Below are 121,896 nucleotides of genomic sequence, written 5' to 3' on the forward strand. Positions count from 1 at the left end.
CATGTATTTGGAAAGGCATTAGGGATAGTCAACATGGCTTTGTGCATGGGAAATCATGTTTCACAAACTTGATTGAGTTTCTTGAAGTAACAAAGAGGATTGATGAGGGCAGAGCGGTAGACGTGATCTATATGGACTTCAGTAAGGCGTTTGACAAGGTTCCCCATGGGAGACTGGTTAGCAAGGTTAGATCTCATAAGGAATGTAGGGAGAAGTAGCCATTTGTATCTAGAACTGGCTCAAAGGTAGAAGACAAGGGTGGAGATGGAGGGTTGCCTTTCAGACTGTAAGCCTATGAGCAATGGTGTGCCACAAGGATTAATACTGGGTCCACTGCTTCTTATCATTATATATATATGATTTGGATATGAACATAAGAGGTATAGTTAGTAAGTTTGCAGATGACACCAAAATTGGAGGTGTAGTGGACAGCGAAGAAGGTTACCTCAGATTGCAACAGGATCTTGATCAGATGGGCCAATGGGCTGAATGGCAGACTGAGTTTACTTTAGATAAATGCAAGGTTCTGCATTTTGGGAAAGCAAATCTTAGCAGGACTTATACACTTAAGGTAAGGACTTAGGAAGTGTTGCTGAACAAAAAGACCTTGGTTTGCAGGTTCATTGTTCCTTGAAAGTAGAGTTGCAGGTAGGTAAGATAGTGGAGACAAGTTTGGTCTACTTACCTTTTTTGGTCAAAATATTGAGTATAGGAGTTGAGACATCATGGTGCAGCTATACAGGACATTGGTTAGGCCATTTTTGGAATATTGTGTGCCATTCTGATCTCCCTGCTATAGAAGGGACGTTGTGAAACTTGAAGGAGTTCACAAAAGATTTATATGGATGTTGTCAGGGTTGGAGGATTGGAGTGAAAGGGACAGGCTGCATAGGCTGGGTCTGTTTTCCTTGGAATGCCAGAGGCTGAGGGGTGACCTTACAGAGGTTTATAAAATCAGGAGGAACATGGATAGGGTAAATAGAGAAGATCCATTCCCTGGGGTGGGTTAGTCCAGAAGTAGAGGATGTAGGTTTTGGGTGAGAGGGGAAAGACTTAAAAGGGGCCTAAAGGGCAACCTTTTCACGCAAAGGGTGGTGTGTGTATGGAATGAGCTGCCAGAGGAAGCGGTGGAGGCTGGTACAATTACAACATTTAAAAGGCAACTATGAATAGGAAGGGTTTAGAGGGACACGGGCCAAGTGCTGGCAAATGGGGCGAGATTAATTTAGGATGTCTGGTCAGCATGGAAGAGTTGGACTGAAGAGTTATACATCTCTATGACCTGAGAAAGGAGCAGAACTCTGAAAGCATGTGATTGCAAATAAATCTGTGGACTATAACATGGCATCATGTGACCATGATCAGTAAATACTGAGAATGCCCTTCAATCTAGAAGTGCCGACAATACCATTATTGTTCAAGAGAATGTAAACATTTCAGCAGTAATTTGCTTGATTTCCAAGTAAGTTCAGAGACTAACAACACTGATTGACATGGTTTGACAAGACTTTTAGATTTCAAAACATACATAATTGATTTACAAAGAATTGTCAACACCATATTTTGAGCCTTTTCTCCTGAGGTCAGACTGTTTAACTGCACTGAAAGGTGCCTCGGGATAGATAACTGACCTTCATTTATAACAAAGATGCCAACTTCTGACTGTTCTGCAACCCGCCAGGTCTGAGCATGATCTCTTGAGTAAAAGCAACCAAGCAGACCCACATTAGAAGCATTAGTTACAGTTACAGCTGCTTCCTCAGTCCAAAATTTGAGAACTGGTGCCAAAGGCCCAGATGTTTCTTCCTGTGCACAATGCATTTATGGTGTGACTTTAGAAAGAAGAGGTGATTCAAAGGTTCTTGTTCCAGAAATATGTTGCTTTCCCCCAGTCATGATACTAGCACTCCAAGACACTGCATCACTTATCTGACTTTCTACCTTTTGTACTGCACTTTCATGATTAAGCAAACTTGTGTAGTCCTCTCATCAAATGCATTTGCAACAAGCAAATCTCGCTGCATGGCCTTCACCATCTTCTCAATAAAAATATTGTGGATTCCCTCCTGCACCAAGTTTGTCCAGAGTTTCAGAACTTGGAGGCCATGGCACCAGCAATAGCTCGATCCACAGCAGCACTCTCGAAAACAATGAATGGAGCCCGTCCACCCAATTTCATTGAAGTTTTTGTCACAGTGTCAGATGCCTGCCATAGAAGGATCTTTCTAGTAGCTGTGGAACCAGTAAAACAGATTGTACAGATTCTCTTAGCACTGCAAAGCACCTCTCATACAGCAGGCATTTTGATCTTGGAAGATAGGATTACATTGAAAACTCCAGCTCTGATGAAGAGTCATCTCGACTCAAAACGTCAGCTTATTGTCTTTCCATGGATGCTGTCTGACCCTCTGCAACCTCCTCCATTTGTTGTTTTCAGTGTAGGAATCCGAGCCAGACTGGCAAGCTCTGCCAGGGGGCCAAAGCAGATAGGGGAATACCTTGAGCTGGTTTCACAACCATGGTGCAACCTGTTGCCAAGGCTGGCCCAGACGTTTGTGTCAGCAGCATGGCATTAGCAAAATTCCAAGGATTATAATAGCCGCTACTCCTTTCAGCTGCTTCAGAGTTAGGATCCTATAGTCAGGGGAAGCAGTGGGAACAACATCTCCATCCACTTGATGGGTTTCTTCTGAAAACCACTTCAAGAATGATACACAGTTTCACCTGCGGCCTTAAAGCCACATGTGGCCTTCTAGGCCATTGTGTGTGGCTTTTTGAATGAATCCAAATTTTGCAGAACAAATCTTTTATTTTTTATTTATGTTTTGTTGTCCTTTTATTATTTTTATGTTTAATCTTAAAATGAATGTATGTAAAATACTAGAGAGTAAAAGAAAATTAAACGAAATAATCCTCACAGACAATGAGAAAATTGGTAAGTCATAATGGCTATTTCGACGCCTGCTATGCCTATGATTTAGTTATAATGCAACTCTAGAATGTACGTTATCTTCCCCGCCTGACTGGCACCACTTTTCAACCACTTAATGCTGCGAATCTACATTCTCCTACTTAACCAAAATCAAGATGCCCTTAAGGTCACAAATGACAGGTACCCACCTAGAGGATCAGCTAAAACTGCAGACCTCCATGCTGCAACCAAATATTCAAATGCTTTGCACAAGACCATAAGACATAGGAGTGGAAGTAAGGCCATTCGGCCCATCGTGTCCACTCCGCCATTCAATCATGGTTGATCGGCATTTCAACTCCACTTACCCGCATTCTCCCTGTAGCCCTTAATTCCTTGTGACATCAAGAATTTATCAATCTCTGCCTTGAAGACATTTAGCATCCCAGCCTCTACTGCACTCCGCAGCAACGAATTTCACAGGCCCACCACTCTCTGGCTGAAGAAATGTCTCCGCATTTCTGTTCTGAATTTACCCCCTTTAATTCTAAGGCTGTGTCCACGGGTCCTAGTCTCCTCGCCTAACGGAAACAATTTCCTAGAGTCCACCCTTTCCAAGCCATGTATTATCTTGTAAGTTTCTATTAGATCTCCCCTTAATCTTCTAAACTCCAATGAATACAATCCCAGGATCCTCAGCCGTTCCTCGTATGTTAGACCTACCATTCCAGGGATCATCCATGTGAATCTCCGCTGGACACGCTCCAGTGCCAGGATGTCCTTCCTGAGGTGTGGGGACCAAAACTGGACACAGTACTCTGAATGGGGCCTAACCAGAGCTTTATAAAGTCTCAGTAGCACAACAGTGCTTTTATATTCCAACCCTCTTGAGATAAATGACAACATTGCATTTGCTTTCTTAATCACGGACTCAACCTGCATGTTTACCTTTAGAGAATCCTCGACTAGCACTCCCAGATCCCTTTGTACCTTGGCTTTATGAATTTTCTCACCGTTTAGAAAGTAGTCCATGCTTGTATTCTTTTGTCCAAAGTGCAAGACCTCACATTGGACCACTCTCCCAAACTGTCTAGATCCTTCTGCAGCCTCCTCACTTCCTCAGTACTACCTACCTGTCCACCTAACTTCGTATCATTGGCAAACTTCACTAGAATTCCCCCTGTCCCTTCATCCAGATAATTAATATATATCGTGAACAGCTGCGGCCCCAACACTGAACCTGCGGGACACCGCTTGTCACTGGCTGCTGTTCCAAAAAAGAACCTTTTATCCCAACTCTCTGCCTTCTGTCAGACAGCCAATCCTCAATCCATACCAGTAGCTCACCTCAAACACCATGGGCCCTCACCTTGCTCATCAGCCTCCCATATGGCACCTTATCAAAGGCCTTTTGGAAGTCTAGATAGACCACATCCACTGGGTTTCCCTGGTCTAACCTACTTGTCACCTCTTCAAAGAATTCCAACAGGTTTGTCAGGCATGACCTCCCCTTATTAAATCCATGTTGACTTGTTCTAATCCGACCCTGCTTTTCCAAGAATTTAGAATCCTCATCCTTAATGATGGATTCTAGAATTTTACCAACAACCGAGGTTAGGCTAATTGGCCTATAACTTTCCATCTTTTGTCTTGATCCTTTCTTGAACAAGGGGGTTACAACAGCGATCTTCCAATCATCCGGGACTTTCCCTGACTCCAGCGACTTTAGAAAGATCACAACCAACGCCTCCGCTATTTCCTCAGCTACCTCCCTCAGAACTCTAGGATGTAGCCCATCGAGGCCAGGAGATTTATCAATTTTAAGACCTTTTAGATTTTCTAGCACTTTCTCTTTTGTAATGGCAACCATACTCAACTCAGCCCCCGACTCCCTTTAATTGTTGGGATATTACTCATGTCTTCCACTGTGAAGACTGACGCAAAGTACTTATTAAGCTCTCCTGCTATTCCCTTATCTCCCATCACTAGGCTTCCAGCATCAGTTTGAAGTGGCCCAATGTCTATTTTTGCCTGTCGTTTGTTTTTTATGTATTGAAAGAAACTTTTACTGGCTAGCCTACCTTCATATTTGATCCACTCCTTCCTTAGTTCTCTCTTTGTAATCCTCTTTGTTTTTGTAGCCTTCCCAATCTTCTGATTTCCCACTGCTCTTGGCCACTTTATAGAATCTCTCTTTTTCTTTAATACATTTCCTGACTTCCTTTGTCAGCCATGGCTGTCTAATCCCTCCCCGGATAATCTTTCTTTTCTTGGGGATGAACCTCTGTACAGTGTCCTCAATTATACCCACAGACTCCTGCCATTTTTGCTTTAGTGTAATCCCCGCTAGGCTCTGCTTCCAGTCTATTATTGTCAGTTCCTCTCTCATGCCCTCATAATTACCTTTATTTAACTGTAACACCATTACATCTGATTTTGCCTTCTCTCTTTCAAACTGCAGACTGAACTCTACCATATTATGATTGCTGCTTCCTAAGTGTTCCCTTACTTTAAGATTTTTTATAAAGTCTGGTTCATTACATAGCACTAGGTCCAGAATAGCCTGCTCCCTTGTGGGCTCCATGACAAGCTGTTCCAAAAAGCCATCCTGTAAGTAAACAAAAAAGCAGTCACAACAAAGTCATTAAAAGGTTAGTTAACTTTAAAATTAACATTTTTTTCATTTTTTTAAAACTTAGTACATAGTAGTTAGATTTTAATAAAATAACGTGAATTTTGAAGAATATATAATTGAGGTTTCTTGGATGTGGCCTTATTAGATTACAACTAACATAATGTGGCCTTCCAACATGAAAAGGTTCCCCACCTCTGACCTAAGGCTTTCTTTAGTGGTTTTCCATTTTCTGCAACAATTAGTCTTGCCAAGCTCACCTTTGTTTTTCAGCATGAAGTCTTATCATTTTCTTCATAAATTGCTTTGCTCCTTGTTGGTCGCCCCTCTCCAAGCTGCTGTGGGCTACTCTCAGCGCCTCCTGTGACACACAGTCTGCCACCTCGACCAGAGGCTGCCTGGTGGCTGGGTCCTCCACCGGGAACAGCCCCACATCATTGGTCTGCAGCCAATAGTTGCCAATGAAGGCCTTGATGCGGAGCAGCCCGGAGCCCAGCCATCACGTTACATCTCATGACTGAGAGGGGTTTGTACAGGGCCTTGGTGAGACCACAACTGGAGTATTGTGTGCAGTTTTAGTGTCCTTACCTGAGGAAGGATGTTCTGGAGGGAGCACAATGAAGCTGTACCAGACTGATTCTGGATTGGTTAGGACTATATTCACTATATTTTGAAGATGAGGAGGATCTCACAGAAAACTATAAAATTCTAACAGGACAAGATGGATTAAATTCAGGAAGAATGTTCTTCATGACCTAGGAGTCCAGGTCAGGGGTCACAGTATAAGGATACAGGGAAGAACTGAGATGGAGACATTTCTTCACTCAGAGAGTGGTGAGCCTCTGGAAATCCCTGCTACAGAAAGTGGTTGAGGACAGAATATTGACTGTTCTGACAAAGGGAAGTTTAAAGGCCAGTCTTCCAAACTGAAATACTCCTCAACTTGGGCGTCCTAGCTTTGGAGCAAAGAGTGTGAGAAACATTTCAAAAGTACTCCATTGGCTGTAGGATACTTTGAAGTGATTTGTACAAAGAACTTGCATTGATTTTTGCACCTTTCACAAACCAGAGTATTGTGATGTTCACAACATCCAGGTTGTGCGAGTGTTGCTTGAAATTTGAAAATAAATGTACCAAACAGCATGCATTTTGTGGTGTGGTACATGCGTGCCTTTCCTGACTGGTTACAATTCCAAGCTTCTGATTTTTTTTACAGGAAATATCAGATTTCCTTTTTCACGTGAGGATGAAGGGCTGCGTTAGATTCGCGTCGGCCACCCGGAAACCGCGTTGAAGCGTGAAAGAAAAAGACCAGAAAATTTATCCTTCCCAAAGTGAGTATATTTTTAAAAATTATGTTGTCTACTCTGTTTGACCAGACTACTCTTCGTTATATCGAAGGAGTGTTGCGTTTTTGATTTGTATACTTCGAAACAGACTTAATAAAATCAATTCACAATTTTCTGGTATTTTGCCAGTGTTGATAAAATGCACGATCATAAAAAAAATCCTGAAATTCTGAAACCAAAGCAACAAATTCCAGAAACTGAGGCAGATTCTACATGGAGAGCACATCTACAGATGAAATCTATACTTTTCTGCAATGTTATCGGCATTTTAATTTCTTTCTCTGAAAACCTTGACAATAATTGACTGCCTTTATCCACAAAAAAAAGTTCCAAAGTAATCCATTTCTGAAGACGGGATACTGGATTCGAAACGTTAACTTCGTTTTTCTCTCCAAAGATGCTGTCCGGTCCGCTAAGTTCATAGAGAGGAAGCCGGCCATTCAGCCCATTGAGTCCACACCGATTCTCCTACGAGCATCTCACCCAGACCCACCCACCACCTCCTCCCCCATATAACCCTACATATCCCAGGGCCAATCCACCTAGCCAATATGCTTGGATTGGAGGAGGAAGTTCACAGTCTCCCGAGGCTGAAATCGAACAGGGTCCCTGTTGCTGTGAGGCAGCAGTGCTAACCATTGGACCACTGTGCACTTGAAAGTTTCACCAGCAATTTCTCTTTTTGTTTATTCCAGAAAAACTATTTAGTTGTGATTTTTTTTTAAAGACATTCTGATGATGCGAAAAAGCAATTTCAAAGGCAAGATCTTATTGCAGTGGAGACATCTGATTTTCTGAGCACAAGTTAAACATATGACTCAACGTGAAGTCCCAGAGCAGCTAAAGGCCAATTACTTAACAGTCTTTCAATTGTTTTTGCTGAGAGTGTTATTGATTCAAATGTTTTGAACAGTTTAGAACTCTGTGGGAAGCCGGGGAAGTGATTGCTGGGCCTCTTGCTGAGATATTTGTACCATCGATAGTCACAGGTAAGGTACCAGAGGACTGGAGGTTGGCTAACGTGGTGCCACTGTTTAAGAAGGGTGGTAAAGACAAGCCAGGGAACTACAGACCAGTGAGCCTGACCTTGGTGGTGGGCAAGTTGTTGGAGGGAATCCTGAGGGACAGTATGTACATGTATTTGGAAAGGCAAGGACTGATTTGGGATTAAAAACAATGACTGCAGATGCTGGAAACCAGATTCTGGATTAGTGGTGCAGGAAGAGCACAGCAGTTCAGGCAGCATCCAAGGAGCAGCGAAATCGACGTTTGGGGCAAAAGCCCTTCATCAGGAACATAGTCAACATGGCTTTATGTGTGTGAAATCATGTCTCACAAACTTGATTGAGTTTTTTGTTTGAAGGAGTAACAGGATTGATGAGGGCAGAGCAATAGACATGATCTATATGGACTTCAGTAAGGCATTCAACAAGGTTCCCCAAGGGAGACTGGTTAGCAAGGTTAGATCGTGCATGGAATACAGAGAGAAGTAGCCATTTGTATACAGAACTGGCTCAAAGGTAGAAGAGAGAGGGTGGTGGTGGAGGGTTGTTTTTCAAACTGGAGGCCTGTGACCAGTGGAGTGCCACAAGGATTAATGCTGAGTCCACTATTTTTTGTCATTTTATATAGATGATTTGGATGTGAGCATAAGAGGTATAGTTCGTAAGTTTGCTGATAACACTAAAATTGGAGGTGTAGTGGACAGTGAAGAAGGTTGCCTCAGATTACAACAGGAACTTGATCAGATGGGCCAATGGGCTTAGAAGTGGCAGATGAAGTTTAATTTAGATAAATGTGAGGTGCTGCATTTTGGGAAAGCAAATCTTAGCAGGACTTATACACTTAATGGTAAGGACTTAGGGAGTGTTGTTGAATAAAGAGACCTTGGAGTGCAGGTTCATGGATCCTTGAAAGTGGAGTTGCAGGTAGATATGATAGTGAAGAAGGCGTTTGGTATGCTTTCCTCTATTGGTCAGAGTATTGAGTACAGGTTTTGGGTGGTTATGTTGCAGCTGTACAGGACATTGGTTAGGCCACTGTTGGAACATTGTGTGCAATTCTGGTCTCCTTCCTATTGGAAAGATGTTGTGAAACTTGAAATGGTTCAGAGAAGATTTACAAGGATGTTGCCAGGATTTGAGGATTTTAGGTATAGGGAGAGGTTGCATAGGCTAAGGCTGTTTTCCCTGGAGCATAGCAGACTGATGGGTGACATTATAGAGTTTTATAAAATCATGAGGATCATGGATAGGATAAATAGGCAAAGTCTTTTCCCCGGTGTGAGGGAGTCCAGGACTAGAGGGCATAGGTTGAGGGTGAGAGAGGAAAAATATAAAATAGACCTAAGGGGCAACATTTTCATGCAGAGGGTGGTATATGTATGAAATGAGCTGCCAGAGGATGTGGTGGAGGCTGGTACAATTTACAACATTTAAAAGGCATCTGGATGGGTATATGAATAGGAAGGGTTTGGGAGGATATGGGCCGGGTGGTGGCAGGTGGGACTAGATTGGGTTGGGATATCTGGTCGGCATGGACGAGTTGGACGGAAGGGTCTGTTTCTATGCTGTACATCTCTAAGACTCTATGTTACTCAAAAAATGATTAAGTATGAGGCAGTGGCTCAGTGGTTAACATTGCTGCCTCACAGTGCCAGGGATCTGCGTTTGATTCCACCCTTTGGTGACTGTGTGGAGTTTGCACATTCTCCCCAGGTCTGCACGTGTTTTGTCCGGATGTTCTGGTTTCCTCCCACAGTCCAAAGGGTGTGCAAGTTAGATGGATTGATCACGATAAATTGCCCTGTGGTGTCCAAGAATGCACAGACTTGGTGGCTTAGCCATGAGAATTGCAGGGTTACAGGAATAGGACAGGGGGTGTAAGTCTGGATGGGAGGCTCTTAGGAGGATCAATGTGGACTTGATGGGCTGAATGTCTTGATTATATGACGATTTAAAGTAAGTGACAGTCTGTGACTCTCACCATCCAGGCTACTGTAAATGGTTTTCCTTCCCGTAAAATTGGAAACAAACTAGATGATGTCAGACCCTGACATGAAAGTCTAAGGGGGTATGTGGTAGCATCCTCAGGCACCCAACTTGGTCTACATTCTCAAACATCTCTGGCTCCACTCCATGAGCAGCAACTACCTGCACCCTCCACTCACTGAAGTTGGCATCAGAGCAGCCATATCACATCATCGTGGGACACGATTCCAACTCACTCATAATTTAACACTTCTAACTGCATTTATCACTAATACCTTCCATTTTAATGATAGTGCCAGATCACTTCACACACAGGGAAGGATTCCCCTCAGCTTATAACTTTCTTAGCACTCAGTTACTTTGCACTTATTTAGATGGTCACAACATCTCCACCTTGGCATGCCTTTTTGCTGACTGGTACTTCATTCAGAAAGTAAAGGCTCACTGTACTTGCCTTTTAGGCCAGACACTCGGGCATCTTGTCATGTTTGCCAGCAATGATTGCTCAAGGTGGATACGTTTAGATTAGATTACTTAAACAGGCTCTTTGGCCCAACCCATCCATACCCCTACATTTACCCCTTCACCTAACACTATGGGCAATTTAGTGTGGCCAATTCACCTGACCTGCACATCTTTGGACTGTGGGAGGAAACCGGAGCACCCGGAGGAAACCCACGCAGACATGGGGAGAATGTGCAAACTCCACACAGACAGTTGCCTGAGGCGGGAATTGAACCTGGGTTTCTGGCGCTGTGAGGCAGCAGTGCTAACCACTGTGCCACCGTGCCATGTTTTGCATTGTGCTATATCAATATCATAACTGGTACCACAGACGTTTGTGTGGAAAACACTGAATGTGGTTCAACCAAATGGCCATGTCTCTTAAATTTAAAGAGAATAGTTCTCAGCTAAGAGGTTCTGTTGTCATGCAAAGGGTATCAGTACAGTAAGTCCATGGCATCCTCCAATATCAGTCCTGGGGCTTGGACATGGTCAGTTCAGTGCAACAAGTCTAGAATTAGCAAGCAGTGTGTCAGTTTCACAAATATCAGTCAGGGGTCTGGTCAATCATCAGTTGGCTGTCATTACAAGTTAGTCAAAGGTGTGGGCTGCATTCAGTCCTAAGGTGTGTTCACTGAAAGTCAAGCTGGGTTATTAGGGACCACTGCTGTGGCAGGGAAGCTGGAGAAGTCAGTTGTGATGACCAGGAGCGGCACGCTGGTTGCAATGGAGACTGTACTTATTGCTGAGAGAGCAATGTCTAGATGAGAACATGTAATAAATTATTGCATTACAACTCGGGACACTTAACAAACTGCCTGACAATGTAGTGGAGAGGTCGAGGGAGATGATGGCAAGGCAGAATTGAACGTTGTCATTGTAAACAGGGAAAGACATGTAATGTCTCATGAATCACGGTGTGGTTGGGGCCATGGGGATTGTGATTTACAAATGCTATTTCAACCAGCCTCCGACATTCTACCCTCTGAAAACGCGAGACTATCCAAAACGTTATTGACACTGAGTTCCATTCATCTAGAACCCCTGCGCTCACCTATACTGGCTGTCAACTTTGATTTTAAAATTTTCCACCTTATTTCAGTTTCACTCACAGCCTTTCCCCTCCATATCAATGTAAACTTTTGCAACACCACAAACGTCCAAGGTATCTATGTTCATCTAGTTCTGGTAATTCCAGTATCCCTGGTTTTAATTACTCTGCTCATGGTGATTGCACAGTCAGCTGCTTCAATCCTAAACTCTGCAATTCTCTACTAATGCTTTCTGCCTCTACTTTTCTACTTCTTTTTGTTCCATTAATATCCTAATTAGAACTGCCTCTTTGGCCGAATCTTCTCTAATCTCAGCTTATTTGGGCAAGGTCAAATGTTGCTTCGTAATGTTCCCATGAAGAGTACTGGCAAACTGTATTACTGAAAAAAAGACTGACTTTGTTAAAGCCTTCTGTTCTGTTATCGTTCGGACAATTTGCCGGAAATACCAAATAAAGGGCAAAAATATTACCGCGTGTGAGGAGAGGTCTGATTTTTGGCAAGTGGATTCTGATTGGTAGAAGCGTGAATTATTAAACACTCAAATAAAAACAAAATATTATGGATGCTGCAAGTCTGAGACAAAAACATAAAATGCTGGAGAATCTCAACAGGTCTGGCAGCATATGAGGAGTGAGAAACAGCGTGAACAATATGCCTGTATATTTGGTGCTGATATAGACCACAACCCCCACTCACTCTTTACTTCGCCTTCCTCATGTTAGAGTGCTGAAAATTTGCAAGAATGTTATTATTTAATTTAAAGTTGCATTTCAGCTTTATGTACAATCATCTGCAAATAGTCGTGTCACTTCTTGACTGCTGCTTTCAGACTGAAGAATGAAGCTCTTGATACTTGGGGCCACAGGACAAACAGGCCAGTTATTAGTGAGACAAGCACTAGAACAGGGCCATGTGGTGAAGGCTGTTGTAAGAACTCCCAGCAAGCTGACCATTCAGCATGACAACCTGAAGGTAATTACTGGCAACATAGATTTATGTTGAGTATGACGATGAAGAACATTTACTTTAAAAAATTTTATTCTACATTGATAATTCTATTGCATTTCTATTTCTAATAAAGATGATAATTTAGAACCTCAAACTGTTCCTTGAAACTTATTTCCTTCCCTCAGGTGGTGAAAGCAAATATCTTCTCAGCTGAAAGCCTTGTGGAGCACTTCAATGAACAGGATGCCATCATGTCCTGTCTTGGATTCCCACTGAGCATATTTTCTGATGTTACAGGATATACAGAATCAATAGAAGCTATAGCTCATGCTATGCGTGAAGCAAAAGTGACACGACTTATAGCAATGACATCCTGGTACACGAAACGTGAGTCCATCTTTGACTATAATAATGTTTCTAATCAAAACTGCTTTGTCAGGAAGTAACTAATAGCGAATGCAACTCAAGGAATTTACAGTGGAAATATAAAAATAACAATGCATGACTTAAAAGTGGGGACCACAGTGTTCTGGTTCAGTTATGCTCAAACTCTGCATCACCTGGAGGCTACATTTAGCCTTGACTCCTCACTCGCAAATGTGGGGAAATGAGTTAGTATGTGATACATATTTTTCATTGATAAAAAGTTATTTATTGGAAAATCCTTAGTTGCAATACTTACTGTGGAGAGGAAAGACTGGAACATATGGACTATTGATGATTATGCTGAGAAACCGTTTAGAATTGTTAGTTTTGAGAAAATGTAATCTTGTGTGTGTGAACATAATTGAAGATTTAGAGCCAGAGAAAGTTGTGAATTAATGCAGCATGTATTATGTTGCATGGATTTTCTTCAACTTGTTCCTTTTGATATTCGACTCATGGGTAAGGTGTTTCATTTTATCAGTCTTTGTCAGATATTTTAATGTGTTGTACATAGTAGATGAGTTACGTTGCACCAGAACACTCAAAGTAGCTGGTGAAGGAAACAGTAATTCCTCAAAGGCTTTTTTGAGAAAAAGGAATCAAAATCTTCAAAAGGTGAGTTATTACTTATCAAAATATTTTTTCAGCTGTAGAGTACAAAAATATTATCATCTTTGAAATTAAGATAGAATACTTCTAAGATATAAAAAGAACTGTTCAGCTAATTAAACTTCGAGTGGATAAATGTCTTTAATTCAGAGATTAGAAGTACAATTTTAAAATTTGTGGAGAACATCACCGTGGTGTTGTATACTTAATAAAGAGGAAAACTGATAAAATAATTCAAATGTGCAGAATGGGTGAGTAATTAGGAAATCAGTTTAAGTATAGCTACAATGTTGTATTTTTGAATAAGGGGGCAAACTATTTCTTGAATAAGAAGGATCCAAATGGATAGGAAAGCAACGGAGGTAGGTGTGCAGAAAGACAAAATATTGGAAGTAGCAACATGGCTTATAAAGCTGTGAAGAAAGCAAACCATTTCAGAGAGACAGAATTGAACCCAGAGGCATTGTGCGGAATCTTGAGGTTGCTTGAGAGGTGGTTGCCATGCAACTTTACTCTAAATTGCTTTGACTCTCCTCTTCAATGTCTGCTTCTATCCAGAAGGTATTCCCAAAGACAGGCTCCCAGCCAAAGCGAAAAAATGTGTGTATAAGTGCAGTCAGCTCTTAATTGTGCATCCTGTAGGTTGCTTTTCTGTGAGTAAAAAATGAGGTCTGCAGATGCTGGAGATCACAGCTGCAAATGTGTTGCTGGTCAAAGCACAGCAGGTTAGGCAGCATCTCAGGAATAGAGAATTCGACGTTTCGAGCATAAGCCCTTCATCAGGAATAAGAGAGAGAGCCAAGCAGGCTGAGATAAAAGGTAGGGAGGAGGGACTAGGGGGAGGGGCGATGGAGGTGGGATAGGTGGAAGGAGGTCAAGGTGAGGGTGATAGGCCGGAGTGGGGTGGGGGCGGAGAGGTCAGGAAGAGGATGCAGGTTAGGAGGGCGGTGCTGAGTTGAGGGAACCGACTGAGACAAGGTGGGGGGAGGGGAAATGAGGAAACTGGAGAAATCTGAATTCATACCTTGTTGTTGGAGGGTTCCCAGGCGGAAGATGAGGCGCTCCTCCTCCAGCCGTCGTGTAGTTGTGTTCTGCCGGTGGAGGAGTCCAAGGACCTGCATGTCCTCGGTGGAGTGGGAGGGGGAGTTAAAGTGTTGAGCCACGGGGTGATTGGGTTGGTTGGTTCGGGCGGCCCAGAGGTGTTCTCTGAAGCGTTCCGCAAGTAAGCGGCCTGTCTCACCAATATAGAGGAGGCCACATCGGGTGCAGCGGATGCAATAGATGATGTGTGTGGAGGTACAGGTGAACTTGTGGCGGATATGGAAGGATCCCTTGGGGCCTTGGAGGGAAGTGAGTGTGGAGGTGTGGGCGCAAGTTTTACATTTCCTGCGGTTGCAGGGGAAGGTGCCGGGGTGGAGGTTGGGTTGGTGGGGGGTGTGGATCTGACAAGGGAGTCACGAAGGGAGTGGTCCTTGCGGAACGCTGATAGGGGAGGGGAGGGAAATATATCCTTGGTGGTGGGGTCCGTTTGGAGGTGGCGGAAATGGCGGCGGATAATACGTTGTATGCGCAGGTTGGTGGGGTGGTAGGTGAGAACCAGTGGGGTTCTGTCTTGGTGGCGGTTGGAGGAGCGGGGCTCAAGGGCGGAGGAGCGGGAAGTGGAGGAGATGCGGTGGAGGGCATCGTCGATCACGTCTGGGGGGAATCTGCGGTCCTTGAAGAAGGAGGCCATCTGGGCTGTGCGGTGTTGGAATTGGTCCTCCTGGGAGCAGATGCGGCGGAGACGAAGGAATTGGGAATATGGGATGGCGTTTTTACAGGGGGCAGGGTGGGAGGAGGTGTAGTCCAGGTAGCTGTGGGAGTCAGTCGGTTTATAATAGATGTCTGTGTTGAGTCGGTCGCCCGAGATAGAAATGGAAAGGTCTAGGAAGGGGAGGGAGGAGTCTGAGACAGTCCAGGTGAATTTCAGGTCGGGATGGAAGGTGTTAGTAAAGTTGATGAACTGTTCCACCTCCTCGTGGGAGCACGAGGCAGCGCCGATACAGTCATCGATGTAGCGGAGGAAAAGGTGGGGGGTGGTGCCAGTGTAGTTGCGGAAGATGGACTGTTCCACATATCCTACGAAGAGGCAGGCATAGCTGGGGCCCATGCGGGTGCCCATGGCAACTCCTTTAGTTTGGAGGAAGTGGGAGGATTGAAAAGAGAAGTTATTCAGGGTGAGGACCAGTTCAGTCAGTCGAAGGAGGGTGTCAGTGGAAGGGTACTGGTTGGTGCGGCGGGAAAGGAAGAAGCGGAGGGCTTTGAGTCCTTCGTGATGGGGGATGGAGGTGTACAGGGACTGGATGTCCATAGTGAAAATAAGGCGTTGGGGACCGGGGAAGCGAAAATCCTGGAGGAGGTGGAGGGCGTGGGTGGTGTCCCGAACGTAGGTGGGGAGTTCTTGGACTAAAGGGGACAGGACCGTGTCGAGGTATTGGGAGATGAGTTCGGTGGGGCAGGAGCAGGCTGAGACAATGGGTCGGCCGGGGCAGGCAGGTTTGTGGATTTTGGGCAGGAGGTAGAAACGGGCGGTGCGGGGTTGTGGGACTATGAGGTTGGAGGCGGTGGATGGGAGATCCCCTGAGGTGATGAGGTCCTGGATGGTCTGGGAGATGATGGTTTGGTGGTGGGAGGTGGGGTCGTGGTCAAGGGGGCGATAAGAGGAGGCGTCCGCGAGCTGGCGTTTGGCTTCAGCGGTGTACAGGTCAGTGCGCCAAACTACCACCGCGCCTCCCTTGTCTGCGGGTTTGATGGTGAGGTTGGGATTGGAGCGGAGGGAGTGGAGGGCTGCACGTTCTGAGGGTGAGAGGTTGGAGTGGGTGAGAGGGGTGGACAGGTTGAGTCGGTTGATGTCACGGCGGCAGTTGGCTATAAAGAGGTCGAGGGCGGGTAGGAGGCCTGCACGGGGTGTCCAGGTGGATGGGGTGTGTTGGAGGCGGGAGAAGGGGTCGTCAGAGGGTGGGCGGGAGTCTTGGTTGTGAAAGTAGGCACGGAGGCGAAGGCGGCGGAAGAAGTGTTCAATATCTCGCCGCGTGTTGAACTCATTAATCCGAGGGCGTAGGGGAATGAAGGTGAGGCCCCTGCTGAGGACTGATCTTTCATCCTCAGAGAGGGGGAGATCTGGAGGGATGGTGAAAATCCGGCAAGGCTGGGAGCTAGGACCTGGTGTGGGACTGGAGCTGGAGCTGGAGCTGGGGGCGGGGTTAGGGGCGGGGACAGAGATCGAAGTAGGGGCGGAGTTAGACGTGGTGACGTTGATCGACGTGGGGGCGGGGTCATGCGTCATGACGGAATTAAGCGTGGGGGCGGGGTTACGTGAAGCGACGGGAGATGGCGTGGGGGCGGGGTTATGCGTAGTGACGAAAGACGGCGTGGGGGCGGGGAAACCTGAGGATTTGTGCTCCTGCAGGTTAGTGATGTCAGTGGGGGCGGAAGTGGCTGCGTCGACGGCAACCGGAGGGGCGGAAATGGTTGCGGCGACGGAGGAGTGGTGGTCATTCCCGGTGGCCGCGTGGGTCGCGGGTCCGTCGGCGATCGTGGAAGCGGTTGTGTGTGTGTGGTGGTCACCGGGGCAGTTGTAGGGGCGGCGATCGCGGGGGCTCCGAGGTCGGTGGGGGCGGAAGTGACGTCACGGTCGGCGGCGGCCTTTGGTGCCGCGGGCGCTGTGGAGGCCACATGTGTGATGGCGTCCGACAGGCCTATAGAAGATTCTGGACAATGTCCTAGTGCTTTGTTAGCAGTCTAGCAAAGATGTCGGAGGTGGTTTAGTAAGAAGTGGCTATAACAGATTGCCATCTAATCTCCTGTTACAGAGCCACAAAGCTCAAATAAGTACAGTATGTCCAAAAATATTCTGCTGAAGGGATTTCCTTCAAAACTGTTGGGCGTAACCATTCTGAGCCTTCATTTTAGTAAACATTTGAAAAACTTTTGAGATGACCCCATGCTCTCATTCATTATCAACAGCTCGGATCAATCTTATGGAGTTGCAATTCCTGACAGTCCTCTCATTAGAACTCCCTAGTCCTTGTCCACCAATTAATTGGTTGACCCCCCCCCCCCCCCCCGCATTAGATCAGACAAGTGGGAAATTCTTCAACAGGAGCACGTTCAGGACATGCAAGTAATCTGGATGTCTGAATCTTTTAACAATGGAAACTCCATCCATTATCTCAGATATGTATCATATCTTGGTTAGACTACACACAAAAATCAGGAAAATGGTTGTAGAGATGAGGAACTTCAATTACGAAGAATGATTGTGGAAATTAGGACTGTTTTCTTTGGAGAATGGAAGGTTAGGTTTAGTGGAAAGGATCAAGGTATTCATAATAATGACAAGTCTGGACAGAATGGATAGGGTGAAATTGTTCTTGCTTGTAAAGAGATTGAAAACAAGAGGGCACAGATTTAAATAATAGATGAAAGAAAGAATGGCACAATGTAAATTGCTCATTTGTGAGTTGGTGTAAACAGTGGTTGAATGGTCTCCTCAGACTCTGTAATAATTCTGACTTGTAAAGAACAATGTTTTATTATGAAAGGATACAGAAATGCTGTGCAAAAGTGCTAAAAAGATTCATAAGGGTTACTCCAGTACTGAGTATGTAATTATCAAAGCCTGCATATGTGGAGGCTCCTTTCTGTGTCCTTTACAATAGTGAAAAGATTTGATCAGGTAGCTATGGAGACAGTGTTACCACATGAACTAAGGGTTTAGGGTGTAGGTTTGCTCGCTGAGCTGTAGGTTTGATATCCAGACGTTTCATTACCTGACGAGGTAACATCATCAGTGGCGACCCCCAAGTGAAGCGAAGCTGTTGTCTCCTACTTTCTATTTGTTTGTCCTGGATGGGGTTCCTGGGGTTTGTGGTGATGTCATTTACTGTTCATTTTCTGAGGGGTTGATAGATGGTATCTAGATCTGTGTGTTTGTTTATGGCGTTGTGGCTGGAGTGCCAGGCCTCTAGGAATTCTCTGACATGTCCCAGGATAGATGTTATTCCTGATGAAGGGCTTTTGTCCGAAACGTTGATTTTTACCGCTCCTCGGATGCTGCCTTAACTGCTGTGCTCTTCCAGCACCACTAATCCAGCACCAGGATAGATGTGTTGTCCCAGTCAAAATGGTGGGTTTTTTTCCTCCGCGTGTAGGGCTACGAGGGAAAGAGGGTCGTGTCTTTTTGTGGCTAGCTGGTGTTCGTGTATCCTGGTGGCTAACCTTCTTCCTGTTTGACCTACGTTGTGTTTTTGGCTGTCTTTGCATTTGATTTTGTAGATGACAAACCTTTGTAGACAAACCTTCACAAACCTTGCAAAAATGAACTAAGGGATTTAAATGTAATATAGTCACCAATAAATCCTACAAGGAATTCTGATGAAACAATTTCACACAAAGGTAGTAAGGATGTGGAAGTTCTACTACAAGGAATACTTGACCTGAAAATAGAGATGCATTTCAGACAAAACTAGATAATAGGTAAGTAGGAAAGAAATAGAATATACTGATTGGGTTAGATGAAGATAAGTTGTAGAAGATTCATCCGGGGCATAAATTCTGGCATGGATCAATCACACCGAATGCCATTTTCAGTCTGTAGACTGTATATAATTCCACATCAAGGGTTCTTATAGTGCATTTGGGAGTGTCCCTGCCTCTGGCCCAGAACGCCTGGCAAGTTCCACCTGCACCAGAGGTGTGTCAAAACATGTCTTAACAGGTTGATTTAAAAATACCTAAAACCCTATACACCATTTGACTTAAAAGGAGATGATGTTCAATTCAGGCAGAGCTCACCTGGTTCTGCCAGCAGGAGATCCAATTGATTTGCTGATCAGAATAAATGCCTTTTGTATATTAATGCTAACAGGCAGATCAATAATCAATGGAGAAGGGCATCAGAACTAATGTGGTATTGCAGGACTACCAGAGGCTATGAACATGGAGAATCCTTAGTGTAACTCATTTCCTTTATAACCAGAAGGGTGAAAATAATCTCAAAGGGAAAAATCAAGTATCAGTTGTGAGTGTTTGCTTAACATTTTCTCCAATGTCTTTTTTTTGCACATTTATGATATCTTTAAGATTAAAGAGTAGATTATTTTCCTCAACCAGTCAGATTATCAGCTATATCAGCAGTAGCTTTTGGAAAGTGCACACCTTCTGGAGGGAAAGATATTTTTAAGTGAGAACATTTCAACTCCTGTGTGAATTCCATGCATAACAGAAAATTCACAAATGCTGCAAGCTGCAGTAGAAACAGAAAACCTTTGCAGTACAAAGTGAATTTGTGAAAAGATTTTTAAAAAATTTCTTTTTTTAAAAGATGAAAATTATTTAACATTTCAGTTGGAATTCATGAGAACTGTTTTGATTAAAGTGTTGACTTTTTTCTTTCTCTGAGGTTACTGCTAGCATTTAGCATGCTGGCTTTAACATTTTCTGTTATTGTAGATATTGTTACAGTAAGATGCCTCTGATAACCTCCCCCCCCACCCCCTGCGGTTTATTACACTATAGGAGTGACTATAGTTCAAAGTAAACTGGGCTTTATTGACTACAAAGTGTTTTGTCCTCTGGTTGGGAAAGGTGCCACACAGACTAAAATGTTATTTTCTGACTTTTCTACTTAAGTTCTATTTCCATATTCTTTCACAATACTCAATAGACTTCTTTGTCAGCAGTTATGTAACACCCTCAAGTTGTTTCTTTATGATTTCATGAACAAATGGAACACAGTCAACCACTGAAATATTTACAGTGGCCTTTATGATTCTAAATGGAGGCTTCATGTACTTAGAAATGTTATTTTACAATCAAAGTTTGTACGAAAGAACGTCATATAACTGAGAGGTAGGCCTCAATTTCTATTCTAGGATTGGATGCACAGACGCAGGAGAAATCCAGCTCAGCAAACCCAACTTATTTAAGAAGAGCTTTTCTGCACTTCCACGATCAGTTTTGGGAAAAGAGGTAGATTGGGAGTCAGTTAAGGCAATTCGGCAACATTGGGAGAAGCTTCTAGTTCCTTTGGGGGGCTGGGTGAAGAACCCTCCTGTGGATTCCGACACTGTCTTCTAAGAATAAAACCAAAGATGAAAACATGAAACACCCTACCTGTTCTCACCCGGTCAGTCACCATGCCATGTCCATGCCAGTTAATGCACTGCCCCACACCATCCATACCAACTCATCCTGCAGGCACCCTTATAATGCCTTTGCCTAGTTGTCCCCATGGCCTTATGTAACCCTCACACCATCTTAGTGTCAACTTATTATTCTCCCACTCCACCAATGCAACACCATGTTCTGCCCATCCCTTTCTATGCCAACTCACCTTGTATCCACCATGGGCATTCTGACAGAAAACCAAGTAATCTGTCTACTGATGATGTCTCTATCAAAGAAAACACACTCTGTTAGAAAAAAAATGCAAGACATTGAAATTCCTTCAGCGAATCCCCTCCGTGTTCAGTTTTTATGTAAACATATGCTTGACTTTAGTCCATTCTATAAACAACTTGAGCTGTTCATCAAAATGCTCACTTGATAGGCACTTCCTCCTGAAAATTATGGTTGGGAAATTTATAATTTAACAAATCCTAAAATTGTTTATGTCAACAGGAATACTGAAACACACTATACTGTCCTTTCTAATCTCCCCATTTTTTGTTTTGATGGCTATTTCACAGTTTTGGCAAATACTTGTTAGATTTGGCAGTCCCAATCGTTGTCCCAATCATCAGCAAAGTGATGGAAAGTTTGCCGACAGTGCTTTTAAGTGGCACATATTTAGCAATACTGCACACTGATGCTCAGGTTTGGGTTCTGCCATGAACATTCACGTCTTGATTTCATTACATCCTTGTTACAAACATGGACAAAAGAGCTGACTACCAGAGGTCATTGACATCCAGGTTGCATTTGACTAGGTTTGGCATCAAGGGGTTCTTAGCAAAACTGGAGTCAATGGTAATCGGGGGATAGCTCTGTGCAGGTTGTAGTCAGATTGAGCACAATGTGAGAGAACTGCAGTTTATGGAGGTTACCAGCTCCAGAACATTATTGCAGTAGTTCCCCAGCTTCAATATTTGTAATCAACTCACTCAGACATACTATGGCACATCTCTCAAACAGATAGATAGGACTTAAACCCAGGCCTTCAGGCCTCTTTCACTGCACCACAATAGCCCAATTCCTCAGGATAGATGTTTTTAATCAACCTATTTAGAGATGTTATTGCACGTTTTTGGAGCAGGTGAGACTTGAACCTAGACCATCAACCCAGAGGGGTTCCTTGGGGTAGATATTTTCTAATTAACCTGACCAGAGACTGGTGAAATTGAGACATGAACTAAGCCTCCTGGGCAGTGGTAGGGATGCTACCACTGTCCCAGAAGAGCCCTAACTCCTCGAGGTGGTGTCCTAGGCCTGACTATTTTCCACTGCCTCATTAACGTTCCATCCTTTGTAAGTTCAGAAATGGGATGTTTCCTGGTGATTTCTCAAGTTCAATACCATTTAGTATTCCTCAAGAACTGAAGCAGTACATATCAAATTCAGCAAGAGACTATACTCGAGCTGAAAAGAGGCAAGAAACATTCACAATTCACAACACATACACAAATGCCAGAAAATGACCATCTCCAATAAGAGACAACGTAAGCACTGCCCTTTGACATTCAATAGCATATCATAACTGAATCCTGTACTGCCAACATAGTGGAGATTACCGTTGACCAGAAACTGAACTGCACTAGCTGCATACATACAATGTCCATGATAGCAGATCAGAGATTAGTAACTCGCCTCCTAACTCCCATTAGCCTCTCCATAATGAACAAGCGCAAGTCAGAAATGTGATTGAATACGTCTGGTTGCCTGGATGAGTTCAGCTCCAACAACATACAAGAAGGTTGACACCTTGCAGGATAAGGCAAAAGCGAGGACTGCAGATGCTGGAGATCAGAGTCTAGATTAGAGTGGTGCTGGAAAAGAACAGCCTGTGAGGCAGCGTCCAAGGAGCAGGAAAATTGACGTTTTGGGCAAAAGCCCTTCATCAGGACTGAAGAAGGGCTTTTGCCCAAAATGCCGATTTTCCTGCTCCTCTAATGCTGCCTGACTGGCTATGCTTTTCCAGCTCCACTCTAATATAGACCTTGCAGGAGAAAGCAGCCCATTTGTTTGTTTGTAAATGTGATGTCATTCAGTCACTGCTTCACCGACCCTCAGTACTAGCAGTGTGTACCATTTACAAGATGCACTGCAGAAATTGGGCCGATCCTTCCAAATCCATGACCGCCACCATCTAGAAGGACAAGGACATGTAGGAACACCACCACCTGCAAGTTCCTCTCAAAGCCATCTACCTACCTGATTGGGAATTTTATTGACGTTCCGTCAGTGTCATTGGGTCAAAATCATGGAATTTCCTCCGGAACAGAATTGTGGATCTACCTAGAACACATGACTGTACTGTTCACAAAGGAAGCTCACCACCACTTTCTCAAGAGCAACTAAGGATAGACAAAAGTCCTGGCCAGCCAGCAATGGCCTACATTCCATGAGTGAATTTTTTAAGAAGTACATTTTTTGTTCCTAACTAGGGCTGTGACTACATATTTTGTGGGCACAGCTTGCACCAATGTTGCAACATGCAAACATATAAAATTGGTGTCTAAGCAATATCCTTCTGGTATTAAAGCATTGTACTTATTTTGAAGCTGAAACTGCTCAGGAGGCTTCCTGGACAATTCGCTGGGTCTTGATTCCCCTCATCCGCAAATTGCTGATCAACATGGACGAGATGGAGAATTATCTGAGTAATGACTGCCAAGACCTCAGGTGGACTGTGGTGAGACCACCAGGACTTCAGAATGCACCAAAAACAGGTTAAAAATGTTGCTTTACAATTCTACCTCCCTATATTCTGTGCACCGAGAGTTTCCTGTAATAAAAAATTAATTTCTTCTCCAGGGATGGTGAACCTGATACAAGTTTATATTATTTTGAGTATTTAAACATAAAACATTGAATTTGTGCTTTTGAGATGATGTAGTCCGTAGATCAGTTCCTAGATTTGAAAGGACCAGCGATACAGTTCTTAAACTGCTGTGTAAAACTTCAATGTTGGCAATTTTGTTTTAAAGGGAGTGTATGGAATTAGGGAGGCACGGTGGCTCAGTGGTTAGCACTGCTGCGTCACAGCACCAGGGACCTGGGTTCGATTTCAGCCTCTAGCGACTGTCTGTGTGGAGTTTGCACATTCTCCCCGTAGCTGCGTGGGTTTCCTTTAGGTGCTCCAGTTTCCGCCAATAGTTCAAAAATGTGGATAAAAGCAAATTACTGCGGATGCTGGAATCTGAAACCAAAAGAGAAAATGCTGGAAAATCTCAGCAGGTCTGGCAGCATCTGTAAGGAGAGAAAAGAGCTGACGTTTCGAGTCTAACTGACCCTTGGTCAAAGCTTAAAAAAAGGAGAAATAGGGAGTGATTTATACTAGGCTGAGAGAAGGCTCCAGAAGCAAAGGTAGCAAGAAAGAGGTGATAATGACAGTGCAGAGAGAGATTATAGAGAAATTAGGAGCTGTGAATGACCAAGGCTGAAGCTACAGGGCTCTCGACAGCATGCGATCCATCTCCTGCGCCACGATCCTCACCCCCTCCCTCCCCTCCCAGAACAAGGATAGAGTCCCTCTTGTTCTCACCTTTCACCCCACCAGCCTTCACATGCAAAGAATAATCCTCCGCCATTTTCGCCAACTCCAACACGCTGTCACCACTAAACACCTCTTCCCTTCCCTCCCCATCTCTGCATTCCGCCGAGATCGTTCCCTCCAGGACAATCTAGTCCACTCCTCCATCACACCTAACACCTCTCCAATCACACACAGCACCTTCCCATCACACCTAACACCTCTCCCACCACACACGTCACCTTCCCATGCAATCGCAGAAGGTGCAACACCTGCCCCTTTACCTCTTCCATGCTCACCATCCAAGGCACCAAACACTCATTTCAGATTAAGCAACGTCTCACTTGTACCTCTTTCAATTTGATCTATTGCATTCGTTGCTCCCAATGTGGTCTCCTCTATATCAGAGAGACAAAACGTTGACTGGGTGATCGCTTTGCTGAGCACCTTTGGTCTGTATGCAATCAGGTACCGGACCTTACCTCGCCTCCCACTTCAATACACAATCCTGCTCCCATGCCCACATGTCTGTCCTTGGCCTGCTGCAATGTTCCAGTGAAGCTCAACGCAAACTGGGGGAACAGCATCTCATCATCCGACTAGGCACATTACAGCCTGCCCGTCTCAACATTGAATTCAACAACTTCAGATGATTATCCTACCTCAACCCCTCTGCTTTCATTCTGTTCTGTAATTTTATTTCATTTATTTTATTTGTTTATTTTTTCACTGTTCTGTACCTCTTATTTCTTGATTGTCGCTATCTCTCTTTCTCTCGCTCCCCACTCTCTCATCACCTTTTTCCCCTCCTGTTCCCCCTTTGCTACCCTCCTTCCTTGTTTTCCATTTTGCCTGTGCTTCACCCATCCCCCACATATTTTGTCACATAGCACTGGTTTCAATCTTGGTCATTCACAGCTCCCAATCTCCCTACAATCTCTCTGTGCACTGTCATTATCACCTCTTTATCGCTACCTTTGCATCTGGAGCGATGATTCACCTTCTCTCAGCCTAGTATAAATACCTCCCTATTTCTCCCTTTTTTTAGGCTTTGACAAAGAGTCATTTAGACTCAAAACGTCAGCTCTTTTCTCTCTTTACAGATGCTGCCAGACCTGCTGAGATTTTCCAGCATTTTCTCTTTTGAGTGCAAAAATGTACATGTTAGGTGAATTGGCCATGCTAAATTGTCCATAGCATTCAGGGACGTGTAGGTTAGGTGCAGTAGTCTAGGGAAATTTAGAGTAGTAGGGGAACGGATCTGGATGGAAAGGGATACCTTTCGGAGGGTCGCTGTGGACTTGTTGGGACAAATGACCTGTTTCCACACTGTAGTGATTCTAGCTTCACTTCAGCTGCTTCTATCTCTTCTCACCCCAGAGCATTTACTAATCTCAAGCTAGTTCTTGGTTTTTTTGGTATTGTTCTAATTGGATTTTCATTATCCCATTGTTACATGTCTTACTTACATTCCATTTTCCCACACTTGCCAAGTTTATTCTGATTTGATTTGAAACTGCTCCTGCTTCGATTTGCTTAGAGTAATTTTGTTTTTTTTTGGTGATGGTGTAAAATGGACAAGAATGATTCAGCAAGCTATTTATGCAGCATTCCCATGACTTAGATCAACATTTCACCTCTCACTCCAACAGACTGCTCCTAATCTTATTTATTTTCAAACTCTTCTTAGGATCTTTTGTCTTGTTCCTTGGCTTTTACTACATCTGTTTTCTCTGTAGGTCTCTGTCTGTCCGCAGCTCTGTCCTTCTCATCCTTCTCTTACAGTGAGCAACAGAAACATCACTTTAGGGTAGCACCTAAAATTGTAGAAGATCAAAGTGAAAGAAATTAACCATCAGGTTGGCACTGTCTCCCTCCAGCCTTGCTCTCTGTGCTCATAGTGTGGCTTCAACTATCCCTATCCTCCTGCCAACATTCCCCCACACTCCCCAATCCCTAATTCCTCTCTGGATCTGCTCCGAAGACCTACCCTACCCCAAGCACCTGGACTTTGTCTGATAGCACCATCATGCCATCACCACCATCTTCCCACCCATTGTTTTCCCCCCTTTCCTTCTTTGCTTTCTAGCATTTCTACCTCCCAACCCAGGACTTTGCCACCTGATCTCTTGTTCTCACCTTGAACTCCTGTTATCTGTTCCTCTTGGTTGCTGTCTACAGCCATCCCAAACTTGCAATGACCTCCTGGGCTTCACTAATGGCAGGCATTGGTAGTGTAGGGAGTCCTGGAACTTCACCTGATGATTGTACTGACTAACCTCTGCCAGCAGGTGGAAGTATGATAAGGTGAGAGTAATTTTTAATTACTTGTATATATTTCCTAATTGATGTATCTTATTTTGCACATTGTTTCAGTGGGAAATGCTCAATATTGCATGTGAAGATTTTAGTTTGTACTTTGTTTTTTTTTCTGGCAAGAAATGTCCAAGGGAATCAAACTCCAGCGATTACTGTTGATTAGTTTGAGAACCTATGTTCACTTCAAGTCATTTTACTGAAGAGGTGATTTTCAGGAATGGACCCAGACTGCTAAATGATAACTTACTGTATCTCATATTATGGAGTTTCAGGTTTGATCAACTAAAGCTGTGTACCTCCAAACACCTTAATTGACATTATTTTGAATTTCTTGGTTTAAACTAATTTTCATAAAGCTGCAAAAGCTGTATTTTCATTTTGTAAACAGATTTTGTTTTATAAATCTGACACAATAAAATTTATTGTTGAGATGAGCAATTTTGCATCTTTATCTACTTGACTGATGGAACCAGACGATCACAAAAGTTGGTTAGTGCTACAATGCATAAAATTTCAGACTGGCTTATAGTATTTTAAAACCAGTTAAGTTAATTTTAATTAAATTCAAGTGCGGGATCAGTTTGACCACTCAATTTACCCAATCAATATACCTGTTAGTGTCTATGAAACCTAAATTGGAATGCACTATAAAATGGGTGACAATTCAATCCCATCACTTCCAAAACAAACAAAAACAGAAATTACTGGAGAAACTCTAGGTCTGGCAGCATCTATGTGGAGAAAACAGAGTTAATGTTTCAAGTCCTATGACTCTTCTTCACCACTAGATGTTGCTGGACACTGAAACCACTGAGGTAATTAATTCATTGACAGTGTATGTGGAATCTCTAGCTTAAGGCTGAATAAGTTCAGGAGCTACTTTTTTGGGAAAATATAGTGGGTGTTATTGTCATGAACACTATGCCAGTTGATAAACTTAAATCTATGCTTAAGATCTGAAGTGCACTGAAAAGGGCCATAACTGCTTTGTTCAAATGTTTCAGCTTTTTGAATATGCAATGGAAAAACATTAGCTGTCACCTTATCAATCTAGAAGATGTGTTTAAGGTGTCTCTTTTTGTGTGGAAGCATGTGTCAGATATTTTGGGGGAAAAAAAGACTTATGCCTGTTGTCTTGTGCCACTTTAAATACTGTAGTGACTTGGAAATTAACGCTTTCCTTGTGGCATTAAGATAAATGGGCTGATAATTGAGGATATCGATGAATTCTTCTAATGCACCTCCTGTGTGAATTCAAATATTGCCATTAATCAACTCAAGTACAAAAAGTATTATCAAGGAACAGCATCACCTAATAAATCAGTGCAGTGCGGTTCTATTCCAGAGGACCCAAAATGTTCAAAAAAACTCTGTATAAGTGGCAGATTAATACTGGATTGTTGCAGCCCATTTGTGCCTAGTGAGTCAGCTGTGCAATTCCTGATTGCAGCCCTGAGGTCATTAGTGAAGAGCATCTGAGCTGTCAGAACAGGGATTGGAGCTTCTGCCTCTGCTGATATCACACCCAGTGTACCGTATGAAAGTGGGTGCATGCGAGTTGAGATATAGTCATGCAAAAGTCATAAGACCCCAACTGCCCAACTCCACTTATTCTTTGTTGCAATTTCTTTGTAAAATTTAAATTTTTCTATTCTTTAATAGAATGTGAACACTGCTGGCTAGATCAACATTTATTCCTATTCCTAACTGCCCTGGAGAAGATGGTGGTGAGACACCTTCTTGAACTGCTCTGTCCTTAGTGTAGGGGCACAAACTGTGCTGTTAGGAAGTGAGGTCCAGGACTTTTATACAGTGACAGGGAAGGAATAGTGGTGTAGCTCCAAGTCAGCATGGTGTATGGCTGGAGGGAACCTTGCAGGTGGTGATACTTCCTTGCATGCACTGTGCTTGTCCTTCTAGGTGGTAGATGTGTGTTTGGAAGGTGCCTTCAGGAGTGTACCTTTGGAGATGGGAAACACTGCTGCCAATGTACATCAGTGGTGGAAGTTCTGAAGTTGTTGGAAGAGGGTGCTGACTTAAGCATGCCACTGTGTCCTGGATGGTGTCAGGCTTCTTGAGTATTCTTGGCGCTGCAACCATCCAGGCCAGCATTGAGTGTTCATCCTACTCCCGACTGATGCTTCCTATAAAATGAATGAGCTTTGAGGTACCAGGAGGCAAGTTACTTGCCATGTAATTCCCAGTCGTTGATTTAACCTTGTCACCAAAGTATTATATAATTCATCCAGTTCAGTTTCTGTTCAAAGGATAATCTTTAGAATATTCATTTCGGGGATTTAGTGATGATCATGCCATTAAATGTCAAAGGAAGTTAGTTAAATTCCCTCTTGTTGGAGATGGCCATTGCCTGTCATGTTTGGTACGAATTGATTACTTACCACTTATCAACCCAAGCATGAATTTTATTCAAGTCATCCTCATTTTGGGCATAGACTGCTTTAGTATCTGAGGAGTTGTTCACTGACCATCTGCAAATATCTTCACTTCTGACCATGTTTTGGATGGAAAGTTTTATCTTCTGGAAAGTATTGACAAGAACTGAACTGAAAATAATACATTGTATGTATATATTAATAGTTATAGTTAACCAATTGTATATGCTGCCTCTTTTAATTATATAAAAAAAGAGGGATTTTAGGAACTTGTTGTTTTTTCTTTGTCTCTGGACTGTGCAGATTTATTACTGAGTTTCCATTTCAGTGATCCAAAGCTTTTTACCAGCTTTAAACCATATGTATTATCAACATTTCTTAATTATTTGTTCTTTAATTTTCTGTAGGCAAAGAAATATTAACTCATGAAGGGTACTTTGTGCCAGGTCCAGATGGAATTCCCATTGGAAATTCAGTGACACGAGGAGATGTTGCTCACTTTATGCTGTCACTCATTGAAGAAGATTCGTGGATTAAGAAGGCAGTAGCCATGATAACAAGATGAAAGAAATATTCTTGCCAATGGAGTGAGAACTTCTTTACTTTACATTTATTCCCAATTTTCTAGCTAAATTCTGTAAGAGTGTTGATATAAACCATGAGAACAAAGAGACAGAGTTAGAACATAGAACAGTACAGCACAGAACAGGCCCTTCAGCCCACGATGTTGTGCCGACCACTGATCCTCATGTACGCACCCTCAAATTTCTGTGACCATATGCATGTCCAGGAGTCCCTTAAATGTCCCCAATGACCCTGCTTCCACAACTGCTGCTGGCAACGCATTCCATGCTCTCACAACTCTGTGTAAAGAACCCGCCTCAGACATCCCCTCTATACTTTCCTCCAACCAGCTTAAAACTATGACCCCTCGTGTTGGTCATTTCTGCCCTGGGAAATAGTCTCTGGCTATCGACTCTATCTATGCCTCTCATTATCTTGTATACCTCAATTAGGTCCCCTCTTCTCCTTTTCTCCAATGAAAAAAGTCCGAGCTCAGTCAACCTCTCTTCATAAGATAAGCCCTCCAGTCCAGGCAGCATCCTGGTAAACCTCCTCTAAACCCGCTCCAAAGCATCCACATCTTTCTTATAATAGGGCTACCAAAACTGGACGCAGTATTCCAAGTGCAGTCTAACCAAAATTTTATAGAGCTGCAACAAGATCTCACGACTCTTAAACTCAATCCCCCTGTTAATGAAAGCCAAACACCATATGCTTTCTGAACAACCCTGTCCACTTGGGTGGCCATTTTAAGGATCTATGTATCTGCACCCCAAGATCCCTCTGTTCCTCCACACTGCTAAGAATCCTATCCTTAATCGTGTACTCAGCTTTCAAATTTGACCTTCCAAAATGCATCACCTCGCATTTATCCAGGTTGAACTCCATCTGCCACCTCTCAGCCCATCTCTGCATCCTGTCAATGTCCCGTTGCAGCCTACAACAGCCCTCTATACTGTCAACGACACCTCCAATCTTTGTGTCATCTGCAAACTTGCCAACCCATCCTTCAATCCCCTCATCCAAGTCATTAATAAAAATTGCAAACAATAGAGGCCCAAGGACAGATCCCTATGGAATTCCACTCACCATAGACTTCCAGGCAGAATATTTTCCTTCTACTACCATTTGCTGTCTTCTGTTGGCCAGCCAATTCTGTATCCAGACAGCTATGTTCCCCTGAATCCCATTCCTCCTGACCTTCTGAATGAACCTACCATGGGGAAACTTATCAAATGCCTTGCTGAAGTCCATATACACCACATCCACAGCTCGACCCTCATCAACTTTTCTAGTCACATCCTCAAAGAACTCGATAAGGTTGGTGAGGCATGACCTGCCCCTCACAAAGCCGTGCTGACTGCATTTAATCAAGCCATGCTCTTCCAGATGGTCATCAATCCTATCCCTCAGAATCCTTTCTAACAACTTGCAGACGACAGTCGTGAGACTTACTGGTCTGTAATTGCTGGGGATTTCCCTATTTCCTTTCTTGAAGAGAGGAATTACATTTGCCTCTCTCCAGTCCTCAGGTACGACTCCAGTGGAGAGCGAGGATGAAAAAATCTTCGCAAGTGGCGAAGCAATTGCATTTCTCGTTTCCCAAAGCAGCCGAGGACAAATCTGGTCCGGGCCTGGCGACTTGTCAATCTTAATGTTTGACACAATTTTCAGCACATCAGCTTCCTCTATCTCTATCCATTCCAGCATGCACACCTGCTCTTCAAAGGTTTCATTCACTACAAAGTTTGCTTCTTTTGTAAAGACAGAAGCAAAAAACTCATTAGTGGAGTAAGGAAGTAAAGACAAAACCGAGTGCTACAGTAGAAATGTTGCCAAACAAGCTCCTGGGAATTAAAGGGTAACCTTTACTTGGCTGTGTCTTTCAGCTCTTGTTTATGTATGTCAAGCTAAAAGTTGTAGGATGTCCTTTTGAGTTAACAATGAAAAACAATTCATTATTCTCAGTTAGGATGTTTCATAGGATTAAATCAGTATGGAATATGTTATTAATAAACCACTAGAATTTGAAAATAGCTTTGATATAAAACAACCTCATGACATTATTTTGAGTAATACCCATTGAGTCCAGAAACTGTTACAGAAACAGCACTTATTTAGAAATCTTTTGAACAGATCCAAGCAATTCCCTCAATTGTATTGGATAAGTAAAACAAATTATGATGCAGTATAAATGAACAGTTTTGTGTTTCAGTCAAATATTAATAATGCTTTCTGGTTCAAATTGTTGGTTAGGTACTGAACATTATCCTAAATTGCAGAAAGTTCCAAAATCCAGAACTGACTTGGTCTCGAAGATTCCAGACTTGAGAGGTTCCAGTGCATAATGTGTTAGTGACATGAATTAAGTTAGTTTATAAACTGGCTGCATGTAGGGGCTCACCATTACTTCTGAGAACATGAAGGCTTTGAAAAAGCCCAAGTTCATGTTGATGTATGCAATGGCTAAATACACCTCCAATGTCTGAATGTATAATCAACATCTCAATCGAAGTGTTTTATGTGAACATGGAATTATTAATAATTCATAAATGGAAAAAGTACGCTTAGCACTATGGTTTTTGTTTTTATGCTTTTTCACAAATGTAAACCTTTTTATGCATTGTTTGGAAGCTTTTTATGCCTGTCATATTTAATTAAGTCTTTACTTCTGTCATGCTAACTTTTTTTCTGCTACAAAATTTGCTTCAAGATTTAATAAAGTCAATATTTTGCAAGAATTACACATCAGATTTAATGTACAAAATTGCATTAATATTCATTATGACACATCATTGTATATCATTAAGGTTTCAACATTTTATATTGGAAATTGTATTAACTGGTGGGAAAAATAGGGTCGCAGAATAATACAGTACAGAAGAAGGGCCTTCCGACCCTTATGAATGAGTTGTTTTTTCTTTTTGGTAGCACTATGCAGATAATCCCGTTCCATTCATCTTTCCCTATAGGCCTGTATCATTTTTCTGTTGAAAGAGGAGGCTCCATGAACATTTCCATTCTCAATGAAAGTGGAGCGCAGCATTTGAGCACCAAATATAAAGTTGAAGCTTTTATTACCATCTAACAGGCAATTGCTGGACTCAAACAGGCATCAACAGTGTTGAAAACGTTTGGTTTTGTAGCCAAGCTGTCCCAGTTCAGCTTCACTTACCTTAGAATGTGGAAAATTGCTCAAAAAGCAGGAGAAATCCAATCTGTCTAATTGCTGACAAAGAGTTAACCTGAGCAAATTATAGGTAAATTTTGGAGATAAAACAAAATCGTAATTTAGAGAAACCGAGATTAACCAGAAGAAATCATTCACTGGAATTTAGAAGTATGAGAAGCAGGAGAAAGTGAGGACTGCAGATGCTGGAGATCAGAGCTGAGAATGTGTTGCTGGAAAAGCGCAGCAGGTCAGGCAGCATCCAAGGAGCAGGAGAATCGACGTTTCGGGCATGAGCCCTTCTTCAGGAATTCCTGAAGAAGGGCTCATCTGTTATGGGTGGTTCATTTCCCCTTGACTTGATTGAATTGTTGGAGGGGACAACAAGCTGGGAGGATGAGCAAAGCTTTTCAGAAACAGCATGAAGGGATTTTGCCATTGCTTTTGAAAGATGTGCCATGGTTGATTGATCAATAACTGAAAAGCTCTTGGGATCCAAAGGAAGAGTGGCATGGTGTCTCAGTGGTTAGCACTACTGCCTCACAGTGCCAGGCACCTGGGTTCGAAACTAGCCTTGGGCAACTGTCTGTGTGGAGTTTGCACATTCTCCCCTGTCTGCGTGGTTTCCCTCTACAGTCCAAAGATGTGCAGGTTAGATGGATTAGCCATGCCAAATTGCCCAAAATGTGCAGGGATGTGCAAGGTAGGTGGATTAGCCATGGGAGATGAGTGGTCAGTCTGGATGGGAGGGTCGGTGTGGACTCAATGGGTCACATGACCAGCTTCCACACAGTAGGGCTTCTATGATGGCAGCAAATCTGAGCTTATATTGATATAGTGTGAAGATCAAATGGTTATGGTTAATAGTTGCTTTTGTGCCTCAAAAAAAATGTTTCCAGTGAGGTTTCTCAGGGCTCTACACTGACATACTTCTTGTTCATGGTGCGAAATAATAATTTAGACTTGAACAAAGGAAACTTTGGGATCATTGTAGATGATACAAAAATTGGTCAATAGCAAGGAAGAAAGCTATATAGGCTCTCGGAAGATATCACTGGACTGGCTAGGTGGACAGCCAAGTAACAGGTTGTATTCAATCCAGAGAACTGTGAGGTAATGCATTTCCGGAAGACAAACAGCACAGGCAAATACACAATAAATGGTAGGAATGAAGAATATACAGGAACAAAAGGGAGCTGGGAGCAGATATCTACAGATTGAATGTAACATGAAAGGTGGGAAAGTGAGAATATTGGTTCCTTTTCTTGATTGACCAAGGCTTTTAATGTAAAAGCAAGATCTTCACAGCAAGAGGACTCTGTATAGTTTTGAACACAGTTAAAGGAAGAGCATGAGTGTGTAGACGGTAAAAGAAATTACGAAGATGCCACCAGGAATGGAGAAATTCAACTCTGAAGAAAGATGGGATAGGTTGCGAATGTTTTTGTTCTGAATAGAAAAAATGGAGGAGAGATTTAATTGAGGTATACCAAATACGCAGCCTAGATAGAGGAACCTATTTGTTTAACAGAGATTGATAATCGTGGTAATAGATTTAAAGTAATTGTTGAAGAATTAGAGTTGAATTGAGGAAAATATTTTCCCCAGAGGTTGGTGGGGGTCTGGAACCTACTGGCTGAAAGGATGATTGAGGCAGAAATTCTCAACACATTAAAAAAAATCTGTAATATGCACTTCTGTGTGATGGCATAACCTACTGAGTTGCAGATTGAGGGGAAGTTGGATTAGGTATAATTTCAGTGCCCATTTCCCTCCTGAATTAGTTTAAACCCACCTGAAGAACAAATTTCCCCCCAGGAGATTGATACCTTCTGGTTCAGGTGAAGACTATCCTGTTTATCGAGGTCCCACCTACCCCAGAAAGCGCCCCAGTTGTCCAGGAATCCAAAACCCTCCCTCCTGCACTATTCCTGCAGCCATGTGTTCAACTCGCCTCCCTCCCAATTCCTCGCCTCACTAGCATGTGGCATGGGCAACAAACGAGAAATGACAACTCTATTTGTTCTAGCTCTAAGCTTCCACCCTAGCTCCCTAACTTTCTGCTTTAAATCCCCATCTCTCTTCCTACCTATGTTGTTGGTACCTATGTCATTTGTGCCTATGTGGGGCTTGGGGCTGCTCCCCTTGCCCCTTAAGGATCCCGAAACGTGATCAGAGATGTCATTATCCCTGGCACCTGGGAGACAATGCACCAACCATGAGACTCTCTCGTTCCCACAGAACCTCCTATCTGTCCCCGTAATTAACGAGCCCCCAATAACTAATGCTCTGCTCCTCTTCCCCTTTCTGAGCAACAGGGACAGACTCTGTCCCAGAGACCTGTTCCCCATTGCTTACTCCTGGTAAGTCATTTCCCCCCCCAACAGTATCCAAAACAATATATTTGTTGTTGAGGGGAATGGCCAACAGGGAATCCCTGCGCTGCCAGCCAGTTCCCTTTCCGTCCCCTGACGCTAACCCATCTATCTTCATCTTTTACCTGAGGTGTGACTACCTCCCTGTAACTCCTCTCAATAGCTCCCTTCACCTCCCGAATGATCCACCAAAATCAGAATGTACCAATGTCCTGGTGAATTGCATAACATGAGCAATTGATGAGGCTTTAAACTTAAAAATTGGTGGATAGGAATGTGGTTGGCCAGGGGTGCTGCTTGACTGGAATAATCAGTAAGGGGTGCATGGTCCTGAATGAGACTTAGACAAAGTAGGGAATTAGGAAATTGAATACACAGGAGTCAGTACACAGGGGCAAAGACATTTTTCATATAATAGCTTATTTTTTGGTCTCCTCTAGCCCAGTAATTTTCTTGCTTTTCAGCCAGGAAAGTGCAAGATTATATTTCATTTCTTTAGCTTTGTAAATTCTTAACTAATTCACTAATTAAGTAAGTATTATGGGATGTATAAGTGCATGTAAGGTTTATTGCTAATGTATATTAGTAATTGCTTATTAGTTGTCGCAGTTGTGACATGGATAACCAAGTGTGCAGGAAGTGTCATCTATTGCAATAGTGTAAGGATTTTGAATTTGAGCAATATCTGGAATCACTGCAGTGCATTCATGAGGCGAAGAGTTACATGGAGAGCATATTTATAGAGATGGTCACTCTACAGCTAAAACTTTTGGGAAACAGGGAATGAGTGACCAATAGGTAGTTAAAAAGGAGTAAGCAGGTAGGACAGGAGTCATCCACAAATGCATCTCACTCTCTAACCAATATTCTGTTCTGAACACTTATGAGAAAATAGGGCATGCAGCCCAAGCAAATTCTATGGCACCATAGGTAGCCCAGAGGGTTATAAAGTGAATGGAAGGAGCCATAATGATGTGTGATTTGATAGTTAGGGAAATGGATAAGCATTTCTGCAGCTGCAAACATTACTCAAGCACTTCTTTTATCTCCCTGGTGCTGGGTAAAGGATGTCACTGAGCAACTGCAGAGCATCATGAGGGGGTGGGAGGGTGAACAGTCAGCAGTTGAGGTCCACATTATAATCAATGATGTAGATAGAAATAACAGGGTGATATTGAAGGCAGAGGTTAGGGAGCTTAGTAGACAAATAGCAAGCAATCCCTAATGGCATTGTGAGTAAAGCTGCACCAATGAACTGCAGTAGATCAAGAATGTAGTTCACCCCCCCCTTCTCAACCAACAATATCCACATGAGTAAATAAAAATAAAGCAGGTTCTCATAAGTATTAATCTCTGGATTACTCCCAGTGCCACATGCACGTGAGCAAAGGAATGCAGTGATAAGATAGATGTGTGCATAGCTTGAAAGTTGCTGCAGGATGGAGGGCTTTAGATTCTTTTGAAATTGGAACAATTCTGTCAAGGTCAAACAAGTTGCACTTGAATAGAGCTAGAACTGAGCCTTTGAGGGACATATCCCAGTGATGTTGGGAATGTTTAAATGCATTTGGGAAGGTGTTTGGAGACCAAAGAATAGATTCAGTTAGGACAAAATCAGAAATGAAAATGGAAGACAGAAAATTTGTGGATCATCTGGAAATCAAAGAAAACAAAAGTTAGAAAATAAAATACAGAGGAACCTCGATTATCCGGACAAAGTGATTGGGCACTATTTCATTCAGATAATTGATTATTTGGATAATCGATTTTACCTTAAACAAGGGAAGCCATTAAACAAGATCCCGAACAGCTTCTATGATTGCAAGAGCATTTGTCAGTTTCCGGGAACTCAGTGTCATGATAGAAAGACAGAAGCACCGGCTCATGCATGCATTTCCTTTCTTAGCCATGTTTTTTCATGAACGGCCCAGTAAATTGACAGGAGTACACTGGACTGTAAAACACTTACCTTCGCAAAGGGCCATGTAACTAACCCTTACCTAAAAAATATCCAGTCACTGATGCTTGAGCTGCTTGTGTTTCTTTGTTTTTGCAGCATTTCACATGTTCTTCAGTCCATGTAAATCAAATACACTTACCTCTTTGATGTAATGTTTTTGCTGTACCTTTAGATCTTCATCGGATAGTTTGAAATTCGAATAATTGATATTCAGGTAATCGAGGTTTCTCTGTGTAGAGTTTAGCAGAGCTCAAGTGTATTTACTTTAGTGCAAGGAAATATAGCTAATAAGAGGGTACAGATGGAAGCATGGCCAGATTTTATCAATGCCCTGATAGAAATATAGCTTAAGGAGGAACTGGAATGGGAACTCAATGCTCCTGATTACAAGGCTTTTCCTCTTGCTGGGGAAGAGTATACAAAGACAGTGACTGAGCAGTGGGAGCCATACAAAGGCCATACAACCAGTTCAGAGTAAACATGCTCCCACAAAGATAAAAAGGGCCAAATCTGGAGCCTCATTGATTTCAAACAACTCGGAGGTTAAGATAAGTCAGAAAAGGAAAGTATACTCCAGACACCAATAACTAAATACTATAGAAAGCTGAGAGAAGTATTATAAGGGGAGGGCTGATATCAGAAAGGAAATTAAGAAAACAAAGAGCGAGCATGAAAGAAACTTGACAGACTAAATCAAGGTGAACCTAAAGATATTTTATCAATACTTTAGGGATAAGAGGATAACCAAAGAAAGTAGGTTCCATAAAAGATCAAATGTTGAAATGTTTGTATTGTTCTTCATGAATGCTGTATTTTGTATTTGTTTTCAGAAAATAAGGGGGAATGATGTGGATATTATAGTAAAGGAGGAGTGTGAAGTATTAAATATGATAAACATTAGGAGAGAGGAATTATTAAAGGAATTGAGAGTGGATTACTGTGGAGACTTCGATGAAACATATCCCAGACTGTTAAAAAAAAGAGAGGAAACAGTGAACCATGAGACCATAACTCTCCAATCTTCACTGGAGATGTGCCTAGTCCTAGCACATTGGAGAGTTGTTAATGTTGCACTTTTCTTGAAAAAAGGAGTCAATAGCAAGACCAAGTAAATACAGACCAGTTAGTCTAACCTCCATAATTGTCAAATTAATGGAGCAGTTCTGTGAAACAAGATAAACCGTCACTTACAAAAGCATAGATTAATTAAGGATAGTCAGAATGTTACGAGAAGATCATATCTGACTAACTTTTTTTTAGGAACCACCAAGAATTGATGAGGCTAGAGCAGTTGATGTAATCCCTGCAGTTTTAAGCAAGTCTTAAGACCAGGTTCCACATGATAGATTGCTAACAAAATCGAAGCCCAAAGGATTGAGTGGAATGTAGCAAGCTGAATACAAAAGGGCCTCAGTGGCAGGAAACAAAGGATTGACGAATGTTTTTGCGACTGGTACACTATTTCCAGTGAGGTTCCACTGGGCTCATTTCTAGATCCCCAACTTTTTGTGGTAGATATTAACCTTTGGATATAAATTCCAGAGACACGGTCAAGTAATTTGTGGATGACATAAAAATTGGTTTTGTGGTTGATGATAAGGAAAACAGATGCAAACTGCAGCTGGTTATATCAATGCAGCTTGATATCAATACACTGGTCAGATGTTCAGATAAGTGACAGATTATTTCACCCCAGACAAGTGCGAGCTGATACATGTGGAGTTAAGAAGACCTATGAAATCTGTTCCTTTATTAGCTGAAGTATAGAATATAGGATCAGGAGGTTATGCTTGAACTATATAAAACACTAGTTAGACTACAACTCAAATAATGTGCAATTCTGGTCCCTTCAACACACAAAGGATGTAATTGCACTCACAAAGGTACAAAGGAGACTTTTGAAGGTGTTACCAGGACTCTAAAAGACAGATATGAGGAAAGATTGGAAAAGCATGGGTGATTATCTTTATAATAGAGATTTGATTGAGATGCATAAAATTGTAAGGGACCTGAACAGAATGGATGGGTAAGTCCCATTTATTTAAGCAGAGAAATCAGTGACTAGGTAGCATAGATTAAAATGCTTTACATGAATATTAGAAGTGAAATGAGGAAAAACATTTCACTCAGAAGGTGGGGAGAAACTGGACCTCACTACCTTAAAGCATACTAGGTGTAAGAAACTGTTGTCATTTAAAAAGTTCCTGGATATGTACCTCAAGTATCATAACTCATTTTTCCATGCTGTAAACTTCTATAATTGATGACAATGTATAAATCTAAAGATTCCTGATGAAGGGCTTATGCCCGAAACGTCGAATTTCCTGTTCCTTGGATGCTGCCTAACCTGCTGTGCTTTAACCAGCAACACATTTTCAGCTCTGATCTCTAGCATCTGCAGACCTCATTTTTTACCCTATAAATCTAAAGAGAAAAGTTTTGGGTAACACAGGATGAGTACAACAGGTAGAGGACAAAAGTCTAATAGCAATTGTGAATAAGGTCAAATCAGGGAATTATGATACAAAGCTCAATGACGTTTCATCTGATTGGATAAAGTATTTTCAACAAGATAGATAAATTAATAGCACAAAAGGATGTAACTTTGTTTGTTCTAAGACTATGACTGTGATGATGTTGCTTGATGACCAGGGTTGGGAGCTAAGTGTTCCAGGACATTTCACATTCCAAAAACAAACAGACGTTCTTGGGAAGGTCCGTAAAACTTGTAGGAGGCAGCACCAACGTGGAGAACCCCTTTTGGAATCTGGAGTGATAGGTCAAGGTGACCCTGAAGATGGAGGCCAGTGGGAACATCCTCCACCCGCCCTCCATCCTCGCAACTGGAGGGAGCTGAGGCTACCTGGCACACTTAGGGCAGTGTACAGTGTACAGTGGGAGGTCAGGGTATGTGGCAGCCAACTGCAAAGTGACCCTCTGCAGGAACTGCAAGCCGGAGGGCCACCTGACTAAGGACTGTAAGGAGTTCCAAGAATTGCACCCTGTATGGGGAGGCAGGCCATCTGTACAAGGCTTGTCCAAGATGGAGGGGCATCACGTATGCCCAGGTGGACCCCCAAAAGACAGTAGAGTGTCACCCAGAAAGAGGGACAGGCTGGAGAGAAGAAAAAGGTAGCCAGTGCAGAAGCACAATCTCTACCTGAACAGATGGAGTCAAAGGAGGAGGTAAGGGTGTGGATACCTGTGAGAAACAAGTCGGGCCCCACACAGTAAAACGGAAAGAGGCAGCCGCGTGATGGACATACCAGCAACTTCTCTGAAGATGAAGATGTGCAGAAGGATGGCCACCAACAAAAAAAAAGAAGCACAGCACCACAGTGGGAGGGGAGCGGGGCGGGGGGGGGGGGGGGGGGGGGGGGTGGGTGGGGTGGGGTGGGGGGGGTGTGGGGGGGGTGGCGGTATGGTTGGTTGGAGAAAGAGAGGGGCACCCTCCAATCTAGAAATGACGGATGTCACAAGGGATCGGGGGAAACCCAACCTCCAGCCATCAGGAACCACGGAGTACCCACCACATCACAGCTCCGGGAAACTGGGAGCAGCAATGCTCTGGATCAGGAGCAGAGCACAATGGCCCCTCTTTTGGACACCAAACCAGGGGTGTGCTCACCCCAACGACACTGCATCAGGACAATGTCCCAGGGAGGAACAGAACAGCTACCTCAGCGCTCGGAGTGTCCAACAGTTCGCCCATGCCATAGGGATAGGGACTCTCCCAGTGATAAGACTGTGGGTGGGTGGACACTAGGTCTTTAGGTAATTCTATAAACTCTTAAAATGTGTTTTAAAAATGTCAGCATTAATGTGCGTAGCATTTAATCTACTACGTAAAGTATTTCTACCTTGGCTTACCTGGCCAACGCCAAGCGGACCTCCGGTTTCTGCAGGAGAGCGGGATCCTGCACCTCAGCAGCTATAGGAAATGGTCGAGCTTGTGGGCCCACGAGCCTTCGATTTGGACGGGGTGGGGGGAAATGATTACCGTTCCTCCAGCCTGGGGATTGTGCAGCAAGGAGGCAACGTCACCACCTCCGAGGTTAAGGAGGTGGTGATGGGTGAAGCAGATGTCAAGCTGGTGTTCTTCTCTGACCACTGCCTCCTGCTGGCGGACTGTCACCTACAGGACCACCAGCGGGCCGCCAAGGAAACATGGAAGCTGAATGTGAAAATGTTGACCCCTGGAACTACTGAGGAACTCAAGAGGGATTACACAGGGTTGGAGAACTGTGAAGCCCCTCTTTGAGTTTCCAGCCTCTGGTGGGAAACAATCAAGAGGTTCTTCATTCTCAAAGATGTTCAGAAGGTGAGAGACAGATCAGGAAGACTGTCCAAACTCTAGAAAGGCATGCAAACCTACTCCTGCTGCAGATGATGGGGGTCGATGTCATGGAGGATCAACAGGATGTGAACAGCCAGCAAGCCTTACTCCTTGCCTTGGAGACTTCTCTTCCAGTCCAGAGTCCCTACTGTGGAGCAGGACGTGCTCATGTTTCATCTTCCAGAAAGTGCGCCTGGGGATCTCTATGATCAACAGCCTGAAGGAAGAAGGTAATTCAGTAATGTCATCTCAGTCCAACATCCTGAGGATTAGCAAATCCTTTTATGCTAGTCTCTATGACACAAAGCTCACAGACAGCGGATGTCTTAGACAGCACCATGCAGGAGAGGCTGGACGAGCCGTTATCACTGGATGAGCTGACCAAGGCCCTCAGATCCTTAGAAAAGAATAAAACACCCAAAGCGACATCTTACCAGCCAAGTTGTATTTGGCTCTGAGGGAATTGATTGACTAGGAACCGTTGGAGGTGTGTGACGGTATGTTTTCAACAGGTACTATGTGCAAATCCATGAGGAAAGGTATCCTCACCCTCAATCGCAAGCAGAAAGGAGACAGGGTGGAAATCATAAATTGGTGATCAATTTCACCGCTGAATGCAGATTACAAAATCTTGTCTCAGGTCATCGCCAATGGGGTAAGTCTGTTCTAGGAATCAATGATTCACCCTGACTAGATGTGTGCTGTATAGCGCAGGAAGTCCTCTGAGAGCCTTGCACACCTCAGGGATACGATTGCCTATATACAGGATGGGAGGGGGGTCAATGCCTGCCTCATTAGCCTGGACCAGGAGAACGTCTTTGATAGAATTGACAGACTTACATGTGGGCTGTGCTCTCCAAAATAGACTTTGGTAAGGGAATCTGCAATTGCATCCAGTTGTTCTACACCAACATCAGTATTGCAGTCTTCATCAAGGGCTGGGAATCAGAAAGCTTCTTGATCAGATCCAGAGTCAGGCAGGACTGCTTATTCTCTCCTGCGTTGTTTGTGTGTTGTAAAAGCCTTTGCTGGATCTGTCTGAAGATGTGAGCCTGAGAGAGGTGACTATTCCAGAAGTGGACACCTGCAGGTCAAGGCTTCCCTGCTCATGGACGACGTTGCTGTTTTCTCCTCCAATCCGCTGTTAGGGTACAGACACATGAGCACCTACAACCAGTTCAAACTGACCCCGGGAGCCAAGGTAAATCGAGGCAAAAGCAAAGTCACGTTCTTTGATTCGATTTGATTTGATTTAATTTGATTTATTTCTGTCACATGCACCAAGGTACGGTGAAAAATGTTGGCTTATGTGCTTTACAAGCAGATCATACAAGTGCATCATTGGAATCTGGGTGTTTATCCCCTTCACGGTCAAGACAGATTACCCGAAGGTGCTGGGAATGTGGTTCAGAGGGGCTGGGACATGTGCAAATCTTGGGAGGGGTGTATCACAAGATGAGGGAGAGATTGCCTTTTGGGTGCACCATTGTGGGTAAAAACCTGATCATCAGGTGTGAGATACTACCTCAGTGTAGTATATCACACAGATGAACTTGTGCTGTTTCAGTCACCTGAACCATCTTCCACTTTACCTGGAGACCTAAGATGGACCATGTCCACAGGGACAACGTGTACAAAGCTATGGAAAAGGGGGTGGGTGGGGTGGTTAGTGGTGGAAAGAACATATTCAATGCTGCTCTCATCCTGATAGCCACCTTTTTGTGTTGCTGCATCAAGCTGTGAGTTAACCCTTAGTATGCAAACACCGAGTATCACTACATATTGAATTTTTACCAGTCTCAGGTTTTGTGAAGAATGGTCCTGACCTCATTGCTGCAGAATGGTCCAAGCAGTTGGACTGTTCCACATCACCTGTCCCTCATGAAGAAATTTGTGAAGAAAAATACCTTTGACCACAAGTCCATCAGGAAGTGGTTAGCACGTAGCATCCTCAAGATCCTGTGGAAAGGAGAGGGTAGATCCTGTCAGGTTGTTCCCTGAGCAGATTGTCAAATTAATTTAATGCCTCATCACCAGAACTTTCTAGCAAACACCAAATCATTGCCTTGGCTGGTGGTGAGAAGAGAAATACTTATGAGATCCTTTACGTACATTCAGAGTCTCTGTGCCACTGCACACTGTCTTCGAAGCAGCAACAGGTGGGGTTGAGACTGTCACACATCTCCTTCTGGAATGTGCCTTTGCAAGGGAAGCCTGGAGAAAGATGCCATGTTTTTGTCGAGGTTCATCCAGAACAATTCCGGGAAGTGAGATTCTGTGCTTTAAGGGCTGTTCCACGGACGCATACCAAGACAAGCACCAACTGCACCGGCAGGACCATCAACCCGGTGAAAGATGTTCTCTGGCCCGCCTGAAACTTTAAGAATCTTCCAGAGCAAGGAGTGGCTGAATCGGGTGTTGCAGACTGGCACATTCAAGCTGGTACTAAAGCTTGGGGTAGCTGCTGCCAAGGCATTATGGGGAAAGACCATGCCAACTGTCTTTCTGCTGAAGTATAATGGGTCCATTCAGTTATTGGACTCTTCCAGTTATATGTAAACCATATCCACATGACTAAGAAATGCCTTGTGTTTTTGCTTGTTCTCCAGATCCTAAGATTGTACAGAACCGACCTGCTTTCGTGACAATGTCTGTAAGTAAAGATTTTTATGAATAAATTATATCTATGAAATAAAAAGAATAAGTGTTAACTAATTTGCTGCACTCCAACACTAACACATCCCCTCCCCCAAACCAACAGTAGCTCTGCTGTTAGAATATTCATTAGGTAAGAAGAAGAGCAGTAATTTATGTAGACTTGATAAATCAAAGTGGCAAATATTGTTCGGCGAACAGGTTCCTGGAAAGCAGTCAAGATAGTTTCCCAGAATAGTACTTCATGGAATCAACCAGGCTGAGAGGTTACTTTAGATTTTGTTTAGTGCAAAGTGACAGAGTTAATTAGTAATCTCGTGTATACGATATGATGGATTTTCACATTGAATTTTGACGTGATTTACCGACCTCTAAAGATGGAGAACTGATCTTAACAAATCAAGCGGTTTCAACAGTCATTTGGAATAGAATAGTCATTTACTGGCAATTATATTTTTTATGTGTAAATGCAGTGAAAAGTATTATATTTGCCATGAAGCCGAGTTTAATACCAAAAACATAAATGATAAGAAATAAAAATCAAGACAAAATCCATCTTAGTTCAATTCATGATTCCGGGACTTGGGAAAAGACAGTACTGCTGGAAGACTACTGTGCTGGACAGCTGGAATACCAGGCCAGAAGCCAACCCTGATGCAGGCCATCCATGCCTGGCTGCTGGAATCTTGGCACGCAAGTCTCCACTGAAGCTGCCCCAAGGACCAATCCCATCGCTGAAGCCGGCTATCCACGCCGCTGAGTTGTCTGATGGAATCCTGGGCTGTGCTACCAAAGAAGCCAAGCAGACTGTCACTGGGCACAGCAGCAATAGCCATGAGGAACCTCCATCACCATCACAGCAGCTGCCTGAAACATCCTCCGTCCATATTGCTGACATCACCTCCACTGATGTAGCAGCCAATATTGGGTCCATGTGCTTTCCCCCTTGATGTTGCTGCTAGAGTCTCACTCTGGGCTCACCAGCTGCCTCACCGTCAGATTATGATGGGAGTTAAGAATATAAGAAATAGAATCAGGATTAGATCAAACTGAGTTCTGCTTTCTGAACTCTGCTTTCTTCCAATACATGCTGCCAGACCTGTTGAGTTTCTCCAGCAATTTCTGATATTGTTTTAAATCTCCAGCAACCACAGTTATTTGTTTTATTTTAGACAAAACGTCATTGAGTTTATAATACAATTGATCGACAGCTCGAACCCCCAAATACCGTCCAACTCCTTATGTTCCTTAATTCTCTTAACAACCAAACATTTGTCTGTGTCAACATTAAGAATATTTATTAATGGAGAATCCACAATGCCTGAAGTAGAGAATTCCAAAACTTCAAAACATCTTGAGCAAAGTAATTTCTCCTCTTCTCAGTCGTAAATGATTGGTCTTATGTGCTGAGATCATGATCCTATGTTCCAGACTCACAGGCAGGACTTTTATGTTAGTTGCTTTTAATGCAGGATTTTATCAGAGAATGAACTTGCCAAGTGGATATGAGGATAAGGAATTGTGGGATAATGGTGATGAAATCATATGTACTAAGGGAACTATCGTCTTGGTCAGCACTCCTGGGCAAATACCTGGAGTGAATGAGCTCCAGAAACCTCCTCGTTATTTGTAGTTCTTCGCCCACTTTCTCCCAAGCTGACCTCATTCCATCTGGTGCAAATGGCTGAAACCTCATAATAGCACGTTTGTGGAGAATCCAGCAGACTACCATGCTGTGGTGACTATAGAAGAGCACTCTACCCTGAACAATCCAGGCAGCAGACTGTTGGTTTGTTCCATGACATTCCAGAAAAGCAACATGTCTCCTAAGGTATGTCTGTTGTCATAATGTGTTCATGTGGCAAAGTGGAGACATGAGGCAAGAGTGGAGGTGTTCTTCCATGTCTCAGGTCCATTGTTGTAAGAGGACAACAAGGACAGACAGCACTCATCTGCATATATTTGCTGTTGGGATTATCAATCTCAAGAATTCGCTAGGGCCACCCAGGATTGTGGGCATTAACCAATATGGTACAGTGCTCATGATTGCACACTTACTGTATAGTAAAGGAATGGAGCCCCAATGTTTCCTGTATTTTTTCCATGAGACCACAGAGCCATATATGTCTTCAATTGCTGGCTCCATTCACTGTTGAAAATCCTGCTGTTCTGGGAAAACTAGGTGCCCATTTGTCATTCTCTCTGTTTAGAAATAATCATGTCTCCTCTCCTTGTGTGCAGGCTTCTGTCACCTTTCAGGTGCAGCCATCTCCTGCTCACTGGGATATGTTTGCAATGCTGTCTTCTCCTACCTGGAAGCATTCAGAAATCCATTAGACTTTCCCAAGAGTACACCCCAAGCACCATGAGAATGACAAAAAGTCATGTGCCTACCTGTAAGTTGGATGGCTGGTGCTTTGACTGTGTTTCTTTGGCAAATCCTTCATAGAGTTGAAGGTGTGTGCATCAGAAAGTGGTGAGCACAGGTCATTCATTAGCAAGGTGCTAGTTTCCAAAACATGCACAGAACCAAATACTCCAAATGCTGAAAAATCTAAAACCATTAAGTGCACTTGGTGGGTCTGGCAGCATGCATGGAGACGGCAGCAGAGATATCATGCTGAATCTGCAAACTTCCTACAGGTTAGGAATGGAGACAGTGAAGGCAACTTTCATGTCAGCTGCAAGATGCTAATCCTAGTGATGGCACTGTTTACCGGGATGAGAATAGGACAGGACTAAGGATTCTATCTGTCTGTAACCAATTAAAATATATAAACAGTGCATTAAAATTTAATTAGAGAGGGAGGTTTGAATTTTAATTGGGAGGTACACAGGTTTTCCATGCTGTCTGTTAGTGACCAGCTAAAAGGAAATGAGTACAATGGGGAGCCAATCATGGTTGGCCCAAGCAATCACTCAGTTCCACAACAGGATCAGCAGAACAATGGAGAGGGGGGGGGGGAAACTGCTGATAAGAGTGGGATATTTGTGCTCAGGCATCAAACAGAAGTGTCAGCCCTCCAGAATATACCAGGGGCAGAAGAACTGAGAGAAGGCTACCAATTATCATTGCCTCAATGCAGCATGTACTGGCATCTAAATGTGCTGCAAGGGTCTCTGCCATCGGGTGATTTGCTATGCTCTCCTCAATATGGCTTTCCAGAGAGGTGTGTTTCTTGAGGTTGATAGTCCCAATGAATGAGACAGTTTATCTAGAGCAGGAGAAGGACGATTTGAAGGGTGAGGACAATGATGAACAGAGAGCTAAATCTGTTGCATACAAAGTGGCCTAGCACAGTTCAGAGCAAGAAAGGTTCGTGAATGTTAAGGATTCCATGATCCAGGAGCATTTCATATGAACTCCACTCACCAGAATGTGAGAAATGCCATGGAAGTGAGTCTGAGATATTAGTTATAACACAGGCATGGAAAATGTAGTCTGGAACAGTTAAACATCTACTAACAATGAAAGAAGCACATCTGGCCAGCCATTTTACTATCATCATGGATGGTGTTTCATGCCACTTGCCGTGCCAAATAGACTTTGCACAAGTGATTCCTCTCAGTACTCTGTGCAACCGAATCACCTCTATCTCTCTCTCATTCTTCAACATTAGATCAAGATTGGCCTTGGTGTTGTTCTACCTGCCAGCCATCCTGTGATACCTTCCTTGATACTAGCATAAAGTCACTTTACCTGAATGCTCATAGCATTCGTAACGAGGTAGATGAGTTAGTGGCACAAATCATCGCAAATGAGTACGACTTAGTAGCTGTCACGGAGACATGGTTACAGGATGGTCACAACAGTGAGTTAAGCATTCGGGGTGTCAGACTATTTGGAAGGACTGACAGGAAGGTAAGGGAGTTGGTGTAGCTCTGATATTTAAGAATGACATAGGGTAGTAGTAAAAGATGATATAGGCTCTAAGGAGAATAAGGTTGAATCCATTTGGGTGGAATTTAGAAATTCTAAGATGACAAAATCACTGATAGGCATAGTCTTTAGGACACTAAATAATAGCAAAGAAAGAACTAATGTTTGTAAAAATGGTACGGCCATTATCATGGGGGATTTTAATCTGCATGTTGATTGATCTGTGGGCAAAGGTCTGGCAGATGGAGTACAATGTTGATAAATGTGAAATCATTCATTTTGGTAGGAATAGCAGTAAAATTATTTGAACAGTAAAATATTACAGCACGCTGCAGTGCAGATGGATCTGGGAGTCCTTGTGCACGAATCACAGAAGATTGGTTTGCAAGTGCAGCAAGTAATTATTATTAGAATCCCTGCAGTTTGGAAATAGGCCCTTCAGCCCAACAAGTCCACACTGATCCTCCGAAGACTAATCCACACAGACCCACTCCCCTACCCCTGACTAATGCAATAACCGACACACCCCTGAACACTATTGGCAATTGAGTATGGCCAATTCACCTTCCTGCACATCTTTGGATTTTGGGAGGGAATCAGAGCACCTGGAGGAAGCCCACACAGGGGGTCGTATGTGCAAACTCCATGCAGTCACCTGAGGCTGGAATTGAACCTGGGTCCGTGGCTTTGTGTAGCGCAGTGCTAGCCACTGTGCCACCCAATTAAGGAGGCAAATGGATTTTTGTCCTTTATTGCTAAAGGGATTGAGTTTAAAAGGAGGGCGGTTATGTTGCAGCTGCATAGGGTGCTGGTGAGGCCACACCTGGAATATTGCATGCAGTTTTGGTCTCCTTACTTGAGAAAGGATGTACTGGCAGAAGAGAGGGTGCAGAGGAGATTCACTAGGTTGATTCTGGAGTTGAGGGGGTTGATTTATGAGGAGAGATTGAGTAGACTGGGATTATATTCATTGGAATTTAGAAGAATGAAGGGAGATCTTATAGAAACATATAAAATTTTGAAGGGAATAGATAAGATAGAAGCAGCTAAGATGTTTCACAGGTGGCTGAAACTAAATCTAGAGAGCATAGTCTCAGAATTAGTGGGAGCAGATTTAAAACTAAATTGAAGAAGAGCTTCTTCATCATTCAAAAGGTTGTGAATTTGTAGAATTCCCTGCCCACTGAAATAGTTGAGGCTTCCTTGTTGAATGTTTTTAAAGCTAAGGTAGATAATTTTTTGAACATTAAAGGAATTAAGGGATATGGTGAGAAGATGGGTAAGTGGAGCTGAGGCCGCAAATAGATCAGTCATGAACTTATTGAATGGTGGAGCAGTCTCGAAAGGCCAGATGGCCTACTCCTGCTCCTGGTTCTTATGCTCCTTCCAATTCTGTGGCACAAGCAATAAATGTCTCCCTTTGGCTTCAGTAATAGGCTGCTATAAGGAATTTAAACCAGTTTCCCTCTTCAGTTGACCTGCTGCCATTCACAAACAGTCACAAAGTGTCACAGTTGAGTTGACTTGAAGTGCATGCCTAAAGTCAAAGTCTATGAACATTTTAATAAAGTATTAGAATCTGAACATTTCAACAAAAGCCCCTCATTGCACTTCTTCCACCCAGTGATTTATATGTGTTGGAAAAGAAAAGCAAGTACATAATACTGCACTATGTAGGATCTTGTGGTGCAGTGGTGGTGTTCCTGCCTCTGGGCTAGAAGGTCTGCTATCAAGTCCAACTTACATTGGATATGTGTTGCAACTTGATTAAAATAACAATAGTGCTATATTTGAATCCTCAGTGTCACCCTAGGTAGTTGACTCTCATATTTAATTGGGGATGCATTTGGAAGTTAGAGAAAAGTCCTCTTGACACAGGCTCAGTTATTTGTTTACAGTGGAATCAAGAATTATTAACTGTGGATCAATATGCGGGGCCAATGTTGAACATAAACATGCACTGTTTTAGAGCTGTAGAAAATATTATTTTATATGGAAGTGGTACAGAGGTTGAAGGCTGGACTCGGTCAGATACAACTTTAAAAAGTAGAGACATTGATTTCCAACAAGCCACTCACAACCTGGAAAAGCTTTATTATTGATCAGTAGTAGCATTCAGGAGAAAAGAATCACGTAACAATTTACTTTTTGCTAAGTGAGTATGTCCTGTTAAATTATGTTTTTGACTTTGTTACATACTGGAGTATTTTACTTCTCACAATTTTAAGGAATTATTGCATTTCTACTTGGTCTGTAACCAATTGAAGAGTAAAAATCATGTAACATTATTGGTTGTGTATTCTTATTAATTCTTACTAGTGTTGACAAAATCCACAACCATATTTTATTAAATCAGAACAACTGAAGTTCTGAAACTGCAAGAAAAAAGTAATAGAAAGTAGTTTCGGTAACATTTGCTCTGATATTTTCAGTGTTTTTCCCATTTATGTTCGCTATTTGACTGCTGCCTTGCGTTTACTCATATAACAACAGTTCCAAATGAATTAATTGGTTGTGAGGGTTCTGCAGCATCCTATGGATGTGAAAAACGTTTCTAAATACAAGAGTTTCTTGTAAAGGACAGTTTTGATTGACTAAGCTGAGGTTCAAGCTGATGGTCAGCTTGAAGTTCCAATGCTGCTAATGCCACATTTGATTTGTACTATATTTGCAACACTCTGCCGATAAAACTTTGCTGACAAGATGTCTCTTGATATTGTCAGCTCAATGTTCCTTACTGAAATAGTAGGGGGCAAGTATAACATTACAAGGTAGACTTAGGGTGTAATTATACTTCAGGTTTAGCTTAAGTTTAAAGCAGTTTCAACACTGTCTCAATGTTAAGGCATAAACTTATTCCAAAGTGAAACTCATTTTAAGTCCTGACTCCAGGTTCAGCATTATTGAATGTATAGATAAAAATGTACAGGTTCATCGGTTGGAACAGGACAACAATTGTAGCCACCGTAAATACTCCATATCTGAGAATGTTTGCGACCAGTAGAGTTAAAAATGAGATGAAAGTAGGACTTTTTTTTCTTTGGACAGTATGCAATTGTACCTTCTGAATTTGTATACTCAAGGAATGCAGGCTTTTTATAAAGGAAAATCATACAGCTGGAATTTCGAAGGAGTGACATGCACAGTCACATTACCCTTGTGCTCCTACTTTTGTTTTGTTAAAATACAGCTCCACATTATTGGCAGAGATTCCAATCACAGGTCTTCCAGCAATGCAAAGGAAACATCAAATACAACAGCTCTCTCAAATGCATGAGAACTGCAGGAAGTCAGATTATACCCCTGTTTTCACAGCAGCACCTGCTGTATTCTGTTAGCTCAGTTGGCTAGGTACTGGTTTATGATGTGGAGTTAATGCCAACAGAGTGGATTCAATTCCTATAACTGGCTGGGTTAATAATGAAGGTCCCTTCTTCTCAACCTCACCACTTATCTGAGGTGTGGTGACCCTTAAATTCATCAACTACCAGTTGCATGTCTCTATATTGAGAGTGGGACAATGCCAACTTTACCTTTATAATTTACTGTCTAAGGTATACTGCAGAAATTCACTAAAGATCCTTTGACACACCTTCAAACCCATTCCACTCCCATTTAGAATAATAAGGGAAGCAGATACATGGGATACCACCACCCTCAAGTTCTCCTCTAAGCCACTCACTGACCTGACTTGGAAATACATTGCCATTCTTTCACTGCCATTGGGTCAGAATCCTCCACTTGCTTCCTTAGCAGCAATGTGCATCTACCTACAGCATGTGGACTGTAGTGGTTCAAGAAAGCAACTTATCACAACCTGCTCAAAGGCAAATAAGGATGCTGGCCCAGTCTGCTATGCCCATGTCACACATGTGAATAAAAAACAAACATGATCTGACCCTTCCTCAAGTAATTCCCTTGCTTTCTGCCACCAACGGCGTTCTACCGGAATAAAAAGCTCTGGGAAATATGACTATCAGAGGATGAAGAAACATGGCAGCTTTCAGGATAGCGTACAAACCTTTAAGTAGTCTACTGCTGTTGTTGGCATGCCTGCCAACATGCCATTAGTGGACCATACTATAACGTATTACATAGGTAACTCTGATACTATAGTGAAGGATGAAAGCAAGAAAGTTGATATCGAGGGAAGTAAAGTCCAAGATAAATAGAACTACTTCCAAAAAAAATTGAACATGGCTTTGAAAGCAGTGGGTGGCACGGTGACACAGCGCCAGAGACCCGTGTTCACTTCCCGCCTCAGGTGACCGACTGTGCAGAGTTTGCACATTCTCCCCGTGTCTACGTGGGTTTTCTCCGGGTGCTCCGGTTTCCTCCCACAGTCCAAAATTGTGCAGGTTAGGTGAATTGGCCAAGCTAAATTGCCCGTAGCGTTAGGTGAATGGGTCTGGGTGGGTGGACTTCGGCGGGTCAGTGTGGGCTTGTTGGGCCGAAGGGCCTGTTTCCACACTGTAAGTAATCTAATCTAATCAGTGAGATCACGCAGTTAGAATAAGTCCAACAAGAACCAACCTTTCGTAGGAAATGCCAGCAGCTTTGCGGATTCACTTTTTGCTTTTGAATAAATAAATTCAATTGAAAATTGATTTCTGACCAGACACCTACCTAATTTCCTTTTATGAGTTCAATACAGCTTGACTTTGAAAGTTGAAATCAAAATTTTAAGTTAAATCCTGAGTTAATTGTGGATTTGGATATTTTATATTAATATAACTAATATAATTATGATATATTGAGGATTTCCTGCTTGCCTGGATTAGGCGAAGATTGTTGTGGAATCTCAACCCCTTCTTGTGACTTTAAATTCTTTCACACATACTAACCCAAACCCTGTTGGCAGTTACAGTTTTGCCCATCATAACTGAGCCCAATTCTGTTCTCTTGAAATGCACTCTCCAGATGAGTTGTGAAGCATAGATTAACGCTGATCTCCTTTTTTCTGTAAAAAAGCGATTGTTGTGTTAACCAAACATAGGTCAGAGAGTGGAACCTTCTTAATCTGTAATGCTTAGAATCACATCATTCTGTTGAGCTAGCAAGCCACCATGAAGTCCCTTTCTTTCAAATAAAGCCCATTCCAATATATCTATGACATAACAGAGAAATATATTTTCATTAAAATGGGAAAAATTGTTCTGCACATATTATATTTTAGTACTATTACAAAGTTCTCTGATACAGTGAGATTTGGTGAGGATAATTTGACTTAATTTCAGAAACATTCAATGAAATTGCAGGAATTTACAAGAAGAAATGCAGCATCGATGCTGGGGTGGTGTAATAGTAAAGGTTATATCAGTTTAATAAAGTGCATTCATCAATCTGTTTTGATGGGAAGAAGGCAAAAATAAAACTGGGGAGCAAGAACCCATTGAAATATTTTTTGAGGTGCTACTGGAGAGTGATGAATAGGATTCTAGACTAATCAAAATGCTTTGTATGCACCAAGAATTGTTCTTTTCTCCCCCTGTTTCTCATTCTAATGTAAATGGGCCTACATTATAGTTCTTATGTTATTTTGGGAAGTGAAGAATACAAAAGTCAATCACTCCATTATTGATGACACAGTATCTTTGAATCATAAATCGTAGAAGTGAACAACAACAAAATAGATAATTAACCATTAATTGCACTTATTATCACAAAGGTTCAAGACTTACATTAAAGAATTGGGAAGCGAATTTGGCTGTTCAAGCCTTCATCCCCATTCATCCAAATCATGGCTAATCATTTATGTTAACTCCATCTTCCTCCATTATGTCCATATCCCTTAATTTCCCTACTACCCCAAAATTCATCAACTTCTGTCTTGAATAGGCTCAATGACAGATTCACTATCAAATTTGATTACTAACTAGGTCGAAAAGCAAATTACAAAAGAAAGGTACTATTGCCAATGAAACATCTGGTATGAAAGAAAAAGTCACAACAAGCAATAATTGAAGTTTGAGCTGAGTTCATTGTGGAATACTGTGGGAAAGCCATTTCCCACACCACTCAACTGTAAATCTCTCAGTTATGGTTGAGAATGCCATTCACATCCATACACAAGAAGAATTAAGACTATGCAAACTGCTTCACTGAGAATACTTTCAATTATCAGCATGAGGTTTTGCATGCGTCAATTTGTTTGAAAGTCGAAGCTCGAAGTGCAAGGGGAGTCAGTGTATTGGATCACTTGATCATCCAGTCCTGGCAATCTACGTGTACTATTGATTGTAGAGAAAGTGTGAGATCTTAAATTAACGAGTGTGAAAGTATGATAGAAATTATTATTACACTTTAAATAGAGTATCAAACTATTGGTTTGACTATCTGTGAATAGACTGCATCATTTCTTGACTGCTACTTTCAGACTGAAGAATGAAACTCTTGATACTTGGGGCCACAGGACAAACAGGCCAATTATTAGTGAGACAAGCACTAGAACAGGGCCATGTGGTGAAAGCTGTTGTGAGAACTCCCAGCAAGCTGACCATTCAGCATGACAACCTGAAGGTAACCACTAGCAACCTAGAATTATGTTGAATATTGCAATGACATATTTATTTAAAGATACAGATTTCCTAACAGAGGCAATCATGCCAGAATCAAGAATTTTAATACATGTTCTGTTTCTAACACAGATGACAGCTCACAGCACAATGTTCCATTCTTTAATCATTTTTGCAGGTAGTGAAAGCAAATATTTTCTCAGCCGACAGTCTTCAGGGGCATTTTAACGACCAGGATGTTATCATGTGCTGCCTTGGGTTCCCAATACGCTTATTTTCTGGACATACTGAATACACAGAATCAATGAAAGCTATAATTCCTGCTATGCGTAAGGCAGAAGTAACTCGAATTATAGCAATGTCATCCTGGTACACTAAACGTGAGTACTTCTTACAACTATTGCTATGATGCTGCATGTGTAGTGACTTTTTACGAGAGATTGATTTCCTAAATTATCCAGAGGTGTGGCGATGCTGCTTCTTAGCAAGGTTATGTTGTCCTTGGTTTGTTTCAAGAGGGGTTGCAAAAGGCAGAGGTTCTGATTTGCCTGGGATTAGATTAGATTACTTACAGTGTGTCAACAGGCCCTTGGCCCAACAAGTCCACACCGACCCGCCGAAGCGCAACCCACCCATACATTTACCCCTTACCTAACTGTATGGGCAATTTAGCATGGCCAATTCACCTGACCCGCATATCTTTGGACTGTGGGAGGAAACCGGAGCACCCGGAGGAAACCCACACAGACACAGGGAGGACGTGCAAACTCCACACAGTCAGTCGCCTGAGGCAGGAATTGAACCCGGGTCTCTGGCGCTGTGAGGCAGCAGTGCTAACCACTGTGCCACCGTGTGGGACAGTGCTAATCGCTAAGATACTGCCTAAGGCAACAATCAGGGAAAAGGCTTTTAGGTTTTTTTTAAAATCATTCGTACAATGAAAGGGGAGTGGCCAGTTCTCTCAGTTCAGGGTTTTTCTGGTTTGGTTTGGTTTTTACAAACAGTCTGTTAAAACCACTGGGTACAGAGAAGCAGCTACAGTGAAAAAAAGGTTTCTTGCTTCAGCAGATGATGCCTGGCTGATTTTCTCCCTCTCACATTTCTCCTATAAGAGCCTGGGTTTGAATTTACCATTTTTTACCAAGGGCTGTGTTTATGAGATTGTAGCAGGAAATTGGAACAGCATCATTAAGTTGTGATGGAGTGGTTTGGGTTTTCAGATAGGTTAAGTTATTCTATTTTGTTCTCTTTTGTTCATATTTCACTTGTATTCTGTAAATAAATTCAGTTTTGTTTAAAACTGAGTGGTTTGACCAGCTGCATCACTCCTGGAATATCCATTTTGCATCTGCCAAACACAACTAAAAATGTTAGGGTTTGAGCTACCGTCTTAAAACATTTTGAAGGGGTCTGGTCTGGTCCATAACAATGGAAGCAACCACAAGACAAGAATTATATTTTTTAAAACTTTTACTGTAACAAAAACCAAAATCAACAAAATTCAAATAGTGACAAATAGGCAAGTGGCACTTTCTTTTAAACAAAAGTAAATTTATTTAACTTTACGCCACATTTCAGGTGCACGTGTGGTAAGAGAGGGCGGTCCAAAAGCTTCTCAAGGTTTCCATTCAAGCACAATCACTGCATTGCTATTGCCAACTGTTCCACTCCATATCATTTGCATACAATTATCACTAGCAAGGCACATCTCAGTTCAACAACCCAACCTAGCATGCCAGTCCTGATAATTCAGAATTCCAGAGATTCATATATTCAACCCTTTTAAACAGTTTAGTCAGCTCTGGTAAAGGGAATTTTCATTTTGCACACACCTAATCCACCATCATTTCCAACAAAATTTTTCCTAGCCTCTGACATGCTCTGTTAGCCACTGTGTGTATGTGGTGAGTCCAGTTGAGTTTCTGGCCAATGGTAACACCAAGAATGTTATCATTGGAATTCAGTGATGGCAACACAAGTGAATGTCAGGGGGTGGTGGTTAGATTGTCTCTTACCGGAGATGGTCATTGCATGGCATTTAAATGGTGCGAATGTTACTTGTCACTAAGCAGCCCAAGCCTCTGTTTATCCAAATCTTGTTGCAATTGAATATTGACTGTTTTAATATGTGATGATTTGCAAAGATGGAAAGTCAATGATGAAGCAGCTGAAGATGTTGGGCCGAGGACACTATCCTGAGGAACATCTGCAGAGATGTCCTGGAGCTGAGGTGACTGGCCTTAACCACAATCATCTCCCACTGTGTCAGGTATGACTCCAACAATGGAGAGTTTGCCCCCAATACCCATTGATTCCAGTTTTGCTGGGCACCTTAATGCCCCATTGAGTTAAGCCTTGATGTCGAGGGCTGTCACTCTGACCTCATGTCTGAAAATCAGCTCATTTGTCCATGTTGAACCAGGTCTGTAATGAGTTCAGGAGCTGAGTGGTCCTAGCGGAGCCCAAACTGTGTGTAAGTGTGTGGGTTCTGGCTGAGCAGGTGATGCTTGATAACACTGTTAACAACACTTAACATCACTTTACGGATGATTGTGAGTGGACTAATGGTGCAGTAAATGACTGAGTTGGATTTGACCTGCTTTTTATGTGTAGGACTTGCCTGGGCAATTTTTCATGTTGTTGGATGGATGTCATTGCTATAACTGTACTGGAAAAACTTGGCTGAGAGAGAATTAAGTTCTGGAGAACATGTCTTCGGTATTACTGCTAGAATGTGGTCAGGACCTTTGCAACATTCATTGCCTCCAACCATTTCTTGATATCCCATGGAGTGAATTGGATTGGCTGAAGACTGGTATCTGTAATGTTGTGGACCACAGGAAATGTCTGAGATGGATCTTCCCCTTATTACTTCTGGCTGAAAATTGCTGCAAATGCTTCAGCTTTATCCTTTGCAGACACTGCCTGTGAAATTGAAAACTGTGATGGGTAATTCCCCATGAGTGGAACACTCAGCAAAGAAAATCCTTAAAGTTGGAGAATTCTAAGATTTTGGCTTCAATTAAGCTGATAGTTACCTAGGAAGAGTTAGTTGATTTGAAGACCTAATTCAGTTCAACTAACTATTAAACTGACCCTTCAACTTAACATTTGACTCATAACTACAAGACTCCCAACTCTTTACCCCCTTAGAACTTTGAAAATACCCATACCAGCACCCTCTGACTGGGAATTACTGGTACTACCCTATCTCCCATACCTTCACTGCACCTAAAATACCTGCCTCTTCCCCACCAGAGCAATTACCAATACGCCTTCTTTGCTGGACCCAACATATCCAATGCCACACCCTACACCTGCTCCAACCCCGCTGCCAAACCCATACCAACTGCCTGCTGCAAAAGAGGTTTGATTTCCCCTGCTTATTCCCCTGCTTATTTTCACTACAAGGAAATTGTTCCATTTCAGAATCACTCTGCATTTCTGAAGGCACTGGGATTGGAATGGCTGGCCAGAAATGCAGAACTCAGAGCCAACAAAAAAATGCAAAAATGGAGTAGTGACCTGACTTTGATTGCCGTTCCTTGGAATATCTGAATAATGATTGAAGTGTGCTTTTATGCTTTCTACAATCTCATCAGCAGTCATTAAATCAGCTGCTTTTGCCTTGCAATAGTCAGAATAGCCTGCAGTGACAAGATAATCAGTCCTGCAAGAGGTATACTCCTAGCTTCATCTTGGGATGTTATGTCTCATCAGGCACTCTCTAGTATGTTTAGCTTGGTTCTCATTACAAACACCATACTGGCTGATGTGGTTCTCAATTTCGTTGCTCATGTTTGGCCAAATGAGCACTTCTCTTGACATTCTCAGTCTTAATTTTCAATTTGTTGGTGGCCTGCAAGGATACCTTTTCGTATCTCTTATCTCCAATCCTTAGAGATAATGTTTCTATTTCTTTTATACAGGATGCTGCCTTGGGCTAATAGTTCAGCAAATTCATATCTCAGTGATGAAGAAGGATTCTAGGAAAGAGATTATCTGACCATGGTTTACCAGGGAATTTAATGACAGTGTCTAATTGTAAGAAGGGGGTTCTTGCGATACAATGCCAGTGTCCCTACCTCTGACTCAGGAGGCTTTGATTCAACTCTCACCTCTCCATGTGTGTGTAATGCAAAGCTCTCAACAGGGTGATTAGAAAATATAAAATTGAAAGAAACAGAAGTTATGATGTGGCAAAGATTAATGGTAAATCAGAGAATTGGGAAAGTTTTAAAAGCCAACAAAGCATGACCAAAAAGATAGAGGGAGAAAAAGAAATGAAGGTAAACTAGTAAATAACATAAAAACAGACTGTAATAGCTTCTTGAAATAAATAGGAGAAAGAACTACAGTGAACATTGACCTCTGAAAAATACTCATAAGGAGTCCAAAAATGGCAGATGAGTTGAGCAAATGCTAACGTCAGTCTTCACAATGGAGCATACAAATAGCATTCCAAAAGTACTAAATAATCAAGGAGATAAAAGGGCAGGGGAAATAAACACAATAACTATAACTAGAGGAAAGTTCCAGGGAAAATAATGGGACAAAAGGCCAATAGATACCCTGGACCTGATGGATTGCATCTGAAGATTTTAAAGGAAATAGCTACAAAGATAGGGGATACACTGGTAGTAATTTTCCAAGAATCCTTAGGTTCTGGAAAAGTTCTAGAGGTTGGAAAATTGTCAATACAACAACCTTACTCAAAACAGGAGGTAGACAAAAACAGGTTACTCTACCCAGTTAGGTAACACGTGTTATTAGGAAAAAGTTAGTGTCTATAAAGGAACAAATAACAATGTATTTAGAAACACATAAAATAATCAGAAAGAGAAGGCATGACTTCATGATGAGGAAATTATGCCTGACAAATGTTTACACTTTCTTGAGAAATAGGGTGAATAAAGGGGAGCCAATAGATGTAATATCTTTGGATTTCTGAAGGCATTCAGTAAAGTATTACATATAAGGCTACTTAACAAGACAAGAGCCCATGGTTTTGGAGCTGACATACTAGCATTAGTATGTTAGATAAAGAATTGGCTAAAGAATATCAGTCAGAGAGTTGGGATTTAGAGGATATGTAAATGTTGGTAACATGTTCCAATGGGAGTGTCACTGGGATCAGTGCTGGGGCCACACTTACTTTCAATATATATTGATGACTTTGATGAGACGGCAAGGAGTAAGGATGATACAAAGAAACTACAGAAGGATATAGACAGATTAATGAAGGGCAAAATCATGGCAGATGAAATGTAATATGAGAAAATGTGAGATTATGCAGGATTCTGCAAGTGGCCAGTGCAGTCTATACTGATCATTGAACTCCTTTTTCAACTTTGGCCCCATATATTTTATTCTTACCATTAATAAGTCATGTTCACTTGGGGTGTGACATGGAATTCAAGGTTTTAAAAATATTTGCAATTCATCTAATATGTTCTTCAAAGAGATTTTCAGTGGAAGGCACTTTGAAACAATCTCTCCTGAACATGATAAAAGTAGAACTAAGTGTAGTTTCTCTGGCCTGTTAGTCACATCTGCTGCAATTTCATAATTTTCCATTGTGATTGGAGAAAACTAACTGTTTGTTTCCCATTGTCTTTCATCTTGACCAGTGCTGAGAAAGGAAGGTTTGCAGCAATATGTCTTACCCAGTGCCTTCTGTGATGGTTTGTTTATTGTTTCTTTTCTATGGCTTCCTATGGCTTTTAGTATGTTTCAGAAACTCTAAACATTCTTATGTTCTCCTTTCAGTAGCCATGCCTCTATACAGCCCTTCTGCCCTCAATCTCAGCTCCGCTGTACAATGGTTTGGTTTGTACTGTATCTTTATTGTACTCACTGTGAAATGGATGTTTCCAATTGAATGCTTCTTGGTAGCAGTCACACAATTGCATCTCCATCCTGAAAACAATGTTCTATTAAACTTCCACAGTTACTGCCATGTGTTTACTGCACTGAAATAACTGCACAGTGGCTGGTATTCCATTACCAAGTCCTCCTTTAATTACTTGTGCACACTACCCTGGCTGTAGCAAGTGAGCTCAGAGTCAGTCCCCTGAACTGAAGAGATTCTAAATCCCCTGTTTATTTTTTTTCTTGCTTTTTTCCTTTTTTTTACACCCAAGCAGCCAGTGACAAGCAGTGCCTGTCACATCAAAGGGCAATGCTGTGTAATCAAACAGTGAAGGGGAGGGCAGGGAATTAAATCAAAATAGAATTGGAGGGGGAAATAATGCACTCCACTCCCTGCGGTGCCCACCTCTCCCTGAACAACTCCAGGGTGTTGGTGGACACCGCGTGTTCCTTCTCCAGAGACACCTGGGCTCTAACGTAACCGCGGAAGAGGGGCAGGCAGTCGGCCCTCACGACCCCCTTCACAGCCCGCTGCCTGGACCTGTTTATGGCCAGTTTGGCCAGGCCCAGGAGCAGACCCATGAGGAGGTCTTCAGACCTGCCATACCTCCGCTGTACCGGGTGCCCGAAGATCAGGAGCGCGGGACTGAAGTGCACCCAAAAGCAGTGAAGGAGGTTTTCAAGAAAATCAAAGAGGGAGTGCAAACGCCCACACCCAATATACACATGGTCCACAGACTCCACAGCGCCACAGAACAAGCAGTTGGGCTGGGAGTCCGTGAACCACCGCAATCTGCGGTTGCAGAGGACCGCTGCGTGCAGCAGCCTCCACCCCAGATCCCCGAGAGAAAGGGGGAGGACTCCCGCGTAGAGAGCCCTCCTCTGGGGATCCCCACTGCCCGGTGGCAAATGGCCATGCCAAGGCGTGTCCAGACAGTGGATGAGGGAGAAGAGGTGGACCGTGTGCAGCAGCAGTCGCTACAGGGCCCTCCTTTTTATGTCCTTAAAAGGGACAATCCCCTGTTTATTTTTTTTTTCTCTTTTCAGTGTCAGGATGTCTGACATTCCTTTTTTTACCCCAATTTTTTTTTTCTTTTTTGCATTCCTGATTTTTTTCTCTCTTAACCCCCTACACTACCGCATAACTGCGGTAGTGCTTCCCCTGTTTATTGTTTTATTATTTTTTCTTTTTTTACTGAAGGGGAGGGAATCTCCTGTTAATTTTTGTTTCTCTTTTTTTAACCCCCACACTACCGCCTAACTGCGGTAGTGCTTATTTTTTCCCCAGCATCCATTGTGTGCGTGTGCAGGTGTGAGACACAAAGTGCACGAATCTTTATTCAATTTCCACCACCAGGAAGATAGGAAAACATCTGGGTGGCCAGTGACAAGCAGTGCCCCCCACATCAAAGGGCAATGCTGTGTGATCAAACAGTGAAGGGGGGGCAGGGACTAAATCAAAATAGAGTTGGAGGGGGTAATAATGCACTCCACTCCCTGCGGTGCCCACCTCTCCCTGAACAACTCCAGGGTGTTGGTGGACACCGCGTACTCCTTCTCCAAGGACACCCGGGCCCAATAGTAACCGCGGAAGAGGGGCAGGCAGTCGGCCCTCATGACCCCCTCCACGGCCCGCTGCCTGAACCTGTTTATGGCGAGTTTGGCCAGGCCCAGGAGCAGACCCACGAAGAGGTCTTCAGACCTGCCCTCCCTCCTCCGTACCGGGTGCCCAAAGATCAGGAGCGTGGGACTGAAGTGCAATCAAAAGCAGAGGAGAAGGTTTTTAAGAAAATCAAAAAGGGAGTGCAAAAGCCCACACCCAATATACACATGGTCTACAGACTCCACAGCACCACAGAACAAGCAGTTGGGCTGGGAGTCCGTGAACCACCGCAATCTGCGGTTGCAGAGGACCCCTGCGTGCAGCAGCCTCCACCCCAGATCCCCGAGAGAAAGGGGGAGGACTCCCACGTAGAGAGCCCTCCTCTGGGGATCCCCACCACACGGTGGCAAATGGCCATGCCAAGGCATGTCCAGACAGTGGATGAGGGAGAAGAGGTGGACCGTGTGCAGCAGCAGTCGCTATAGGGCTCTCCTTTTTATGTCCTTAAAAGGGACAATCCCCTGTTTTTTTTTCTCTTTTGAGTCAGGATGTTTGACATTCCTGTTTATTTTTAACCCCGATTTTTTTTCTTTTTTGCATTCCTGTTCTTTTTTTCTCTCTCTTAACCCCCCACACTACCGCCTAACTGCGGTAGTGCTTCCCCTGTTTATTGTTTTATTTTTTTTCTTTTTTTCTTTTTTCTTTTTTCTTTTTTTTGACACGCAGTGCCCTTAATCCCCCATTTATTTATTTTTTCCTTTTTTTTCAAACCCCACACTACCGCCTAACTGCGGTAGTGCTTCCCCTGTTTATATTTTTTTTTGTTTTTTTTTGTTTTTTTTTTTCACATCAAACTGAGCTGTTTATTTTTTTTTCCATGGTGTGTGTGTAGTTGTGAGACATAGTGAGAGACGCAAAGTGCACAAATCTTTATTCAATATCCACCACCAGGAAAAGTAGGAAAACACCCGAGTGGCCAGTGACAAGCAGTGCCCTTCACAACAAAGGGCAATGCTGTGTGATCAAAACAGTGAAGGGGAGGGCAGGGACTAAATCAAAATAGAGTTGGAGGGGGAAATGATGCACTCCACTCCCTGCGGCGCCCACCTCTCCCTGAACAACTCCAGGGTGTTGGTGGACACTGCGTGCTCCTTCTCCAAGGACACCCGGGCCCTAACGTAACCGCGGAAGAGGGGCAGGCAGTCGGCCCTAACGACCCCCTCCACGGCCCGCTGCCTGGACCTGTTTATGGCCAGTTTGGCCAGGCCCAGGAGCAGACCCACGAGGAGGTCTTCAGACCTGCCCTCCCTCCTCCGCACTGGGTGCCCGAAGATCAGGAGCGTGGGACTGAAGTGCAACCAAAAGCAGAGGAGGAGGTTTTAAAGAAAATCAAAAAGGGAGTGCAAGCGCCCACACCCAATATACACATGGTCCACGGACTCCACAGCGCCACAGAACAAGCGGTTGGGCTGGGAGTCCGTGAACCACCGCAATCTGCGGTTGCAGGGGACTGCTGCGTGCAACACCCTCCACCCCAGATCCCCGAGAGAAAGGGGGAGGACTCCAGCGTAGAGGGCCCTCCACTGGGGATCCCCACCGCCCGGTGGCAAATGGGCACGCCAGGGCGTGTCCGGGCGGTGGATGAGGGAGAAGAGGTGGACCGTGTGCAGCAGCAGTCGCTATAGGGCCCTCCTTTTTATGTCCTTAAAAGGGACAATCCCCTGTTTTTTTTTCTCTTTTGAGTCAGGATGTTTGACATTCCTGTTTATTTTTAACCCCGATTTTTTTTCTTTTTTGCATTCCTGTTCTTTTTTTCTCTCTCTTAACCCCCCACACTACCGCCTAACTGCGGTAGTGCTTCCCCTGTTTATTGTTTTATTTATTTTATTTTTTTCTTTTTTCTTTTTTTTGACACGCAGTGCCCTTAATCCCCCATTTATTTATTTTTTCCTGTTTTTTCAAACCCCACACTACCGCCTAACTGCGGTAGTGCTTCCCCTGTTTTTTTTTAAACTGAGGAGACTCTGAATCTCCTGGTTATATTTTATTAAACAAATACAAAACAGTTTACAAAAAACAGTTACAGCTGTAAAGAAAACAGCAATTTTGCAAGGGAGAGGAGCAGCAAAGCTAGGCCCCAAACCCTACCGTTCAACCATTTTACAGAGAATGAGGACAAACCTCAAATCCCAGTTCCACATTTAACAAGACAGTGACAATGACATTTGTACATTCAACAATACGGTTACATACAAAAGTGCAGACAATACAGACCCAGCAAGCCCCCACCCCTCCCACCTTCCGACCACTCTAAGGCAGCCCGCCCCTACCCACCTTCCCCTGTTTATATTATTTTTTTTTCTTTTTTTTGTCTTCTTTTCTTTTTCTTGAGAGACACAAAGTGCACGAATCGTTATTTAATTTCCACCACCAGAAAAATAGAAAAACACCCGAATGGCCAGTGACAAGCAGTGCCCTTCACATCAAAGGGCAATGCTGTGTGATCACACTCCTGTTTATATTTTTTTTTCTTGTTTTGCTGCGACACTCCTGTTTATTTTTTTTTCTTTTTTTTAAACCCCCACACTACCGCCTAACTGCGGTAGTGCTTATTATTTTTAACCCCAGCACCCATGGTGAGTGTGTGCAGCTGTGAGACACAGTGAGAGACATAAAGTGCACAAATCTTTATTTAATTTCCACCACCAGGAAAAGTAGGAAAACACCCGAGTGGCCTGTGACGAGCAGTGCCCTTCACATCAAAGGGCAATGCTGTGTGATCAAAACAGTGAAGGGGAGGGCAGGGACTAAATCAAAATAGAGTTGGAGGGGGAAATGATGCACTCCACTCCCTGCGGCGCCCACCTCTCCCTGAACAACTCCAGGGTGTTGGTGGACACCGCGTGCTCCTTCTCCAAGGACACCCGGGCCCTAACGTAACCGCGGAAGAGGGGCAGGCAGTCGGCCCTAACGACCCCCTCCACGGCCCGCTGCCTGGACCTGTTTATGGCCAGTTTGGCCAGGCCCAGGAGCAGACCCACGAGGAGGTCTTCAGACCTGCCCTCCCTCCTCCGCACTGGGTGCCCGAAGATCAGGAGCGTGGGACTGAAGTGCAACGAAAAGCAGAGGAGAAGGTTTTTCAGAAAATCAAAAAGGGAGTGCAAACGCCCACACCCAACATACACATGGTCCACGGACTCCACAGCGCCACAGAACAAGCAGTTGGGCTGGGAGTCCGTGAACCACCGCAATCTGCGGTTGCAGGGGACTGCTGCGTGCAACACCCTCCACCCCAGATCCCCGAGAGAAAGGGGGAGGACTCCAGCGTAGAGGGCCCTCCACTGGGGATCCCCACCGCCCGGTGGCAAATGGGCACGCCAGGGCGTGTCCGGGCGGTGGATGAGGGAGAAGAGGTGGACGGTGTGCAGCAGCAGTCTGTACAGGACCCGCCTTTTAACGTCCTTGAACGGGACAAAACTAAAATTACGGAGGCGGCTCAGGTTGTGGGGCACAGGCTCCCGCGGGAAGTACGGGACCTTGGGGCCGATGTGAAATTCCGTCCGGGCAGGGGTGAGCGCGGACGGGATCCCACCGCACACCTGAGCGTCCTCCAACTGGTGCACTACGTCGGGTCCGAGCACCGCCGTTTTAAGGCGTCGGATGCCGGTGGCCACGTACCGGACGTCTACCGCTGCCCTGCTCGCTATGTCTTGCGGCAACGTCCAGCCCAGCCCCCCGGCACCCAGCACGTCCCCGACCCTGGTCACCCTCGCCGCCACGGCCCTCCCCTCCGACAGCCACTCGAACCCGCGAGCACAGAGGTGCGGATTCCTGAGCAACGGCTCCCTGACGACAGCCGCTACTCCTGCCGGAGGGTAGGCGCGACGCGATTCGACCATGTTCCAGACAGTGATCAGGTCCTGGTAAAAGACAGGCAGCACCTTGAGGGCGACCTCCAAACCGTCACGGTCGACGAACAAGAGCTGCGTGTCGTAGTTGAGGTTACGCACCTGGCGGAAAAAATACGTCGCCAGGGCGCACCACCTAGGAGGAGGCTCGACGTAAAGGTATCGCTGCAAGGTCTGAAGGCGGAAGGTCGCGACCTGGGTGCGGACGCACACCAGCGACTGACCGCCCTCCTCAATGGGGAGACTCAGAACCTGCGCAGCGACCCAGTGCATCTTTTTGTCCCAGAAGAAGTCGACCAACGTTCTCTGGATGTCAGCGACAAAGCCAGGAGGAGGGACCAAAGTGACCAGCCGGTACCACAGCATGGCGGCCACCAGCTGGTTTATGACCAGCACTCGGCTCCTGTAAGATAGCACTCGGAGCAGTCCTGTCCAGCGGCCTAGGCGAGCCGAGACTTTGGCCTCCAGCTCCTGCCAGTTGGCCGGCCAGGATTCCTCGGTCGGGCTGAGGTAGACCCCCAGGTAGAGGAGATGGGTGGTACTCCAGCTGAACCCCCGGAACTCCTCCGGCAGGGAATCCACCCGCCACGGACCCACCAGTAGCCCGGAACATTTGGCCCAGTTGATCCTGGCGGAAGACGCCGCCGAGTACACGGCCTGGCACTCGCGCATCCTCCCCAGGTCAGCCGGGTCGGTGAAAGTGAGGAGCACGTCGTCGGCGTAGGCCGAGAGGACCACCCCCGCGCCCACGCCGCGCAGAACCAGCCCCGACAACCTCCTCCGCAAGAGGCGCAGGAAAGGCTCCACGCACAGGGAATACAGCTGGCCGGACAGGGGGCAGCCTTGACGCACTCCTCTCCCGAAGCGAAGGGGCGCCGTCAGGGACCCGTTAACTTTAACCAGACACTCTGCGGCGGCGTACAAAAGTCGGATCCGGGCGACGAACTGCGTCCCGAACCCGAACGCCCGCAGAGTCCCGAGCAGGTACTCGTGATCGACCCTGTCGAACGCCTTCTCCTGGTCGAGAGACAGGAAGGCGCTCGGCAGACCAGCCCGTCGACAGAAATGGATCAGGTCCCGGACCAGATGGACGTTGTCTTGTATCCTCCGGCCCGGGACCGTGTAGGACTGGTCCGGGTGAATCATGTGGGCCAGCACGGAAGCCAGGCGAGAAGACAACACCCTGGCAAAAATTTTGTAGTCCGTGCTGAGGAGGGAGACCGGACGCCAGTTCTTCAAGGAAAGGGGCAGCTCTCCGGCATTTAGACACTCCCCCAGGACCTGTGCGTAGTCGCTCCCCAGGACGTCCCAGAACGCCCTGAAGAACTCCACAGTCAGCCCGTCCAGCCCCGGGGATTTGCCCCTCGAGAGCCGGTCGAGGGCGCCGGTCAGCTCCTCTAAGGTGACAGGAGCGTCGAGCCTTCCGGCGTCCTCCGGGCTGAGCTGCGGCAGGTCCTCCCACAGAACTCTGCGAGCATCCTCGCTGGACGGATCCGGAGAGAACAGGGCCGTGTAATAGGATCGGACGTGGGCCCTGATACCCTCCGGATCCGAGACGAGGGACCCGTCGTCAGCCAGCAGCACAAGGAGCTGCTGACGGGTGCCGCGCCTTTTTTCCAGCGAGTAGAAGAAGGGGGAGCCGCGGTCCAGGTCCTGGAGGAGCTGGAGCCGCGACCTCACGTACGCGCCCCGAGCCCCGACGAGCTGCAGGTCCCGGAGCGCGGCCTTCTTCTCTTCGTACACCCCGCGCAGGGCCGGGTCCGCGTCGGGCTGACCGAGGCGTGACTCCAGGTCGAGCATCTCCCTCTCCAACTCCCCGATCCTGGATTTCCGCCTCTTCGTCGACCCCCTCGCATACTCCTGACAGAAGACGCGGACGTGAGCCTTGCCCACGTCCCACCATAGCCTCAGGGAGGGGAAGCTTCCCCGCTTCCTTCTCCAGCCGGCCCAGAAACGACGAAACGAGTCCCGGAACCGCTCGTCCTCCAGCAGCAGGTTGTTAAAGTGCCAGTACGCGGAGCCCAACCTGGCGCCGAACGGAAGGAGTTCCGCCCACACCAGGTGATGGTCCGTGCACGACACCTGCCGCGTGGAGGCCTTCGGAAAGCAGGAGGCGTACACCCGCGAAACGTACAGGCGGTCGATTCTGGACGCTCCGACCCCAGGCCTCACGAAGGTGAAGGCGATGGAGTCAGGATGGAGATTCCGCCAGACGTCCACCAGGTCCAAGGACTTGACCAAGTCCCCCAACCTCCTCCCCGACGTCGAACTCGTGCGGGCACCGCCGTGGTCCCTGTCCTCGAGGACGCAGTTAAAATCTCCCCCGAGGACGACGCACTGGTTCTCGTCGATGGAAGCAAGATGAGCGGACACTTCTTCAAAGAAGCTCGCTTGCCTCGGCCCGGCCAGGGGAGCGTAGACGTTCACCAAGTGAAGCACCGCGCCCCCCAGCCGAACCGTCAGGTGAAGCAAACGGCCTGGCACTGGCTCCCTGACCCCCAAGATCTCCGGCTGAAAATGCGGGGCCAACAAGATAGCCACCCCGCCAGATCTGCGGGTGAGGTGACTCATGTAGACCCCCCCTCGCCACTCCAGGAGCCAGGTGGCTTCGTCTCCCGGGGTAGTGTGGGTTTCTTGCAGGAAGCACACCGCATACCTCCCGTCCCGAAGGGCCGAGGGGGTCTGGAAGCTGCGCTGTGACTCCCTGCTGCCGTTGATGTTGAGGCTGGCTATAGTTGTCTCCATGTCGAAAGTATAGTGCAACCACCACCAGTAAACAGTTAACAAAAACTATGTACATATTTACTGGGAGGACGAGAGAGGGGCACAGAAGTCCCTCGCCCTCACCAGGAGTGCTCCCAGGAAGTTCCTGACTCGCTTTCGCTCGTTAACGTCAAGCCCGGGCGCCTGGCGCGCAGCGTGAGCCGACCAGTAGACTCTTTCGAAGGAGCTCCAGCGGTCGAGCGCCAGTTGGGCTCTATCCCGGCGACTCCGAGTTTCCTCGACAAATTCCCAGAGTTCCTCGAGGGGGATGAGGGGGAGATCGGTGGGGGGCACCTGGGACTCGAAAATGTCGCTGGAGACGGACTCCGCGTCGTCCCCGGTGTCCGCCACCGATCCAGAACCCTCCTCCGGGAGGTCGCCTTCGGTCACCGACCCCTCCCCCACCGAGAGGATGGGGGCTGGTCCGGCACCGCCAACTGGCCTCAAACCTCCAGTGACCCCACCCCCAGGGTCACCTTCCGTATCTTCCTCGGCGTACCCCTTCCCGGAACGCCCCGAGTTCGGGTCGCCGGGCGGCAGAGGCTCGGGGCCCCGCTCCTCTCCCGACACCGGGACGCCCGGCTCCTCGGGGAAAAGGTCCTCCCCCAGGGCCAAGGCCCCCGGAAAAACAGTCTGGGAGGGAGGAGCGAGGATAACACCTTCCTCGCCTCCACCGCTCGACGACCCAGCAGTGAATAAAAGTCTGTCGACTGCACCATGGCCCGTGTTGTTAATAAAATCCTCCCCAGGGGCTGGAGGAGTTATGGCGGTGGAAGGCCCAGCTGTCGCCCCTGGGGGTTTGGGCAGGTCGGGCCATGGTGCAGGACAGTGGGAGGTGGGGGGCACCGTCGGCTCATCCCCTGGAGAGGGGCAGCGCCGCCAGCGCGCTGATGGGATTTCTCCCCCCTCCAAGGGCCGGCGCCTCTTCCCCAGAGAGACGGGGGGATTTATGGGTCTTCCCCTCCCCGCCCGCCTTGGTGGTCATGGGGCCCGAGGTCCCTCCCCCCCGCCTTTCCCGGAATATGATTGGCTGGGGGAAGTCAGGGGGCGTGGCCAGGGTGGGGAGGGTCAGCCGTGTCACTTCCTGCCCCACCCCTGGTATATCAGGTGATGGTGGGCGGGGCAGGGGCCCAGTTCCCTCTCCAGGGCTAGGAGAATCAGTCTCTGGAGGTGGTAGGGCAGCGGTGGTTCCCCTCAGGTTAGTGTCAGGGGGTGTATGGGTGGGGCGGGGCTCGGTCTCCGGAGGAGGGGTTGAAGCCTCAGGTGTTTCTGTAACGGGGTTGGGGTTGGTGTTGGGGTTGGTGTTGGGGTTGGGGTCGGGGTCAGTGGGGCCAGGATCAGGTACGGGTTTGGGGGTTCGGGGGTCAGGGTTCCCGCGCCGGGGCGACGCTGGCACGGCCGCAGGGGCATTGTCGTGCCGGGGCGGGGCAGGTCGTGGGTTACGTGGAGGGGAAGGGGAAGGGGATGGGGATAGGGTGGTCTCCCCGTGGGCGGGCTTGACGCGTTGCGTCTTCCTGAGCGCCTTCCGTTCGGTCGGACGCTCACCCCCCTCCCTGCCAGAGGCTGAGGCATTGGGAGCCTCCGGCTTAGCCCCCGGTGCCGGGGCTTGTGGTGTTGACTTTGGGGGAGGGGGAGTGGGTGCGGCGGCACCACCCGCAGCCGTTGGTGTGGGCTGGGCAGCCTTCTGGGTGGGGCAGTTCTTTCTAATGTGCCCCACCTCACGGCACAGGTGGCACCGCACGCCGTCCGCCGTCCAGAAGGCGTGGTATGCCGCGCCCTCGTGGAGGACGGTGAATGAGCCCTCCGTGACCTCCTCCCGGGCCAGGCAAATAAACACCTGGCGTCGGAAGGAGTACACGTGACGGAGGGTGGGGTCCTTAAGACCGAGCAGGAGCGGTTGAACACCTGACCGGATCTCCCCCAAGGTGTTGAGGTGGGGAAGAAGGAGCTCGCTGGCAATGAAGGGCGGGACGTTGGAGATCACGATTCTCTGGGCCGTGACCTCCAAAGGGTCGACTGGCAAATATGTCCCGCCCACAGTGAGCCCCCTCTCCACGGCCAGGTGGACCGCCTGCTCGGTCTTAAGGAAGAAGACGGCCTTCCTGTACATGCGGGCCGCAGCGACGATGGCCAGTGGGCCGACCACACCAGCCATGGCCTTACTGCAGGCCTCGATGGTCATGTTGGGATGGGGATAGGCCTTGACCCCCAGGCGTTTGGTCAGGTGCCTGAAGGGGGATGTGGTTGCGGCCGGGGTTGGGCCAGCCGAGCCCAAGGCAGCGGCTACCCCGGCGTAGGTCCGGCTGGGCCCTGCGACCTTCGGGCTCGCCATACTCCGTCGGCCCCCGGCAGCAGCGGTGGAGGTGGGCCTCTGGCAGTATTAGCGATGAAGTCCTTGGGGAGGTGCCCGAGGCCAGTCACCCGAGGCGAGTCCTAGGCAGCGGTGGTGGAGGCAGGCCTCAGGCAAGTCCTCGGCAGGCCCTCAATTGCAGTGTTGGGGGCAGGCCTGTTGGGGGGGCCCCAAGACAAGTCCCAGGCAGCCCCAAAATTGAGTCCTGGGCAGCAGCGGTGGAGGTGGGCCTCGGGTCGCAGCAGTGGTGGAGGTTGTGGGGAGTGGCCTCAGGCGAGTCCCAGGCTGCAGTGGTGGAGGCAGGCCTCAGGCGACAGCAGTTGAGGCAGGCCTCTGTCGAGTCCCAGGCAGGCCCTTGGTTGGGGAGTGGCCTCAGGCAGTGGTGGTGGAGGCAGGCCTCAGGCGACAGCAGCAGTTGAGGCAGGCTCTGGCAAGTCCCAGGCTGGCCCTCGGTCCCAGCAGTGGAGGCAGACCTGTTGGGGAGGGATTCCCAGGCAAGTCCCAGGCAGCAGCGGTGGAGGTGGGCCTCAGGTCGTACCAGTGGTGGAGGTTGTGGGAAGGGGCCTCAGGCAAGTCCCAGGCAGCGGTGGTGGGGGCAGGCCCGTGTGGGGTCTCAGAGACCAGCAGTGGGTGTGGGCCCCAGGTCAGCTGCAACACTGACTTGACCTGGGCAAGGCCCAGGACTCCAAGCTCTCGCCTCCTTCCACCTCCTTCTTCTCTCTTCTTTTCTCTGTCTTCCTCTTCTTGCACAGCTACACACTGCCACTGGTCCAGCCCAAGTGATAGATAAACACCTGAGTGGTCAGTGACAAGCAGTGCCCTTCACAACAAAGGGCAATGCTGTGTGATCAAAACAGTGAAGGGGAGGGCAGGGACTAAATCAAAATAGAGTTGGAGGGGGAAATGATGCACTCCACTCCCTGCGGCGCCCACCTCTCCCTGAACAACTCCAGGGTGTTGGTGGACACTGCGTGCTCCTTCTCCAAGGACACCCGGGCCCTAACGTAACCGCGGAAGAGGGGCAGGCAGTCGGCCCTAACGACCCCCTCCACGGCCCGCTGCCTGGACCTGTTTATGGCCAGTTTGGCCAGGCCCAGGAGCAGACCCACGAGGAGGTCTTCAGACCTGCCCTCCCTCCTCCGCACTGGGTGCCCGAAGATCAGGAGCGTGGGACTGAAGTGCAACCAAAAGCAGAGGAGGAGGTTTTAAAGAAAATCAAAAAGGGAGTGCAAGCGCCCACACCCAATATACACATGGTCCACGGACTCCACAGCGCCACAGAACAAGCAGTTGGGCTGGGAGTCCGTGAACCACCGCAATCTGCGGTTGCAGGGGACTGCTGCGTGCAACACCCTCCACCCCAGATCCCCGAGAGAAAGGGGGAGGACTCCAGCGTAGAGGGCCCTCCTCTGGGGATCCCCACCGTCCGGTGGCAAATGGGCACGCCAGGGCGTGTCCGGGCGGTGGATGAGGGAGAAGAGGTGGACCGTGTGCAGCAGCAGTCGCTATAGGGCCCTCCTTTTTATGTCCTTAAAAGGGACAATCCCCTGTTTTTTTTTCTCTTTTGAGTCAGGATGTTTGACATTCCTGTTTATTTTTAACCCCGATTTTTTTTCTTTTTTGCATTCCTGTTCTTTTTTTCTCTCTCTTAACCCCCCACACTACCGCCTAACTGCGGTAGTGCTTCCCCTGTTTATTGTTTTATTTATTTTATTTTTTTCTTTTTTCTTTTTTCTTTTTTTTGACACGCAGTGCCCTTAATCCCCCATTTATTTATTTTTTCCTTTTTTTTCAAACCCCACACTACCGCCTAACTGCGGTAGTGCTTCCCCTGTTTTTTTTTAAACTGAGGAGACTCTGAATCTCCTGGTTATATTTTATTAAACAAATACAAAACAGTTTACAAAAAACAGTTACAGCTGTAAAGAAGACAGCAATTTTGCAAGGGAGAGGAGCAGCAAAGCTAGGCCCCAAACCCTACCGTTCAACCATTTTACAGAGAATGAGGACCAACCTCAAATCCCAGTTCCACATTTAACAAGACAGTGACAATGACATTTGTACATTCAACAATACGGTTACATACAAAAGTGCAGACAATACAGACCCAGCAAGCCCCCACCCCTCCCACCTTCCGACCACTCTAAGGCAGCCCGCCCCTACCCACCTTCCCCTGTTTATATAATTTTTTTTTTCTTTTTTTTGTCTTCTTTTCTTTTTCTTGAGAGACACAAAGTGCACGAATCGTTATTTAATTTCCACCACCAGAAAAATAGAAAAACACCCGAATGGCCAGTGACAAGCAGTGCCCTTCACATCAAAGGGCAATGCTGTGTGATCACACTCCTGTTTATATTTTTTTTCTTGTTTTGCTGCGACACTCCTGTTTATTTTTTTTTTCTTTTTTTTTTCTTTTTTTTAAACCCCCACACTACCGCCTAACTGCGGTAGTGCTTATTATTTTTAACCCCAGCACCCATGGTGTGTGTGTGTGTGTGCAGCTGTGAGACACAGTGAGAGACATAAAGTGCACAAATCTTTATTTAATTTCCACCACCAGGAAAAGTAGGAAAACACCCGAGTGGCCTGTGACGAGCAGTGCCCTTCACATCAAAGGGCAATGCTGTGTGATCAAAACAGTGAAGGGGAGGGCAGGGACTAAATCAAAATAGAGTTGGAGGGGGAAATGATGCACTCCACTCCCTGCGGCGCCCACCTCTCCCTGAACAACTCCAGGGTGTTGGTGGACACCGCGTGCTCCTTCTCCAAGGACACCCGGGCCCTAACGTAACCGCGGAAGAGGGGCAGGCAGTCGGCCCTAACGACCCCCTCCACGGCCCGCTGCCTGGACCTGTTTATGGCCAGTTTGGCCAGGCCCAGGAGCAGACCCACGAGGAGGTCTTCAGACCTGCCCTCCCTCCTCCGCACCGGGTGCCCGAAGATCAGGAGCGTGGGACTGAAGTGCAACCAAAAGCAGAGGAGAAGGTTTTTCAGAAGATCAAAAAGGGAGTGCAAGCGCCCACACCCAATATATACATGGTCTACGGACTCCACAGCACCACAGAACAAGCAGATGGGCTGGGAGTCCGTGAACCACCGCAATCTGCGGTTGCAGGGGACTGCTGCGTGCAACACCCTCCACCCCAGATCCCCGAGAGAAAGGGGGAGGACTCCAGCGTAGAGGGCCCTCCACTGGGGATCCCCACCGCCCGGTGGCAAATGGGCACGCCAGGGCGTGTCCGGGCGGTGGATGAGGGAGAAGAGGTGGACCGTGTGCAGCAGCAGTCGCTATAGGGCCCTCCTTTTTATGTCCTTAAAAGGGACAATCCCCTGTTTTTTTTTCTCTTTTGAGTCAGGATGTTTGACATTCCTGTTTATTTTTAACCCCGATTTTTTTTCTTTTTTGCATTCCTGTTCTTTTTTTCTCTCTCTTAACCCCCCACACTACCGCCTAACTGCGGTAGTGCTTCCCCTGTTTATTGTTTTATTTATTTTATTTTTTTCTTTTTTTTGACACGCAGTGCCCTTAATCCCCCATTTATTTATTTTTTCCTTTTTTCAAACCCCACACTACCGCCTAACTGCGGTAGTGCTTCCCCTGTTTTTTTTTAAACTGAGGAGACTCTGAATCTCCTGGTTATATTTTATTAAACAAATACAAAACAGTTTACAAAAAACAGTTACAGCTGTAAAGAAGACAGCAATTTTGCAAGGGAGAGGAGCAGCAAAGCTAGGCCCCAAACCCTACCGTTCAACCATTTTACAGAGAATGAGGACAAACCTCAAATCCCAGTTCCACATTTAACAAGACAGTGACAATGACATTTGTACATTCAACAATACGGTTACATACAAAAGTGCAGACAATACAGACCCAGCAAGCCCCCACCCCTCCCACCTTCCGACCACTCTAAGGCAGCCCGCCCCTACCCACCTTCCCCTGTTTATTTTTTTTTCCCCTAAACTGAGGAGATGCTGAATCTCCTGTTTATTTAAAAAAATTACAAAACAGTTTACAATAAACATTTACAGCTGTACAAGAGACAGCAATTTTACAAGGGAGAGGAGCAGCAAAGCCAGGCCCCAAACCCTACCATTCAACCATTTTACAGAGAATGAGGACAAACCTCAAATCCCAGTTCCACATTTAACAAGACAGTGACAATGAAATTTGTACATTAAACAAAACGGTTACATACAAAAGTGCAGACAATACAGACCCAGCAAGCCCCCACCTTCCGACCACTCTAAGGCAGCCCGCCCCTACCCACCTTCCCCTGTTTATTTTGGTCAATGAAGGCTTCCTGATTGGTCCATGTTAACAACCCCAATCAACGATCTCAAAAGCAATGAGCTCTGCTTAGTTCCAATCACTGTATCTCTCCCTAGTCTGGGGATGTAGGCCTGGACCTTCTCTGGTAGCTTTTTCTGTGATGTTTTCAACCCCCCAGTCTGGTTCCTCTGATTTGGACTCTGACATGGGTGATGTATACCAGTCCATTGCCTGCCTCTTGCAACCAGAGCATTTTGGCAAAGTTTGCTCCTCTTCTTCCCATTGTAAAGGTATGGAGACTGCATTCATCTCAGACTCTGAAGGTTTCTCAACACTAGATGGAGGGAAAGAACCTAGAGTTTCTGCTGGGCCTTCTGGCTGTTCTGAGAGGCCAGACATGTTTTGCTCCTGCCTCATTTGCAAGGTGACAGGTGATCCAAATGATTGTTGAGGACTGCCTCACCGACCCAAACTTTGTAAGTCATGGGACCTGACCTCGCACCAACCTCACCTCATATCCACACAGGACCATTTCCTTGGTTCCCGCACAAAATCTCATCCCCAGAATTAAACTGTTTCTCTCACTTAGAGGAGGCATGTGGCTGGCATTGACATTCCTGCTGATATTTCACCCTCCCCTTCAGATCTGGTAACATCAGATTTAACGTTGTGCAGAATCTTCTTTCCATCGGTAACTCCTGGAACTATTCCTATTGTTGCATGATCGATGGTCCTAGAATGAAACAGCAACCAGAACAGATTGGTATTGAGTGATGCTGTAGGCTGCCTCTCAAGCCTGCTTTCAACATTTGGACTACTCTTTTTGCCAGGCCATTGGATGATGTTTGGTATGGAGCCGTCCTCATGTGCTGAATGCCATTCGACTTCAGGAAATGCTCAAATTTCCCGCTGGTAAATGATGTCCCATTGTCCATGACCCATACTGTTGGGAGTCTGTGAATCACAAATGATGCTCACAGCTTCTCATTTATCATCCCTGAGTTTGCCAAATGTACTTTATGCACATCCAACCACTTTGAGTGAGCATCCACAATGACCAGGAACATTGAGCCCATTAAAGAACTGGCATAGTCAACGTGGAACCTAGTCCAGGGTTTACTCAGCCATTCCCATGAATATGGGGTCATTGCCAGTGGCAGGTTTTGACCTTGTTGGCACTCTGGACACTGCCCCATTAACGCAGTAATGTTGGCATCCAATCCTGGCCACCAGACATAGCATCCTGCTAGCATCTTCATCTTGGAAACACCTGGATGACCCTGTTGGATTTCAGCCAGTATGTGGCAACAACCTTTACTCAGGACAATCACTTTTGCTCCCCACAATAATATGCTGTCCTCTATGGTGATCTGGTCTTGCTGGGTGTAGAAAGATTTCCGTCTGGGTTGCAATAACTTGTCTGTATCCCCCATTACCACCAGCTTTTTGAGCATTGTTAGGACAGGACCTTTGTCCAGGAAGTTTAAAACCAAAATGGACAATTTGATGGGAGACAACCCAAGGCACCCACATTAGTTACTTGGCTTCCTGAACGATGCTTTAACTTGTATCTGTATGTGCTGAGAATAAGAGCCCAATGCTGAATTTCCCCAGAAGCTATGGGCAGCATCAGCTTATTTTCCTTCGATAGCCCTAGCAAGTGAACTGTTACTATGACAAATTCCCATCTGTAAAGATATTGAAGGGACTTCCTCACACCAAGGATGACCACCAAATTTTCCTTCTCTATCTGAGCATACTTGCATTCGGGATCAGCCAAAGTCCAGGAAGCATTTGCCATTGCATTCCTCTCTATTGGGCAACTGGTGAGCCAACACAACCCTGATACAGTATGGGGAGGCATCACATGGATCGTAGTGGGCTAACATCTTAGATGATGATAACTGCTTATTCACTTCCCTAAAAGCTATGTCTTGGCTATATGACCATTTCAAATGTCGACACTTTTTTCAATAGCAGGTGTTAAGGCGCCAAGGTGGGGGCACTAATAATTCACTAACCCAAGGAAAGACCTGAGCTCCGGTATAGACATATGAGCCAGGGTTCCTTTGATCATCCTCATATCATCATCCGACAGGTATAACTTGGTTTTCTCCAGTCTGTAACTCAAGTAGGTCACTTAGACCACCTGCAACACACATTTTTCCATTCTAAGGCATACCCCAGCCTGCGAGAGACATTTAAGTACTACTTCCAAGTTCTCCAGTGCTCTTTATTGGTCTTCCCAGTTATTAGCATATCATCCAGATAAATGGCAACCTGTGGTAGCCCTTGTAAAATGTTCTCCATGGCCCACTGGAAAAGGACTGATGATACCCTAAATGGCAGTGTTGTATATTAGTATAACTCCTTATGACTATTAACTGTACTGAACTTCTGGGACTCCTCATCCAGTTGCAATTGCAGGTAGACCTGGCTCGCGTTCAGCTTTGTAAAGGGCAACTCTCCCATCAACTTTGCGAGCAAGTCCTCTGTGCGAGATTTATCCAGCTGCAAGAAATTGTTTACCATTTGCTTAAAGTCTCCACAAAGGGAGACGAAGCCATCAAGCTTCACAATCAGTATGACCAGTGCTGCCCATTCCGTAAACTGCACTGGTTCGATGCACAAGTAGCTAAAGGGTGACTTGGTGGCAGGATACCAGCCTGGTTTGGTTGAGTGATGGTTTTCTTTCACTCTCCAGCCTCCTGCTTTCTGCCTCTGCTTTTGCCTGTAAGGGAAATGGCACCATGCGAGCCTTGAAAAATCGTGGAATTGCTTCCTGATCAACATGTAAAGCAGCTTTGCCCCAAGTCCTTCCTGCGAACCTCCTGGGTATTTCATTGAGGCAGCCATTTTCTAATCGAAAACTGTTGAGCCAATCTGGGTGAATCTTTCTCAACCAATTCCACCCCAATAGACTTGGGCTTGAGCCACTTCTTACCATCAGCAGTAACTATACCAACTGCTTCTTATAGGAGACCAGAACTGAAGTCATACCCTTAATTATCAACGGTTTCCCAGTGTTTGTTCTCAATCTGGCTGAGGTCTTGCACAAACTTAAGGGTTGAAGACCTAAATGAATCTTGTTAAAGACAGGTTCTGTAACCAGAGATGCAGCAGTATTGGCCTCCATGGGAATAGGGTGACTACTTAACCAAGCATAAATTTTAACTGGTTCTGATTTGGATGTCACTAAGCAAATTAATTGTTCCAACCCACATCTAAGATGACATTCCAGGGTGTGCATTCTCCTGGGTAATGACCTATGAGTTTTCTTACTCAAGTCAGGCCATGTAGGACTCCTTTGCTGTCTTGAGTCCGCGTACTGGCCGCAACTACAATGGCTTGCCAACCCAGATCATGAAGAGCTTTTCAGCCATTGGGCTGAGGCTCGGCATTTTTCAGGGGTTCTGCTGTAAGTTGGCCGAGGGTGCATCTGCTCAGGATATGCCTGATTTGAACTCTGCAATTGCAAACCCAAGTGGTGTTCCCCAAGCTCAGTCAGATGGGGTATCCACTTCCATTGGGGTGCCCTGTAGCTCCCATGCTCCATTTGTTGATTGTCTAATGACAAAGCCAGTTGAAATGCCTGTTCGAAGTTCAATTGGGCTTCAGCTAGTAGGTGTTCTTGCATGATTATGATATTAATCCTACTCTTAATGCCACTGAAATAACTGCACAGTGACCAGTATCCTGCCACCAAGTCACCCTTCAGTTACTTATGCACCTTATGTGCCAGCCAGCTCAGAGTCTGTGCCTTGAACTGGTCTCTGTTTATACTTTTTTTTATTTTCCCCCACACCACCACTTAACTGTGGTCGTGCTTAATTTCCCAGCACCCATGTCATGTATGTGCAGATGTAGGACACAGTGAAGAACAACAACTTTATTTATATTCTACCTCCAGGAAGAAAGGAAACACCAGAGTGGCCAGTGACATGCAATGCCCTTCACATCAACAGGCAATATTCTCTGTTTGTATTGGTCAGTCAGAGCTTCCTGATTGGCCATGTCAACAACCCAAATCAAGGATCTCATAGTCATCGAGATCCACCTGGTTCCAATCACTACATTCACCATAATTATTTTTCTTTTTAACTGAAATAAACTAGTCCAAAAATAACAATAGCACCCAATGTTTCATATTCTACAGTTAGAATAGCCTAACTCATAGAGTCATAGAGATGTACATCATGGAAACAGACCCTTCGGTCCAACCCGTCTATACCGACCAGATATCCCAACCCAATCTAATCCCATCTGCCAGCACCTGGCCCATATCCCTCCAAACCCTTCCTATTCATATACCATCCAAATGCCTCTTAAATGTTGCAATTGTACTAGCCTCCACCACATCCTCTGGCAGCTCATTCCATACACGTACTACCCTCTCAGTTCTATTCATTCCCAAACAATCACGATTACTTTTCTACTAGGCTTCTGACTTCATATGTTTTTAAATATAACAATTACAATGTGTCTAATTTCATCTCTGTCTCTTAAAAAAAACCTTTATAAAAGCTGAGTGCTTCATACACCATTTTATGTCATTAAAGGAAATGGTTTGGGCAGCAGTATTTTCACTGGCACCCTTTGTACCATTGCAAGTATGATACAACCAGATTTCTACTGCTACCTTATTACCATGTCTCATATTTAAAACAAAAATGTTATCCATCTACATCTACCTGGAGTAAAATATGAGAGGTTCCTACTGTGACACTGCTGCTCCTTTAATGAGGTTAGGTTGTCCTTGGGTTTTGTTTCAGAGGGGTTGTAAAGACAGAGGCTCCATTTTGTCTGTGTCTATAAGTTTTTAAGTTTAAAAAACACTTGTACAATGAAAGAGGAGTGGCCACTTCTTCCAGCTCAGCTTTTCTTCTGGTTTAGTTTGGTTTGGTTTGGTTTTAGCAGTCTGACTGTTCTGCACAAGCAGTCAGTTTTTAAGGCTGCTGGTCAAAGTAACAGCTAGATGGAAGAACCTCTCTGACATTTCTCTCTCCTGTAAGACTCTGTGTTTGATTTTACCTTTTTTGCCAAGGGGTGTTTATGGGGATTGTTGCGGGAACTTGGAACAGCATGATTAAGTTGGGATAACCTGTTGGGTTTTCAGATAGGTTAAGTTATTCTGTATTCGGCTCTCACTTTCTTGTGTTTCATTCGGTACTCTGTAAATAAATGCAGTTTTGTTTGAAACTATAGGGTTTTGACCAGCTGCATCATTCCTGGAATATCCACTTTACTGAAAACAATTAGAAATGTTCGGGTCTGGGCTACCTTCCTGAGATGTTTTGAAGGGGTTTAGCCTGGTCCAGCATTCAAACAACAAGGAGTATTCAGGGAGGATAAACCATTGACTGTTTGGAATAAAGGTCTTGAAAAGGGAAATATTTTAAAAGCCTCTTTCTGTTAGACCAAAAATTGAACAGTTATGAAAACTTTTAGGATTTATTACTATTTAACTCTTACCAAATAGGGCAGCACAGTGGCTTAGTAGTTCGCACTGCTGTCTCACATTACCAGGGACCTGGGTTTGATTGACTTGAATGACTGTGTGGAGTTTCCTACGCTCACGTGTCTGCCTGGGTTTCCTCCTGGTGCTCTTTTCCCTTCCACAGTCCAAAAATGTGCAGATTAAGTAGATTGGCATGGTAAAATGTTAAAAATCTCACAACACCAGGTTATAATCCAATGGATTTATTTGGAAGTACAAGCTTTTGAAGCACTAATCCTTCATCAGGTAACTCGTGGGGGAAGAACCATAGGACATGGAATTTATGGTAAAAGATCAAAGTGTCAATCAACTGATGCAATGTATTGAACAAACCTAGATTGTTGTTAAGTCTTAATCGCTTAGAATGGGTTGCAGGTTTCAATTCATTAACACTTAAATCCCAGAACTTCTTTCAAGTCACATTCCCAAGATAACTTAAAGTTTAATAAAAAAGTGACATCTCATCTCTGACAATGCATTAAAGGTGTGAGGTTAGAGTCTGTATTCCAACCTTGAGTCAGACTGGTTCTGTTTCCAAAATAGGAATTTATAAAATGTTACATGGACACTCTGCCAACAGCTTATGTGCTTTTGTAATAAAATAGAATGTATCAGCAAATATAAATCTGCATTTTTAACTTTGTCCACCCCAGTCCAACACCAAACCAACATCTCCACATCATGGTAAAATGTGGGGATATGGAAATAGGGTTGATGATCTACAGAGGGTCTGTACTGACTCAATGGGCCAAATGGCCTCTTCCTGCATTGTCAGGATTTTATGAAATGGTCCATTTGTATTACTGACTTAGGCTGTGATTTAAAAATGCTTGACAAGTTTGCAACCATTCATGTCACAAGCATCTAATTAGTGTGTTACTAACAGCGCTACAGTTCCCTGGTTGTGCAGATAGCCAAGGATTTCAGCAGTGGAGATTCTGCCTACCTGGAATCCTTGTTCCCAGGGAAGATTTGATGCTGCTTGCAAGTGCCCAGTGGGGATTTAATATGATGGCTCTTCCTCAAAGCCGGCAGTGCAACACTCCCAGTGGCTCACCAACTGGCAGGCAAGGTCATCACTGTCTGGATTAAATTCGGTCCAGAGGAGGCATAATAGGATCCTAAGCTTGACACGTGACTGTCATCCAAACTTATTAAGGAATTTGAGGCAAAAGCAAGCATAGTCAGTTGAGCAGTAGACCATCAATGATCATCTTGATGAGTAGAAAAGGCCTTCTCCTGTTCCTTAGCTCATAAAGAGGAAAGCTCACTCTTAACAACTATCAGGGAGATTTTGTCAAGGAAACATTGTAGTCCTTTGGGAAAAAAAATACCATTGTTCTTTTTTAAAAGCTAAAACTTCACATCAGACTACTTGGATGCTGAGGTCGTTCTTGACTCCTGTGATCCACAGCCTGCTGATCAACATGCAAGAAGTAGAAAATTATTTAAACAATGAATGCAAAGATCTCAACTGGACAGTGGTAAAACCACCAGGTCTTCAGAAGGCACCAAGAACAGGTAAAAATGTACAATTTTACATTCTTCCTTTCTCTGCATCTTTACTCAAGCATTTACTGTAATGAGCATTTGCTTTCCATCCAGGAATGGAGGTCCTCTTGTAAATTCATATATATTTGAATACTTAAACATAAAGAAAATAATTGTGCTTTTGACATCATTACTTGGAATAGTTTTGATTTTGAGTACTTATGTAAAATGCACAATTTTGATTCAGCCCAATACATCTATCATGATTTTCACCCCAAAATTCACTACACCACCCACCCCCCATCCCCAACAACCACCACCCACCACCCTATCTATCAATGGGTGCTCACTCCTGTTTCATTTTTCCAGTTTGTTCCTGATGTCTTAGGATTTCTCTCCTGGTACTTGGCTGCATTGATGGCTCCGTTCTGGATCCCCATCCATTTTAATTCATCTTTGCATGTGCACATGCTGCCAGCAGTGATCAGCATAATAATATCTTTGAGGTAACTAATATAGAAAAAAAAAGCTAAAATGAAATAAATAAATCTAATTATCCATTAAATTGGATAATACTTCAAATAATGGAAAAGGAATAATTCAATAACCATATAATCTGTAGCTCATCATAAGGGTTAATTTTGTTTGTGGTTGGTAACTCCTCTGAGTGATCTACTCAGAGTAAAACATTTTTCTCTAATTATTCATCTTTAGATTTTGCCCATTAAGAACAATGACAACACATAAGACATTACATTCTGCACCCTTCATAGCAAATGAATTATAATATAGAGAAGGTGATGGAAGTGTATTGACATAACTGCTAAGATATGCAAAGTGTGTGTGCAGGCAGTAATTCAATATGGCATGGGAAGATATGTCTGTGTGTCATTGTGAAATGTGCCTGTAATTAAACCAACCTGTTGGGAAACTTAGTAGATTGTCCACTTGGTTTACCCAGTTATTCCATTTGTTGTTCTCTTTGGGCACTAAATAAGAATAGCGTGTTAAATAAAATCTAGCCACCAACATGACACACCTCTGAAACAGGTGGATCTTGATTCTCAGCCTTGTTACCCTGAGGACAGGGGAGGAATCGAGGCACAACCACTGCTTCAGGGAGCAACAAATTCAATGTTATCAGTTTCATACCAGTGAGTAGTTTAAAATAACCACCAAAGCCAACAGATTGATTTGTTGGTGTACTATACTGCAGTGAGTTGGTTGATCTTGCTTTGTGAAAATTACCTTCTTCCAAGAGATTCAGAGAGAAGGATGTCACAAGAGAGGAATGATGTTGAAAGGAGGCATGGATGTGGGAATGCCACTAAACATGTTCCTAATTCTCATCTATTCCATCCCTTTCCACCATCACTTTAATACTGTTCCTCCTTAAACCATCCTAAATCTATCCTTGTGCAGTTATCATTCTTTCCTTTGAATGAATTTGGTAAACTGAGACAACTTGCTCTGAGTGACATCTTGGTATTCGTAATTAACCAATAGGCAAATTTGAGCTGACATTAATAACGTGGAAAAGAAAGCATAAACATTTTAGGGATTTGTGGTTTTATTGCTTCCTTTTAATTCTCTATGATAACATATATTCATGATTTAATTTCTATTCCAATGCGTGACAAGCTATTAACACTTCTTAATTATACCTACTTTAATTTTCTATAGACAAAGAATTATTAATTCATGAAGGCTACTATGAACCAGATCTGGATAGAACTCCCGTTGCAAATCCAGTGAAACCAGGAGATATTGCTCGCTTTATGCTGTCCCTGCTTAAAGATGATTCGTGCAACAAGAGGGCAGTGGCAGTGGTAACAGTGTAATAATAAATTGCTGCTTTGGAAAATAAGCTGCTATTATTTTCAGTTTCATTATTTGTGATTTCCCAGGTGAATCTTGGAGGTGGGCCTGTAGAGGCAAAATAAATGAAACTCCAAAAACAAGAAAGCAATGATATAGAGTAAAACAGTAAAACAAATATATAAATACCATATAAGTGCTACCAAATGTGTTATTGGGAATTAAAGAACTAACCCAAGAGATCCCACCTCTATTTTATTTCAGCTCTAGGTTATATTTATAAAGATTTAGGTTTATTGCAGTTATTAGGGTTAATAATTATTAAAAACAAATTGTTTTTGTCCATTACCATGTTAAAAAGCATTGAATTCATTCCATTTGTTAATGAGTGGCAATAGAACTTGAAAAGAAACCGTTTTGAGCAAAATCTGATATTAATAGCACAAATTTAGATTTAAAACTATAAAAATGCAGTGAAAGAGATTTATTCAGGAAGATTTTGCATAGTGATGCAGCTAATGGCAGGGTTTTGGGTTAGAAAATAAATTAATATCAAAATCCAAGTGTTTTCTATAAGCTTGGGATTGATTTGTTTTATGTCCTGCACAGTCTATGTTAGGTAGGATATTTGTGAATAATTCACAATGAATAAGTATAAGCCCATGTAGATATTTCTACATTAATTCATAAAGGTGAAGTCTATTTTGCACCTGACGTTGAGGCTGCTTCAAGTGTGTCTTATGTCCATATGTCTGATTGTTTAGGTATAGATTTTTTTTGCAACATTTACTTTAAGATCTCTTTTACCATCCAATGGAATACAACACCTGTACGTTACATTAAAAGAAAACAGAAATGTTTTGTATCATGATGTATTATAATCCATCATTTATATTTGACTGGAAATAAAAAGACTTACATAATACAATTCAGATATGGCCAACACCACAAGTTTAGCATCAGGAGTGCAGCCAACATTAACATATCGACTAGGATTTCCGAGGAATTCAATTCACCTTCGTATTAAGGTCAAATCATGATAATGGCTTGATCTCTGTATTGGGTCATAGCAAAATGGTTTTGTGTTGCATCTAGTTGCAGTGTGAATGTGCACCTCATGCAATATAGAAAGTTCAAAATAACAGATTATGCAGAATCATATCATTTAACTGGATCCAAAGATGAAATAAGTTTGTTTTTTATTTGATTAATTGCAGTGTTAAAGTAACACTGAAATTTAAACAGTGAACTTAATCTCAATAAAAGCATTTAACAGTTAAGTGTTATATGATGTCTGACTGTAAAATTAGTGACAATTTGATTATACCCCCATGTATATCTGATGACCACATCACTTAAAACAGAGTTCCACATGTAAAATTAACATGGTGAAACCATTCACTTTGTATTCCTTATTTCATTGTTCTGAACTCTGCTTGTAGTGAAACATTTTTAGGAGCATTCAGGGTATTCTTCATGTTGATTAATACACAGATTGCAAGACATTTTAGCCAGAAGGCATTCTTCTGGATAAGACATAAAGCAAAACTTTGCAAAAATGAAGACTGCAGATGCTGGAGATTAGAGTCGAGAGTGTAATGCTGGAGAAAGCACAACAGGTCAGGCAGCATCTGAGGAGCAGAAAAATCGATGTTTCGGGCAAAAGCTCTTCATCAAGAATGAGACTGGGAGTCTCGGGGGTGGAGAGATAAATGGGAGGGGGGGTGGAACTAGGAGGAAAGTAGCTGAGAGTGCAATAAGAAGATGGAGGTGGGGGTAATGGTGATAGTTCAGAGTGGAGGGTGGAGTGGAAGCAAACTGCCTATCCTCTCAGGTGGATGAAAAAGATCCTGTGGAAGAACTATAAAGAAGAATAAGGAAATGCATCTTAGTGTCCTAGCTGACAATTACCCTTCAATCATCATGACTAAAACACGTTATTCAGAGAGTTTTACATTGGTTTTTACAGCACTTTACTGTGAAAAAAATAATTCCGGTATTTTCTACAACAATGACTACAAGTCAAATTACCTTTGTTAACTATAATAAACCTAGGGACAATTTAATGTTGTGAATGATTTCTAAATAAAAAGACATGATCTAGGAGATAGAAAGTGTGGTCATTTGTTCTAAGATTACTACGGTCACAAATATGCACCATGACTTCAATTACAAACAGAAAGTTTTACTGGTGTTCTCGGTGTTAGAGCAAGTAATGATTTCCATTGCAGTAAATCACAGCAAATTCCGTGAACATCTACCTTTACCACAGAGTTTGAGATGCTGCCACATTAGCATGATTGTGTATCTATTACCATAACTCAATAAATTTGGGAATGAAATGAATTGTTCTTCATCAGGTGGTGAACAACTTCTTTTATATTTTAAGTTGTGTGAAGGGGAGAGGGAATGTGCTGAAAATTGACAAATTATAGCTGTCATGTAATCACTTAGGTACAGCATTAAAATTATCAGTCATTTGCACTAGTCTCAGAAGTTGCTTGCAACTTGGATCCTGGCACTTCTTTTAACCTCAATAGAGATCATTACATTGTAGTTGCTAATGCATAATCTCAGTGGGAATTTGTGCTAATGTTGCTACAAATCAATCTTTCTAAGCAAGTTAGGACTGCAATTATTGTTACTTTTAACAGAATAGTTATTTATGAATTAATTAAATTTGTATGTTAACCTCAATTTTAATTTGTGTTAGTTATTTGTGCTTGCAGTTTGTATGTTACACATGAGCCAATTATGGATTGATTGCTGTGTTAATCACAATGGCAATTCTTGGTTTTCTAATGGTTTACACTACTACTGATTCATTCATGGGATGTGGACCTTACCAACAAGGCTAACATTTATCACTGTTCCCAAATGGTGAGTTCTGGCTTTAACTCGGCAGTCCATATTGTAGAGAAGCATCATTGAGCTGTAAGGTACACATTCCAGTAGTGACACAATGATGTTGAAGGAAAGGTGATATATTCCCAGGAAACTACATAAAATGAAAGGAATTCTGGAGGTGATGGTATATCAAAGCATTTGTCACTGTCTGGGTGGTACAGATTACAGGGTTGGAAGTTGCTGTTGAAGATGTTCTCAGAGTTTTGGTGCAGTTCATTTTGTACGTGGTGCACAGAGTGCCACAGTGCTTTGGTGAAAGGATCGATAACCAATTAGGTGACAAGCAACTGCTTTACCTAAATGGTATTAAAATTCTTGCATTTTGGAGCTGTACTCATCCAGGTCAACAGAGAATATCTTATCACACTCTTGATTTGTGCCTTGTAGATGGTTTAAAAAAACTTTGGGGTGTTAGGTAGTGATCTATATATGACAGAAATATCCAACTTTCATGTGTTTGTGGTAGCACATATTTATGTGGCTGCTTCAGTTACATTTCTGATGAATGGTAGAGGATTCAGTGATGATATTTAATGTAATTGAATGTCAAGAGGAGATGGTTAGGTAGACAAGCAGAAGGTTGGAAGAACACAGCAAGCCAAGCAGCATCAGGAGGTGGAGAAGTTAATGTTTCAGGTTCTGAAGTGGGGTTACATCTGAAACATTGACTTCTCCATCTCCTGATGCTGTCTGGTTTGCTATGTTGGTCCGGCCTCCTGCTTGTCTACCTTGGATTCCAGCATCTGCAGTTTCTTTAGTCTCTAAGGGGAGATGGTTAGGGTCTGACTTACCATACATGGTCATATTATTAATCCATTATGGCTATTACTTACCTTGAGTATGCCACTCCTTTTTATCATCCAATTCTTGTTGCACACAAGCATGGGCCACTTTTCTGTTTGATACATTGTAAACGAAACCGAACACTGTACAATCATCAGTGTATATTCTCACTCCTGATGATCTGTTGGAGGAACATTCAGTGATGAAGCAGCTAAAGATGTTTGGATGAGAACATTACACAAGTAACTGGTACAGTGATGTGCTAGAACTGAGATAAGTAGCCTCCCAAAATCACAAATACTTTTATGCTCAGTCTGAACCCAGCCAGTACAATCTTTTCCTCTGGTTTCCATTGAAATCAGTTTTACTCAGTCTCTTTGATGCCAAATTTGGTCATACGCTAACTTGTTGGCAAGCCAATCTCTCTCATCTCACATCAGGAATTAAACATTTGTGATTTTGAGAGGCCAATTATCACAGTTCCAACACATCACTGTAGCTGTCCATGTTAGAACCATGGCTACTGATTGTTGTTATCCTGGTAGAATCTAAACTGAGCACTAGAGACAAGCTATTAAATGTTGCTTCATAGCATGGTCAATGACACCTTCTATCACTTGTTTAATGATCAAAGGTAAAATGAACAACTGGTAATTGGCCAGATCGGATTTTTTTTCTGATTCTTGTGGATACAACATGTCTGGGGAATTTTCCACATTGTTAGATGTACTGCATTAGAACAGCTTGGCTAGAAGCACAGCTAATTCCGGAATACATATCTTCAACATTCCAGCCAGGATGTTGTCAGCCTCTGCTGTATCCTGTGAACAATACAGTGGGAAACAGCCAGGCTAACTAAATTAAGCAAATTGGCGGCAGCATAGAACTTTGGGAAATTCTTGGCAATTTCTGTCTCCTTCAATCTCAGGAATTTTCAGATCAGGCCAACGGTTATCTCAAAATATTAAGCTGTCATTGTTATTGACTGACATTGATTTTCAGCTTTTTCTGGTCTTACTCTGCCAAATATGTCAGTGGTGGTTCAATGGGTAGCAAATGTGCCTCTGTGTTCATGCGGTGTAAGGTTTAAATCCCACTGCAAGACTTCGGATAAAAACTTCGGATAAAATTGTGCTGTCCCACTGAGAGCAGATAAACATATGTCTGTGCTGTGTGAGTAGTGCACAATTTCATTATCTCCCAAATAACACAAACATGTCATTAAAACATTTTCTTAACCGATTTTCTACAAAACCTTCAAACTTACACATGTACAGATTGCTTTAAGCTCTTAGTTAGCTAATTTTTGATAGATTGAATAGTCTTGTTTTATGTTTCTAACTCTGGGTATACAAGTTTGCACCAATTCTGTCATTTCCAGCTTTAACTGCTTCTTTCCCATCATGGGATCCATACATGGAAGTGTAGTAATTCTGAATAATGTACATTGTTCATGCTGCAAACTGTATCAAATCCATGTTGTAAATGAAATTCAGTACTGTAGGATTTAACAACAAAACACCAGCACTTCCAGGTCAATTTTTCTTTATGAAGTGAGCATAGGAAATTTACTGAAAGTATAGTGAAATTCAAAATTTGGATTGTGAAAGTTTCGTGCTTATAGGGAGTTAAATTGCCCTGAAAGTTAGTAAAATATCCAAATGTCATGCGGTTTCTTTCTCCTGTGAGTAATTAACTCATATAAAAAGTCAATTAAGAACTTTTTAAGTCTTCAATTCTGGATTTCCCAGGCAGGATACCTTTTCCTCACCTGGCAAGTCACCAAGTAGAATGTTAAGTACTGTAGGAGGAACTTTTTCTCAGTTGAAACTGATAAACAGAGAGACCTTTAATCAATGCAACTAAGAGCTTTATCCATGATCAGGTGAGAGACTGCAGGTTGCTATAGATCGTCCTTCTGAACATTGGCAGAAAAACCTGAGGGAGGGACTTCTTTTCTCCTTGTTAAAGCTACCACTGGCATATTATATCTTCAGAACAGCTGAATTTAAAGTCAGTGAACTGCGACTGACCTTTTTTACCAGTGTGGCAAGGAATACACTGCACCTCCTCCCCACCCCAGCATGCACCATTGTTATGACCCCAGCCAATGGTAATACTGGGCAGGTCATATTCCAGAGTGAAACCTGATTTAATAGGCTAAATGTTTTATGTTTACAATTTGCTTATGGTGACACTGAAAATATTCAGTAGAAGCAGCCAATGTATTCTTAACAAAAGAATAAGACTTTATTACACAAAGGAAAAGAACAAAAACAAAAGGTGTATAAAACAATTATGAAAGAACTTGTGATAAATGACAAATAAAACATTCAGCCATTTTTTTCCCATTAATATTGTTTATGAGCACTCAACCTGAGTTTAACTGTCCTATTATCAATCCTTAATTTTTTATTCAACTAACAAGGTTACAAGCATTTCCTTTGGCAAAATTCTGCACAGTCACCAGATTTGATTCTCTCCATCTCTCCCTGAGACATACAGACATAGGCTAATTTACAGACTTTTATCACTAAATTCTAAGAGAAAAAACTTTCGGTGTTTCCCAGTTACTTTGATTACTTCGAGGCTGCCAAATGAACCTGCTGTTAAGAATCTTTATTTCTGTAATTAACCTGCTTCTGCTGTCCGACCTCTCCATCTGTCTGGCTCTCACTCAGTAAACACTTCAGTCATTACCTCACCAGGAAGATTGCAAAGTCATTTAGGTTTAATCACTTGATTTCTTAAAAAAAATTTGTTTGAGTGAATGCTAACACAACGAGTTCCTGAGCCTTTTAGAAAAAAGTCACCTTCAGAGAACTAAAATAAACCAAAACCTCATTTAGCTCTACTGTAGAACTCCAAGTTTCCAAAGGATGATAATGACAAATCTTTATCACACCTATTATGGCATTATGGCATAGAAGAAAGCCTTTCAGCCCATCCAATCCAAGCTGGCTCTTGGTAGAGTAATCCAGTCAGAATGTAACGCATATGAGACTAAAATCGTATATCATCATACTGTTTCGATATTTAATGGACTTCCAGAATGCTGTTCCACTTGCATGGATGAATAAAAATTAATCTGTAGTTTGATTTCATTTTTATTGCAATTTTCTAGGAATATTTTATCTTAATTTCCAAAGACTGTAACAGGCCCAGAGGATTTTTAGGTAAATATTTTTGTAAATGCTGGAAACTGTACTGAAAACAAAAATTGCTGGAGATCACAGCGGGTCAGGCAGTATCCATGGACTGAGAGTAAGCTAATGTTTTGAGTCTAGATGACTAATATTTTTTAATTTCAGGAAATAATTATTGCAGTTTATGAAGCAATCAAAATAACATCTTACTAAATCCTACCATCTTACAGATCACAAACAGGTCTGGAAACCCAGCTATAAAAGCTGATTTTGAAGGAATACAACATGCAGAATTACAATTTTTGGGAACACTAGACACATTTTAATGAAGTTAAATTTCTACTGCCATCAAATTTTTGTAAATAATCATCCACAAAATTTTCCACATGGATCTGAACCTTGGCGCTCAAAGTATTTTATTTTTCTCAGATAGAAACTGGCTAGCAAATACTGCATTCTGTTGATGTTCATGTGAGTTTGTGAATTTACAAGTTAATTAGTGTTGTTTTTTGTTGAAAAGAACACTTGTGCCTTGTATTTTTTCCCCCACTGCACAGACCTCTCATGTCCTTGAGCAAGTGAAAGCCAATGCATCTGAACTCACTGATCAGTGCGCATGAAACTTCTCAGTGGCAGGGCCATACAGCTTATTGGTAGCAATGCCACTGAAGCATTATCATTGTTAAATCCCCTATCAGCATTCTTGAGGTGCAACCATTGATCATAAACTGAACTGGAACAGCCATTTAAATACCATGGCCTGAATAGTACATCAGTCAGGTAATCATTGGAGCAGCACAGGCTTGATATGTCTTGTCAGAAACCTATGATCTCCCCAAAGCAGCTGATTCCTTTAGAATTATCCAGGAAATTGAAGATGTCACCTGGAAGATGCACTGCAATAATTTGCTAAGGATCATCCATCAGTACTTTCATGATCTCCAAAATTTAGGAAAATGGAAACATATAGAAAGAAACACCATCACCCCCAGGTTCTCTTCAAGTCATACACCACCATGACTTGGAAATATGGATGGTAACATGACAGGGGTCTTGAATTTGAAGAGTCTGAAAAAATCTGCTTTGCCTCCTTTGGGGTAGGTGAGCAGCATTAAACATTAATCAAGAACTTAACACAGTTATGACATTCCTGTGATCGGGGATCCTTGTGGGGGTGTCAATGAAATATGTCCCAGAGAGTTGTCAGCAAATCTGAGTTTGGCAGCTATGCACTATAGGTAGAGTGACAATGTGAGTGGCTACTTTGCTATTTGTGAGATCTTGCTGTGTTCAAATCACAGAATTATAATGATACAGAAGGAGGCCATTCAGCCCAAACTGATTCCTACATTATAACTGTTTATGTTTCAAGATGCACTTAATTGACTGTAAAGTGCTTTGGAATGGCCTGAGGCTGTGATTAGTGTCATATAAATGCAAGTCCTTCTTCTGTAACAAATGTGATCGAGAGATGAAGTCTTCCACAAAAGATGATCTATTATTTTCAAGATTGCTTCTTCAGCAAAAATGTAATGCTACTTAAAGCTTCAATTACAAAAATAGTCTATTCATTTTTACAAATTCCCTGTGTTAAGAGAAGTGATGCATTCCAAAGCAAAGACTCACAATAAATTCTGTGCACATCTGCTCTTGTCACACAAAGTGTGATTTTCTGCCCTGTAAGGAAAAACTTATATTTAAAAACTTATGAGGGCGTTTAACTAATGAGTTAGAAGTTCATACTCTACTTTGTTAATTATGATAATTCTATTAGCGAGGTTAAGGGCACATAAATGACAGGCATTGATTGATTTAGTCCTTTGAGCATATACCCGTATAAAGAATCCTTTAGAGCATTTAGTTTGTGAAGGATGAGGCTGACAAAAAGAATGTCACATTTTGTAAACATCTGTCTTTCAACCTATGAATGTATGAGCCAGCCACCTCTGCTGGATGAGTATGACTATATTTGAATTGAATTGAATTGAATTAGGTTTATTGACACATGTACTCACATGCACACAGTGAAAAGTTTACTAGTTGCCACTTAAAGTGTCATCTTTGGTACAGAAGTTTAGGTACAGAGCAGAAAAATAAGGAAAACAAAGTTAAAAAGTTGAACATTACAGTCCTTCCTCCTAAAAAGTGGAAGAACAAAGAAATACAGTTAACATTTCAACATCACACTTCCTAAATGTCTGGCCATTGTAGCTCACACTGCCTTTGTGACAATTGCTTTTTTGATTCCAAAGAGTATTCATAAATGCATGGCAGATACAAGATGCTCAGAAACAGACTCCAGAAAAGCAACCTCTATGGCAGATAAAGAAAAATAATCCTGTTAATTATAAACCACCAGATGGAATGTTGTTTTCAGGGTGGGGAATAAAGAACAAATTTTGAACTTTGTCTTTGTTTACTTACACATTTACCCCTTGTATGCCAGATTTGTTCTGACCATCTGGCAGAGTACATGTGTCTATCTGGTGGCTTCCTCAAAAGAGTAAGAAAACAGAGGAGTTGGGTTCAGAAAAGTAACCCAGACATTTTAGTAGCAGCCTGTTTATTAACAACTGAAGTAAGACCCAGGCCGCAGGCAGAGATCGTTGTGACATTAGAATTGAACAGAGACCACACGGATCAAAGACTCCCTTATTTCAGAAGGTGCCTGAACCTTGTCGATATTTAGCTCTATTTTTAAGGGCGAATTTTGCTGTCGTTTATGTTTAAGAATTTGCTCTTAATCTTCTTGAGGAAAAACTACTAGAGAACTGTAATTTTTGTCTTGAAGTGAATGTACGGTTTGTGACTAATTGAACTCAAGGGTTTGTGTGTGTTAAGAATCGCACTTGTTAAGACAATCCACTCAGGCTGAAAAGTGAGGGGACAATGGGGGGCCATAGAGAATTACCCAGGAGTACGGGCGGGGTAATCAGGTTACCCCAGGGAAGAAGTGGACGGGGCAATCAGGTTATCCTGGGGAGGAGGGGGCAGGACAATCAGATTACCCCAGTGAGGAGGGGGCAGGGCAATCAGGTTACACTGGTGAGGAGGGGGCTGGGCAATCAGGTTACCCTGGGAGGAGGGGGCAGAGCAATCAGGTTACACTGGGGAGGAGGGGGCAGAGCAATCAGGTTACCCTGGGAGGAGGGGGCTGGGCAATCAGGTTACCAGGAAGGAGGGGGCTGGGCAATCAGGTTACCTGCGGAGGAAGGGGGCGGGTAATCAGGTTACCAGGAAGGAGGGGGCGGGGCAATCAGGTTACCTGCGGAGGAAGGGGGCAGAGCAATCAGGTTACCCTGGGGAGGAGAGGGCGGGGCAATCAGGTTACCCCAGGGAGGAGGGGGCGGGACAATCAGGTTACCCCAGGGAGGAAGGGGGCGGGTAATCAGGTCACCCTGGGGAGGAGGGGGCGGGGCAATCAGGTTACCCCGCAATGGAAGGGGGCGGGGCAATCAGGTTACCCCGGGGCAGTCACTTTACCGGGCGAGGTGGGGGCGGTGGGGTTCACGTTCCTGGGGGGGAACGAGGGGGCGGGGCAGTGGCGCGTTCCTCGGGAGGAGGTTGGGGCGGGGCAGTGGCGCGTTCCTCGGGAGGAGGTTGGGGCGGGGCAGTCGCGCGTTCCTCGGGGGGCGGGGCAGACGCGTCACCTCAGGGATGCCGGCTGCGTCGCCGCTCGAGCAGGCCGGAAGTGCGAGGCCAGCGCTCGGCGGTTGGGTGTCGGAGCTGGGGAAAACCGGCTCTCGGTTGAATTCTCCGTCGTGTTTTCAGTCTTTCCCGCGATGGCCGGTGCGAACCTCCCGCCGGGGGAAGGTGGGTCGGCGATAGTCGGGCCGAGAGCAGCGGAGTTGGAAGTTCCCGTGTTTTAATCCGAAATGCAGTCGGGCTGCGGGTGGAGTTAACGATGAACAAAGTGTGAACTCCCGGCCTCTTCACTGAGGCTGAGTTGTTATTGTTGAATGTGGGGTTTTATTTTCTCTCTGTGGTGTTTGTATTTGCTGTTTATTTTGTTGGGGATGGGTGGGGAGTTGTCCACCTCCCCCCAGGGGGGCCGTTGTCCAGGCTCAGTCTGGTAATGTTGTCACCTCCATCACTGTTGCCCGATTTTGGGATTGCACTCCCAGCAACGCTCTTGTCTTCTCCAGATTTGTTTGTTTACGCCGCTGAAGTGTAACTTCAGAATAGGAGAATAATACCGTTATAAGTCCCTTGTCATCGCTCATCCCCCGGATGATTGAGCACCTGGAATCGGGAAGGTGACTGTCTCCGAGATCCCTGTTTAATCAGAGCGGGTTAACAAACCTACTGGGGTGGGTGGGGTGGGGTGTTCAGAACTTTTTGCCATCCTCTCTGAAGAACCATGGAAGCATCGTGGGTTCATTTAATTAAAAACAGCCGAATGGGGTTCATTTGAACAAACAGACGCTTTTAAGGCGGCAAATATTCTACTCCTGTGATCCAAACATAAACTGGAATAGAGGTGGTCCAATCAAATCCGCCCCTCCATTCTATAAAATCATGGCTAATCTGCAGCAGGCCTCCTAGTCCCCTGTTGTCACTTCTCCATGGTTTCAACTGGTGGTGTGTCTCAAGGATAGGTGCTGGGTCCACTGCTTTTTTTTGTCACTTATGTAAATGATTTGGATGTGAATGTAGGAGGTATGGTTAGTAAGTTTGTAGTTGATGCCAAAATTGGAGGTAAAGTGGACTGTGAAGAACGTTGCCTCAGCATATAGAGATCTTGATCAGAAAGGCCAATGGGTTGGCAGATGGAGCTTCATATAGATAAATGTGAGGTGTTGCATTTTGGAAAGGTGAATCAGGGCAGGATCTCTGCGGTTAATAGTAAGATCCTGGGGAGTGTTACTGAACAAATAGATCTTGGAGTGCAGGTTCATAGTTCCATGAAAGTGGCGTCACAGGTAGGCAGCATAGTGAAGAAGTGTTTGGTATACTTGCCTATATTGGTCATTGCATTGAGTATAGGATTTGGAAGGTCATGTTGTAGCTGTACAGAATATTGGTTAGGCCACTATTGGAATACTGTGTACAACTCTGGTGTTTCTGCTATAGGAAGGATGTTGTGAAACTTGAAAGAGTTTAGAAAAGTTTTACAAGAATACTTTCCCAGGGTTGGAGAATTTGAGTTATCGGGAGAGGCTGAATAGGCTGGGGCTTTTTTTTAGATTAGATTACTTAGTGTGGAAACAGGCCCTTCAGCCCAACAAGTCCACACCGAAGCGCAACCCACCCAAACCCCTACATTTACCCCTTACCTAACACTACGGGCAATTTAGCATGGCCAATTCACCTGAATTGCACATCTTTGGACTGTGGGAGGAAACCGGAGCACCTGGAGGAAACCCACGCAGACACGGGGAGAACGTGCAAACTCCACACAGTCAGTCGCCTGAGGCGGGAATTGAACCCGGGTCTCTGGCGCTGTGAGACAGCAGTGCTAACCACTGTGTCACAGTGCCGCCCATTTTCCCTGGAGCATTAGAGGCTGAAAGGTAACCTCAGAGATTTATAAAATCGAGAGGCCTGGATAGGGTAAGCAGACAACGTCTTTTCCCTGGGTTGGGGCAGCCTAGACTAGAGGACATAGGTTTGGTGAAAGGGAAAGGATTTAAAAGGGATCTAAGGGGTAACTTTTTCATACACAAGGTGGTGTGTATATGGAATGAGCTGCCAGAGGAAATGGTGGAGCTGTACAATTACAACATTTAAAAGGCATCTGACTGAGTATGTGAATGGGAAAGGTTTAGAGAGAGATGAGCTAAATGCTGGCAAACAGGACTAGATTTATTTAGAATATCCGTTTGGCATGGTCAAGTTTGACTGAAGGGACTGTTTCTGTACTATATATCTCTGACTGTATGAACTCCTAGATATTTCAAAATGCTATCTACCTCCTCTTTAAATACTTTTGTGATCTTACTTCTACGACACTCTAGGATAAAGAATTCTAGACATTCAAAAATGCTCAGAAGAAATTCCTTTGCCCCTCAATTTCAAAAAGGTGTTGCCCTATTCTCACCTTTATTATGTTCAAGATTCCCTACCAATGAAAACATCTTCTCAACATCAAGCCCTCTCAGATTCTTCTGTTTCAATAAGATCATGTCTGCTAAACTCTAATGGATAAAGGCTAAACCTGTTTGACTTGAAAAGTCCACTATTTCCACATTGTAGGGATTCTATAATTCATTGCAGGAATCAGCTTGTTATTCCCTGAACTGCTTCCATACCAATACATCCCTTCTTAAATATAAGGACCAAATCTATCTGCAGTATACCAAGTATGGCCTCATCAGCACCAACATAGGATCCATTTTTTTATGTCCAACTCATAGCAATGAAGGCCAAAATTCCATTTACTGCCTTAATTACTTGTTGAAACTGCATGTTTCTTGTAATTCATGCACAAGAACTTTCTGAAACCTCTGTGCTTCACTTTTTTTGGAGAATCTCTCAATCTAAATCGTCTGTTTTGATTCTTTATAGCAAAGTCTGTGACTTTACAACTTCCCACATCAAACTCAATCTGCCAAGTTTTTGCACACTCGCTCAACTTATCTTCCTTTGTAGATTCCTTATTTTCGCATCGTATTTCCTACCGCTTATTGTAAACAAATGTAGATAAATTGTACTCTGTTCCTTGTGCAAGTCATTATTATTGACAGTAAATTATTAAGGCCCAAGAATTGATCCTTTTGACACTCCAATAGTTAGATCTTTCCATCCTGGAAGAGATCCATTTATCCCAACTTTTGGGTACGTTAACCATTCCTCAATCCGTGCTAATACCGTAAGCTTTTTTGTGGTACCTTATTTGAATGCTTTCTGAAAATCCAACGCATTACATTTGCTGGTTTCCTTTTAAGAACTCCCTCAAAGAACTCTTGCAGATTTGTCAATTATGATTTATGCCTAACAAAGTAAAAAATGAGGTCTGCAGATGCTGGAGATCACAGCTGCAAATGTGTTGCTGGTCAAAGCACAGCAGGTTAGGCAGCATCTCAGGAATAGAGAATTCGACGTTTCGAGCATAAGCCCTTCATCAGGAATCCCTAACAAAGCCATGTTGACTGTTTGATTGTAATTTTTTTTTTCTAAATGTGCTGCTGTTTCTTCCTTTATAATGGACTTGCATTTTCCCAAACAACACGTTAAGATAAAATCACTACAAAGTGGAAGCAAGCCAGTTGGACATCCCACCCCGATTCACCCCTGTCCCTGGAACACTACATTTTCTGTGGATAATCCACCTAACCTGCACATCTTTGGACTATGGGAGACACTGGGAGAACGTGAAAACTCCACACAGGCAATCACCCAAGGGTGGAATTGAACTCAGGTTCCTGGTGCTGTGAGGCAGCAGTGTTAACCATTGAGCCACTGTGCTGCCCTGCAGCTTCCGGCTTTTTGTCTCTAGTCTTTCTTGAACAGGGCATTATGTTAGCATTGTTCCAATCTGCTGGAACCCTCTTGGAAATGCCTCCACTACCTCTGCAGCCACTTTCCTTAAAACCCTTGGAACCAGGCCATAAGGTTCTAACAATTTGTTTATTTTACTCCTACTAGTTTGTCAAATGGTTTGTCCCTTGTGTTTGAGACAGATGTGGAGGTCTGGTGTTGGACTGGGGTGGATAAAATCAAACATCACTCAACACCAGGTTAACTGTCCAACTGGGTTATTTGGAAGTACAAGCTTTTGGAGCAGTGCTCCTTCGTCAGGTAGCTAGTGGAGCAGGATCATAGGACACAGAATTTTGCTATAAATTCTGTGTCCTATGATCCTGCACCACTAGCTACCTGACAAAGAAGAAGCACTCTGAAAGCTTGTACTTCCAAATAAACCTGTGGAATATAACCTGGTGCTGTGACTAGAATATTTCCTTCAATTAACACCGTGCTCATCTGACATTGTTTGTCTGCATATACTGTCTTCTGCCATGAAGCCAATGCAAAATATTGTTTTTAATTATCTACCATTTTCTTGTTCTCTGTTACTAATCCACAGTTGCATCTTCCATTGGGCTAGTCTATATTTCCTGCCCACTAAAGCAATATTTTCTTCAATTGCCCTTTTTTTAAGGTGAAGTCGCTGGTTTGAAGCCCGAGATGTTCTCCCTCAAACTGAATTTGTGATTCTACCATTGCTACCCCTTCAAGGATCCTTAACCAGAAGATCTCTTCATCCTACCTCACGATACATGGTTAGATATATAATAGCCTGCTGCCAAGTAGCTTCTGCAATGAACTACTCTAAGAAACTATCTTTGCACTGAACAAATTTGTCTTTCATTTTACTCTTGCCCATCAGATTTGTCCAGTCAATATATGCAGCTTAAAATCACCCAGAATCACCCTTCTTACACATCGCCGTTATTTTGTTTTGCAGTGAAGCACCTCAAGGGCCTATAGAAAGCTTCCATCTGTGACCTGTTTTGTTTGCTATTTCCACCTGAACTGATTCCACATCATGATCGATTGAACCTATTTCACTAGTCACCATCACAATGTTATCTTTATGAATACAGCTATCCTATTCATGGAGTCATAGAGATGTGCAGCACGGGAGCACCCTTCAGTTCAACTCGTCCATGCTGTCCAGATATCCTCAAAAAAAATCTAGTTTAATTTGCCAGCATTTGGTCCATACACCTGTATGACTCTAATACCAGGGACTTAAATATTTTCTTGGAATTTGTGATTCATGACAGTTTATATATGGCAATCAAAAAGGGAACAGGAATAGGACACTCACTCCTTTTGTGCCTACTCTGCCATTCAATACAATCATGGCTGATTAAGCACATGATGCTTTTTATCCACCTCATCTTCATACCATTGTATACCATTGCTAGATCTGAAATCTAGCAATCCAAGACTGAGCTTCCCAGCCTTCTGTGGGAAAGAATTCATCAGGTTTTCAGCACTGAATAAAAAATATTTTTCTTATTTGGGTCATAAGTGGCATCCTCCTTATTTTTAAATTATTGCCCCCTGATTCTAGACTCTCCAGCCAGGGGAAGCATCTTTCTTACATATATCTTGTCTACCTCTAAGTATTTTGTAAGTTTCAATGAGATCCCCTTTCATTCTTCAAGTACAGGTCCAGATTACCCAATCTCTCTTCAAGGGACAGTCTCACCATCCTATGAACAAATCTGCTGAACTTTTGTTGCACTCCCTCTATGGCAATAATTGCTTTAGATGAGAACAATAATAAATGTAGTACTCCAGGTGTGGTCTAAGCAAACTGCTGTATGATTGAGGCAAGACTTTACTATTTCTGTGTGTAAATCCTCTTGCAATAAAAGATAACATTCCATTAGCCTTCCTAATAGCTTCCCAAACTTGCATGTTAGCCTTCAGTGACTTAAATCTCCTTTGTATTTCTACACTTTCCAGCCTTAAGCAATACTTTGCTTATGTTTCTCCTATCAAAATGGATAATGTCTCATTTTCCCACATTATACTTCATCTGCTATTTTCTTGTCCATTCACTTCAGTAGTTTTAATCTTCCATTAGGCACAGTTCAGAAACCATACACACAACAGCATATGGCTTCACACACCACTTATGTCTTTTTTACCCTGTCGGGTCTACAGTGCAGTTTGCCGCCTATACTAGTGTGTGAAGAGTATAACTGCGAAGGTCAGCTAGTCAGAAGGCCAACTCAATTCTCTAATATGGTATCCCAGGTCTCCACAATAAAAGTTTCATAAACCTCACCACCCCATGTCAGCCAATGTTCCCTCAGACCTCTGATGCCATTTGTAGTCTCCATGCATCCTACCAGTGTCAAAACTAGGATTATATGATTTTTTTCAATATTCATAGAGCAGTTTAAATCATGATAAAAAGATGACAGGACATTTTGTAACATGTTTCACTGAGTTATGTTGCCGCCTTTGTTAGAAAAGCAATCATGAAAGTGAACAAGTACACAAAGCTGATCAATGTCAATGTCAATTTAATCTTTAAAGAACAATTTCGTGTGATTCATCTCTGCATTAAAATCAGATCTATATTACAGCACCTAATAATGAATTTGAAGTGGCAAAACACTTGTACTTTCCTTTCAGAATGTTCCTGACTCCATTAGCTTCATCACCTTTCAAACCAGATGTGCTTTTAGTGGACTTCCAAAAATGTTCCTGACCCACAAAAAGGTGAAAGAGAAATACTGCTGGATAGGAATGTAGAGGGAAAATTGGATTTCCTCTAGGAAAAGAAATTGACCATTGCACTGAAATGAGCCATTGTGCCCCACCAAAATTTGGTCCAGTGTCTTCCCATGATCATTCAGATCTCAAATAATTTCCTTGGTCTGAAACCCCAATTATAAAAACTGATTTTACAGAAATGTAGCGTGTCAAATTATAATTTGAATATTTGTGTGTAAATTAGTGAAGTTTTTCCAATGCCATCAAATGAATTAAAATTACCCATTATTATTCAGTATTAATATAAACGTTTGGGGCCTGTTTTATTCTGTTTGTCTCAGATATAAATTATCTAACAAATACTATGTCTTGATTATGGATGAGAGTCTGTGAAATTGCTAATTCATTGGTATTTGTTTTACCTAGGAAATATACATTTGTAAAATTACCAAAATGCTTGATCCACAAAAGGTATTGTCTTGAACCTTACAATTAGATACTTCACCAGAAGGCATAGCATTTAAACAAATGGCTTCAGGTGATATGATTCCAGAAAACTTGAAGCATCATCAGCTGAAGAACAGGAGGCTTCACTGCAGGACATTTAGCCATGATACTGAAGCAGATGGATGTTTTATTTTTGAAGCAGATGAAGCTTGGAAGGAATATCACCGTGCTCTATTTCAGTTCTATGAAGCCAAAGAACTATGTGATGTAACGTTGAAGGTGAGAAGAATGCCATTCTTTCAGGCTTTAAAATAAAAACAAAGACCTGTTTCTCTCATCAGCCACACACTCTTGACAGACAGGAGTGAAAAGTAAATTAGTAATGTGAAACTTAATCTTACGGTGTCCTCATTAGGACTTTTCATTTTAAATATTCAGTTGGATGGCAAATTAATTTTTCTTGAGCTATCACAGGGACTTGATGAATATTAGTGTAATTTAGCAAATGCTGAACAGTGATGTTCCATTGAGCTAATGTACTGGTGCAAACCCCAATATTTCAGAACTTATGCTCATCAATGGCATGATTTTAATCAGTTGCGCTGCAATGTTGTATTAGAATTCTTCTAGTGGTAGAATGTAATGCACTACTTTTGCTTAAAAGTGTTAGTAACTCTGTTGGGTGAAACAGTAGGGATTGGTGAAACACTGACATGGAGAAATTTCTGACTTGCATGTTGACTCTTTAATAAAACTATAAAGTTTGATACTTTGATGCAACCCCTCTGTGATAATCTGGATTGATGTTATTGTCTTGCTAATAAAGGTTAGTGTATTTGAAGGTCTTGTTGCACTAAGCTTAGGGAAAATATTATGCAAGCATATATCTGTAAAACCTTGATATACCAAAAATTCTCAATGTTTTGAGATTGTATATAGCATCTGCATTCTTGGTGGAGTATTAAAATGACTCTCCAGTTAGTTTCTTAAATATACCAAAATGGCACTCAGTAATATTTCAGCTGATGCAACTGGAGCTGTTTGAGCCTCTTGGTCAAACTGTGCTCCCAGGTTAAAAAGCTAATTACACTCCTAATTCTATGTTGATATTTATTTGTAGAAACTTAATAGAAGAATAAAGGCAATCTAAATAACTCTATGCATACTTTAATTTCAGGGGAAGGTGATGGCCTAGAAGTATTATTACTAAGCTATTAATCAGAGACCCAGGTAATATTCTGGGGACCTGGGCTTGAAGCCCAGCATGGCAGATGGTAGAATTTGAATTCAATAAAAATCTGGAAATAAGAGTCTGTTAATGACTATGAATCCATTTCCAATTTTTGGAAAAACCCATCTGGTTTGCTAATGTCCTTTAGGGAAGGAAACTGCCATCCTTATCCAATCTGGTCTGCATGTGAGTGCAGACCCAGAGCAATGCAGTTGACTACCCTCTGGGCTAGTAAAGTTGGGCAATAAATGCTGGCCCAGACAGTGACTCCCTCATCCTCTGAATAAATACAAAAAAAATTATTACAGTGATAGGCAACAAATTCCGTCTTAGTGTAATGTATTTTTGCATGGTCTAGATGGGGTAGTAGCTTTTGATCCAGTTTGATTCCAGTCTTTGTTGGGGACATGTTGGAAGTCTTTTAATGTGATACAATCTGTATTAAATTTGCTTGTCAGCAGCATAATAGCAGCTAATGCAGTTAACTGGTCGATATCCAGTGCGTGATGTTAATTAAGTATCTTTATTAAATTAGAATAACCTGTTTAGTAAACAGCCATTTTATTTCTAACCCTTCAATGCAAATTTTTGTTTTAAAGTAAACAACAATAACGCTTGCTATGTTAACATGCTTTTCATTTTTTGACAAATTGAGGTTTGAAAATCATTGCATCCTATGTAATCACTAGGTATAATTTTGTCATTAGGAAGCTTAGAAACTGTTGGTAAATTAATGTATCACTAAAGATTCCTATTTGAAAGGTGGTAACATAACATTCTTGAACGTTTGAATTGACAGATGTTTCCTTTTGTCAGTTCTAATGAAGAAAGTGAAATCTTCATTTGATGGTTCTTTTTTGAATCAAATTGTTGCATATAAAAATTATAATAGCTCAGTCATTAGCTCATGTGGAGCATTTACAAGTGTAGATCAGTTGAACTGAATGGTCCGTTACTGTTCTGTGTATTCTATATATAGGTTTATTATCATACATGAGTGATAATGTTTTGTTTATTTTTGTGTTTAATACAGACTTGCACTGATCCCAGTAATAATTTTACTGAGTAGGTTGGAACTGATGCACAGCTGCAAAATACTTTCTAAACTCGGGATGAACCGTTTCTGAGATTGCTTATATTAGTTTAATTCAAAGTTTTTTTTAAATGAGATTGAATAGGCTAGGGCTGTTTTCCCTAGAGCGTCGGAGGCTGAGGGGGTGACCTTATAGACGTTTATAAATTCATGAGGGGCATGGATAGGATAAATAGACAAGAAATTTTCCCTGGTGTGGGGAATCCAGAATTAGAGGGCATAGGTTTAGGGTGAGAGCGAAAAGATATAAAAGAAACCTAAGGGACAACTTTTTCATGCAAAGGGTGGTGCATGTGTGGAATGGGCTACCAAAGGAAGTGGTGCAGGCTAGTACAATTGCAACATTTAAAAGACAACTGGATGGGTATATGAATGAGAAGGGCTGAGTGGGAGGGATATGGGCTGGGTGCTGGCAGGTGGGACTAGATTGGGATGGGATATCTGGTCGGCATGGACAAGTTGGACCGAAGGGTCTGTTTCCGTGTTCCCACCCACTCAAATGCTTGTGAATGTTCACCTCCTTCAGGTTTGCTGATCATTAAGTTATCATTTATACTTTTTATATTGGATAATAATTAATATTTTGACTTTTCAGGAGCTAGTTTTCGCATCTAATGTGTTAAACTTAATTTTGTTCACATAAACCAGTTTATCTGATTCTGTAAGTCAAAACTGCAAAATAAGTCAGTTGGCCAGAAACGTTCAAAATATTCATGTTATAATTTTAAGAAGTTAATTTGCTGTTTATTGCACATTAATGCTTTGTACGGAAAGTAACCTGTGTCAGTGATTGTTCCCTGCTTAGTAGATCTGGCTGCTTGTTGTGCGTGATTGCACCCAAAGACTATAGCTTTAGCTTCATTTTAAATTGTTACTAAAGTGATATTCTTTTGTTTTGCATAGGTGGGGTCCAAGCTTATCCCATGCCACAAATTGGTGCTGGCCTGTGTGATTCCCTATTTCAGAGCAATGTTTCTTTCTGAGATGGCTGAAGCCAAACAAGATTTGATAGAGATTAAAGATTTTGATGGCGATGCGATGGATGACCTTGTCAGATTCGCATATTGCTCCAGGATTACACTTACTGTAGACAACGTGCAACCTCTTCTCTATGCTGCTTGCATTCTGCAGGTAGAACTTGTGGCTAAGGCATGCTGTGAATACATGAAAGCCCATTTTCACCCATCAAATTGCTTAGCAGTCCGATCTTTTGCTGAAAGTCACAACCGAGTTGACTTGATGGGCATGGCAGATAAATATGCCTGTGAGCATTTTAATGAAGTAGTAGAATGTGAAGACTTTGTAAATGTTTCACCAAAGCATCTCATCGCACTTCTTTCATCCAGTGATTTGAATGTGGAAAAAGAAGAGCAAGTATATAATGCTGCTATGAAGTGGTTGCACTCGAATCCACAGCATCATGCTAAATGGTTGGATCAAGTTGTTGCTCAGGTGGGTTGACATTAATTTGCAGTTCAATTTTGCTGGTGTAATTGGAAGTCCTTTTAACACATTTTCCCATTTACACTGTTGAGGATGTGAAGGATTTCAAAGATATTAAGGAGACATGAGTTACTTCGCCATTTTAAAAAAAAGAGCCAGACAAAAGAGGCCCAGTTTTTATGGTCTCTGTTTTATCCATCATCCATGTCTGTTTGGTGTTCGCGCAAGTACTAGATGACTAGCTATGGTGGTTGGGCGGTACAGGTCATTCTGTTATAACACGTGTTTCATTAGCGCGAATTTGCAGTAACAGGATTGATGAACTGGAGACACTTTGTTTCTAAAGCACAAAGTTTTAAAGCATGTAATGGTTATAATGTGAATCTGGCTGTAATTTTTAATTACAGATTTCATTTGGCATTTGTTTTGCATTTAAGGCATGTGGAAGAAAACAAAGATTTTCTCTAAGATATTAAACCCCTGAAATGCTTGGATTGTTCAAAGCACTTCAATTCTGTAAATTAAACAAGGCTTGGAATTTAAGATACAACATACTTCTAGTAAGTTTGTAGTCATTTAACAGGTCATAACCTTCCTATGAAGGATGGGCACAGGCACTGATTGAGGTCCTTTCCAAGCTGATGTTTGCAAAGAGGGTGAATTGCCAGGATGGATTCATCTGCTATACCTCACCAGTTGTGCTCCCTTTGCCCATAAAGCATAGTACTTCCAAGCTAGCTATCTAGTGGAATTGGAGAACTCTGCCTTACTTGGAAAGTATGACCTTTTCCTTAAAAGTCCCGATTTTTCAACTGGAAACAGGCTACTCTCCTTCCACGTTAGAAAGGAATGGTGCCACTTTGAAGTCCATACTATGCTACAGGGCATCATGGAACATCTAATCGTAGCCATTTCTTTCATGAAATTTGTGTCTGGGACAAAAATGGGATGGACTGGCAAATGGAAGCCGTGCCATTTCTTCCCTCCAGTAAACTATGCAACAAAAAGAAAATTTAAGCCACAAACATGTGTCCCAGATATGTTCTTTTCAACACAAGCTTGAGGCACCTTATCTTTCAACTAAACATTTTTGCAGCCTTTTGAATTCACCATTTGAGTTCAACAATTTAAGATCATGAATTCTGTTCCCTTTGCCTAATTTTTGTTGTCCTGATTAATTGTGTATGCAGCTCTTGATCTTGCTTTACAAATTTTGGCTTTTGAACATGCACATTCATACCCCCTCTGGACAATTGTTCTATTTCTTTAATTGCAGCCGTTAGTACTCCTGCTTTTGTGTTAAAATCATTTTTGTTTATTATGGCACAATTGTGTTGAATCAAAATTGGATAATCTGGATCTCCTGTTAGGAAGTTATCAGGTTTCTTCTGCAGAATAGGAAATCCTTGATAAATTGAAGTTCTGAACTGGTAACTCCAGATTAGCTAAACTTGCACAAACTTGCCATGTGACCATGACAACCAATTGAGTGGATGTCCAAAAACACAGGCAAACCATAATTCAATATTGCAACCTCACTAAAACCATGCAAGTATAACCTGCGATAAAATCAAAAGTGCTGTCAATTGGACACAATGAAGTTGAGACAGCAAGTAGGAAACTATGGTGTGAAGTGAAAGTTAAGTGGGAGATTGCAGAGTTTGTTAATCATTTCTGAAGCTTAAGACAAAAGTATTCAAACAGTTCAACAAACAGCAGTTCACTCAGCAAGGAAAAGGATGAAAGTGGCTGCCTATCTTGACATCAGAGAAACTTTGCAAGACAAGTTAAGGCAGTTTGACTAGTAAACATTCCCGTCTCTAGTTTAGTCCTGCCAGAGAGCAGAGCCACCTTGAAAAAGACTGAGCCTCAAGAAGTTAGCTTACATTAAAAGATAGCTGGACTAATTAGAGACCAGGCATGCATCCTCTTCAATACAGTAATCCAGAGCTGTGGGTGCATAGTTACAACTATGGCAGATAACTTACTGAAAGATAGTCTTGACTGTTTTCTTGAATGTGAAGCTAGAATGGTTTATCGTCCTTTACCAGATTTCTCTTTACACATTTCATTATTAATGTTTAAAAGCGAAAAGTGAAGCAAAGAATGTGTCACTGTACAGACTGTGAGCCTAACATCCAGTCCAGAGATGTGCAGGTTACGTTGATTGGCCATGCTAAATTGCCCATTGTGTCCAGGGATCTGCAGGCTAGGTGGATCAGCAATGAGAAATACAGGATTACAGGAATGGAGGGTCAGGTGTCTGTTTTGGTGCTCTTTAGTGTGGACTTGTTGGGCTGAATGGCCTGCTTCCACATGTACAGAATCTGTGATACCATGTCACAAGATACCCGATCACATGCTGTTTGATCTCCCAGTTTCTACACACATTATTACATTTACTTTGCAAATGTTGGACCCTAAGAATTGCATAGACACAAATTAGGAGCAAGAATGACCTTTTCAGCTTGCTTGACCACTCAGCATAATTATGGCTGATCATCCAGCTCAATACCTTGTTTCTGCAGTTTAGCAATACACTATGTATCTTATGTTACAGCAGTGATTGCGTTTTAAAAGTGCTTCGGTTGCAAATTAGTTTGGGATATTCTCTGGTAAGAAGCGTCAATAATATATATATGCATACAAGTCTTACTTTCTTTTTTGTAAAGAAACAGTCAAATAGTGTAGCAGCAGCAGCAGCAGCAATAGGAATTCCATTAGTTGTAATAATTAGTTGTTCTTTACTGGCAGGTTCGATTGCCTTTGTTGCCTGTTGAGTTTCTCATGGGGTTTGTGGCTAAAGAAAACCTAATCAGACAGAATCTGAAATGCAGGGACCTCTTGGATGAAGCTAGAAACTACCATCTTCAGTTGAGCAACACGCCAGTACCAGACTTTGAATATTCCATACGCACAACATCAAGAAAACACACAGCTGGTAACGAAACTTATTTATTTGATTTGAATAGATGATTCTAATACAAACTTTTAAAGAGAACTTTTCAACTCTTGTATTGACACAAGCTGTAACCACATTTTTAAGTATTAGACTTGCTGCTGTTGGATCCTCCAAGTTTTTAGTTAAACATCTGTAACACTCATCTCGCAAAAACGTTTACATTCACCCTTCACTCTTGCTCAGGGCTGACATTGTTAAACTTATCATTTGCCTGCAAGACTGAATGCTGTGACCTATTTGGTGAGAGATAATTGGACTGAAATGACCTGTAGGCTAGGCTGTGTTCATTCTATCACTGCTATAACTTCCATGTAGATCTTCAAGTCTAACATCTGCCCACAGCAATTGGGAAAGTAAGAATTGTGTTAATGTGAAATCCTTATGCACAGTATCAGTTGATGAATATATTGCAAGACTATTTTGTGAACAATAAAGGCAATAGTGACAAAGGTAGAAAGGCATTAAGTATATCTTCCAATAAAATAAATCACAGGTTCTGTATACTGAAATGATTTCAAGTGACTGGAAGCTGTGCTGTACTGGAAGCATGATGACTTATTATGGGGAGTTGGGGTTTTGTCAGTGCAACAAACTGGAGTTAAATTTATGGCTAGGTCTGATTTATTGTTCCATTTTTATTTTTGTAATATTAAATGTTGTAATAAGGGAGACTTGTTATAAAAGCATTTTCTGCTATATGAATAAGATTATATCTTAGTAGAACATTGTTATCCTTCACATAAACATGTTTTATTTTTCTTGTTGTTTTCCGACACTGAAATTTGAGCTTTTTTAGTCCACAGTTTTCATATTACAATGCAGTCAGAGTTTCTAATAAATTGGGAAACTGCAGTTTTTCTGGAGGCATTGTTTTGTTAAAATAGGTTATATTGAATTATTTATGTTGATTCCGGGTGCAACATTAACATTCTAATGTCGTTTCCATGAAGATACCTTTTTAAAGTATTCAGTTTCAGTAGACAGTGCTGTTTACAGATTCAAATTATTTTTGCTTAATTAGTTGAAATGTATAATTTTATTCTAAGAGTGAGAATAGTAGTGATTTCTTTCTACCAGAGTTGAGTGTGGTGTTGGAAAAGCATGGCCGGTTAGGCGGCTTCCGAGGAGGAGGAGAATTGATGTTTTGGCCCTTTATCAGGAATGATGAAGGGCTTATGCCCGAAATGCCGATTCTCCTGTTCCTCGGATGCTGCCTGACCAGCTGTGCTTTTCCAACACCACATTCTCTACTCTGATCTCCAGCATTGGCAGTCCTCCCTTTCTCCTATTTGGTTTCTTTCTACCAGTTAATCTATTTTCGATTTGAAGTTAATTCATCTGTTCAAAGTTCTAAACAATAGCTTATCAGCTCTCCAAAATCTCTCTCAATTATTGCAATCTCTTAATCAGATTTCAGATCTATAAAACACAGCACTTTATTGCATTATAGATCAAAATTTTACTTTTCTCAACTAATGCTGTTTTTCCTTGGCTGCATACTCTGCACAGTACTGGAAAAACATCAAATAAAGGGAAACTTGATATGAACTTGAATCTGTTTGCCATGTCTGTAATTACTTCATTTTTATGATTTTGTGGTCGCCATTTATTCTTATTTTGTTATCCTGCTAAATGATGAGGTTATTTTGATATTAAACTATGAAAATTCAGATTCTATGTTTATTCTGTTTGCTACAGGTGTCCTGTTCTGTGTTGGTGGCAGAGGGGGAGCAGGTGACCCATTCCGTAGCATCGAGTGTTACTCGATTAGCAAAAACAGCTGGTTCTTTGCGCCAGAAATGAACAGCCGGCGACGACATGTTGGAGTAATCTCAGTGGATGGTGAATAATATTTTAATTGATATAACATTTATTTTTGAAAACCTATTAACATTTTTAATCACTTAATTTTTTTGGAACACAGGGAAAGTTTATGCTGTTGGAGGGCATGATGGAAATGAGCATTTAGGCAGCATGGAAGTATTTGATCCACTGACAAATAAATGGATGATGAAAGCCTCCATGAACACTAAAAGGTAGGCTTGTCTTTAAATAGCATTTAAACTATGATGTGTTAAATAGAACAACCCAATCTTTCAAATTATGCAATAAAATGATCATCCTTTCATTTAGATCTTGAAATAATTTCAGTGATTTATTAAAGGAAGCAAGAAGACCAATTGAGTTAATCTTCCATGTAGAAGTGATCTGATGGTGCATTGGGAACACCCAGCTGTGTCTTGTTATGCAAAAGTCTTGTTCACTTGTCACTGATGTAGACTGGCTCTTGGTCCCCAAGTGTTTGTTGTCTATTTTTTTTAAAAACCCTTGCCTTTACATGCTTACCTTTGAGTAACTATAGCTTTAAAGCCTTTTCTTTTTGAACTGTGTCCCTGGCCATTTCTTTCTATCTTATCTTTGGTGATTTTTTTCTCCTTAGAATTCCTACTGTGTGGAAACAGGCCCTTCAGCCCAACAAGTCTATACTGACCCTCTGAAGAGTATCCCAGCCAAACTCATTTCCCTACCATATTACTCTACGCTGACCCTTGACTAATGCACCTAACCTGCACACCCCTGAACACTATGGGCAATTTAGCATGGCCAATTTACCTAAACTGCACTGTGGGAGGAAACCCGTGCAGACATGGGGAGAATGTGCAAACTCCACACAGACTTGAGGCTGGAATCGAACCCAGGTCTCTGGTGCTGTGAGGCAGCCGTGCTAACGACTGAGCCACTGTGCACCCAAAGTTATGTCTTCAACTGTTGAGATCCCACAGTCTGGCATTCCATTTCCAATCCTACCACTTTGCCTCTGTCTCTGTTTTTTAAAGACCTTCCTTTAAAATCCTTCCTTAAAAGTTGTTTAATTGATCAAACAGTTGTCACTCCATCTATTCATTTATGTATTCTTGTGTCCATTTTCCTCACTCGTGTGAGGTAGCTTGAGAACTTTTTCTGACAATGATGGAGTAGTATAAATTATTATAGTCCTTCGACCAGAATGCTATATAACCACTGCCATGTCTCTTACCACCATCTTTAAATTTCACAGTTTCATTCCCTGGGTGTCAAACTCACCAAATGACTTGTTTAAATGCCAGGTGGTGATGATACATCTAATCAGTGATTTGCAGATCAGTAAGTGAAACTCCAATGGCATTTATTTTTAGAGGACTGGAATATAGTATGTGGAGTTTGTTGCAACCAGGCAAAACTTTGGTTAGACCCCAGTTGAAGTACTGTGATAAGATCTGGGTGCCATACCTTCGGAAGAAATATATCGGCCTTGGAGAGAGCACCGTGTAGGTTTACAAGAATGATTTCTGGGCTTCAAGGTTAAGTTTAGAATCACCACTGTCTTACTGGACCAGAAGGCTGCTTTTTCATTAGAGAAAGGTGACTGGTGATGATTTAACTTGAGGGTCACCATGCCTCTGGTAAGGAGAGGCTTTGAGAAAGAGTCCTTTATGGTAACCTCAGCTGATGGTGTGGTTGTCATCGTCGCTACTCTGCATCACAGCCAACTGAGCTAAACCAGATTTCTCTAGAATTTAGAAGGTTAAGGAATGATCTGATTGATATCTTCAAGCTATTAACAGGAAAGGATAGGGTAGGTAAACTGTTTCCACAGATTGGAGATTCTAGAGCCAGGAGGCATACGGGTCGTTCTGTTTTAACACAACACTTGTGTTCCTCTGCAACCCCACGCTGTAGAAAATCATGCTATGGAAACAGCTATAGAAAATTACAATGTACACGATTGCTACTCCCTTTCAGTGGAAAGTTTGCTTTATCCAAACAGTATCCACAATTTGTCAATCACTTTATAGCAAGTTCATGTTTTCGAAACAAGTTATACCAGAATAACCTGTAGTCTGAGAATCAGGGCCAGACAATGCAGGAGATGTTAGGTTGATAAGGGGTTTGAAACTCTTCTACAATTGGTGGTTGATGCTAGATCAGTTAATTTTTAAATCTGAGATTTATTTGTTTAAAGCAGAAGAATTAAGAGATCTGGAATTGCATGCAGAACAACCATGATTTCATTGAATGGTGAAACAGGTTCGAGGGGCTGAATGGCCTACTCCTGTTCCTGTGTTCCTATTGTACAGTAAAAAGGTCAAAGAAATAGTATTCAAAATTCATGGAGAAGTGGTTGAGTTGTAAGTTCTGGTAAAGGAAAAGTCTTTTCTGTCAATTCTTAATTCAGTCCTGTCCTTTCATTTCTGCTTTAAAGCAGGTGTTTTGCAAAATGTTAAGTTGGGCTTTTGCTTTCAGTTTTAAATTCTTATTTTGTACCCTGTATGTTAGCACTCCTAATAAATAGGCCTGCCAGTGCTGTCAATTAAAATAGTTTAACATTTGCCAGCCAGTGATGACATCATTTATCTGTTAAGTGGCAATATAGGTAGGTGTTACACAAGTCAAGTTGGACTTAAATTTCTACCTCTTCTGTGTTCTGCTTCTTACCACATTGTATTGTTTTGTCTATTCTGATGGAGTTTGTAGATATATTGTTTCCTGATATTCTGGGAGTGACACAAAATTGTAACTTAAAATTGATTTAAAAAGTGTATTTTATTTTTATATATAGAAAAGGACGGCACGGTGGCACAGTGGTTAGCACTGATGCCTCACAGCACCAGAGACGCGGGTTCAGTTCCCGCCTCAAGCAACTGTCTGTGTGGAGTTTGCACGTTCTCCCTGTGTCTGCGTGGGTTTCTTTCAGGTGCTCCGGTTTCCTCCCACAATCCAAAAATGTGCAGGTTAGGTGAATTGGCCATGCCAAATTGCCCAAAGTGTTATGTGAAGGGGTAATTGTAGGGGAATGGGTCTGGGTGCATTGCTGTTTGGAGGGTCAGTGTGGACTTGTTGGACCGAAGGGCCTGTTTCCACACTAAGTAATCTAAAAGCTTGATATGATTCTGATGTCTTGGTTCAGTTCTGAAATTGATATTACTTTAATATCTTCAGGAGAGGTATTTCTCTGGCTTCCCTTGGGGGTCCAATTTATGCCATTGGAGGTCTAGATGACCATACATGCTTTAGTGATGTTGAGAGATATGACATAGACTCTGACCTGTGGAGCACCGTGGCAGCAATGAACACACCAAGGGGTGGTGTGGGTTCAGTTGCACTCAGAGTAAGTACTACATAACTTATTAACTTGTATTTTGTGTTTCTGGTTATGCTTATTTCTGAACATTTCAAGGTTATTAAAACATTTTACGTAATCCATGTTAATCACATCCCACAATGCAGTGAAATGTTTGAAATTTCTAGATAAGTTATGATTGAATCCTAAATCTACAAACTTTTAAAAAAAGTATGAGATTGTTTTGAGAGGGAAAACCTGTTTTTTCAAATTTACATTAAACTTAGATCCTTGATTTAGACCCAAATTGTATTGCGCACATGTTATACAAAGAATCTAGAGACACTGGAGAATAACCTAAACTACAATATTGCAAATATACCAGAACTGAGAGGCTATCCCTAGCAGGGAATCTTAAATATATTAAGGACCTTTTCTCTAGAAAAGTGAAGATTGGAGAGTAAATGGAGGCATTTTAGATTAAAAAGGATTTAATGGGGGGCAAATATTGAAAAGAAGGGTGAAATCAGTACTTTGGACTGTTGGTTTTCAGGAGAAACCTCTTTACCCAGCGAATGGTTAATATTTCCAAAATGTTACCAGAGGCATTGGTTGATGTAAAGGCAGAGTTACCTTCAAAGGGAATCTAGATAAACACAACAAAGAGGATATATTGATGGGATTAGATAAAGAAATGAAGGTGGTACGTGTGGAGAATAGTAACTGGTATGGATGAGCCTATCTGAATGCTTGTGAAATGAATTCAAGAATTTGAATTTGAATTCATTTTATGATGTTATTTCAAAGGAACTCCTAAAGAAGTTGTAAGTAAGGCTGTTAGCCCTCCTGGACTGTCTGGTGGTCTTTCCAAATTTGGGGGTGATGTCTTGATCACTACAGTTAGTAACTAAACAGGAAATATGTATGCACTTTAGGTAATTTCAAACATAAACACCAGAGAAGACAGTAAGTTGTCTCCATTTATTCAACCTTTGTAGTATTTGGTTATGTTTTAGACCATAGTCTTAAAAAAAAATGTATTAAATTGACTTTCAACTCTGTCATATCCTGTTTTAACAAATCTGTAAGAGTACAATGCCAAACTTCTGTCTGTAGCAAATGTTGTTGCCTCAATGTGATTTTGTTCCACCGTTTTCCTGTTTCATGATATAACTGTGGCCAAACGTTTGCTCATTTCTTTGTTTAGAACCATGTGTACGCTGTTGGTGGGAACGATGGCATGGTATCTTTGTCTAGCGTTGAAAGATATGATCCCTACTTGGATAAATGGATTGAAATGAAGGACATGGGACAAAGAAGAGCTGGAAATGGAGTTGGTGAATTAAACGGTTGCTTATACATAGTAGGCAAGTAAAAATCTTACGTATTGATATACTTTGAACAATAAATGGTTCATTGAAAACAAGAATCAAATGAAATTAAGATAGTGACTTAATAATATGGTCATTCCTATCTTCAAATTAAGTATGGAGACAAATCAGATAAAATGTGTGCTGTGTGTATATATATTTATGTGACTGTGCTTTATACATTCTTTTTGACTTACACAACACATGAAGATTAAAAAAGAAGTGAGGGATGAGAAGAAGATAGGAATGTTACTAGCAGTGAGTGCAACCTGCTTTCAGTGAACTTTAATGCAATTAAATACCCTAAATTGTACTCCATCGCAATAATATGGTTGCAATATGATTGTCATCTACTTGAAAGACATAATTCTGAGTCCAATCTTCACTGTTTTTCCCTTCAGTCATAAAATGCATTTTCTAAATCAGTAGAAATTAATGCCTTGTAGAATAGTTTAATTCTTAAATGGTGGACAAGAGATAAATTTGTCCTTAATTTTTTTTATGGGAAATAGAATTTGAGAGGTAAGTTTGATTGGAGAAGCATGTAGCATCATTTGGTTCCACCCCACTGTCTGCACAGAAGAAAATGCAGCATGTTCTCAGGGTTGGACTGGCTTTGAATTAGTGTTGGAACTGCTGCTGCATTGATTTATGTTAATTTGAATCTATTACATGAAAATTACTACCAACCTTTTTCTATTCTCAAATTTATGAAGCAACTTTAATTTTCTCGTATGCTATGATTCTATTGTGTCTGTTTTTCGAGTTGATAAGCTTTCTTTTGCTTTACCTTTCTGTTGTGGGGCAAGTGGCACTGCAATTGTACTTTGTCACTGTGGTGCACACAGTAGTGATCCAGTGAAAGGCCTGTCAGTGGTGTTTTCCTTTTAACAATTTGAATTGGTTGGTTGAATCCAGTGCATCCTGTGTTCCAAGATACAGTGCTGGAAAAGAGTTCAGCATGCGTCCCAATGGTGATGTTTCTTGTTCTTGTACCATTTACAGCATTTCGTTTTTATCCCTTTTGCAGTCTAAATCTATTTGTTTTTAATTTAGGTGGCTTTGATGATAACTCTCCACTCAGCTCAGTGGAACGATTTGACCCACGTACAAATAAGTGGGAGTATGTGGCAGAGCTTACGACACCCCGTGGTGGTGTTGGGGTTGCGACTCTAATGGGTAAAATCTTTGCGGTTGGTGGGCACAATGGAAATATTTATCTGAATACAGTGGAAGCTTATGATCCAGTGATGAACAGGTAAATATGTATGTCTGTTGATCATCAATTTCTGTGTTGGATAATATGTGCCATTGTTGGAATTGAGCTTTTTACCTTGTGTTGAATATTGTGATCCTTTTTGTAACTTCGTCCATTACTGAACATTCTAGAAAGGAATGAAAGTAATTTGCCCTCCAAATTACTGTATTTACATAAGTTGTAGTTTGAAAAAGACAAGAATCTTTCCTTTTACAGTCCACGTGTACACAAAATTTCAAACTCAATCTTTCTGCACCTCTCTTGTATTGTTACAAATGTTATATTACTTTTGTATCATTGGTGTTATGGACTCGGGTTCTGAAATACAATTTGCCTTTCCCTAATAGATTCAAGGGTCTAAAGTTGAAGGGCTAAATTGAGCACCACCTCCATGACTTTTGTCTCCCTGGCCCCCAACACCTCAACTTCACCATGGATATCCAGACCCTGTATGCATCCATCTGCCGTGGTGAAGGCCTCCATGCCCTCTGTTTCTTGTGGTCCCGCCAACCCAACCAGTACCTTTCCACTGACACGCTCATTCGAATGGCTGAACTGGTCCTCAACCTCCGCATTTTCCCCTTTGATTCCTTCCACTTCCTCCAGACCAAAGGGGTAGCTATGGGTACCTGCATGGGCCCCAGCTATGCCTGCCTCTTTGTCGGTTGCGTGGAACAGTCCATTTTCCACAGCTAAACCAGCACCATTCCCCACCTTTTCCTCCGCTATGTCGATGACTATTGGCACCACCTTGTGCTCTCATAAGGAGGTTGAACAGTTCACCAACTTCATGAACATCTTCCACCCTGACTTCCAGTTCACCTTGACCATTTCAGACACCTCCCGTCCCCTTTCTGGATCTCTCCATCTCCATTTTCGGTGATCAACTCAACGCAGACATCCACTTCAAACTCACTGACTTCCACAGCTATCTGGACTACATCTCCTCTTGTAAAAATGCTATCCCTTACTCCCAATTCCTCCGCCTCCATCACATCTGCTCCCAACAGGATCAGTTCCACCATAGAACATCCCAGATAGGCTCCTTCCTCAAGGGCCACAGTTTCCCCTCCCACATAGTCGACGATGCACTCCAACTCGTCTTCTCCACTTCCTGTACCTCTGCCCTTGAGCCCCACCCCTTCAACTGCAACAAGGACAAACCCCCCCATGGTCCTCACCTACCACCCCACAACCTCCGGATACAACCGGTATCATTTCTGCCACCGACACACAGACCCCACCACCAGAGACATGTTTCCCTCCCCACCCCTATCTGTATTCCGCAGAGACCATTCCCTCAGTGACTCCCTTGTTAGGTCCACGCATCCCATCAACCCAACCTCCACTTACAGCACCTTCCCCTGCCACTGCAAGAAATGCAAAACCCATGCTGCACGCCTCACATCTGTCCAAGGCCCCCAAGGATCCTTCCACGTCTGACAGATGTATCTGTACTTCCATACCCACCTTCTACTGTGTCCATTGCTCTCGATGTTGGGGAGACAGGATGCCAACTTGTAGAGTGTTTCAGAGAGCATCCCAGGGGCCCATGCACTAAACAACCCACACCCTGTAGCCGAACACTTTAACTCTGCTCCCACTCCCCCAAGGACATGCAAGTCCTGGGCCTTCTCCACACTACCAAATACTAGCCACCCAACGCCTGGAGGAAGAACACCTCCTCTTCCTCTTTGGGACCCTGACCCTGTGTGGTTGGAATGTCAATTTCACTGGTTTCCTCATTCCCCATCCCCCATCTTATCCCAGATCCAACCTGCCAACTCAGCACGGCCCTCTTGAATTGTCTGATCTGTCCCACCTATCCATTTCAACCTTTCCTCCAACCTGTCACCTGTAGCCTTCATCTACTTATCACCATTCCCAGCTACCTTCCTCTCTCTGTCCGCCCCGCCCCCACCCACCACCATTTATCTGTCAGCCCACCTGGACCACCCCATCATTCCTGATGAAGAGCTCACACTTGAAACATCGACTCTCCTGTTCTTCTGATGCTGCCTGACCGGCTGTGCTTTTCCAGCACCATGCTTTTCAACATTGTAATCTAATATATAATCAATAAAATGAAAGAAAAGTGACTTTCATGCAATGAATTTGTTCTTTTCCCAACATTTTAAAATGAGTGAGAGCACAATCTCACCTACTATTATATCTTTGCAATTTAAGCATACTGTGATCCACAATGTTTACAAATTTGAATTCTCAAATCTCCTGTCAGTGTTATACAGACCATTTCATAATGTTATTTGATGAAGCAGATCATTTATACCATGATTTTCCCTCGCCCTCCTGAGTAATCCAATCACAGCAATCTTCTCTGCATTTGTATTTGTTCCTACTGCAAATGCTTTTAAAATTCATGCCACCACAGACCATTTTATTTACTAATGAAAATCCACTGTGATGGAATGTTTGTGATGGAATAACTGCTGTGAAATTAACTGTGTATTATGATTTGGTTGTTTTGGCATTGAATATTAGTACATAACAATGATTATATTTTACCCCGTGTGGTCTAATAGTTGTTGATGCTCCTTGTGCCTACTACCTTTTGAGAAAATTAAAAATAGGAGCAAGAGTAGCCATATGGTCCCTCAAGGTAGCTCCACCTTGCAAAATGATTCCAATTGAGATTCTGCTTGCACACCACTTTTCTATCGTCATTTATTCCAGCATTAAAAGTAGGCAATGAGAGAGCATCCATGGCCCTTTGGGGCAAGAACCCCAAAACATCTCAGCGCTCTTAATGAAGAAGTTACACCTCATCCTCCTGGTCCTAAATAGTTGATCTAATGTCCTGAGAATACAGCTTCTTGGTGCAGGTTCACCAACCAACAGAAACTGCCTTTCACATTTAAACTTGTAAATTCTTCAAGGGATTAATACATTTCAAATATCTCTCTACTTCAATGTAGGCTAGATTACTTGATCAGTTCTCACAACAGCCATTTCATTTTAGGAATCAATTGAGACAATTTTCATTGCTCTCCCTGTGAGGCAAGATTCCCCTTTCTTAGGAAGAGAGATTGAAAGTCCATCCAGTGATCTCAACGAGTCTTTCATAATTGCAAAGAGACTTTCTTATACTTGCACTCCAGCTGCTTTGCAATAAAGACTTAAAAGCTACCATATTATAAAACAAAGTGCTGAGAATTCTGAAAATCTGAATAATGAGAAAAATATGCTGAAAAACTCAGTCTGGCAGCATCTGTGGAGAAAGAAACAGTTGACATTATTGAGTCCAATATTCCTCCTTTTCTGTGTTTCTCCAGTACCTTCTGCTTTTATTTAAGGCAACCATATTATTTGTTTTCTCATTTCTTGCTGTGCTTGGTGTATGGGCTTGTCTAAATTTGTCTTCATATCAATATTTACTTGTATTTCTTTATCATTTAAAAAATTGCCTGTTTTACTATTCTTTCTACCAACATAATAATTTCACATTTCCCATGTTAAGTATTTTAAAATATTTACCCTCTTAACCCTTAATACATTGCTAACATGGATTGTTTATTCATGTTAATCCTTTTTGGTCGCCTGCAGTTAGTTTCCTTGCTGGATGTATCAGAACATGATAAGAATATTTACATGAGAGAGAAAATTATCAGGATGCATTCCTAAAATAAGTAAACTAGAATACTAAGCATTAATATGGATAATCTCTTCCTGAAAAGGAGGAAATTCAATGGATTTATTAGCTGGTGCTTTTCACCAATGTCTTTTCCCCTTTTACTTTCTTATATAGGTGGGAGTTAGTTGGATCCATTTCACACTGCAGGGCTGGAGCTGGAGTCGCTGTGTGTGCCTGTCTGGTCAGCCAAATTAGAGATGTGGGCCATGGGTCCAGCAATGTTGTTGACTGCATGTGACATTTATAAATGTCGTGGAATACAATCGAGAAAATAATCTTAGAAGAATGTTTCCATTCTGGTCAATCAGTTATTACAGAATGAAAGCAAAGGCAGGGAGAATTGATCATGTGCCCTGTAATTGTTTTGTTTGGTATATAAAATGCATGGCATTTTCTTACAGGTAGATTTTATTTGTCAGAATGATTCTAGGTGGTGATAGTATCCTGTTGGCCTTCAACTCCCATTTCATTTGCATTGCTGTTCCTTTGGAACTGTTTAAGGCAGGATTGAATGCACTATGCATTCACTTTGTGAATTGAATTTCTCATTATAAATCTAAGATTGAGCTCTGCGATATTGGCTGTGGACGAATAAATCTTATTTTATTATACCTTTGTAATATGATAGCAGAATGAGATGCTGAAGAAAAACAAGCTTCGTGGCAGTTTTAAAATGTGACCTGTCAAAAGCATAAATGTTGTAGATTTTTTTCACATTGAAAAATGGGTTGGTTCTAAAATCTCTCTTTAAAGGAATACTAAATGTATTCCTGTCCCAGTTTTAAGCCATTTGTGGTAAGTGTGTGGCCTTGTTTTTTTCTGCAAATCTTTTAAGCTACATATAATTACCCATGTTTTCAATGAGAAATTTGATAAGCAATAATTATTGTTTTGTGGAGTTAAATGCAATTGTCCACTACTTGTTTAATGGCCAAACTGCCTGTATCCTCATCAGTGATTTGCACCTCTGCACAAATTGAAAGCAATAGCAATTTCAAAATTAGACATGTCTGGGGAGTCAGAAAGTGGAGTAAGATTTTCAATAGTGGTGCTATTTAAATATTGCATAAGTTGACATTCCTACATGCTATGTATTAGCTCTGAATGTTTACTTTGGTGTATTTCTCCTTGCAGTTTTATTTTCTTAAAAGAGAGTTATTATGGATTTTTGAGAATGAATGAAGCAAAGGAATAATACACTTCTCTTTAAATTTGGAAAAACTGAGTGTTTCTCTATTTTTGCACATTAAGCCCTAATTACAGCCAGGTTCCTCATGGAATGTGCTTCCCCAAACAGAGACTTTAACACACCAGGATAATTTCAGCCCTGGCTTCATCTATGGTAACATACAAATAAGTATTGACCTCTTTGTTGAAGAATTGTCAGTCAGACAGAGGGACAGAAATAAACCTCCGTTTTGACTGGGGAAGAGATGGGAGAAAACAAATACATACAGAACAGTAATCTACCAAATTATTTTTGAGAGAATCCAGTCTGGTAGCAGTAAGAAATGTGTTGGCATTCAGAGTATTTCAAGCTGTAGTTTACAATCATCATGAGAGGTAGCACACACAAACAATATATTTTTGCGAATGCTTCAGGCTAAGTAACAAATTCTGTTGTACTAAGCTGGTAAATAAAATGTCAACAAGGCAAATTCACTTGTCCTTATTTAACCCTTAAGCATATTTAAGTAATGCACTGTTTTGAAAACATTGTTCAGAAAGATTTTATAAACTGATCTAAAATTAGTAGTCTTTAACATTCTTAGCAAATATTTTTCCATTGAAGTAGGTTCATTGTTATAATTGAAAGCATGAATGTTGTTTAAAAACTAAATTAAAAATCCAAAATATTATGTTCGTTTGAATTAAGTTATTTTGTGACTTTTTGCTTTATTGATTGTCACTTATGAATTATTTGGAGTGGTTGAGTTATGACATTTCAAACGCAATAAAGTTTAACTTTTTATTGGCAGTGCTGAGTAACATTGAAGACTTTTGTAGCTTGAGGAAAAGTTTTTTGTTGAGTCTCTATCTTTGTATGCAATAAGATTTGTAACTTGTTATAATTGAGGCATTGATATTGTCTTTATTATATATTACTTGTATAATATATTAAAAACCTACATTTGTGTGCACGTTTGTCAACTATTTTTCATTCTAAATTGTAATGTCAGCCACTTAATTTATAGAATCCCTACAATGTGGAAAGAGGCCATTTGGCCCAACAAGTCCACACCGACCCTCCGAAGACTATCCCACCCAGGACCATTCCCCTATCGCTCTACATTTCCCCTGACTAATGTCCCTAACCTACACATCCCTGAACACTATGGGCAATTTAGCATGGCAATTCACCTAACTTCTACATCTCTGGACTGTGGGAGGTAACTGGAGGACTTGGAGGAAGACGTGGGGAGAATGT

The 121,896-nt window shown here is 43.0% G+C and overlaps 3 protein-coding genes and 1 pseudogene across 6 annotated transcripts; 3 read left to right on the forward strand and 1 right to left on the reverse strand.

The window, feature by feature from the left end:
• Nucleotides 1-1,537: 1,537 nt before the first annotated feature.
• Nucleotides 1,538-10,085, reverse strand: LOC132817194 (succinate-semialdehyde dehydrogenase, mitochondrial-like; annotated as a pseudogene).
• LOC132816387 (flavin reductase (NADPH)-like) lies at nt 6,771-32,122 on the forward strand. 2 transcript variants are annotated; one of them, XM_060825883.1, is made up of 6 exons: nt 6,771-6,877; nt 12,271-12,413; nt 12,575-12,776; nt 23,186-23,353; nt 29,276-29,455; nt 31,689-32,122. In XM_060825883.1, the coding sequence occupies exons 2-5, from the start codon at nt 12,279-12,281 to the stop codon at nt 29,431-29,433; spliced, it is 663 nt and encodes a 220-aa protein (XP_060681866.1). In that variant the 5' UTR covers nt 6,771-6,877; nt 12,271-12,278; the 3' UTR covers nt 29,434-29,455; nt 31,689-32,122. The 2 variants fall into 2 exon arrangements, with proteins under 2 accessions (XP_060681866.1, XP_060681856.1); XM_060825873.1 differs by having other exon boundaries at nt 29,276-32,122.
• An 11,770-nt stretch (nt 32,123-43,892) lies between these two features.
• Nucleotides 43,893-83,919, forward strand: LOC132817251 (flavin reductase (NADPH)-like). The gene is made up of 5 exons (XM_060827653.1): nt 43,893-43,925; nt 54,184-54,326; nt 54,501-54,702; nt 81,941-82,108; nt 83,762-83,919. The coding sequence occupies exons 2-5, from the start codon at nt 54,192-54,194 to the stop codon at nt 83,917-83,919; spliced, it is 663 nt and encodes a 220-aa protein (XP_060683636.1). The 5' UTR covers nt 43,893-43,925; nt 54,184-54,191.
• A 10,482-nt stretch (nt 83,920-94,401) lies between these two features.
• Nucleotides 94,402-121,592, forward strand: klhl8 (kelch-like family member 8). Of its 3 annotated transcripts, none has more exons than XM_060825897.1 (10): nt 94,402-94,545; nt 101,408-101,637; nt 104,586-105,134; nt 107,880-108,066; nt 109,786-109,929; nt 110,012-110,123; nt 113,068-113,236; nt 114,396-114,555; nt 115,615-115,816; nt 119,583-121,592. In XM_060825897.1, exons 1-10 carry the CDS (start codon nt 94,515-94,517, stop codon nt 119,704-119,706), a joined length of 1,908 nt encoding a protein of 635 aa, XP_060681880.1. In that variant the 5' UTR covers nt 94,402-94,514; the 3' UTR covers nt 119,707-121,592. The 3 variants fall into 3 exon arrangements, with proteins under 3 accessions (XP_060681880.1, XP_060681890.1, XP_060681900.1); XM_060825907.1 differs by having other exon boundaries at nt 94,439-94,545; nt 101,338-101,637; XM_060825917.1 differs by lacking the exon at nt 94,402-94,545 and adding an exon at nt 100,900-100,917.
• The last annotated feature ends 304 nt before the right edge of the window (nt 121,593-121,896 follow it).

This window comes from Hemiscyllium ocellatum, chromosome 1 (assembly GCF_020745735.1).
Source record: "Hemiscyllium ocellatum isolate sHemOce1 chromosome 1, sHemOce1.pat.X.cur, whole genome shotgun sequence".
In the NCBI taxonomy this organism is placed as follows: Eukaryota; Metazoa; Chordata; class Chondrichthyes; order Orectolobiformes; family Hemiscylliidae; genus Hemiscyllium; species Hemiscyllium ocellatum.

Excerpts from the sequence above, each read along its gene's own strand:
- LOC132817251 (XM_060827653.1), top strand. The coding sequence starts at position 54,192 with ATGAAACTCTTGATACTTGGGGCCACAGGACAAACAGGCCAATTATTA. Across the intron at positions 54,703-81,940 it reads GTCATCCTGGTACACTAAAC|CTAAAACTTCACATCAGACT; the intron begins GTGAGTACTTCT and ends CTTTTTTAAAAG. Across the intron at positions 82,109-83,761 it reads TCAGAAGGCACCAAGAACAG|ACAAAGAATTATTAATTCAT; the intron begins GTAAAAATGTAC and ends AATTTTCTATAG.
- LOC132816387 (XM_060825873.1), top strand. The coding sequence starts at position 12,279 with ATGAAGCTCTTGATACTTGGGGCCACAGGACAAACAGGCCAGTTATTA. Across the intron at positions 12,414-12,574 it reads TTCAGCATGACAACCTGAAG|GTGGTGAAAGCAAATATCTT; the intron begins GTAATTACTGGC and ends TCCTTCCCTCAG. Across the intron at positions 23,354-29,275 it reads TCAGAATGCACCAAAAACAG|GCAAAGAAATATTAACTCAT; the intron begins GTTAAAAATGTT and ends AATTTTCTGTAG.
- klhl8 (XM_060825897.1), top strand. The coding sequence starts at position 94,515 with ATGGCCGGTGCGAACCTCCCGCCGGGGGAAG. Across the intron at positions 110,124-113,067 it reads GCCTCCATGAACACTAAAAG|GAGAGGTATTTCTCTGGCTT; the intron begins GTAGGCTTGTCT and ends TAATATCTTCAG. Across the intron at positions 115,817-119,582 it reads TATGATCCAGTGATGAACAG|GTGGGAGTTAGTTGGATCCA; the intron begins GTAAATATGTAT and ends TTTCTTATATAG.